The sequence below is a fragment of the Mobula hypostoma genome, chromosome 2 (genome assembly GCF_963921235.1).
Source record: "Mobula hypostoma chromosome 2, sMobHyp1.1, whole genome shotgun sequence".
Taxonomy (NCBI): Eukaryota; Metazoa; Chordata; class Chondrichthyes; order Myliobatiformes; family Myliobatidae; genus Mobula; species Mobula hypostoma.
Window position 1 is genome coordinate 142,923,760 of NC_086098.1, and position 144,179 is coordinate 143,067,938.

General features: G+C 43.5%; 1 protein-coding gene across 3 annotated transcripts; it reads right to left on the reverse strand.

The window, feature by feature from the left end:
• Nucleotides 1–12,943: 12,943 nt before the first annotated feature.
• Nucleotides 12,944–119,118, reverse strand: prdm1a (PR domain containing 1a, with ZNF domain). Of its 3 annotated transcripts, XM_063073112.1 has the most exons (9): nt 119,042–119,118; nt 116,667–116,755; nt 42,215–42,497; nt 34,616–34,735; nt 30,475–30,727; nt 26,865–26,936; nt 17,685–18,787; nt 16,537–16,665; nt 12,944–14,838 (listed from the first exon to the last, which is right to left on the reverse strand). In XM_063073112.1, exons 3-9 carry the CDS (start codon nt 42,401–42,403, stop codon nt 14,263–14,265), a joined length of 2,442 nt encoding a protein of 813 aa, XP_062929182.1. In that variant the 5' UTR covers nt 42,404–42,497; nt 116,667–116,755; nt 119,042–119,118; the 3' UTR covers nt 12,944–14,262. The 3 variants fall into 3 exon arrangements, with proteins under 3 accessions (XP_062929182.1, XP_062929173.1, XP_062929189.1); XM_063073103.1 differs by lacking the exons at nt 116,667–116,755; nt 119,042–119,118 and adding an exon at nt 43,753–44,070; XM_063073119.1 differs by lacking the exons at nt 16,537–16,665; nt 116,667–116,755; nt 119,042–119,118 and adding an exon at nt 43,753–44,070.
• Between the last annotated feature and the right edge of the window lie 25,061 nt (nt 119,119–144,179).

A 144,179-nucleotide genomic window follows, 5' to 3' on the forward strand; every position in this document is an offset into this window, starting at 1 on the left:
GTGCTGGAGAGGACAGGAACAGGGAGATAGGGGATCTGAATGTGTGGCTGAGGAGCTGGTGCAGGAGGCAGAGATTTAGATTCTTGGACCACTGGGATCTGTTCTGGGGTAAGGATGAATTGTACAAAAGGGACGGGTTGCATCTTAACAGACGGGGGACCAGCGTTCTGGCAGGCAGGTTTGTCACTGCTACATGGGTATGTTTAAACTAAGTAGTTGGGGGGGAGGAGAGGAAATATAAGGATGGAGTTAAAGGGAAAGAGAGGATAAGAAAATTTAAGAAAGGCAACAGAATTACCGGGGCAGAAAGCTCAGGAAGGGATCGGAGAGTATGGCCAAGTGCAATAGGAATCAATGTGAAAGGTGAGGGGAGTAAAAGTATTACTTTAAATGGATTAAAAGTATTATATATGAATGCACACAGTATAAGAAATAAAGTGGATGAGCTTGAGGCTCAATTGGAAATTGGCAAGTATGATGATCTGGGAATAACAAGAGACATGGCTGCAAGAGGACCAGGGCTGGGAAATGAATATTCAGGGTATACGTCCTATCGAAAGGACAGACAGGTTGGCAGAGGAGTGGGGTGGCTCTGTTGGTGAGGAATGAGGGGGACATAAAATCAGGAGATGTAGAGTCAGTATGGATAGAACTGAGAAACTGTAAGGGCAAAAAGACCCTGATCAGAGTTATCTACAGGCCCCCAAACAGTAGCTTAGATATAGGGTGCAAGTTAAATCAAGAGTTAAAATTTGCATGTCGCAGAGGTAATTCTACGGTTGTCATGGGGGATTTCAACATGCAGGTAGACTGGGAAAATCAGGTTGGTACTGGACCCCAAGAAAGGGAGTTTGTGCAGAGCCTCAGAGATGGATTCTTAGAGCAGCTTGTATTAGAGCCTACCAGGGAGAAGGCAATTCTGGATTTAGTGTTGTGTAATGAGCCAGATTTGATAAGGGAACTTAATGTAAAGGAGCCATTAGGAGGTAGTGACCATAATATGATAAGTTTTAATCTACAATTTGAGAGGGAGAAGGGAAACTCAGAAGTGTCAGTATTACAGTTGAACAAAGGGGACTATAGACCCATGAGGGAGGAGCTGGCCAAAGTTGACTGGAAAGATACCCTAGCAGGGATGACAGTGGAACAACAATGGCAGGTATTTCTGGGAATAATACAGGTGCAGAATCAGTTCATTCCAAAGAGGAAGAAAGATTCTAAGGGGAGTAAGGGGCAACTGTGGATGACAAGGGAAGTCAAGGACAGTATAAAAATAAAAGAGAGGAAGTATAACATAGCAAGGATGAACGGGAAGCCAGAGGATTGGGAGACTTTTAAGGAGTAACAGAAGATAAATAAAAAGGCAATACAGAGGGAAAAGATAAGGTACGAAGGTAAGCTAGCCAAGAATATAAAGGAGGATAGTAAAAGCTTCTTTAGGTATGTGAAGAGGAAAAAATTAGTTAAGACCAAAGTTGGGCCCTTGAAGACAGAAAGGGGTGAAATTATTATGGGGAACAAGAAAATGGCAGACGCGTTGAACAGGTACTTCAGATCTGTCTTCACTAGGGAAGACACAAACAATCTCCCAGATGTAATAGTGGCCAGAGGACCTAGGGTAACGGAGGAACTAAAGGAAATTCGCATTAGGCAGAAAATGGTGTTGGGTAAACTGATGGGACTGAAGGCTGATAAATCCCCAGGGCCTGATGGTCTGCATCCCAGGGTACTTAAGGAGGTGGCTCTAGAAATTGTGGACGCATTGGTAATCATTTTCCAATGTTCTATAGATTTAGGATCAGTTCCTGTGGATTGGAGGGTAGCTAACGTTATCCCACTTTTTAAGAAAGGAGGGAGAGAGAAAACGGGCAATTATAGACCAGTTAGTCTGACATCCGTGGTGGGGAAGATGCTGGAGTCAATTATAAAAGATGAAATAGCAGCATATTTGGATAGCAGTAGCAGGATAGGTCCGAGTCAGCATGGATTTACAAAGGGGAAATCATGCTTAACTAATCTTCTGGAATTTTTTGAGAATGTAACTATGAAAATGGACATGGGAAAGCCAGTGGATGTAGTGTACCTGGACTTGCAGAAAGCCTTTGATAGGCTAGTGGGCAAAATTAGAGCACATGGTATTGGGGGTAAGGTACTGACATGGATGGAAAATTGGTTGGCAGACAGGAAACAAAGAGTAGGGATTAACGGGTCCTTTTCAGAATGGCAGGCAGTGACTAGTGGGGTACTGCAAGGCTCGGTGCTGGGAATGCAGCTATTTACAATATACATTAGCAAATTTGCAGATGACACAAAGTTGGGTGACAGTGTGAAATGTGAGGAAGATGTTATGAGAATGCAGGGTGACTTGGACAGGTTGGGTGAGTGGGCAGATGCATGGCAGATCCAGTTTAATGTGGATAAATGTGAGGTTATCCACTTTGGTGGCAAGAACAGGAAGTCAGATTACTATCTGAATGGTGTCAAGTTTGGAAAAGGGGAAGTACAACGAGATCTAGGTGTTCTTGTACATCACTCACTGAAAGTAAGCATACAGGTACAGCAGGCAGTGAAGAAAGCTAATGGCATGTTGGCCTTCATAACAAGGGGAATTGAGTATAGGAGCAAAGAAGTCCTTCTGCAGTTGTACAAGGCCCTGGTGAGACCCCACCTGGAGTATTGTGTGCAGTTTTGGTCTCCAAATTTGAGGAAGGACATTCTTACTATGGAGGGAGTGCAGCGTAGGTTCACTGGGTTAATTCCAGGGATGGCAGGAATGTCATATGTTGAAAGATTGGAGTAACTGGACTTGTATATACTGGAACTTAGAAGGATGAGAGGGGATCTGATTGAAACATTTAAGATTATCGAGGAATTGGACACGCTACAGGCAGGAAGCATGTTCCCGATGTTGTGGGAGTCCAGAACCAGAGGCCATAGTTTAAGAATAAGGGGTAGAACATTTATAATGGAGTTGAAGAAAAACTTTTTCATACAGAGGGTTGTGGATCTGTGGAATGCTCTGCCTCAGAAGGCAGTGGAGGCCAATTCTCAGGATTCTTTCAGGAAAGAGTTAGATAGAGCTCTTAAAGATAGCAGAGTCAAGGGATATGGGGAGAAGACAGGAACAGGGTACTGATTGTGGATGATCAGCCATGATCACAGTGAATGGCAGTGCTGGCTCGAAGGGCTGAATGGCCTACTCCTGCACCTATTGTCTATTGAAAGATCTCCAGCTCTTCAGCTATCTGTTTTCTACCCTCCTCCAATTCCACTCTGTTGGTTATTCCATAAATGAGTTGGTTCACATTCAGTGACACTGCCTTCAGCTGCCCAAGCCTAAACTCTGGAATTCCCTCCAGGAACTCTCAGTTATTTCTGGCCTTTAAACCTATTCTTTGGCCTATTTCTGCTCATTTACCTCTGTGTGGCTCAGAGCCAAGTTTTGTAGATAACACTCATTAAAGTTCTTTGTGATGACATGTTTTATTAAAGACCCTTATAAATAAAGTCAGGAAATTCTAAGATACACAGCATGTCAGGCAGCACCTGATAGATTCAAAAAACCAGGATGTCAATCATTAACTCTTCATCTCCCCACAGATTCTCCCTGGCCTCATGGATATCCCTGGTATTTTCAGCTTTGGTTTGTATCTAGCTAAGAACATAAGGAATAGGAATAAGACACTTCTTTTCATCAATAAGATCATGACTGATCTGCCTCCAATCCCTATTCCTATACTATTCTCTAATCTCTTGATACCCTTAATGTTTATAAATCAGTAGGCAGTCCTTCACAGCTCTCTGGGCTAGAGAATTGCAAAGAACCTGCATGAATACATTTTTATACAAAGACCTAACCAGCCTACCCCTTATTCTAAGGCCATGATCCCTGCCCTAGTTCTAGTCACCTCAACCTCAGGAAACATTCTTCCTGCATCCATCCTGTAGATCCCTACAATACATCTGAAGGCTTACACTATTTCTCATTCTCCAAGACTCTAGAGGCAGATATTATTACAATTTTTGAAAAGGCATTTTGATGGATACTTGGGTAGGAAAGGAGAAGAGGGATATGAATCCGATGCTGACAAATACAGTTGGCATACCCGGACCAGTTTCTGCGCTGTTTCTATGAACGCAGGTGTCATGTCCCCTCAGATGACAGTATCACCGTCACTGGAAACAGTCATGGATCTTCCGAGCCCTCTCGACCTTTATTAAAGCCCTGCCTGTGCTTATTGCTGCTGACTTTGTCCCATTACATAATGTACTGATGCTCAATATTTAAAGGGTAGTGACATTCTGTGCCAGAAATATTTAATAAACCGAGGAACGGTGTTGCTAGCTGATATTAAGTGGTCAGTGCAGATCCTTGTGATTTCTGTTGTAAAGTGACATAAGTGTCCTTCCAGCCATGGGAGCTCATTTGGCCCTTCTATTTTACCTCCAATGAGGTACTTTGTTGAGGTGTATTTGCTGTTGCTGAACAATAACCTCCATACCTCTCAATATCATAAACAGCATTGGATAATGTCCAGAAATACTGATTGCTTTAGGAAAGCTGGTCTTGGGACAAAGGTTGGCCCAGAGAGTTGAATGAGCTATACCACACTCCTCAGAGAGTAGCAGGTCAACTCATACTCCACCAGTGAAGACAAACTGGATCTTGGAAGGTGTACTGCAAGACTGTGTGAAAACTCTGAATCTCAAATGGGGAATAGGATGCCTTGTGAGCTGGTGGGGATGTATCAGGGGGCAGATACATCTCTACTAAAGCAGGTGTAAGGTGCTCCTTCCCACTGCCAGTCTGCAGGTCACCCTTGTGCGAAGTGTAGCACTTGCTTAGCCCCCAATCACTTGATCAGGATAAGGTGAAGCAATGGGGGCAAGTGGTGACTAGTCGTATGAGCAACTGGTCTTGTGACCACTGACACCAAGCAGACAGTCTCTGAAGAGTATTGATAATGGCTGGGGTCACCCATCTTTCCCAGAAGAAGGCAATCCCAAAGCACTTCTGTAGAAAACTTTGCCAAGAGAAATCATGGGAATAGAAAGACTATGATCGTCCATGTCATACAACATGGCACAAAATGATGTTGATGGTGTGAGCTAGTGATCTGATCCCCTCTCAGGGGAACCTGGAAGGTAACTGGAAGTATTGCATTAAAATAAACAGGTTGAACCTCCACAAAGCCCATGATTAAAGGTGGAAGTGGAATTTACTCATGCTGGAATGCGTTTCATGCAATAGGCAGCTGGGGGCAATAAGCAACCACCCATTCATTAAGATTTAATGAACCTGTTATTGCTAAATAAAAAGCTACAGGCTCTCAGAATGGTTTTGTGGGTGAAGGATTGCCCAATGTGTTAATGAAACACTAGGAACAGGATTCTTGATTTAATTGAATGGTTCTTTCAAAGAGCCGTGATTGGCAAATGAACTTTTATACAGCCTCTGACTCAATGTCAGCAGATTACTGCCTTCAGGAGAAGGAAACCAGAGGTCCATGAGCCAGTCCTCATTGGAGGATCGGCAATCCTAGGTGTTACTGTTTCAGAGGATCTGTCCTGTGCCCAACACGCAAGTGCAGTTACAAAGAAACGCTTCTACTTCCTTAGGGTTTTGTGAAGATTCAGCATGATATCTAAAACTTTGACAAACTTCTATAGATGTGTAGTGGAGAGTATGTTGACTGGCTGCATCTCAACCTGATATGGAAACACCAATGCCCTTGAATGGAAAATCCTACAAGAAGTAGTGGATACAGCCCAGTCCATCTCGCATAAAGTCTTCCCCACCCATTGAGCATACATGGAGCATTGTGGCAGGAAAGCAGCATCCATCATCACGGACTTCCACCACCCATGCTGCGCTCTCTTCTCACTGCTGCCATCAGGAAGAAGGCACAGGAGTCTCAGGTTCAAGAACAATTATCCTTGCACCAAAGGGATAACTTCGATTGCCCCATCTTTGAAATGTTCCCGCAACCTATGGGCTCACTTCCAAGGACTTTTTATCTCATGTTTTCAACGGTTATTGCTTGTTTGTTTGTTTGTTTATGTATTTATTTATTATTTCTTCCTTTTTGTATTTGCACAGTTTGTATTCTTTTGCACATTGATTGAGTGCCCAAGTTGGTGCAGTCTTTCTTTGATTCTATTATGGATTTACTGAGTATGTCTGCAAGAAAATGAATCTCAGGGTTGTATGTGGTGACATATGCGTACTTTGATCTTTGATTCATTATTTGAATCCTGTGCTGAGCTAAGTCAGGTAATCTTCGAATGTGCCCAGATAGGGAGAACAGGAGAACCAGGCAAGGCGCTGGAGCCTTATCCCTGGCTGGTAGTGCTAATATCTCAGTAAATTTTACAAGAACAGTAGAATGTACACCCTCAGCCAAGTTGCCTGCTTTTCCCAGGGATGAGGTACTATCCATGGATCTCACACAAATGTGGACTTGCCTATGATATGCAAATGCACCTGGTTGAACATATGTGCATAAGCCAATTCTGTGTATAAAGCTTTAAAATGGCCAAGTTACCATAGGTCACTGATTGCTTTGATACCACTTAAAAGAGTGACAAACACAAGTAAAAGCATCTGCAGATTTCCTCGTGTTTGCGTAAAAGATTCTGGGGTTATTTCACAGAGCAAAAGCTTATCTGGAACTTTAAGTTTCTGGCAGGGGGAAACAAAGTTCCTGGATGTGAGGAGATAGAGGTCTGATTAGGGCTTAGGGGCAGGATGAGAGGATGAGAGGATGAGAGCTGTATAAGATGATGAGAGGCATTGATCCTGCAGATAGTCAGACGCTTTTTCCCAGGGCTGAAATGGCTAGCACGAGAGGGCATAGTTTTAAGGCGCTTGGAAGTAGGTACAGAGGAGGCATCAGAGGTAAGTTTTTTTAATAACACAGAGGGTGGTGATTGTGTGGAATGGGCTGCCGGCAACGGTGGTGGAGGCGGATACAATAGGGTCTTTTAAGAGACTCCTGGATAGGTATATGCAACTCAAATAAATAGAGAGCTATGGTTTACCCTAGCTAATTTCTCAGGACATGTTTGGCACAGCTTTGCGGACTGAAGGGCATGTATTGTGCTGTAAGTTTTCTATGTTCTATGTGGAGGAGTTAAAGGTCATGCTTCTGCTCTGCATTTGAAGGCCAATGATGTGGACATGGGACAACAGATATCTGGCATCCATACTTCAACTCCACGCTCGAAAGGCCAGCACCTGTACGGTACAGACGTTATTGAACATGGGGATGAAGGGCGTCCATGGTTGTTGGATTCTCCTGGGTCTGTGCGATTCCACGCAAGCGGGCGGTGCGAGGGCTGGTCAGTTGGCGCACTCAGTGTGATCGATGTCATCAGGTAGTCTAGGGGTCAATACCTGAAGGTCAGTTGGAAGTCTGGATGGCCCAAGCTTGGAAGCCTAACATCCCAGAATCCCAGAGGTCTGTCCTGGATTGGGAAGACTGTGTGTGTGTGTGTGTGTGTGTGTGTGTGTGTGTGTGTGTGTGTGTGTGTGTGTGTGTGTGTGAGGGAGCTTGCTTTATAGTTGTTTTCCATGCTTGTTGTATTCTGTGTGATCTGCCAATTGTTACTGGCATGCTACGCTGGTGCCAAAATGTGTGGCGACACTTGTGGGTGTGCCCTGGAACATCTTTAGGTAGGTTGGTTGTTAACACAAAGAACACATTTCACTGTGTGTTTGGATGTACACGTGATAAGTAAATCTGAATGTTAATCTGATGTAGAAAGGACTGCAGCATAGAATGGCACTGGGAATGACAAGCCACAGGTAACTTCTGTCCATCCATTATAATTTAATGGTGTTGATCGCCAGTGAAGAAAAGAGAAAATGGTGCATATGAATGTCACCATCTACAGGCTCCCCAAGATGTACACAATTCTGATTTGGATATATACTGCTATTCCTTCATTTTCAATGTGACTAAATCACAGAAGGACCCTCCTCCACAAACTTGGTCAACAGATAGAAGAAAGTACTATTGCCAAGCAAATGGAGGCTTATGATGAATGCTGGGTTATCAGGAGGAGGGACAAGACGTGTGGAGAAGACTATTAAGTGATGTAATGGGGCAAAGAGAGTGCACAAGAAGGGGGTAATGGTGGGGGGGGGGGAAGAAATGTACAATTCTTCTGCAAGTACACAGCCAGTGTATTTTTGGATAGTTGTGGCTAATTTGGGACCAAATGGATGGAAAATAGTCTGGAATACAGAGTGCGATGCAGTTTCTCAGCTAATGATTAAATTGAAATCCAATTAAGTACGATGGACTGAACAAAGCCTGAAGATTGGATCTCACTGAAATTTTTAAGAACCACGCAGTCAAAAATTAAGTTTTTGAGGAAGTTATCAGGAAAGTTGATGAAGCTACGGCAGTGGATGTTGTCTATCTGGATTTGACAAGATCCTACATGGGAGGTTGGTCAAGAAGATTCAGTTGCTCAGCATTCAAAATAAGATCGCAAATTGGATTAGACATTGGGAGAAGACTGAGTAGAAGTAGATGGTTGTCTCTCTGACTAGAGATCTGTGACTAGTGGAGTGCTGGTGGGGTCAGTGCTGGGTCCGTTGTTGTTTGTCATCTATATCAATAATCTGGATGATCGGATCATATGGTTAAATAGATCAGCAAATTTGTAGATGACCTCAATATTGGGAGTGTAGTGCACAGTAAGGAAGACTATTAAGAGCTTGCAGCAGAATCTGGACCAGCTGGAAACATGGGGCGAAAAATGGCAGGTGGAAATTAACACAGACAAGTGTGAGGTGTTGCACTTTGGTAGGACCAGCCAGGGTAGGTTTTATACAGTGAATGGTAGGGCACCAAGGAGTGTGGTAGAACAAAGGGATCGGGGAATACAGGTCCATAATTCATTCAAAGTGGTGTCACGTGTAGATAGGATCGTAAAGAAAGCTTTTGGCACATTGCCGTCATAAATCAAAGTATTGAATGCAGGAAATGAGATGTTATGTTGAACTTGTATAAGACATTGGTGAGGTCTGCTTTGGAGTATTGTGTACTGTTGGTCACCTACCTACAGGAAAGATGTAAATAAGATTGAAAAAGTACGGAGAAAATTTACAAGGATGTTGCTGGGACTGAGGATCTGAGTTACAAGGAAAGATTGAATAGGATAGGACTTCATTCCTTGGAACAGAGAAGATTGAGGGGAAATTTTATAGAGGGACTGTATACAAAATTATGAGGGGTATAGATAGGGTAAATGCAAGCAAGCTTTTTCCACTGAGGTTGAGTGGGACCACAACTATGGGTCATGGGTTAAGGGTGAAAGGTGAAGTGTTTAAGGGGAATACAATGGGGGACGTCTTCACCCAGAGGGTCTCGAGAGTGTGGAATGAACTACCAGCGCAAGTCATGCATACGAGCTCGATTTCAAGGTTTAAGAGAAGTTTGGACAGGTCCATGGATGGAGGACTATAGTGCAGGTGCAGGTTGATGGGACCAGGCAGTTTAAATGGTTCGGCACAGATTAGATGGGCTGAAGGGCTCATTTCTGTGCTGTTCTTTTGGATGACTCTAAATGAGTCACATTGGCAATCATTTGTGGGTGAAATCAGAACTTTAGCATAATTGGATCGGTCATTTGGTCACAATTAGTCAACATGTCTGACCAGACAATAATGTCATATTTGGCTCCGCCCATTGAAACCCCTTCTGAATGAAACTAAGCCTGCCACAATGACATTCACAAAAGCACAAGGAGGACAATCTGCAACATGACAGAAATTAAAGGGTTGCTCTTCTTAATTTTACATTGTCATCACAAAATCTGATGGACTTTATAGTCAGGATATCTGCACAGTAAATTTTCTTGCTCCAGCGTACTTCAGCCTTGCTATTTTACTTACCTCAATATTGTGTGCTGTGATCTTTGCCTCACAAACCATCACTAACTCATACCCTGCAGTAGCTGGAGGCTGCTTCCATAAAATCATTGGAGATCATGCCAAGATGGGAAACAGTAAGCTCCACAGATCCAGGAGATCACCAGGACCCTCCCCTCCACAATAGTTCTTCAATTGCTAGATGCCATGCCGGGAGATGCTTTTAAGGTACGTCCGCTATCCATGCACAGCTCAGCAAGGTACAGTAAAAATTACCGGGAAGCTAAGAGCATTGGGAAGCTTTTAAAAACCAACACAAGGCAACTGAAAAAGCTCTAAGAGAAAAGGTGATTTATGAAGGAAAGCTAACCAATAATAAATAAAAAGAGGATACCCAAAGCTTTTCCAGATATTTAAAGAGTAAAAGAGAGGCGAGAATGGATATGGGACCACTGGAAAATGATGCTGGAGAGGTAGTAATGGGATAAAGGGAATGGCGAATGAATTGAATACGTAATTTGCATCAGTCTTCACTGTGGAAGTCACCAGTGGCATGTCGAGAATATCAGGGGGCAGAAGTGGGTGTAGTTGCTATTACTAGAGAGAAGGAATTTGGGAAGCTGAAAGGTCTGAATCACCTGGACCAGATGGACTACAATCCAGGCGTCTGAAAGAGGTAGCTGAAAAGATTGTTGAGGCGTTAGTAATGAACTTCCATGAATCACCAGAGTCTGGAATGGTTCCAGAGGATGGGAAAATTGCAAATGTCACTTCACTCTTTAAGAAGGGAGGGAGGCAAAAAGACAGGAAGTTATAAGCCAGATAGCCTGATTTTGAGGTTTTAGGGTACTAGAAGGCACGTGACAAAATAGGTCGAAGTCCACATGATTTCTTTGAAGAGAAATCTTGCCTGACAAATCTGTTGGAATTCTTTGAGGAAGTAAAAGGCAGGATAGACAAAAGAGAGTCAATGGTTGTTTATTTGGATTTTTAAAAGGTCTTTTATAAGATGCTACACATGAGGCTGTTTACAAGGTGAGAACCCATGGTATTACAAGAAAGCTACTAGGATGGATAGAAGATTGGCTGACTGGCAGGAGGCTAGGAGTAGGAATAAAGGGTGCCTTTTTGGGTTATCTGCTGGTGACTAGTGGTGTTCCTCAAAGGTCAGTGTTGGGACCACTTCTTTTCATGTGTATGTCAATGATCTGGATGATGGAATTTAATGGCTTTGTGGCCGAGTTTACAGGCAAAACAAGGATAGGTGGAGGGGTAGGTAGTGTTGAAGAAGCAGAGAGTCTGCAGAAGGAATGAGCAAAGAAGTGGCAGGTGGATTATAGTGTAGGGAAGTGTATGGTCACACACTTTGGTAGAAGGAATAAAGGCTGTAAGACCATAAGACATATGAGCAGAAACAGGCCATTCAGCCCATCAATTCTGCTCCGGCATTTCGTCATGGCAGATGCTTTTCCTTCTCAACCTCATTCTCTTTCCTTCATCCCGTAACCTTTCATGCCCTGACTAAACAAGAATCTATCAGCCTCAGCCTTAAATACTCCCAGTGACCTCACTTCCTCAGCCACTTGTGGCAATGAATTCCACAAATTCACCACCCTCTGGCCAAAGAAATTCCTCCTGTTCTAAATGGACATCTCTCTATCCTGAGGCTGTCCCCTCAGGTCATTGACTCCCCCACAATAGAAAACATCCTCTCCACATCCACTCTATCTAGGGCTCTCAACATTCTATAGGTATCAATGAGATCCCCCCTCGTTCTTTTAAATTCCAGTGAGTACAGGTCCAGAGCCAAACGTTCCTCACAGGATAAGCCTTTCATTCCCAGAATAATTTTCATGATCCACCTTTGAACCCTCTCCAATGTCACCACATGCTTCCTCAGATAAGGTTGCAACTGCTCACAATGCTTCCAGTGAGGTCTCACCAGTGCCTTAGAAAGCCAAAAGGATGCACTAGGCATACACTCGTTTCGAAATGGGGAGCAAATTCACAAGTCAGAGGAAAAAAAAGGTACTTGGGAATTCTGGTCCAGATTCCCTAAAGTTTAACTTGCAGATTGAGACGGTGGTAAGGAAGGCAAATTAAATATCGGCATTCATTTTGAGAAGATGAGAATATAAAAGGAAGAATGTGATGCTGATGCTTTATATGGCATTGGTCAGACCGCACTTGGAATATTATGCGCAGTTTTGGGCCCCTTATCTAAGAAAGCATGTGCTGTCCAGGAGGTTCAGGAGAATCATCCCAGGAAAAAAGAGAGTTAATGTATGAGGAGCATTTGATGGCTCTGGGTCTGTACTCACTGAGGTTTAGAAGAACGAGGGGGGATCTCATTGAAACATCATATTTTGAAAGGCCTAGCTAGAAAGGACATGAAGAGAATGTTTCCTCAAGTGGGAGAATCTAGGACCAGAAGGCACAGCCTCAGAATGGAAGGACATTCCTTTAGAACAGAGTTGAGGAGGAATTTCTTTAGCTGGAAGGTGATGAGTCTGTGGAATTCACTGACGTAGACGGCTGTGAAGGCCACGTCAATGGGTATGTTTAAGGCAGAGGTTGATAGGTTCTTGATCAGTAAGGACGTCAAAGGTTAGAGGGAGAGGCAGGAGAATGGGATTCAGAGGGATGATAAATCAGCCATGATAGAATGGCAGAGCAAACTCAATTGGTCAAATGGCCTAATTCTGCTCCTGCCCCTGGTCTGGCACTTGCCAGAAAATGTGCTTTATTTGAGGCAGGAACAATGAACAAGACAGCTTCAGTGGCCCACATAAGCAGCTCCAATAATCTTTAGGGAGGTGGGTTTGAGCTGAACTGGTCTGGTGTTCAATGCATTTTAGCACCATTAAATGGGTCCAATTCAATGTCTTGGCAGCAATATGGAAGGGTGCCTGTAGTCAGGGAGCAAAATTCATAATGAGGCTGCCGGGGCAACCAGATATTCCCCAAGCAAAATTACCCCCAAATCCTTATCCCTCCGCAAATATTCCTTTTGAAAAGCAAAGCAGAATTTCCACAAGTTAAGTGAGCATTTATATTTTAATTTACACTTTGACATATTGTGCATAAATAACATTGTAAACCAGAATGTAAACTAGAAATAAGCAAAAGCCCAAAGGCTCCAAAATACCTGGTTGCTTAGGTCAAGGGGGAAATTTAAATTAATATTTTAAAAAAAAACAAAACAAAATCAAATCAATCCCACTGTTAACAAACTTTCCAGACAGGTTTCTGCTACATTCACTTGAACGGAGCCCGCAGTCGACTTCAGTTGACTGGAGTGCCATGCAGCCGGTGCACAAAGAACCAAAACCAAAAAAAAACAACACAGAAGCATTACAGTTAAACAGGAATAAAGTGTATCCAGTGGTAGAGTAGTGATGCTTCGGTTTGTATTAAACCAGTCAACAAAAAAAAAACAATTCAAGTCCAGCTCCTTAAACTGCACCCAAACTAAATGGTCACAGCTGCAGGGACTCTGGGCTCAAAACCTCCTGCTGATAAAAACTTTTGATTTTTACTCATAATTCATAACTTAGAGGATTTTTGACTCTTTATATTAAAAATACACAAATATTACTGCTACATTACCAGTAAACAAGAAATAATAAATCTATCCAGTTTTGTTTCTTTATGCTCCCTGCATCACTGGACAAACAATGAGGTAGCTGTTGTTCAGCTTTGCAATCTCATCCACGATTTAGGGGGAGGGAGGGAGGGAGAATCGTGTAGGGATAAATGACAAAGTGTAGAGGAGAGAAGGGAGAAAGAATTGAAGAAGGGAGTGAAAAGGCATGATGGGAAATGAGAAAAAAAGATTATGATGATTAAACAACTTTTTAAAAAAACTTCCTGCTTTGGCAATATACCATATTGCAACAGTATTTTACAAAACTATTTTCAGATATTCCAATTTAAATGTTTAAACTGCTTTCGTATTAAGATCCCATTAATTTTTTCCTTAAATTCAAAACACAGCTTAAAGTATCTACAAAGAATGGCATCAGAGAAAATAAAAATAAAGCATTTCCATATTTGATTACAATGATTAACTTGGGTCATTGTAAACATCATTTTCAGGTATTGCTTAACAAAGTCAATTGCATAATAAATTATTGACTATTTTTGCAAAAATAATTCTGCTTAAAATGATTGTCTTTAAGCTTTGCTGAAAGGCTTGCTATAGTCATAATATTTTACTAAAGATGCCCTGAGATGTATGTTGAGATGCCCTGCCACATGGGGGCAGCTATGATAAGAATCAGTCAGTCTGTCCTGCAGCGTCTCACAGATCTATGTACATTTGGGTGCTCTAGGCAGCTTTGCTCCCCAAATCATAAAAGTGTCACTTCTGTCTGATCTCAAGGATCAATGGGTTCAATGGTTTCTTGCTTGACTTTGATGGGCACAAGAGGTAATGGGCTACCGTGAGTCATTTTCGGGATTGGTAGGTCCAGGCTCTCGTACATGTTACACCCGGAGGAGAGGAGGTTGTTTCCCAGGTTCCTTTCGAACGTGGTCTTTAAACTGGCCTCTTCCACCTCCCTCCTTAGCCTGCTGAAGATCTGCTTCTCGACGATGGACTCCACCTCCTCGCTGTGTCCCATGTCGTCCAGTTTGTCTGCACTGTCACTAATGTCAAACTTGTTGATTTCCTCGTTGAAGTGATGCAGATCCTCCAAGGACCGGCCAGCGCCTGGGGCAACGGGGCAGTTTCCTTTGAGGTGAGCCTTCAGGCTGCAGTGGTGGATGTAGGTCTTGTGGCACTGGAGGCATTTGTGGGGGCGCTCCCTGGTGTGAAGGCGCTTGTGCAGCTTCAGGTGGACAAACTGGGTGAACTTGGCCGGGCACAGCTTGCACTGGTAAGGTTTCTCGCCCGAATGTAGGCGGAGGTGAGTCTTCAGGTTGCTTGTGCTGCTGAATCGTTTGTGGCAAACCTGCACAGGGAGAGAAAGGAAATGTGAAGGACGGCTCTCCTGAGGCAGATCGCGCTTGTTTTAACAATACTCCCATTTTTTAATTTCATATTTCCTCTCGGTGTAGAAGGAAGCCATTGAGTTTATGCCACCCCAAAGCTTATCCATCTAATCTGGGCAACAATTAGAAACTGGTGCTAGTTCAAGCATCCACAGCCCCTTTGAACATTCCTCCCAACGTTAACTTCAAAACAAACTGAGGATTAGAGGAGAGTACAGCAACAGTCAATACTGCACTCGAGTCTTAGAAGAATTTCTGTGTTTGTGGTTTTTTTTTGACTTTGCCTTATTAACCTTTCTCTTACAGAATGAACTCACAATGCTGAGTTTTAATCAGATAAGGTTATAGATGAAGGAAGCCATTTCACGATTTGCTCGGGCTGTTAAACTCTGCAAAGAGACGAGCCATTCTGGGTTCAAGTGCTGGCCCTGTGCCAAGGGTAATATCTCGGAGTCCGTGCCCTCCAGGGATTCAACATTACTGGGGCATCAGGAGAGCTCCCCTTGGTGTGCATTGTCAGCATAGGATCACAGGGAGATCTCTGTCAGTGACCCTCCCTGGACAGTCAGGAGTGTTCCTGCACCTTTAACCAAGCTGGCTGCTGACTCTCACCATCAATGCTCACATTTTACGAGCAACCACAGGCCAATTATTCCGGTAAAACAGTGCTCCACATGCAGTGTTTACTTTAAAACAAAATAAACTTCACATTCACATAAAAGGCTCATTTCTCCCCAAAGCTGATGAGTTCCGAATGATCGACAGCTTTCCAGTAATTCTGAATATTGTTGATTTGCGCTGTTCTTATTCGATCCAGCTGCTTTTCCACAGACACAATATGTGTTCAAGATTCAAGTGTATTCATTATCACAGAATATATAGATTAAACAACCTTGAGATTTGCTTGCTCACTGGTAGCCACAAGGCAAAAGAACCCAAAGGACCCAATTGAAGAAAAAAAAAGAATGAAAGTAAAAATAAAAGACCAACCCCCGATGTGCAGGAAAAAAAACACACAAATCATGCAAACAACAACATTCCGAACCAAAATTGAGTCCTCAGATTCGAGCCCTGGAGTAGGCCCAAAGCCTCACTTATTAGTGGGCATGAAGCACAGTAGTCATTGTGAGTCCATTATTGTTTAATGACAGCTTGATCAGGGTCCGGTGAGACACTGTGTGGGGCAAAAGCAGAAACCGTCATCCATCAAACCTGCATCTAAACAAAAGCTGCCAGTTCATTCTGCTGTTTGGCTGGGATTCACCTGCATTGTTGCTAGAGAGAGAGAGAGAGAGAGAGAGAGAGAGGACCACTCTGTGCCTTTCAACAAACACAGACCTTACAACCAAGAACATTACAAACCTCAATAACCTTAGTATGTTGTGAAACAAATGACATTTCTGGACCTCACAGGATGTCAAAAGCTGAGAAGTACAACTCAAGAGACCATTACTCATGACACATCATCAATGATCTACTGATGGTTCGATCTAAAAATAAACCAGAAATTCCCCAAGGCGAAGTTTGAAGTTCGTAGTTTCACAAATTTAGTACACAATAATCTAAAGCAACAGAGAAAGGAGCCGAGTGATTTTTAAAAAAAATGTTATGCATTTTTATGTTTTTTTTAAAATACACCAGCAAAAGCATTCTTCTACCTGACATTCATGTGGCTTTTCCCCAGTGTGAACCAGATAGTGCTTCTGAAGGTGTGCCAGCTGAGTGAAGCCTTTATTGCAGGTTTGACACTTAAAAGGCCGTTCCCCACTGTGTACTCTCAGGTGGACCTGGAAAAGACAGAAGGAGACCTGACATTATAATTCCTTCGTTCTTTGATATCACAAAATGCATTCAGCATCTTGGGTTTCTCAGAACCACAAAAAGCCTTCAGAAAACATGCCACCTGAGAGAAATTATTCAGATGAGCAGGGAGAAGACTTTATAGAATGAGAGAAGGAGAAGGAGGGGAGGGGGGTTGGAGGGGAGAGGGGAAGGGAGGGGGAGAGAGGAGAGAGAGGGGAGAGGGGAGAGGGGAGAGGGGAGAGGGGAGAGGGGGAGAGGAGAGAGGGGGAGAGGAGAGAGGGGGAGAGGGGTAGAGGGGGAGAGAGGGGAGAGAGGGGAGAGAGGGTAGAGGGGGGAGAGAGGGGAGAGAGGGGAGAGGGGGGAGAGAGGGGAGAGAGGGGAGAGAGGGGGGAGAGGGGGAGGGGAGGGGGAGAGGGGAGGGGGAGAGGGGAGAGGGGAGAGGGGGAGAGGGGGAGAGGGGGAGAGGGGGAGAGGGGGAGAGGGGGAGAGGGGGAGAGGGGGAGAGGGGGAGAGGGGAGAGGGGAGAGGGGAGAGGGGAGAGGGGAGAGGGGAGAGGGGAGAGGGGAGAGAGGGGGGAGAGGGGAGAGGGGAGAGGGGGGAGAGAGGGGAGAGAGGGGAGAGGAGAGGGGGGAGAGGAGAGGGGGAGAGAGAGGGGAGAGAGAGGGGAGAGAGAGAGGGGGGAGAGAGATGGGGGGAGAGAGATGGGGGGAGAGAGAGGTGGGGAGAAGAGAATGAGAATATAAAGAGAGAATGGAAATGAGCTAAATTTATTTATTGTCATTCAGAATGCCCAAAAGAACTTCCCGGCCAGCATTTGAAGTTGTCAAGTGGTACGCAGCAATCTCCCACAAACACCAATGTGCTAACAATCAGCTCACTGCTCTATTGATGTCCACAGGGACCTATTATTTCTTGGAGCAAGATGTCGACCCTTTTGACTCACCCCTCTCCACTCAGCCCTTTATTGACAGAATTATTTCTTCAAAGAATATTTTTCACTGACCTTAAGGTTTGATAGCTGTCCAAAGGTCTTGTAGCAGACATTGCACTCGTACTTTATCTTCCCATTCTGCTTCTTTAGAGGATATGGAAGTGTTTTGTAACCGGTGAGGTTTCGCTTTGGTTTGATGAGATTCATGGCTTCTTCACTGCTACTGCTGCTGACCAGGCCAGCTGAGGTAGGTTTGGGTTGCATTAGGTGTTCTGAGTGGGATGCAGCTGTCCCTGCTGTCGGGGAGCTGCTGCCCGGGCTGGTGGGCCTATCCTTAAGACTGGCAGCGGAGCCTGCGATGGAAAAGGCACTATTCCGCGCAGGGATGAGGAAGTCTTTTGGCCGTTCTGGGAGAAGCACCCTTCGGCCTGCTTCATGAGGCAGTGGATTGGGCAAAACCGACTGGTTGAAGAGGTGCTGGGAGAGGCCACCGTTTCCCAGGAGACTGCTGTATAACGGGTACACTCTGGGTAAGAGGCTGAAGTTGCTCATGCTGTTTATGCCCCCAAGGCCAGCGAAGGTATTCAGCCCGTTGCAACCCACTTGGTAATGAGGTAACATGAATCGGGAGTACTGGCTACTGACAGGGTTGTAGGGGTGGATGAAAGGCAGGTGTCCAGGCGGGGGGTAGGCCGGGAGGGAGCCCAACCCTTCCCGGTTGTACGGCCCAGTCAGATATGAAAAAGCTTGCTTGTGTTCCTCTGTTGAAGGTATTAAGGGGGAGATGTGGGATTCTGGGCTGCTGTGTGGTGTTAAGCTTTTCAAACTCTGGTCTGGGCTGCTTCGCGATGAAGGACTGGAGATGACGGAAGACTGCAGGGGAGAGTGCTTGATGTAACTGTCCGTCTCGATCCCGTAGGCTGAATTGGGCTTCACGTATTCTTCCGGAACGTGAGGCCTAACGGGGTATAGAACACGCGGGAAGAAGGTTCGTTCCGGACTGTGCTTTTTGCTGATGTCCTCCATTTCATTTCCTGGAGCGATCAATGGTTGGGCTGTCGTTAACCTGTGCTCCTCCTTCACGGTATTTTCCTCACTATCGAGGATTCTGTGTGTCCCGTTGCCTGGTTTTGTAATGCCGTTCTCTTCAGTTACGTATCCTTGTCCCCTTTGTTCTGCAGAAAGAGGAGAAAGGTTGCATTAGGAAACAAATCGTAGGAGAAAGATGAGCTCTTGATCTCTCACTCTAGCATATTCTGGCCCTTGTACCTTATTTGCCGACCTGCAGTGCACTTTCTCTGCAAGCGTAACACTAATTATGCATTCTCTTATTGTGATCCCCAGTACTGATATTTGAAATGATCTGTCTGGATGACAGGCCAAACTAATGCTTTTCATTGTTTCTTGTTTAACGATTGCCAAGTCACTGACATACGTTGCTCGGCATTTCCCCTGCCTTCATCCATGATGAAGCTTTAACGGGAGCAACATCTTGGTACAACCCATGCCAGACCACAAGATTTTGTGTCTGGAGAATGAAGACCAGCAACTATTCTAATGGCAGCACACAAAATACTGGAGGAACTCAGCAGGCCAGGCAGCACCTATGGAAACAAAAAAGAGTATGGTCAACATTTCGGGCCGAGACACATCAGCAGGACCAAGTGCTGCCGAAGGGTCTTGGCCTGAAATGTCGACTGTTTACTCTTGTCCATGACGCTGCCTGGCCTGCTGAGTTCCTCCAGCATTTTGTGTGTGTGTGTTACTTGGATTTCCAGCATCTGCATATTTTCTCTTTGTGATTCTAACGGTACCACCCTGCTGGTTGAACGTTGGGTCCACAGTAGTATTCTCGGAGGATGGGTTCAGACAGGACCAAGATAAGAACCACAAGCCTCTAACTCCCATAACAGCCGAAGCTAATTTTAACAAAAGCTCTACCCAGTTTACTTCTGTGTTGCTTGTTACTGGTTTAACAGCCACATTATTTACCACATTGTTAGACAATGACTTGCCAATATCCTGCTGACTGCAGCTCATTTCCTGCAGTAATTTTGTTCTAAACCATAACCATAATGAAAAGCAAATATCTTTTTTATGTTCGTTAATGGAGATATTCTTTGTGGAAATTAATGTTTTAATATCCCTGCTGATTTTCACCCAATCACTGACATATTGTTGTTATTAATATGGTCAACTACATACCAAGATGGGGAGCTATGTGTTTAGGCCATCAATGACATAATATAGGTTAAATACTGTACATGGGGGAGAAACAAGAGACTGACATTTATGTAATAGTAACTTAATATCCTAACTCATACTTAATATTCAAAAAGATAAGCTTGCTAACACAATCGATGGAGCTTGTTGTTCTCTCAGCTGAATGCAAGAGTTCCCATGAAAAGCAGGGAAACCATTAATATTTTGTTTAATCTCTTAATCACACCAGTAAAATAGCTAATTGAGTCATTTTCATATTGTTATTAATGGGAGCTTGCTGTGCACAAATTGGCTGTCACATCTTGTGTGGCAAGGAGAAGGAAAGTGCCTTGCTAGGTGCTTGGGCCTTTGAGATAACCTGAGGTCTTGCAAGCTACTGTAGAAATGATTTTTTTTTTACTATGAACAAGGAGGGTTGGTTGTGCAGACGTAAAGCTCACTTGGGCAGAAGTGTGAATGAGAGGAATTCTATGGCTTGTATATAATGTCATCAAATCTAAAGCAAGGAAGTAACATTGATGTGTCCTGACGAAGGGTCTTGGCCCAAAACGTTGACTGTACCTCTTCCTATAGATGCTGCCTGGCCTGCTGTGTTCACCAGCATTTTGTGTGTGTTGGTTGAAATAACATTGATATTGTCTATAATCCCCTTTGGACAATAACTGGAACGACTGCAAGCTTTTTTTTGAGGGAATCAGCTATGCAAAAGACTCGGCGGAAATTCAGTAAAATGATGCAAGCAGCAAGATATTATAAGAAAACCTTTACAAACTGACCTCTTTCTACGAAACAAGGAACTTCGGACAACAGGGGGGCCAGTGGTTCTGGGGATCAGGTTGACAATTACATAACCTGAATGGAGGTGTAGGCTTTGTTACCAGCGACCTCTTCATGAACTCTCTGGTCCTTTCTCCTCTGTTCTCAGTGTTAAAGAAGACCTAATATAGCTGTAACAGTCTGATAGGTTCTAACGCTCTCATCACTTAGTGAGACCTTTGGCTGCACTCTCATGTCTGGTCTGCTCTCTGCTTGGACTCCTGGCACACAGGATGTTTTCACTATGCGCAGGGGTGTGCCTACTGCCTTGCTCCCGTGCCCAATGGCAGCCAGAGTCCATTGTTTGTGTCTGGCACTCCTGGAGAAGAGTGCCTTTAAGAACAGGTGCCCCGCAGAGACTGTCACACTGCTTTCACTGAGTGCCATCCTACATCGGCACATGACTCTAGATTATGTCATCACTGTGCTCTTTCTGACATAACTTTGGCCAATTTCACTACTCGATGATCCAAATGGGTATAAATAGCACATCAAACAAAAGGGGTGAAATCAATCTCCAAAGCATGTTATTCTCAATGAATTCATTTACTCTGGAGTGACCAACGTAACGGCCACAACACGTACAGAATCCACGCATAAACCACTCGGGGAAATGATGACTTAGTTGTTGTTTGTTTTGCTTTGGAGAGAGCTCCATGCCTTAAATATCGCCACACACTTTTCAGTGCCTGAGGTGCTTCAGTCAAGAAGCTGGATGGGGCTTTAAAGAACACCAACTCTAAACATACAGCACTCTTTCAGCACACCAACAATAGGATGAACTCTGGGTATGCAGTTTAAAATCCTAAAATATGATTTGTGAACCCACAGCCTAATGACTTTATATGAAGGAGTGCAAAGCTGACAGGAAGAGGCCTCGTTCACCCAAGGCTTAGTCCTTTCTCACAGACTGAAGACTATCTAGGCTGCTGTAGTGTCCAATAAAGGCAATATTTCTGAGCAAATTAACCATATAACAATTACAGCACGGAAACAGGCCATCTCAGCCCTTCTAGTCCGTGTGGAACTCTTACCCTCACCTAGTCCCACCGACCTGCACTCAGCCCATAACCCTCCATTCCTTTCCTGTCCATATAGCTAAATTAATAACCAATTGCTCAGAGAATTAGTCTCAATTACAGCATTGAGACATTGTGGAGTGAGAGGAGGAGAGAGTGGATTGTCTACCACAGAAGACTGTGGAGACCATATTGCTAAATCTCAAATAGGTTTCCGGACACAAAGGGCATCAAGCTGAACCGATGAAGAGAGCAGGAATGTGGTAAAGAGACTGAGGAACCAGACACAATTGTACTTAGTAATGGAGCAAGGCCTGAAGAGCTGAATGACCTACACCTGTAGACATTTCCCTGTGCTTCTACATTCTAGTACCCTGGGCAGCTCAGATGCTTAGAGAAAGGAAGAAATTAGCTCCTACTTGGTTTATCTCCTACTTGACTCCATCTCCAAGATGTCTCAAAGTACTCTAAAATCAATTAATACTTTGTTGTGTAGTCAAGAGGCGCACTCCCACAGATCCTTATACTGTCCAGTTACTGTGTGCTCGCTAATCAGTTTATCCAAATTAGCTTTACGCAATAATTTTTTTTTGGCAAGAGGGGGAGGGGCAGGCAAGAATTCCTACATTGAGATCAAAAGAGCAGCTCATTTTCGGCAGTGTTTTCTTTTTGCACTCTGTTTACTGCCTTTCCACTCCACTTCCATCAATAGCAGGCCTGTCACAATCACCTGTTTAAGTAAGGATGCATGTCCCAGCTGCCATTTAACTTGACATCCCAGAGCTGTCAGACAAAGTGCTTTTGGAAGCCGGGGATGAGTGTGCTTAAGTTTCAGGCACAATGATGGACGACTGCTGTACACTAGCAATCAATGCCTCTCTGCTCTGGCAGGGCTAAACAAACAGGGTTGAGTGGACACTGTAGGCAAGGTGCTGATAGTAAGCACAGATAGCATGAACCGGCTTCCTTGGGCCACTAGACAAAAATAAACAGAAGGTTATCAGGGAGATACCTATCTCTCAAATAGGGCTTGGCAGGCAGGAAGTTCAAGTAGTCAGTGAACTTTTCTTAGTCAATGTACCGGAAGGTGATCTGTCAGTGAGCACCACAGCAGCCCAGCTGAAGGACGGGTGAGGAGAGCAGTGTTAAAAAATAGAGCTGCCCGCCACGCCAGGTTGAGCGGATCCATGTCATTTCGTTCTGCTGAAGTAGCATGTTGCGACATGGAAGTTGGTGCCAGTGTCCGTGCAAAGTACAGGACTTTGTTTCAACAGCCAGTTCAAGTAGATGAGGATTTGATACACACCGTGAAGAGTTAAAGTCTCTACTTGCTCCTTCAAAGAGAAGAAAGCAGAGCAGGCTGGAGAATCACAACAATACCACTGCCACACACACAGAAAGTGCTGGTGAACGCAGCAGGTCAGGCAGCATCTATAGGAAGAGGTACAGTCGACGTTTCAGCACAGACGAAGGGTCCCGGCCCGAAACGTCGACTGTACCTCTTCCTTTAGATGCTGCCTGGCCTGCTGTGTTCACCAGCATTTTTTGTGTGTGTTGCTTGAATTTTCAGTATCCGCAGATTTCCTCCTGTCTGCGTTTTTAAAGATACTACTACTAGATAAATGCTGCCTCGGAACACCACCTTGCAGCTCCTGAAAGCAACCCTTGAACTGGTAGTGGATATTCTCAGTGAGTCTTCCATTTCCCATTATCATTTCTAACCAAACAAAGCCCTTCGGGAGGATCATTCTGAACACATCACCTATGATCACTGTTGTTCAGCTGCTTCAAACTCTCTCCTCACACTCCTGTTCTCTGACTCTTGTCACATCCATTCAGGGACTCGCACTCCACCCTCCCCTCCCTATCCTGAAAAGGTCCCCTCTCCCACGTCTACTTGAGTTCACTCAATCTTCCCTCCCCCGTCCTGAAAAGGCCCATGCTCCCCACTCCGTTTACTTGTGTTCACTCACTCTCCCCTCACTATCCACTGAAAAGACCCACGCTCCCCCACCCACATCTGCTTGTGTCCACTGCCGAGCCTCACACTCACCCTCCCCTCCTCCTACCCACCCTGAAGTTCCACACTCCACGTCACCTCTTCCTCATCCACCTCCATTCCAAGCCCAATGCTCCCCACGGCTCTCCGCTTTTCATTTCTATTCCAAGTCTCACAAACCCCCTCCATGAGACATTCCAAAGTCCCATTCTCCATATTCCCCTCCCCATCCACCTCAAAGCCCCTATTTATCTCCATTCAGAGCCCCCACCCCCCCCCCACAAATCACTCCACACTCCTTTATTGTGTTTTCAGAGGAAGTGGCAGACAGACAGCAGTGCAAGACAAGTGAGTACATTAAAGATCACTGCATCTCTGGGAGGTATCATCTGGCTTGAACGATACATTGAGTGTAGGTGGGGAATGCCTCTCGTCATGGAAGCAGGACTGTGCCCACATTGTACCATATCTCTTAAGTCTGCTGAATCACTTTTGATATTAAATTAAGGAATGCTTGGGTGGGCCCCACATTTAGTTCTGAAGAGAGTTAAAAAGCAGATAGTCTGAACTTCAGCAACCACAGGAGACAAGATGTCAGACTAGTAGATTACTCCAGCTTCACTACCAACCGCTGAGTGGTGCAGTAATAAAAGGGCAAGTTCACGGGACATCTGCGGTCCTGTTTTCTCTAGTTAAAAACTGGGTCTCTCAACTGTTTTACACTCCTAATAGATGACCCTCCACCCACCCAGCTATAAAAGCTGCATTGAAAAGTGCTATTATCACACTTTTGACTCCCAAACTGGGTTAAGTCGTTGTTCACTGGGTGGCGTGGCTTGGAGAGCCAGAAGGGCCTGTTCCAAGCTGTATCTCAATTAATAAATACTTCCAAAGTCTCGCTTGTAGAAACTTGAACTATGGCGTGTTGCTCTTGGTCAGAACTAGCCTGCAAAATTTTGGCCAATCTCTCACATTTCCTGGCAAAGTGAACGCAAAATCAGAAGCCTTGTTTGGCAGGGGTGTGAGTACATGGGGGAGTGGGGGGGGGGGGAGAATCGAACATTACTAATGTCTCTCCAATGGACTACCTTCGAAATCCCTCTTTAGTGTTAACACAGCCATTGTACTTCTGTTCCGCACATCTGGTCCCACTGATTTCAATGGAACTGAATGTTGAGGTGTGAATAACACAGAAATATTTGGCAGCCAACGCTCTCCCTTCCTCTTAAAGCAATGAACAGACAGATTTCACTCCGTATTGTGTTTCCCCAAGTCGGACTCTCTTCCTCACAACCATAACTTCAGGCAATGTGTCTAGCAGTTGCTGGGCAAAGAAGAAAATAAAAATTGCTTCTGTTTTTGTTCGGCTTTTATTCTCTAGTTTATTAATGATTTCCACTTTACAGGTGGCCAGATTGGGACCGATCTGCACCTTGACAGACTCTTGTATTCTTTAAAACAAATCAGTTAGCGATACTGGAATTAGTTGCTGGCTTAAACAAATTTAGGAACTCCCAGCGCAGTAGATAATATTCCAAATAAAGGGAAATAATTCAAATTAATTAGAGTGCATTTGGACTTTTGTGCTAATCACGAGGTTGTGAATGTGACTTAAATGTTTTAAGCTTTTAAAATAGCTTCCTTAACTCAGTTTGTTTATTCATCCTCAAAAAAGCAAAGTTACAACTGTCACTAATCAATCTATAACAACCAGCTTTTACCGAAGGGGGCAATGAAGCAGAGAACTAAAATTGGACAATGTTCCGAAAATAAAAAGGCACCATACTCTCTTAAGGCTAAATACCTCCCAGACATGGTTACTTACAGACTGGGAGGTTGCTCTTAGATTAAAAACTTGATCAACGCTTTCAGATTAATAAACACTTGGAAAAACTTCCTGTTTCTTATATTGACAATGATAGTGCTTTAAAGTGCTTTGAGCATGAGGTGGTATTTATAAAGCAACTCACCGCTACACGTTGCAATCTTCTGAATGGGTTTAACAAACAGTTTAAAATAAATAAGCATTTAATGAAATGGTTCTGCATCCAACCATTACTCTCTGAAAATAGATCAATAGAATAGAAAATCGATCGGCCAACATGGTAGTGTAGTGGTTAGCACAACGCTTTACAGTACCAGTGGCCCAGGTTCAATTCCCGCCACTGCCTGTAAGGAGCTTGTACGTTCTCCCCATGACCACGTGGACTTTCTCTGGGTGCTCCAATTTCCTGCCACAGTCCAAAGATGTACTGGTTGTTATGTTAATTGGTCATTGTAAGTTTTACCTTGATTAGGTTTGGGCTGAATCAGGGGTTGCTGGGCAACGTGGCTCAAAGGGCTGGAATGATCTATTCCGTGCTGTATCTCAGCACATAAACAAAAAAAACAAAGCATTTTCCTCCTTCCATAATTTCTTCCCCAGCTACTTCGGCCAACAGATCTCACCCTCTCTTTGGTCCATTGTTAATTCTCTTCTTTTGCATTAATGGTGATAGATCAGTCAACTGTCACAGCCTCATCAGTAAAGTTCCATCTAAAACATTTCCACCTCCTCTTAATCTTAGACTCAAGACTGTCCACCATCTTGAGCCAAGCTCTCAGTCTCCAAATTCTCGTAGTTTAGCTCAGGATCAGTTTTATCTCACATATTTTCTCCTGCCTTCTGTTACATTATTTCAGTCATTTCCCATATCCCTAATGATAAATGCAAGCTGTTCTCTTATTGGTTGAAAGTGGAGTACCCTTTAAGAAACTCATCAGTGTTAGAATGAGGAGTGATCTTACTCAAATATACAAGATCTCAAACTAGCCTGAAAGGGTAGGTGTTAGATGTTTCCACTAATTGGAGAAATTCATACAAATAGTTTACAAACACAAGAGATTCTGCAGATGCTGGACATCCAGAGCAACGACTCTAAAAACGCTGGAGGTACTCAGTGGGTCAGGCAGCATCCATGGAGGAAAATGAACCATCAACGTTTTCAACAGACTGTTCATTTCCCTCCATGGGCGCTACCCAGCACACTGATTTCCTCGAGCATTTTGTGCCTGTTGATGCAGATTTCCAGTATCTGCAGAATCTCTTGTGTCTCAAAGAACAGAGTACTTGTTGAGTGGAACGCAGTAAGAGAATATTCCTCAAGGTACTTAAAGGAGCTGCAATTTCTGTCTCCATTAATGACTCTCCCTTACTGTTGTGTCGGTCTCCTGGGCCGTGCTGCCATTTCCCCTGCAGTTCCTCGATCTTAGGTAGGTTGATGCACTCTGGAGTTGAGGAATAAAAAGGATTTGGAGTGAGCTTTAGGAAAAGCAGTATCTACCGCCACATATAGTCCAGAGCTTATAAATGATAAAATTATAATATCCCATTTTGTGAATTTAATAATTGCTAAACATAGTGTTTGAAACTAAGCCCCCATCAACCAAAGGCTCCTATTGGTTGGAATGTTGCCATGGCAAACAGACTTCATATCTTAAGGTCACAGCAACCTAAAACAACCCTTGGAAGGTGAGGTTCAAAAGAACAAGTGAGACCTTGGGACTCTATGGTGTGGAGAGATCCCAGCCAGGCCAAATGTTTGCATGCATTAGGGTTGCCTCCATTGCTGTGTGGATAGACAGGAAGGGAAGCATGAAGGGAGTAGGAAGCAAAAGGAGGATGGAGGGAAGGAATGGTTGGATGGGGAGGGATAGGAGCATGGAGGAGGTGAGGTGGCACAACGTTTTACAGTACAGGCACCCAGGTTCATTTCCCACAACTGCCCATTCTCCCCGGATGGGTTTCCTCCAAGTGCCCCAGTTTCCTTCCATAGCCCCAGGACGTACCAGTTGGTAGGTTATTTGCTCATTGTAAATTTTCCCATGATATGGCTAGGATTAAATCAAGGGATTGCTCAGCGGTGTGGCTTGAAGGGCTGGAAATGCTTATTCCACGCTATAACTCAATTTAAAAAAAAATTAAAAGGTGGGAACAAATGGCCGGACAGGCAGAAATGAGTGACTGGGAGGAACGAGGGCAGAAGGGAAAGAGACTACCACTCCTGCTTGCCTCTGACAGGTCTATTGTTGGGCAACATCTATTCCCCTCAGTGAATAAACTCACCTCAGCACGGGGATCATGAAGTAACAGATTGTAAACTCTTGGTAATGTCATTCTGCAACCATTTCCAGATATTTTTCGAAGCTCCTCTTTCCTTGGATTACTTCTTACCTTAACCTCATCATCAGGGTGGGCTACAATTGCGCAAGTGTACAAAATAATCCCTAAGCCCTCCCATGTGATACCCAGGACTTCTTCAAGGAGCGGTATCTCAGAAAGGCAGTGGCCAATATTAAGGACCCCCAGCACCCAGGGCATGCCCTTTTCTCACTGTTACCATCAGGCAGGAGGTACAGAAGCCTGAAGGCACACACTCAGTGATTCAGGAACAGCTTCTTACCCTCTGCCATCTGCTTCCTAAATGGACATTGAACCCATGAACACTACCTCACTTTATAAGTATATATTTTTTCTGTTTTTGCATGATTTTTAATCTGTTCATTATACATATACTGTAATTTATTTTACATATTTACTTTTATTTTTCTTCTACATTTTGTGTTGCATTGAACGGTTGCTACTAAGTTAACAAATTTCATGACACATGCCAGTGATAATAAAGCTAATTCTGTTATATTTAGATGTTCAGTGAATCGTCATGCCTTAGCTCAAAAGAGGAAAAAAAAGACCAAATGCAAATAATTCAGCTTTTTACAGAAAGCTGCACATGCAATCATTATTTGAATGGATGAAACTCAGTTCTGATGATGTGTTTTTGGCATACACTAACTCACACCATTTCAGGCTCCAGGCTATTGGCTCTCAAAACTTTGAGGGGGTGGTGTTGAGTGGCTTGGAGGTGTATGGGGACTCTTTCATCAGACTGAATGCTGAACTTCCCTGCTAAAGGCACTACGCAACCCTGGAACCCCTGCTGCCAGCAGATCCCAGCTGGTGGGGGTACTGGGTGGACACATATGGCGCTGGGGCTGCGGGCAGGGAGCACCACCCGGGTAAACTGGCAGTTTGCCCTCAGGTCCCTGGACCTGGAGCTGTGCCTGATGAGTTGCCAGATATTTCTGGTGAGATCTGGAGCTCCCAGCCATATGAGAAAATTCTCTGCTTGGGAATATGGGATAAAGACAGTGAAGTGAACCAGGCTGGGTTGGGCAGGAGAGGGAATGAGAAAATCCCTGTTCGTTTTTAGATATCTAGAATCGTTGGCTTGGGCAGAAGCAGACTTGGATAAGATGCCCACTCCTGTGGAATAACCTCCAGTCGTTATTTACACATACCTAGGGCATAACATTGAGAGGGGCTACCCTGAGGGGGAGTGGGGGCACTAAGATGTTACGGGCACTTGAGGGACCATAATTCCCGCAACGGACACTACTTTATGGAAGAAAGCAGCAGCCTGGGAACTTTTTAAACAAAGGAAAACCAACTGCAACATATTTCACGAGCCAAAGGCTCTCCAGCGTGTGCAGGTGAGGAGCATTTTACCACACAACGGTATAACCACTGCATTTTTCAGCAAATTTTTCCTTAGTAAGATAGTTACATCACAGGAGAGCATATATTACCTGGCCCTTTTTTATTATGCAGCCATTAAGGTTCAGTCCTGCTGTGTGGAGCTGGAATAATAATAGCTTCTCTTTCCTGAGGGATATATCAGTAAAAACCTGGCAGCCTTCCTGTTTGTTCTTTTATTGGTAATATTGCATAAAAAAACAGATTTTAGAAAATCACAGCAGGCCCCCGTGGGAACTGAACTCTTAGCTTCCAGGTTACTACGCTAGGTGCTGGTGCCTGTATAATTGCAGCAGTTTACCACTATTAGGTAGTGAGAGCTGCTGGTGATAGACAGACCTGCTTGCATTTGGCTTGGACTTGGAAAACAAACGTCAAAATACCCTTACTACACAAAGGGTCACCAATACAAAAGGATCTGCCCGTGCTTTGTATAAAGAGAATCGACTCTCCTAATATAAACACAATAGATTCAGCAGATGCTGGAAATCTTGAGCAACACACGCACACAAAATGCTGGAGGAACTCAGCAGGTCAGGCAATGTCGATGGAGGGGAACAGGCTGTCGACGTTTTGGGCTGAGAAGGGCCTCGGCCCAAAATGTCTCCTAACATAAACTTGGAAGACCATACATAGGAACAGAATTTTGGCCCGTCGAGTCTGCTCCACCATTTCATGTCTATTCCATTTTCCCTCTCAGCCCTAGTCACCTAATTTCTCCCGTATTCCTTCATGCCCTGACCAATCAAAAATCTACTGTATTAACTTCTGCCTTAAATATACATAAAGACTTGGGCTCCCCAGCCGCCCATGGCAACAAATTTCACAGATTCACCACTGTAGAGGTGATAAGATAATTAGATCCTACTCCAAAGCTGTCCAAGCCTTACCGACCTCCATGCTTGACTATTCCAATGCGCTCTGTTCTAACACACAACTGCCTGCAAATTTGTAATTCCAAGGTGCCTCAAATATCCAGCTTCCCCATGTTTGCTGAACCACTTTGCTTTCGTATTACCTCTCTTTTTAATGATTTCTCCTATCCTGCCCTACCTCTGTGAACTCCTACTGACATCACTGCTTCTGGCTCGAAAAGTTAGCGCGCCCATCTTATGCCATCAAGTGCTTAGTGTTTCGATAATGCTTGTGATGGGAATGTGCTGCTGACATTGCAGGCAAAGGGATTCTGCTCAAAAGTATCCGTTACTGTGGGGTCCAACTCAATGCACTTACTTAGCTTAATCATCATCAGATCATCGGACCCCGGGTAGTGTAGTCGTTCTGCAAACTCGCTGCTGTACCACACCAGTAGCTCTTCATTAGCCAGGATGGGCTTCACTGTGTAGAAGTAGATGTCCATCCCATTTTGACAGGCTGCTAGGCATTGCTCTTGCTTTGAACGGGTCGGATTCACGTAACGCATCCAGTTACTTTTGCTCTCATCAAAGCCATCGACAAAGTGATGCAAGTCACCATTTGAGTACACCTGCAATGGGACGCAGAGGAAGAGAGAGAAATTACAGTTAAATGCACAAAATTCAAACTCTCCTAACCCGTGACTCTTCCCAAACGTGGACCCATTAGGCATGTTCAGTTGAAACAAGTCAGCCCCTGGAGACCAAGTGGATCCCACCTTGTCTTCAGGACAGTTACCTTCTCCATTTGTTCACACCAGTTGTTGTTTATTCATAGAACTAAGATTTGAAGCTCTGCACTCTTCCATCTATCACTCAACCAACACTAAGCTGACAGGCATGGGGTGACAATGGGGTGGGGAACTAGCTCAGACAGCTGGATGCAATAATCACTGCTCTGTTTCGGACTCTGCCTTTAAATATTCACTCTGCGTTGAGTCACTTCGGGCCCTGACGTCAAAGGCTACTCAAACTGAATCTGTAGCCTCTGTTTTCCTGCCGCCCCCTCCCCTAGTCCTACTACTCTGCAAAAACGTTGGTGCAGAGCACTTGCCTTTCGAGCTGAGCTCCAGTGACTGACCCAGAGAGGGAGGGGACAGGCAACACAGGATCACCTACCACTTCAAGGTCAGCAGCTGTTTGGAAGCGGATCAAAGTCTTGACCTTAGCAGCACGCGTTTGCACACTGTGATTACACTGAGTTTCGCCACTGCAAATTGTATTCCCCTCACTTATTCAAGTTTATCTTTATTCTAAACACATGGTGCTTCCTGTCAGGATGGGAGGTGGTGGTGGTGGAGGGGATGAATTCAGCAGAACTGAGTGTGGGTTCCTCAATGTGGCCCGTTTTATGTCGTGGAGTGAGCTTGTTATGAGAAACTGGAACAGCAAGAGGAGTGCGGAGGGTTTTGTGAACAAACAGCTTTTCAAGGTTTTGTTTGGTGTGAACAGCTTTCTCAACTTTTAGGTGTGTTTGAGATTGGTTAATCTCTACACAATTTTCCACTGAACCGCTGGCTGTAGATTTTTCAGAAATATAACTGAGACATAGGCTCCGATGTCGTCGGTGTCTCTGTATCTCAAGCCTCATTTCCAAAGCGTGGTGACGCAGGAAGGAGATAGAGAGAAAAAAAATAAAATCCCACTGACATCTTTTGACTGAACTTTTTTCTGGTAATCTGTAATGTATTTTGCAATTCTGGCCAACACGGAGTAACACGTGTTGCTATTTTAGAATTAAGGCCAAACCTCAGGTTATAAATGACTAAATACAAAAAGTCATAACTGAACTGGAGCTAAAATGTAAGCAGCTTGAATGAACCTCAATTGTTGACTTTGTTTAAGTCGCACAATATGGTCTCGTACTACTTTTATAACATACTCTTTGAAAAGAGTAACAACTATTCTTTGCTGTAATCATTTTCATCAACAGTGAGACTCTGCTGAGCTCGATCAAAACCTGGCTTTTGTCATCCCCTCAAATTTGCCTCAATTAAAGGCAGTATCATGACATTGAAATCTGAATAATAAATCCTAGAAACTCTTATGCCAGAACCACACCCAGCCCAACCCTTTACTTAATGGGAAGTATGAAGAAATTAAAATGGAAACAAATTGTTTGACTCATTTACTAATTCTGGACGTATCCTACACACCTCATAGCTTTGTGTAAAATAAAGTGATTTCTATTGGCTTGTTCTAAACCTCTGACATTTTGCTTCAAATTATTATTTTTATTTATTGAGATATAGCACGGAATAGGTCCTTTTGACTCTTTGAGCTGTACCACCCAGCAACCCAAACTACCTTAATCACGGGACAGTTCACAATGACCAATTAGCCTACCAACTCACATGTCTTTGGACTGTGGGAGGAAACTGGAGCACCTGGAGGAAACCCACGCGGTCACGGGGAGAATGTACAAACTCCTTACAGGCAGAGGGTGGGAATTGAACCCTGGTCGCTGTACGGCAAAGTGTTGTTCTGTCGCTACTGCGCTGGGCCAATAACTAGAGAGCACTGGCTGAAGCTGTTTCATAGAAGGATCAGAGGGAAAGTTTCAACTGATAAACGGTGGTAGTCCTGAGCGCAGTGCTTGTGATGGAGGCAGAAACTGTCACCACATTCCCAATGTACCAGGATGAACTGTAGCCGATAGAAAGGCAGGATAATATGACGAATTTTTGCATACAACACGAGTCGAATGGTTTCCTTATGTTTGGTAACTATCTGTCACTATCATGGTACTCCATCTCAGTAGTTTTTAGACAGGGTTACAATTAAATCTTTCCTGTTACATGCTCTAATGCTTGCCATATAACTGCCTAAACTCCACTGTATCTTATGTCAGGGGTGTACTGAATGAAATGAACTAGTGCTCATAACAGGCTGTGGGGAGGGGAAGGAGCTGGAAATAAATAAAGCTTGGACGTTTTTACATGGAAGTCGTCTTTTTCTTTAGTCAGTTCTGGTTACTGCAACAGTGGGGTTCCCAGTTCCAACAAGGAAAACATGTAATCTGTCAACAATTTCCAAATGGAGAAAGAACTTCGTTCATTCACTGCTAAATTTAGCAGCTGCCATGATACGCCCAGTACTTGAGGCCAATGGGTTAAAAAGTGCTCATGGTTCATTAGACTGGGGTAACATCACCATATTAATCTCAGGTTAGTAAACTGAAGGATGAACCCACCTCCCTGGTTCAGAAGTCTGTTCAGAAAGAGTGAACATCCAATTATTGGGGGAACACACATCAAAGTTGCTGGTGAACGCAGCAGGCCAAGCAGCATCTATAGGAAGAGGCGCAGTCGACGTTTCAGGCCGAGACCCTTCGTCTGTCCTGACGAAGGGTCTCGGCCTGAAACGTCGACTGCGCCTCTTCCTATAGATGCTGCTTGGCCTGCTGAGTTCACCAGCAACTTTGATGTGTGTTGCTTGAATTTCCAGCATCTGCAGAATTCCTGTTGTTTGCAATTATTGGGGGCTCTGTTTTCGCTACTTGGTGAAAAAACAAATGTGTGCCCATGCCCATGCCCAATACCACTTGCAGGACTACAGGTCTGGACTGCGACAGTGCCGGGACCAGAAATAAATAAAGAGGGCAATAATAAACATCCAGGGGTTATTTGGAGAGTGGGGGAACACAGCCACTAAAACTCATATCGGGAATTTTATGTTGGAGCAAACTTAGAGGCTAAGAGCATGGGCACTGGAAAATCTATCCTTTGCAGCCAGTAGGCTGACTTCCATGAGAGTGGAGCATCATTTCTCCTCACAGCTGGGAAATGTATATCCGGTTGTCATACTTTTCTCACTGTTGGAGGGAGCAGAGGAGAATGAGAGCACAGAGTGCCTATACCACGGCCTCTGGTCACACGTCTGAAGTTAGCAGGATGGCTTTCTCTGGGATCTTGGTGAAAAAGATGCTATAATCATGCACACCAAAAAATGAGGAGAAATTGGAGAGACTTTACATCTTTATTGGCCTTTTCATGAGTCACCCCCCAACCTCTTGAAAGTTGGGAGGGAGGGACAGGCAAGGAGAATAAAAGTCAGGAGTTTTGCTTGAACTGGTTCCAATTAGTTCCTGGTGAAAATATACATTTGACATTCCTCCAAGCAAGAACTTAATTTCTTTTCTAGGTAATGTTGTCCTCCAGCACCGGGGCCAAGAATATTGAAATTAGCTCACTTTCAACTAAATTTCACCCTCAGCATTCCTAACTTCTGAGACCGAGACACTTACTCAGCTAATTTTCTTTGTACATATATGGGACTTCACAGGAACCTCATTGATAAAGAAACACACACACTCTCACACACAGACACACACACACACACACACACACACACACACACACACACACACACAGATCTAAAACAGGAAATGACAAACCTTTTCAATCTATTCATTTGGTGAACTTAAATTGCATCAACAGAATCTTTATTTTCCAACTCACCCTCCAAAAGTATTTTCTGTTTGCATTCTTTGGGACTGTTTCATTGGTATAGACTTCACCCACAAGTGGCCCAAATCGTGTCCCTTTTGGGATGTATTCCGCACTCAAAACTCCGATCACCTGTGGATACAATGCCGTAAAGCAATGAGCAAAAGTACACTGTCTTACTTAAAATGCACAAAGCATTACTTTGTTCTATGCTGTTTTCTTTCAGATTATATCTGACATAGTCCCCATATTTATCATTTTAGAATCAGATCCGGGCATAGACCTCTGCAACATGTGTGCCATAATAATGTAATATTCATTAAAAAAAATATTCCTGAAAGACTTAGTAACGGAACTCATGGCTATGGCCTGCCAATCGGCCGTCTGTTCCAGCTAGTTCTGGGGCACCTGGCAAGGTTTCCCCATTGCTGCCACGTACGGACTGTGAGTAATAACCAAAAGCATTTACTAACTGGAAAATATTTTGTGATGGCAGAAAGCACATCTTCCTTTTAACCTTTCAGCCTTTACAAGATAAGCCATGATACCCTGTCCACTCCTGCCTCTTGCAAGTGCTTTCAGTTCATCTGTGGGCCTGTCGACCCTGGACAATGAGAACAGAGGCGACAAGTCAGCCACAAAATTTCAAAGGAAAAAGATCTGCTCGGGAGCTTTCGCCTTTGTCTCTCACTCTCAGGCCTGCTTCAATAGTTTTACTGTAATATTGCGACTGAGGGGACACTTAATCACATAATTGAAAGTGGGGATATTGGGGAGATGAAGAGAAAGTCAAACCCAGCTGAGCAGAAACCATTGAAAAGACGTAAGAGTAAATGCTGTTTTCATTAATCATTCCATGAATCAGGAAGTCTTGATATGAAGTAGCAAGGACTGGTATTGTGACCCTCAAGCTGTGCTTGTTTACAGTGGCCCCAGTAAAAGACATACTAGGAAAATCTTGGAGTAGATTTTCCTGTTCCTGGCGTATTAGTTCATCTGTGGCTACTGCATGGGAGGAAACTTGGTTTCACAACAGCTTGCAATCAGGAGGAAGTTGATTTTTTTTATTATTCATTAAACTGACGCAGACTTGGACTGGTTTTCTTGCAGGCACAAAAGTCCTCAAGTTATCCAAAACACCTGCTACCTTCTGTGCAGACAAAGCCAACATCAAGAACCATGCCCTACAGACCCCCACCCCAAAACAGATACATTCATACACACACACACATACAAAGCTAAAATTCCTCATGCATGAATGAATAAGTGAAAACGTGCTAGACTCCATTTCATGTTATTGGGGAATATATTCGACCCCCCGCCCCCCCGCCACCTCACCAGAATTTCACCCTGTTGTATAACACACCTGTGGAACGCTCAGGGGCATGATGTGGTGTTGAACAAAATCCAAATGACAAGTACACGTGTTAATGTGCGTATTATATAAATCTGTGTTTAAAATAGCACTCTGAATACAGTGAAATGTAATCTTTTTGCACAGGCCCTGGAATTAGCTTGGGGCTGTTCTCTCATAAAGAGAGGCAAGATGGAGCACCGGGAGCAGGGGCCTCCTGCAGGCTCTCCTGCTGAATATCCTGAATTCTAAGAGGAGGTGTATTCATTGTCCTAAAACAGCAGCACCTCCTTGGCCTCTCGTGGAGCAACTAACCAGAAACCACACTTCTCTGCCTGGAGGGAACACACCACCTACTCAAATGTGTGGGACAACCGGGGAGGGCAATCATTTCTGCTCCAGGCATGAGCCCTTTTGCGTTCACACTTGCTGATAAGATTTAAGCAGAGGCTAGGCTGCTTTGAACCCCCAGTTGCCAGTGTAAACAATGGCACATGCTCAGGGTCATAATGGCACAGTCCGTGGGTGCGGAGGACACACACCTGCAGCCGTGATGTCCACCCCTCCTCATCTCCAGAGTTTTTATATTACGACAGGGTTTCCCAGCTCCAAACAGACACACTTTGTGACATCACGCCAGTGGCTTTCTCAGGCTTCAACGTTACTGAAATTAGCCAATCAGCTGGAGTTTTACTTCCACGTTGTGGGTTCTCGCCTGTGGCTCTGTGCTTGACCCTTATCACAGCCTGTCCTGATGCAAGACCCAGCCCTGCTCAAGATGCTGAGTCAACCTTCCTCCTTTGCAAAATCACGTGAACTAATCATGTCACGACACCAGGGACCTCTATACCTCTTCCCCCCCTCCCCCCCCAGAGAGATGACAGCAAAGTAATTGCGAGACTCCTGAACTGAACAGTTTTGGCTTCAACCTTGTCACATTTCTGTGCAGGGAATTTTTTTTTGCACGACACCTGTCCATGCAAGAGATAGTTGAGGGAAAGACAAATTCTAAAAATCACTTCAGAAACTGAATCTGAAACCCTGCCTGGAGTTGGCTGCAGAGAGATAAATTCGATTTACACTTGGTGCTGCTGTTTTCTGCACCCGCTGTTCAGGCCTTTTTTTTTTGGTTAAATGCAAAAGAACAAGCAAAGCTTCTGTCACAACCATGCCATGCCCATCACAACTGCTCGAGCACGGGTCTCTCCCCCACCTACTCGGTGCAGCCTGGGGTAACTCCTGCTTCTGGCCGCTCCCCCTCGCTCTTCCCCGCTCTCCAAGTGATCACCCCCAGCTGTCCACTGAAGTGGCCCTCGGACGGCTGTTTGTCATGAGGGAATCACAAGTCACAGAGCTCCACAGCGCAGAGGGTGGCCTTACGGCCCACTGAGTCTCTACCAACCATCAAGCTCTCTCTCATTCACACTATTCCTGTTTTATCCGCTCACATCACCATCGACTTCTCCAGGTTCCGCCACCTACCCGCTAATTTACCTCAGGCCACGAACCTACCATTCCACAAGTCCTTGAAATGTGGAGGGGAGACTGGCCAGATAGTGACAGTGCAATTTGCACACAGCCAACATCCAAAGTCAGAATTGAAACCAGCCCTCCTCGCCTCTGTGCCCCAACATCTTGCCCACACCCTATCTCCAAGAGTGTTTTAGAATCAAGACCTCGAGCTTGACACTCAGTCCCCGGTCTCCAGGGCAGCAGTGAAGAGAATCATGCTGCACCAACACTCGCTCTTCAGTCTACCTAGCCTGTGCTGACTCGCACTAATCCCACGCCATTTCTAACTCTCGCCCTACTCCCAACATGCTAAAGATAGGGTAGGTGCAAGCAGGCTTTGTCCACTGAGGGAGGGTGGGACTACAACTAGAGGTGGGGGGGGTTAAGGGTGAAAGGTGAAAAGTTTGAGGGGACCATGAGGGGGATCTTCTTCACTCAGAGGGCAGTGAGAGTGTGGAACGAGCTGCCAGCGCAAGTGGCACGTGCAAGCTCGACTTCAACAGTAAAGTGAAGCGTGGATGGGTACAAAGATAGGAGGGGTATGGAGGGCTACGCAGGCCGATGGGACTGGGCAGTGTAAGTGGTCCGGCATGGAGTAGACGAGCCGAAGGGACTGTTGACTATGTTTTCTATGATTCTGTAACCTCCCCAGTTTCCGCCATGCATCATATCCCAACACCATGGAGGCCACCATCCAGACAGCAGTATGTGGAGATGAAGAAGATGTGAAGGGAGTGATACCCCAGTTCAGTCTTGGCTTCGGGTGTGGCCTGTGTAACCTGTATTTCTCTCCGTGATCACACGGGTTTCCTCCTGGTGCTGGAACGTCAACCTGCGCTGAAGATTGTGAGGTTCATTGGCTGCTGCAAATTGCCCTTAGTGAGGGCTAATTACACGAGCGAAATGGTGGACATGTGTGAGAGAGTAAGCTGTGAGGCTAGAGGTAGGGATTGTTTTGACTAGAAGCCAGTATATACTCAATGGGACAAATGGCCTTCTTCTGTAACACTGTAAGACAGGATTACCCTCAGGCTGAAGTCAGTTTGTCACCGTATCCAGCATCTGCGTGATTGGGTAACTGTACTCAGGGTGCCAGAGGGTTTCAAATTCTTTTCCCAATGCAAAATAGGCCAGTTTCATCTGCAATTTCCACTAATTCCTTATGACTCAGCAGACAGACGCAAGAGCGTGCTGTCCCTCCCATCTCCTCCACCCCGCTGGTACTCCCTTCTTTCCTAGATACAGCAGAGCCATTGGTGCGGAGCAGGGGCAAAGGTGTCTGCTTAAGATCAATGGCTCCCCATTGGACTTGTGTTAAAAATCCGCACAGGAAAGTCTGAGGCCAATGACAACAGCTCTCAATAGGCCAGGCCTGGCGCCCGTGGTGTATAAACAAGCTGAGGATAACAGGTAGAAAGCTTCAACACTTCCAGGCTTCACATCACCCAAACGAACCCACCCCCTCCACCCCACCTCCACTGCAGAAGCCATTTCTCTTGGTAGTTTATAATAACCCTGACCCCCACTACTCTTGCATGGAACATCTATCTCTGTCAGTGAGGTAGGTCACACTGCACGTCTGCCTCACAGACGAAAAACAGAAGAACAGTTCTGCCACATCTTCATTAAATCAATTTACTTTAATTATTTACATAGGGAACAACTTCCAAGTTATTAATTAAAAGTCTGTGAAGTTAAATGGTGATTACAGTTTACATACTAGTGATGCCTTCTTAAAAATTGCCGACTGTTTAAAAGGTCACTTTAAATTTATATGTGTGTTACTCAAAGATCAGAAATCACAATATATTTTTACTATATATAAAATATATTTTTACATATGAGGGCATCTTCACCCATGCTGAGAAGGGTGTGAGGAAAGAGACTAGGTAGAACTTCTCTCTGTGACTTTCCAGAAAGCGCTAGTCGTTGTCCATTTCGGACGGTGCCGTGGTCGTGGAGGGACCCCTATGGGTGATAACCCATTGTGGGTTTAATTTTCCCCTTTACACCAGCCCCCTTTCTGACACTCTTCTTGCTCACGTCCCTTCGCCTCACACACGGCCTCCTCAACTCCAGTCATACTGTCAGCTATTCTGGGCCCTCATTCTCGTTCAGCAAATAGTTTGGAATTGGATCCATTGTATATTGTAGTCTAGAAATTGAATTGAACTTGTTTTGTTCTCAGACTTACTTTCAGGCACAGTTTGAGAGTCCTACATCAAATATCCAATCCACTGAGCCTAGACCAGGGGCTCCCTGCTTTTTTTTTAATGCTGTGGATTAATACTGTTATCAAGGGGTCTGTGGAGCCCAGGTTGGGAACTCCTCCCTGGCCTAGAGCAAGCTAAGCTAGGTAATAACACTTGAAGGTTTTTCACTCGGCGGCGACTGAACATGACAGAAACCCCCAGCAGCACCCATCACAGCATTTGTTGATCTTGGGTACGTTGATTTGAAGTAGGAAGTTTCCTACATGTTTGGCTCGACAGGGTTCATTTTGCCTTGCCTGGCTGGTATTTCTGGAAGGAAGGCTTGCAATCTCAAACTAAGAGGCCGTTTTTAAGAATTCTCTGTTTAACGTGGAGGCTCAGTCATTCAATAGGTTGAAGACAGAGGGGGTTGGATTATTGGACATTTAGGGAATCGAGGAATTGTGGTTACTTCAGGAAAGTGAGGTTGAGGTAAACAGTCACCTTTGGTCTTTTCGATGGTGGAGCGAGGCAAGATGGGCTAAAAGCCTACCCTTGCGATTATTTCATATAACCTTATGCTCTAGTTCACTATCCTATATATAGAATTACGTTATACTTTCCTGTGGGGATCAGAAAAAAATAGGAGAAAGGCATTTATGAAAGGTGTTGCTCAGATCCCCAGCTGGTAGAGATGTGACCTTGTGGTCACAGGATTTGATTCAAATTGTAATCAAATTTACAATAGGGAGATAAACCTAAATCAATAAAATCACATTTTAAATGAACCGCTTTGCATGTGGTTTCAAAAATAAATCATGAGCTAACTAGTAGGTTAGAATCGAACCTACGAATCACACCCACCCACTTCAGGAATGATCCCTACCTATTTTGAATGTAAACCGATCAAGGAGGTGGTCAGCGAGCACAATGCAGCTCCGACCCATTGCTTTCTCTGATAAATCACCACAGCTTACTGTCTCCTCTCCTTCTACACTTCCTGTGAGTGTTGATGGGGCTGAGAGACACTTCAAGTAAACTGTGGGAATCAAGGATGTTGTTCAGCTTTCTATGACCAACTGGAAACGTGCCATTAATTGTGAAGATTATTTAGAGTCGCAGAGAGATAAAGCACGGCTCACTGAGTCTCCGACCATCAACAGCAACTTCATTCCTTTTTTAAAATTCTCCCGATAATCTCATCAATTCTCCCCTGGAATGGGGCAATTTACAGTGGCCAACCCACACGTCTTTGGGATGTGGGTGGGAAGCCGTGTGGACATATGCAAAATGAACCTAGGTCTCCGGGTTCATCTGCCACACTGCAAGCATAAAAAGCATGCCGCACAAATAATTAAATCAAAAACCCTGTTCAAAGGGCGGAAAGAAACCAATTGGCCGTGCTAGAGCAACTATCATTCGACATCCTCTGCCTTCGTCACATTGTCTGATGTTTCATTAAAAGTTGATACAATCTGCATCAACTATTCATTCTGTTTCCAACCTTACTCCGAGACCCCCACTCACCCTGTTTTAAACTGGTGCTTGCTTGTGGTCTCCACTTTCCAATCAGAGAAAGTAGCTACTGCCTATTCTCCCTATCGATGCCTTTTGCAATTAAGAGAAAACTATTAAACTTCTTTAATGTGCCCTCATTCTCCACATAAATAGCGAGTTGCACCCCCCATTTTTATAATGGTATTTGGTTCTGTTATTGATACACAAGCATTTCTACATACAACATAATCTACTATTTCATACTCACTCCACCTACTGGTCCATTTGTAAATGTACACTTTTGTTTATTGTATCAAATATATGTAAATTAATGTAACTGTTAAACACAGACTGTTATCAAATATTATAATGGACTACTATTATCTATATTACACATATAGACTCACAGAGAACAGCTCTACTGTTGTTATACCCCATTATCCACAATTTACCTGCTTTGAATTGCTACAACCTATAAAAGCAAGTTTTAGAACAACATTCAAGGAGGTCATGAAAACTTTGAAACATATTTGTACCTAGTCAATGCTGTTTTTCTGTGTTAAGTGGTGGACTACAGAAACATTTCTAATCTGGCCCAATTAGTTTCATATAAAACACATTAGTTGCCTGTCATAGATTAATGAGATAAAGCACTTACTGGCCACCCAGAAACTACTCAAGCGTGCTATTTAAAAAATGTATTGTGTTAACATATCACTGAATTAACACAGTGACACTTTAAATTAATCAGGCATTCTAGCAGACGGGAGCTGCTCCTTAAAAAAAAGTTGAAAACCTCCCGAGTGGCTCGATTTCTCCAGCTTACAACATAATACATGTGAAATATGCACTAATGAATTTCTATAAATTTTTGAGAACATTGTTCTTTGAAGCATTTATTGCTTCTTTCTTCAATTTGAAGCCAGGATGATAACAGTGGTGAAAATCAACAAACTACCTGCACCGGAACAGGGATTGGGAAGACACCAACTTTTAACAATTGTAGCTGCTTTCAGAAGGTTTAAAAAAAATGAGGGCGAATATCGGCATCCTTACCTCGCTAGAGCCATGTGCATACTTGAACTTCAGATTCCGTGGTAGGGTAGCTTGAGCATGGCTCAGACAGTCATCAGTGGTGGGGTCCCAGGTCTGGTCATTTACAATGTACGTGCAGTTCTCTTCGAACTCGGCCTCCGTCCACTTGGTCATATCCACATCTTCCATGTCCATTTTCATCACTTTCATCACTTTCACACACACACACACACACGCACACACACACTGTGTCTTCAGTCCTTAGTCTTCAGATGTGACAGTGCAAGCTACTTGCTGTGGAAACCTAGATGGGAGTGGAGGGTGAGGTGGATTGATGGGGTTGATGGAAAGAGAGAGGAAAAAAAAACTTGTTTAAATTCAATTGTCCACATTCTGTGGTTTCCTCTGAGACAGTGTGTGACTAATACAGCAGACTGTGGTACTTTTGCCATCAGTTTTGTTGCTGAACATACTTGAGCAATCATCAAACCAGCTTTTAACTAAAATGTTTGGTCGCCTCATGTCCAGGACGCCAGTCTGGAACAAAGCCACTAAAACCAGTGCTGATAGTCAATCTGAGTAAGTTGAAAGGCTTCAAATGCAATTGACGTGAACAGCTCCCTGTCTCTGGCACCTCGGCTCCCCTCTCCCCCTGTTTACTCGCAACTCCCTTAACCCTCAACCTTTGTGTGATCAGCAGCAGTATGGGGCATCTTTTTTCCTCTCTCTGCAATTACAAGTGCATGTTGGATTCTGACCAGTCACCTAGCCGGAGATGGTGTTGGGGTGGATGTAGGAGAAAGGGGAGTTGGGGATGTGGGCTATGGAAAAGCTACTTCAGAAAGTGTCACAAACAAGCAAAGGAAAGAGGAAGGAGCTGCTGTCTGCGTCGGCAGGTTAATTATGGAACACTGCAAGGCAGGAACGGAACTGACTGCTCCTTCCAAATGGGGAAGTTTGAACTTTCCCAGCACAATTCAGGAGCAAACAATATCCCAAAAAATAAGCTGCCGTGACGTTTCCTCATCCTCTGAAGTAGATAGGAGTGCTGGCAACTCCATCACGCCAGCCAAGCCGGCCCCAGTCGTCACGGACACCGAGCCAAGCACAGCAACGCTGTGCAGAAGCAGCACAAAAATCAGGACCCACCACTCAACCCTGCTTTGGAAGTGTGGCAGGCTTCCTTCAGCAAACAGATTATACTCTCAAATGATCAGACAAGCATTTCTTTTTCAGCCAAGTGCTATGTAAAATACTTTAAGCATCATTTACTTCAAAATCCCAAAGAGAAATTCCACAAAGTCGCCACTGTGGCGCAGTGTTAAAATCACCCACAGAACATCTAGAGAAACAATCAAATAATTATTTCAAATGTAGGAAAGAGAAAAGGAGAGGGAGAAAAAAAATAGCCTGAGAAGGATACAGGCATTTTACGCAGAACAAAACTGCTGAAATGGGGAGGTATTGTTAAGAGCTATGGGAGGAAAAGAGAATGCAAGAACAGAAAGTGAACTGTGGAATTAGACAACTGCGCATAAATATACAGGAGTAGTACTCACAGGTACTGTCAGCTTTGTGCTGGAATGCAAACCCACTTGCAGATATCACACTGCACTGGTCTTCTAACAGGTGCTGAGCTCATGCCTCTTGTGAATACTGAAGGGCTGATGGTTGCAGTGAAACTTTCGGTGAGTATAAGCCAAAAGAGACTCTTCCTTTCTCCTCCCTCTTTCAAGTTTCCTATTAATAATCTGATGATTCACATGCCAAAACCTCCCTGTCAAAACCTGCCAGCTGTAGGGCGGGATCTGTACCTGGACAGACATCAACAGTGCAGAGCCAATAGCAAGCTAATGCGAACGGCAGCTTCTGGTGGCTCTTTATACTGTGGGTGCTTGAGAAGACAAGCCAGACAGTTCAAGCTGAACAGGCTCCTTTTCCAGATCCCATGCCCCTTCAACATAAATAAATTGACACACCCGCTAGGCACATGATTAAGTTCCTTTAAATGGACAATTTCTTTCCTGACCGAGAAACGTTCAAAACAGCCAAAGTAAACTCTTGCGACTCCTTTTCCTTCTAATCAATTTCCTGGTCTTAACTCACAAAATGCCAGTACAAAGTGAACACACCTCTCTCACAATAATTACCAGAAATGATTTGGAAATAGGAAGACAGCTACGTAACAGCTGAAGAGCTAATGAAATTGCAGCAACACAAATTATAAACAGACACTAAAGCACACAGCTCAGCTGCCTTAAAACTGTATAAATCTAAGAAGCTATTACAAGACAAAAGCAGAATGTCAAATATTCAAGAAAATGCATTATAAGCTGCTTGTTTAATAAGACAGGAAAGTAAAAAGGGAGTAACATGTTAAGAAGAAATGGTAAGGGTGCTAACCTGATCAGATAAACATTTCACTGCAGAGATGCCCCTGTGGGGCAGTGAAGAGTTAGAAGTGATTTTATCCACTGCACTGGAATCCCGCGTCAATCCCTTCCTCCTGTCATTGGGCTGGAGGAAGGACATCCTGTGATGACGGGACACAGTGCCCCATTTGTTTACTATTGGGAATGTCGACCTGCATTCCTCCTCCTCCTTACAAAACAAACCAGATACTTCATTTCCTTCAACGTCCCCAGCCTCCCAATAACAGAACTGATAACGCACACCCCCAGAGCGGCACAAAGATCCAGTCTTCCTCACTCTCTCCCCACATTTCAAATGCACCCCTCAATCATTCAAAATTGATTGTCAATTCATCAAGAATATTATTCTTCTATTTTTTTTTTCAGCTTTACCCTCTCTCTGCAGCACGTTAAAATTCGGAGCATGGCCATAGCTATCTGGAGAAATCCTCCAGCAAGCGGTTCCTTTGATAGCTATCAACACCATTCACCAACTGACAGATGTCACACAGACTTCAGCTGTCGAGGCAAGAGGACGCTGCCTCTCAGCTCTGAGGGAGATTATGTGCATGCAGGAATGAGCATTTAAAAAGGCTTTGGTGGTGGTGACATGGGGCGGGGGGGGCGGGAAGAGTGGAAATAAGGGACTCCTTTTCTATAATTACATTTCTCACATGTGTACACAACCTTGCAACATCATTCACAATATCTCTTCTAGTCACTTCCTGGAAAGCAGACTGCTCTACAGTAAATGATGACTTAACATTGCCAACATTTGCTGATATGTTTTTTTGTTGTTGCTGGTCGTAATAGAACAAGATTCTGCTTAAAAACCACACGGTAGTTTCTACGCAGTTCAGATGTACTTTTTCTTAATCCGTCAAGAGTAAGAGAAATTCTCTCACAGATATAGCCTCTCTGAAACCGAAGTTTACAGAAAAAAAAAGATAATCCGATTTTTTTTTTGGTCAAGATTCAAGAAAGGAAAACAAAACTCTCCACAATAGGTCAGTCGGGTACTTTTTAAACATATGTGTGGTAAGAAAGAGAGCGTATTTTAAATCATTCTGCACTTGAATTCGCTAAAATGTTTCAGAAAACCACCCCTTCAGATTATATGAAGGGAATTCACCAGAACCCTTTCATATGCGTCAAGGATTTAAATTTCAGTTCAGAGAAAGAACCAAATAGCGCGTTCTATGCTTCCTTGAGATTAAAACACCAGAGATTTTCCAATGCTTCTCGGGGGCATTCAACACATCTGCTATTACACTACTGTGCCTAGAAATGGCAATATAATGCTACATTTTATATAGGGTTTTGGGGGGGGGGGGCCTACTATTTTGGATATCTCATTTAAATGGTGTTCCTTTTTCCTCGTACATAAATGCATCTGATCAGGGATCAGATGGGGAATGTGGGATGTGCCCAGACGATCCCACACCCTCAGCTGATATCTGTGGTAATGGGCTTTCCGCTCAGATCATACGACTGCAATGAGAAGGTGCTGCCTGATTTCCATGTCCGCTGGAGACATCTCAGTACTCTTGCTGATGCAGAACCAGGCTATGAGGCAGCACATTTCTGAAAACAGAGAAGGTCAGTGTAAACTCTTCCCTTGCATTCGAGGCAAGTGTAGTGGGCTGTTGAGAAGATGGATGCCCAACCCACTGGGACAGAGGTAGAAGGATAAGAAGGCTACAGAAGAGCTTAGGTTAAATTGGGGCGGGGGGGGTGGCAAGGAGAGCGCAAGGGGAGGGGGGAGGCGAGGAGAGGGGCAGGGGAGAGTACGAGGGAAGAGACTGCTAGGTGGGGTAAAGAGAGTGCTGGGGGGGGTGGAAGGAAGAAAGTGCTGGGGGGGGAGGAAGAGAGTGCCTGGGGAGGGGGGAGGAAGAGAGTGCCGGCGGGGGGGGGGGGGAAGGAAGAGAGTGCCGGCGGGGGGGGGAGGAAGAGAGTGAAGAGAGTGCGGGGGGGGGGGAAGAGTGCCGGGGGGGGAGGGAGGAAGAGTGCGGGGCTGGGGGAAGAGTACCGGGGGGGGGGGGTCTGCGGGAGAGAATACACAAATAAAGATAAAAATACATAAATAAAGATAAAGCTGGAATCAGAGCTCTGCATTACCTGACACACACATTTACTTTAGACATTACATCGGATTTTCAGTTCCATTTCTGAATTAATCCGCTGATTAATGTGTTGCCAGATTTGGATTGGAGCTCTGCTGAGCTCTGACCAAGTGAAGCTAGCTGGTTTCAGTCATGTGGGCACAATAAGTGGATGATGCAATTTAGCTGATAAGTGACATCATAGTGCCTGGTCCCAGCTGAATTATGCAGGAACTGAAGAAAATAGGACAGATTGTGATCCAGCAATAGGCCAAAGGCCTCTTGGCTCTGTTACTCAGCAACACCATAGATAATTTGATACTGTCCCCCCTCATAACCCTGAACAGTCCAAACTTCTTTCTGGGAGTGGTTCTAAGCAGGAAAACAGAGTTTTGAGGGAGATGGGTAAAGTAGATGGCAGAAAACCTTTTCCTGAGACAGATGCGAGGCACAGGTTTGAGGTAAGGAATTGAAAGTTTAGAGGGGAGCTGAGCAAAAAAATTCTCCTGTCCATTTGGTGGATGCAATCAGGAATACTCCTGATGAGTTTGGAGACAGGTTCTCTCGTAGCAGCTAACAAGCAGCTATACAAGCACTTGAATGGTCAGGGCAAAGTTGGCTTATGGATCGGACGCTGGTAATTGGATGAGTATAGTTAGTTTCTTGATGGCCAGCAAAAACAGGATGGGCCAAAGGGCATTTTTCTGTGCTGTTTGACTCTGCAACTTCAAGGTGAACTTTTATTCTTCTACATTGTAATTTGTGTAGGTCCCGAAGCTCAACTTTTCTTTGTAAGGAAACATCTTCATCCCAAGAACCAATGTACTGAAGCTACTCTAACCTTCCAATGCAAATAAATTCTTGCTTAAGTAAACAGATCAAAACTGTGTACACTTAGGAAATATAACATGCAGAATTTTCTAACTATTAACATACATAATCCTCCACGAGGACCACAATCTTGTCATGGCTTGGAGGCTTTCGTGCCTCAATGACCCGGAGAGCAATGCTGGCTGGAGTCAGGGCTTTATGTTTTAGCTTTGGTAGGGTCACCCATGTAAACAGGTCAAAGGGTAGAGGCCAGACTAAGAGCTGTCCACCCGTCCTCCAGGTTCAGGGGTTCAGCTCAGGGATAACAACCCTGACTGGTCAAACTAAATTGCTATGGGAGCAGCAGTGAAGAATTCTTCCACATCTGTGCGCATCTCCACCTAGGACTTGCATGACTAGAGCAAACCAAGAGGAAGCTACTGACACGGTGAAGGAAACCGTGAACGCAGTCAGAGATGGAGGACCTTCATTGCTGCCTGAAACGCCAGCAGCGTAATGGGCAAAAGAAGCAACATACATATTGAAGTTGTCTATTTAAGAATAAAAAGATAACACTGTGTAAAAGAGGTTTTGTCAATGAGTCAATTAATGCTATAAATAATTCCCCCTTCTCCAAAAGCTCTCATTAAACATATGACATTGTGCAAGTACAGTAAATGGTTCATTCATTGTCTTCATTACAGCTGAATTTTTTTAACTATTAAATGTTCCTATTCTCATATAATTTTCCATTAGCTGCTTTAAATAAAGTATTCAAGATTGGAATAAACAACCATCTCTAAGCACTTCCCACAACTTGGTCTATTTAATTTGTCACTTTAACATCCAGATGTCATTTCCAAGGTGGATGCAAAGATCTCAATTACTATTGAGTTCTATTCTCTCTTTTTCCAGCGCTAGTCTCTGTTGAACCAGAAAGCATTCCTTCATCTTACACAAGACCATCAGACACATTAGGTAATTCGGCCCATCTACTCTGCTCTGACATTTGACCATGGCCGATCCATTTCCTTCTCAACCCAATTCTCCTGCCTGAAACTTTTCATGTCGTGACTAATCAAGATCCCATCAACCTCCACCTTAAATACATCCAATGACTTGGCCTCCACAGCTGCCTGTGGCATTGAATTCCACAGATTCACCACCCTCTGGCTAAAGAAATTGCTCCTCATCTCTGTTCTAAATGAATGTTCTGAGTCTGTGTCCTCTGGTCCTAAACTTCCCCACCATAAGAAACATCCTCCCCACAGACACTCTACTGAGGCCGTTCAACATCCAGTACAACACCTTATATTCCGTTTGGGTAGCCTCCAACCTAATGGCATGAATATTGATTTCTCCAACTTCCAATAACGCCCCCACCAACCCCCTCCTTCACCATTTCCCATCCCCTTTTCCCTCTCTTACTTCATCTCCTTGCTCCCATCACCTCCCGCTGGTGCTCCTCTCCCTTTTCCTTTCTTCCATGGCCTTTGAGCTCTTTCAACTTCCCAGCTCTTTACTTCATCCCTCCACTTTCAGGTTTTACCTGCCACCTGATGGTTCTTTATCCCTTCCCCCTACCTTTTAAATGTACTCAACATTTTCTCTCCAGCCCTGCTGAAGGGTTTCAGCCCGAAACATCGACTGTACTTCTTTTCCCCATAAATGCTGCCTAGCCTGCTGAGTTCCTCCAGCATTGTGTGTGTGTGTGAGTGTGAGTGTGAGTGTGAGTGTGTGTGTGTCTGTGTCTGTGTCTGTGTGTGTCTGTGTGTGTGTGTGTGTGTGTGTGTCTGTCTGTCTGTGTCTGTGTGTGTCTGTCTGTGTCTGTGTGTGTGTGTGTGTGTCTGTGTGTGTGTGTGTCTGTGTGAGTGCCTGTGTCTGTCTGTGTGTGTGTGTGTGTGTGTGTGTGTGTGTGTGTGTGTGTGTGTCTGTGTGTTGCTAAGAAAGCACAAGATTGCTTACCACTGCAGAGAGTGTGTGATCAGAGGCTTGCTGATGGCCTCTGGTGCACCAAAAGTTGAACAGACCAAGGCCCCTGGCTTGCTGTGCTCTCTGTGGTCTTGATGTTCATCAGTTGGAGAATGAGAACAGATCATGCAAAGCTGCTGTTCACAACTGCTAACCTATGAGAGTTAAGCCTGGTTGTCGAGGAACAGAAAGGTACAATGCATCTTTGCTGGCAAACAGAAAGGTGCTGTGATACACCATAATTAGATACTTTGATACCAGTCTTGACTTACTGTTGTGCTCCGTGGGCACAGAGTTACACCCCTGTATGATTCAGCAAGGAATGGCATAGAACATTCGTGGAAGTGAACGTCTTTAAAGTTAGCTAAAATTCCAGGCTATGTGACTACCTCCTCTCCCAACCAGAGGTGAAGTTTGTACAGACTGATTCCACAACATTGGTAAGAAAGTGGCCGATGCTGCAGTAATTGTGTTACAAAGGAACTAGGAAGGGCTTTTAAACGCAAACAACAGGAATTCTGCAGATGCTGGAAATTCAAGCAACATACATCAAAGTTGCTGGTGAACGCAGCAGGCCAAGCAGCAAATCCCTTACTCACTCTTCCTTCAGTTAGTCCTGACGAAGGGTCTCGGCCTGAAACGTCGACTGCGCCTCTTCCTATAGATGCTGCTTGGCCTGCTGCATTCACCAGCAACTTTGATGTATGTTACTAGGAAGGGCTGTTTTTTTTCTAGTCACTCAAAATCAGACCATCTCGGTAGATCGATGTTAATGAAAGGAAGGGGTTTGGATTCAGCTGAAAAAATACAATGATCTCCATTAGTCTGCTGGCTAATAAAGGCCCCTTCCCCACCCAAGTGAATCAAAAAGCCCACACTGATTATTAGTAATCTTATGAATCATTATCCCAACCCTCTCAAAACTGAAAGCAATGTCAACTGGTTGCAGGGAGAAGGCAACAACATTTAAGGGCACTCCAAAGACCTGAAGCAAGGTCAATTAGGTTTGGTTACAAAATGAGAAATCTTTATGTTGTTGTGAGTTCCCTTTTTTTTACAGTAAACAAATGCGTGCACAACGCACACACACGCGCAAACATACAACACACACACACCCACACAACATACGCGTTCACACAGAAACATTGATCCCCACTGTTACATTAAATAAGTGGGTAAAAACAATGGTAGTTGTTGCAATGCTGAACAGTAGTTTTTGTTTTCTGGTCTGTCCTCAAGTTATGCAGTTACAAGAATTTGCCTTAATACAGTAGCTTCCAACTTGATAAACAGATAATGAAGTGCTTTCTGTAGTTGGAATGCAGGAAATTGTTACAAAGGCCATGCGATAATGAACAGATAATTTGATGTCAGTCAAAGTATAAATGTTTGACATACAATGAGGTGTTAATTCTTTTGCTATACAAAAATAGTTCAATGGGATCTTTTAGGTCTACTTGAGAACATAGACTAGGTCTGAGTTGAGTTGCAAGATCTATGGCTGCTTCTGGATCCAGGGCCAATACATTCATTCACACAAAACATATACGATCTCAAGCTGGGTAAAAAATTTGACTTCCTTCTTTTACTGAAAAAGACTTTTCCTCAACATTCTTCCCACCCTTCTCAATGTTGGGAGTAGAGCTTAGCCTGCATAAAAGGGCTGATATTACAGTGATATCAGAGAGGGAAAAATATGGGAGTGCTTTAAAAGCAGGCTGTTGCTTTGTCACTGCTCTATTCCGACTATTGCATAAACATCCAGATCTACCTTCCCTCTTTCTTTCTCTCTCTCGACCAATGAAAACTAGTGCCTGACCACTAGATGGCGCCTGTGAGCAGCCAACACCAAACACAACACACCCACTCCATTAGGTCTCACAATGGCAAGGCAGGGGGTAACAAACTTCCTTTGTTGTTAATTGAGCATATTAGCCTGTTTCTCCCCATGTCAGACCCCTGTATTCAACATAAACAGAAAATGCTCTCAAGATACTCAGCAGGTCAGGTGACATCTGTGGGGTAACCTGCAAAAGATTCTGTTTTTATTTCTGATTTCCAACATCTGCAGTTTGATTTCTACTTTAGACAATGCTGCAGTGTTGTGTTGCCAGGGTTATACAGGCTGACTTTTATTTTAAAAATAGTTTCTTATTTTGAGCCGAGCACTCGTAACCTTGGACAAAAGTAGATCAGCAGGAGGAAAATACAGCCTGCTGATTCTGCCTGGGGTGTTCCAGCCACCAGCAGCTGGCAACGGGGAAACAGAAGGAGATGGGTTTCCAGTATCTGCAGATTGTCTCATGCTTGAGTTGGGTCATCTGTTCCCAGTTTCTTGAAACCTGTGTTGCAAGTCCAGATGTAGGTTCAAGCCCAACAGTCAAAGCTCAATGAATTGTACCACCTTGCCAAAGGTACTAGCTGATTGGCTGAGTTCTGCTGGCATTGATCTGGATTTTCAGCATCTACAGGATCCCTCGTGTTTATGGTCCTTTAACCCCTACTTCACAGGCCTGCACTCCAAGGAAGAAAATATGTAGCATCCTTTACTCCAACAAGATGTCTGTCCATAGCAGGGATTTATGGAGAGCAAGTTTAAAAGCTCAGTTTCAAAGAGCACATAGCAGGCTGTTTATAAACTTCCTCTCTGCCATAAAACTACACAGCATGGAGACCAGCCCTTCAGCCAAACTTATCCATGCCAACCAAGTTGCTTGCTTATTTATTGTAATACAGAGCAGTATAGGCCCTTCCAGCCCTGCAAACCACACCACCCAACAATCCCACAATTTAATCCCAGCCTAATCACGGGACTAATTAACATACACAGTCTTTGGACTGTGGGAGGAAACCCCACTCGGTGATGGGGAGAACGTACAAACTCTTTACAGACAGTGGTGGGAATTGAACCTGGGTCACTGGTACTGTACAGCAATGTGTCAACCACTACGCTACCGTGTCTACAATGTTCTTGAATTTGTTCCATCTCCCTGCATTTGGCCTCATCTCCTTCTAAGTCTTTCCAGTCCAGTGTTAGATGAAGGCAGATGAGGATCAGTTTGTTCTCCCAACACTGCACCTCAAACACCCAGCACACTTGCTTCACTGCAGCAGACAGATCATGGGAGGCGAGGTACAATGCTGCCACAAGAAATGTTGAGGAAAGCATTGGAGTGATCACACAGTCTTAGCTGAGCCCTATGTTGACCCACTGGCCAACCTGAAGCAGGCCAAATGTGACACGCTTTTGAGGGCAGCCAAATCTGAGACGGATTTTTGCTCCCCAGTCTCCATGATGACTATGTGGTACTTGGCAGTTTTCAGATTCAGGCAGAAACAAAATGAAAAAAAAAAGATCTGTGTCTGAGCAGCATTGAAAGGTAAAATCCACCAATACTGGTACATGGCCACAGGAATAGAAGCCAATAGGTACAGTCCCTCCTGGCTTGGTCTGCAATCAGTAAGATCATTTATTAGCAGACACAGACCATCCCTGGGTGATAAGCAGGTTCTGTTTTTGCAGATATCTTCCAGTTGATTTTGTCCCAAGTTGGGAAAATACAAAAATCACCATTAAGACCATACAGTACATAATACTTTGGAGCAGAATTAGGCCATCTGGCCCATCGAGTCTGCTCTGCCATTTCATCATGGCTGATCCATTTTCCTCTCAGCCACAATCTCTAGCCGTCTCCCTGCATCGCTTCAAGCCCTGACTAATCAAGAATCTATCAACCTCTGCCATAAATGTACCCAATGACTTGGCCTCCACAGCCGCCTGTGGCAACAGATTTCACAGATTCACCACCCTCTGGCTAAAGAAATTCCTCCTGACCTCTCTCTATTCTGAGGCTGTGCCCTCTGGTCTGAGACTTCCTCCGCCATAGCAGACATCCTCTTCACATCCACTCTACTGAGACTTTTCAACTTTTGATAGCTTTCAATAAGATCCCCCCCCTTCCAAATTCCAGCAAATACAGGTGCAGAGCTATTAAACGCTCACCTAGCATTGTAAGCACAGTATTGTAATGAATGTCAAAGATGCAAGACCAGCAGAAAGAACAATCAGAGTTTCATAATTTGTAGGTTGGACTTTCAAATTAATATTATGGGAGCTTGTCTGGCTGTAAGTGTGTCCACAATTCAAGTATTCGTAACTAGGCACAGTCTAAATGCCTCCCTTTGAATGCTAAACTCAATTGAAGCCAGCCTGAATGATGTCAGTGACTGTCCATCCTCTAGGGTAGCAAATTCCAAAGATCTCAACCATCTGACTGAAGAAATTTGAACTGACACATACTCCTAACACTTTCCAGCTCAGCATCCATCCTCTCTCTGAAACCCATTCTAAACTCACCCTGCTCGTGGTAACCCCTCTTCCACGGAATCAGTCTGGTTAATCTACACGGCACCACCTTCAAGGCAGCTCCATCCTTCCCTCTCAGAAAACAAAACTTCACAGCATCTGAGGCGGGGTCTCAGAGATTTTGTTCGCAACAAACACACACAACAGAACTTTGAGATTTGCTTTTGATTGTAACCTGCCAGAAAGACAGCCGACTTGCCAGCGCCTTCAACCAGCTCTGCCTCTGTGGTTGCAATGGCGTATTCCACATGAACAGTGCTTCCTGCAGTCACTTCTCATAAGTCATATAGCAGACATCCCCTCCTGCAAAAACTCATTTCAGGGAGGTAGCACCATCAATTTGTGGGAGACTCCTGGGAGAGGTGGGATGTCTGCAATAGAGTAGCTCCTTAGCAGCTGGCCAGCTAGTTTAAATAACGTTAGCTATGCTAATGAACGAATGACACCTGTTAATCTCACCTCAACATGTCCTTTACAGTCTTAAACCACCATGGGCAATAGAAAAGTCACTGTTGCAAACAGTGCAGCGAGCAACACTGTCATTATTTTGACCCCTATTTGGCAGGGGTACACTTTAGTGTAGTCTGGGGTGACGTACGTTTTATGTTTTTTTTGGAACACTGCAATGGCGCACTCTCGCTCTCTCTCGTGGTCGCTCGCGCGCTCTCAAGTGCTCTCGCTCGCTTTCAAAAAAATTGATTTCCGTGATATTGTATATAATTTGCGGGCATCAGGGAGCCACTGTTAATATGCGGGAGACTCACAGAACTTCCAGGAGCGGTGGGATATCTGAAATAGCACAGAAACAGGCCCGTTGTCTATCATGCCAAACTAATATTTGAATTAGTTTCCTGAAGAGAAATTAAAGAGGGAAGGGCATGGATCTTTCCAAGGCTTTTGACAATGTTCTGGATGGTAGGCTGCTCCAGAACATGGGAGCAGATCCAGGGTGAGCTAGCCAAGTGGATACAACACTAACTTGGTGAAAGGAGACAGAGGGTGTTAGTAGAGGGTTGCTTTTCAGATCAGAGGTTTCTGACCAGTGGTGCGCCACAGAAGTCAGTGCCGGGTCCCCCTGGTCTTTGCTATAGTTACTAAAGGTTTAGATGAGATGTAGGTGGCATAGTTAGTAAATGTGCCGTCATGAGAGGCTGAACAAACTTGGGTTGTTTTCACTGGAGCAGCGGAGGCTGCGGGGAGATCTGATAGAGGTTTATTAGATTATGAGAGGCATAGAGTAGACAGAGAGCATCTTTTTCCCAATGTAATACCAGAGGGCATTCAAAGTGAGAGGGGTAGGTTCAGAGGGGATGTGACAAGTTAAGCTTTTTATTCAGAGTCATGGGTGCCTGGAATGTGTTGCCTGGTATGGTGGTAGAGGCAAATACATTAGAAGCTTTTAAGAGATGTTTAGATTGGCACATGAATGCGAGGACGATGGAGGAATATAGACATTGTGTAGGTAGGAGGGATTAGATTTTGGGGGTTCTTGATTTACTTTTTAGCCTGTTCGGCACAACCTTGTGGGCAGAAGGACTTGTTCCTGTGCTGTACCGTTCTACGTTCCAACACCAGACTTGGTGGTGTGCTGCAGAAATGGATTACAACAGATTACAACAAATTGGGTACGTGGGCCAAGAAATGACTGAGATGTGTACAAAGAGGAGTATTTTCGGAAGTTAAACCAGGGACAGACTTGTAAAAGTAGACAACAGTACCCTGGGGAGTGACGTTGGAGTACAAGCACGTGACTCCCTTAAAGAGTGGCACAGGTAGACAAGGTGAAAAAGAACGTATATGACCCACTTGTCTTCACCATAACCGGGCACTGAGTGCAGAAGTTGTGATGTCTTGTTACAGCTGAATAGGACATTGGTGAAATCACACGGTAGCACAGTGGTCAGCACAACGCTTTACAGTACTAGCAACCCAGGTTCCATTCCCACCGCTATCTGTACATCCTCCCTGTGACAGTGTAGGCTTTCCTCCAGGTGCCCTGGCTTCCTCCCACAGTCCAAATGTCCAGTTGGTAGGTTAATTGGTCATTGTAAATTGTCCTGTGATTAGGCCAGGGTTAAATCGGGGGATTGGTGGGCGGTTTGGCTCTTCGGGACAGAAGGACCTAATCCACGTCGTATCTCAATAAATAATCATATTAGGACTACCGTGTGTCACCATTCTATCATAAGGATTTGACGAAGCTAGCAAGGGTACAGGAAAGACCAATAAGGATGTTGTCTTGACCGGATGGCTTAAGTTATGAGGAGAGATTGGATAGCTTGAGACTGTTATGTCTGTTTTCCTAGCTATGGTTTCTGGTCTGTAGCCTTGACGATTCTTGTCCAGATACCTTCTGAATGTTTACTTGCCTCCACCAGGTTACACAGGTTATTCATCCACCATCTGGATGGGGAAAAAAGCCCAGCTGCCTTCCTGTCTTCACCTTGAATCAGTAAAGGGAAACTAGGACTTTTGCAAGTCTGATTAGAGTAAGCTGGATGAAACTTCTACAGAGTTACATAGCAACCCAAGACCTCATCACAATTGGAATAAAGATATTTCAAGGTATTGCTACAAGACTGACAAGTTCATGGCAAGATTGAAATTGAGGAGTGAAACAAAGCAAGAGGGGTGAGAAAGAAATTTAGAATTGATTCTGGAGGCAGACGTACATAGGAGCCAATGAAGGAAGATGGATCATCGTCAAGACTATGTGCTGTGCCGAATGACGTGGGCGATCATAGTCTTTCATACATGACCATGATTGTTCTTGGCAAGTTTTTCCTACAGAAATGGTTTACCATTGTCTTCTTCTGGGCAGTGTCTTTAACAAGATGGGTGACCCCAGCCATTATCAATACTCTTCAGAGATTGTCTGTCTGGCGTCAGTGGTTGCGTGACCAGGACTTGTGATATGCACCAGTTGCTCATATGACCTTCAACCACCTGCTCCCATGGTGTCACATGTCTCCGATCGGCGGGCTAAGCAGGTGCTACACCTTGCCCAAGGGTGCTCTGCAGGCTAGCGGAGGGACAGAGTGCCTTACACTCTTTTGGTAGAGAGGTGGACGGGCAGAAATAAAAGCTGATGAGTACACATTTTATCTTTTTATGGATGACCCAAAGCATTTGATCAGCCTTTGAAGGTACAGTGGATTCCGGTTAATTGGACCATTGGTTAATTGGGGCAGCCAATTTTTGGGACAACTCAAAGAACAGAAACTAAATTGAGAAAATGGCTGGAATTCCCTTGTTTATTTGGGACAAAAAACAGTTTAATTGACCCAGCAGACTGTTGTTGAACACCTTCTAACTAGCGTCAGTCGCATTCACTTTGCAAGGCTGTTAAGACACAACACTGCTTAGAGCAATTAGTTTTTTTTTAAATAACATCAGCTGTGTGTGCTTGTGTCCATAAATTAGTGAATTTTTATCCTGGAAAGTTGGTGAAAAATAAGCAGCAGGTCAATTCAGAACCGTTTTGCTCACCATAGTTTCAAGCATTCAGGCTTAGAGATGCTAGAAACTGCCGGGAGTGAAAATGAATCAATTCACTACTTCAACAAGTTAGGAACAATGAAGTATTTGAAGGTTTCTTGAATGTTACAATGAAATGAAGGTGGTCAATAACACTGTATGAAGGCAGTCCATTATCTGTAATAGTCATTACAGCCATTACCCGCACTGATTTTGCTCATTTACAGTCAATCATAAGAATTCCTCCATCAATAACTGTTGGGAACTAAGCACAGTTTTATAGTACTGTAAAGGTAATGGTAGTATTCTAATTTGTTCTGTATTTCATTTGAATGCATAAATTGTTACTCAGTGAAAAGGTAGTTTGTCTTTTTTAAAATACCATTTAACTATTTCCGTGAAGCTTCAACTAATTGGGTCAGCTGTTTAATTGGGCCAAAATGTTCTGGTCCCAGTGTGTCCCAATTAACCTGAATCCACTGTATTTTGAAGTGGAATCAAGTAGGAAATGCAGCTGCCAATTAGCAAAGACCAAGCTCAAACACAACAACATAAAAATGTCTTAATAATCTAGTTTAGCTACATTGGTATGGGGCAAAACCTGATCATCACAGTTGGGATAACTCTCCTGCTTTGCTTGTCGGCATCTTTTACATCCAGCTGAAAGTGCATTTGATATATTAAAAAATACAGAAAATGCTGAGGATACTCTGCAGGCCAGCCATTGAAGAAGTAAAGCAGAGTTAATATTTTAGGTCAATGTTTATCCGTTGATCATCTGATGAAAAGTCAACTGACTGGAAATGATAATTCTGTTTCTCTCTCCACTGATGCTGCCTGCCTCGCTGAGTACTTACAGTATTTTCCATTTTATTTCATATTTCTAGTTTCTCAATTTTTATTTTTGCTTTCTCAAACAATATGGTTTCCAGCACCAGCCTCCCCAGCATCCAAGGCATCTTCAAGGAGCAATGCCTCAAAAAGGCGGCATCCATCATTAAGGACCCCCATCACCCAGGACATGCACTCTTCTCATTGCTACCATCAGGGAGGTGGTACAGGAGCCTGGAGACACATTGAGCGATTCAGGAATATCTTCTTCCCCTCTGCTGTCAGATTTTTGAATGGACACTGATCCCAAGAACACTATCTCACTATTTTTTTTGCTCTCTCTCTTTTCGCTCTACTTGTTTTAACCAATATACAGAACTCTGCAATGTGCAGTGCTGCATATCTGTACTTCATACAGTAATTTACGGCTTTTATTATGTACTGCCGTTGCATATCAACAAATGTCATGACACGCGTCAATGACACTAAACCCTGATTCTGATATCTCTGAGATTGCAGCACTTCAGAGATACTGATAGCATTAGCCTGGGTTCCAGTGCACACAAGTCCAGAGTTGGATTTAAATCCAGAACGTACTGATTCAGGGCACTAACAACTCAGCTGCAGCTGATATGAATCACATAGGTAACTGGGCTGCTCGCACAAATGGTACTGGATTGATAATTACTCTAGCATTCCTTATGCATTCTGATTTTAGCAGAGATTAATAGAGCATGAATTGATACACTCCACTGGCTTCAGTAGCAAAGCAGTTTCTATATACCGTTGTGGGTTTGGTTTTGTTCTGAGAGCACTTGTAGTTTCCAGCTGTTCAGTCTAGATGTGAAATTGAACTAGATATTAGATGATTCTGATCATGCTGCTGTGTCCGTATGTTCAGCATTGTGTACTGTCTGCTCCACTTACCCAAATATTAAATGTTTTATAATTGGATTATCCCGGAGGCAATCCGACCCACAGTCAAGATATCTTTTTTTTTTAAAAAGGGATTTCGAAGACTTCAGCTGTGTGCCAGGGGATTTCTCAGTGATAGTCAGCTGGAGTACTTATTCATTGGAAATGTTAGGGCTGGCTGCTTGCCAGGGAATGCTGCAGAAACAGAGGGAATGTGCTTTGTACATGTCATATGTTAACAGTCAGGCTCTAACAAAATCAATAAGAGCTACACACCTGACAACTGTTGTACTCCTCCACCTTGTCCAATCTCTTCATACTGTAACTACAGATGCTACCTGACTGCTGAGTATTTTCAGCATTTTCTGCTTTCATACCAGTAGTTTTGATTAGATATTGCTTTATTCTCTGTCCTAGACTATCTGACTTGCTGTGCTATTTCAGAGGACTGTTTTTGTACATGGAAATATGGTGGGCTGAGGGGAGACCATGTAAAGATCTCCTGCTCTGAAGGATATTTGTGAACCAGGAGGGTTTCTAATTATACCCCAGTAATTTCACACAGAGTTTCTCGTGCCACCTTTTCATTCCAGATTTATTTAATTACCAGTGTTCAAATTGCGATTGCTTGAACTCATCTCTCGAGGTGAATGGCCCAGACCTCTGGATATAGACGAGCAACTTAACCACTAGGCTGGTGTCCAAGTGGCAGAACACTGGGGTAGTTGATGGGAGAACGGGAAAACAGAGGGTAGATGAGGGAAATGGAATTGCTTTGCAAGCTTTTTGGTGCTAGTTGATGCTCATCTCAGAAACACCTCCCCCCAAAAAAAAGGAAATGGCAATAACCAACTTAAAATATCATTCTTTAGTTGGCAGGGTAATTCTCAATGCAGAACTGCAAGGAAGGTAAGGACACTTTATAATCAGGCCAGCTGTGCTCGGAGAGATTCAAATCAACTTCTATCTCCTACTTCTCTATCAGGACTCCAGAATTAGGAGCTCACCTGGGCCCAATGTTGGATCATTGGCCTTCATAAATCAGAGTACAGCAGTTGGTACATTATGTTGAAGTTGTATAAGATGTTGGGGAGGTCCAGTTTGGAGTATTGTGTACAGTTCTACAGAAAATATTTCAGCAAGTTTGAAAGAGTGTAGATAAAATTTACAAGGATGTTGCTGGGACTTGAGGACCTGAGTTAAAGAGAAAGTTTGAATAGATTGGGACTTTATTGCCTGGAGGATAGGAGAATGAGGGGAGATTTGTTCAAGGCATACAAAATTATGAGGGTATAGATAGGGTAAATGTGAGCAGCCTTTTCCCACTGAGGCTGGGTGAGCCTAAAACTAGAAGTCATAGGTTAAAGGTGAAATATTTAAATGGAACATGAGGGGATACTTCCTCATTCAGATGGTGGTGAGAGTGTGGGATAAGGCTGCCAGCCAAAGTGGTGGCAACATTTAAGAGAAAAATTGTAATGACATAGATGGAAGGGATATGGAGGGCTGTGGTCCTGATATGGGCCAATGCGACTAGGCAGAGTAATGGTTCAGCATGGACTAGATAGGCTGAAAGGCCTGCAGCTGTGCTGTAGTGCTCTATGACTCCACAAGGGCAACTGTTCTTCCTACGCAGAGTATCATCACTGGCTACCAAAATTCTGCAGATCCCCAATGGCCAACTATCTGGGTTAAATGCACCCACCACCCACAAGAAGAAAAATATGTGAAACTCTCTTCATCCATTCTACAACGCACAAGACACGATGGAAGCAAGAAAAGCACCTATGGGTCCCTTACTGGGTATAGAGGTTTGAGCCAGTCAGCAAATGGAAGCCAAAATAAAAAAATGAAATTGCTCATTTTCTATCTTCTTTCCTTTGCTTCATTTGACTCACGAGCGCCTTTGATCACTAATCTTATAAGAGGGATTCCCTGATATCATCAACCCAGCTTTCTGAGCAGTGGCCATGATGAATTAAAACTATGACAGATATGACAAGAGAGCGCTGCTTGAAGACAGCTAACGCCGAGGGGCTAAAACAAAGCTCCTATTTAAGATTAGAGAATGGACAAGCTCCTTAAACACTGGTTAGAAAACTGAGCCTTATTCAGGCTGCCTCAGGAAATGGAAGTCAATACCTCAGACCTGGCTTTGTTAGGTCTTGAGTTCTTATGCATTTATCAGTGTGCAACAGCAACAAATTAGCCCAAGCCTCTGCGGCTTGGATTGCATCCTAGCTTTAACGCCAAGGCATCTAACAACGTTATTCAGTAGTTTACTTTCAAATCTTCTGCACCATTGTTTATCATCGCTGGCTTCATCTGCAGAGTTTTCTGTGACCTCTTTCATAAAGACAGAGAGTACGGAAGCAGGCACTTCAGCCCATCTGATGCATACCAACTTGGATTTCCCTTTGAATGAGTGCCATTTGCCCTATTTTGACCCACACCCCTCTAAAGCCTGATTTATACTTCTGCGTCAACTCGACGTCGTAACCTACAAAAAGTGGCCTATGCGTGTTGTGAGCATTTACACTTGCGCATTGGTGTGTCTGCATTGCTCTCCAATTCGGGCACGTCGCGCATGCGCACACACCTGCCCGCACAAGGCTTCATGGTCATGGTAGTCTTTCTCCGGGTAAACAAGTTTGAAGCGAGCGTCTTTTTCCATAAAAGCGAAATGTGTCCTCCATAATTTCAGAGGTCTGTAAAGCTTTATGGAAAACATTGCAACCAGAGTTCCTTCCCTGCCCTTCAGTCGCCCAATGGGAAGCTATTGCAGTGTAGGAGGAAAGGTGATGCTACCAAGCAGACCAATCGCAGTTGTTGCGGTCTGCGTTGCTGCGACGCGCAATTACATTTTGGGAGAGGTGCGCGTCAGGCTCTGGCGTAGGGATCCGCGTCGGCTCTGCGTAGGGTTTGCGGCGACGCAGTACTTACGGCGTAGAGTTGACGCAGAAGTATAAATCAGGCTTCAGCCTTTTCTATCCATGTATCCACCCGAGAGCCTTTTTAATGTTGTTAACGTATCCACCACACCCTCTCCTCTGGCAGCTCAGTCCACATGTTAACCACTTCCTGACTGAAAACAATGCCCCTCAGATTCCTATTAAATTTCTCCCCTTCCACTTTATTCATATGTTGCCCAGTTCTTCATTCCCAAGATTCCCTTCCCTTCCAGATTTTCATTCACCCCTCACCTCTTTATCCTACTTTCTTCCTTCCCTTTATCCTCCGCTTTTCCCAGGTGTACATCAATCCTCTGTTCCGTATACAGATCCATCACAATCGCGAGCCTCATTCCACACCCCAATTCGCCCTCTCCTTCCAGAACCTGACAGGCACGACTCCTACTCCCATGCCATTTCCCTGTGAAACAGGAGTCTGTTTGGCCAATCGAGTCCATTCTGGACCACAGAGCGATCACATTCCCTAACAACTTCCTCACCTCTCCACATTCCTATCAATCCTTCCCAGATTGGGGTTGCCCAGTGGAGACAAGGTGAGCATGGGAGAGTGGTGCTGCTGCTGCATTGTACTGTGGACAGTCCATTGTCCCACAACTGATCAACAATCCTGGGACAGCACCAACAGAATTTCTCAGGTAACATTGCTGGGAAATCATGTCTTTTGACAAACTCCTCATTGTTACCATTAGGAAGGAGGTACAGAAGCCTAAAGGCAACTCTCAGTCATCCAGGAACAGCTTCTTCCCCTCTGCCATCCAATTTCTAAATGGACATCGAACCCATGAAACCTAACTCACTACTTTATTTTTAATTTCTGTTTTTGCATTTCTTATCTTAGTGTAGAATCAGAATCAGGTTTTTATCACCGGCATGTGTCATGAACTTTTTTAATTTAACAGCAGCAGTTCAAAGCAATACATAAACTAAAAGAGAGAAAAAAAATAAACATGTAAATAAACAAGTAAACAAGTAGTTTAACTATCTAATATACATACATACTTACTGTAATTCAGTTGTTTTTCTATATTTATCATGTACTGCTGCCACAAAGTTAACAAACATCATGACCCATGCTGGAAATATTAAACCCGATTCTGATACTTCACACATGCAAGCCAGGAAGTAACTGGTCAGCTTTCTGGAACTATCCAGAAACAAGCCCTTTGCAGTTTTCTCTCCAGATGAAGTGTATTATTAATCTCATGATCCTGAAATAATGCCCACTCAAGTAGCTCTGGAGCGACACTTAACACCCGCTCGTCTCCAGATAATGCCGACCCAACCAGAGCTCACTTATCCACAGGAACTGTGGTAGGAAAGGAGAACTGCTGACAACTATTCACAGATGAGCAGCCAGATGGAAAGATACCCTGAGTGCATACTGAGGGACATCAGTCACTCCGATTACATCCATTTCTATATATTGCTTCAAAAAAGAAAACCAGAATCTTGTGTCCCAGATGGCACGAGCAACATCCAGTGTAATGTCAAAAGCAGGCACACTACAAATCTCCTCAACTTTAGCTGGAACAATTCATATAGAAGAAGCAAAAGCCCGTGGAGAGAGGGGGAAATCTCCGAGTCCCAATGTAGTGCTTTCTGGCGAGAAGTGTGTGAGAACAAATCTTAGCTGCAGCTAATAGGATATAGCAGCATTCCTGTGAACTCACTGGATCAGAAGCCAAGATTCCAGATCATCGACACAGAGGCTCCAATTCAAACCAGTAATGGCAATAGATTTGAAGTGATTGAGAGAACGTAGAACAGTCAGGCACAAGAACAGGTTCTTCAACCCACAATGCCCATGCCAAACGTGATGTCAATGTCAAATTAAATTAATCCCTTCTGCCTGCACATGATCGGCAACCCACCATTTGTGTGCCTGTTTAACAGTCTCTTGAATGCTGCCGTTTCTGCTTTCACTGCCACCCCGGAAATGCTTTCCAGGTATCAACCATTCTCTCAGTCAAAAACTTGCCCTGCACCTCACCTTTAAACTTAACCCCTGCTGGCTTACAAAATCTGGAATTAAACCTAGCCTTATTAATGTTAACTGTGGGATTACCAGACTGCTTTAAAAATGACTCTGGTTCACCAATGTCCTTCAGTAATTGAAGTGTGGCATCCAGGCCCAAAACCAGGCCCAAAACCAGTCCTCGGGCCAATTTGAGATGTCTGCCGACAACTTACTGATGTCACATCCTTCAACAGATGTGATAAAATAAAACTACCTCTGTGCTTTGACACACACAGTTTAACCTCCAAACAGTATCTGCTGACTTCAAGCAATCGTGCTCAACATCACCCTGGAACAGAACCGGGCACTGGAAGAATGCCAATATCTATCAAACCCTGCCCCAGCAATTCCTCAGGTGCAACTGAAAAGCAATGTGAGGTGGGCTGACAAGGATGTGGGTTAACACTCCTCCAGTTGGGCATTGGCTAAATTAACCATAAACTGGTAAAGTTTCTGTGGCAGTGACATCAGTGGGAATTGTTACCCCTGCAGTGGGAAAGGCAGGTCCTCTCAATGATGGAGAAGTCTTCCATCCATTAAATAGTGCAAGGAAGAGTTAAACAATGCACTTTTTTTTAAATGGTGCTGTAACTGGACACAAGTCTGCCTCTAGGCTACAAATGCATTGTCAGGATATTTCAGAAAGCCAGTTCCTTCAGTGCATTCAATTCAAAGCAACTTTCTGCAGGAGCACACAGCTGGACATTTCATTGATTCCGAACACTGGAACAGCTTCCACCTCTCCGCTGTATCCACAGCTGACTGGCTGTGTTGCAGAACTCTGTCTATCAGTCTGTTGGTAAGTTTACTTTGAGTAACAAGAGACACTGAATGGGTTATCTCGCCCAGTGAGGAAGCTGTGAAGTCTGGATTGTGTCTCTCCACAGCTTTGCGACGGAGAGGAGTGCGGAAAGACAGGATGGAAGTCTTAGCAAAATTGTTTACAGGACATTATCTAAATGACACAACACTTAACTTTCACCACCTGGGCCTGGCGTGTGAGGAGAAACAGTTACGCATAATTACACAGCCTTACTATATATAACAAGGGCGAATTCTAGCTCTGAAAATTCCAAATAATTGTTGTATAAACTGCAAGCCCAAATGAAATGAAAAGAAAAGGGAAATTTAATAAATAGAATCCTATAACAGAGGAAGCCAAATCTAATTCTGGGCCTAGGACAATAATTATAAGGTTGAAAGAAATCTAAGGCTGTTGGCTGCTCTCCTGCTTGATCTCTCTGCCCCTATGCCTTGACTGAGCTCAGTTTCCGTTGTAAATAAGGCAGCATTCAATGCCACCTGGCTACTGGGTATATTTTGCATTATTTTCAAACAACATGGAAAGACACTCAGTCTCAACTCTATGCCATCTCAGAGTGTTCTTACTAGTTGCAACAACCCCACCCCACCTCCCCCACTTATAACCCCCATGAAACGGTGTCTCTTCTGTTCAACAAGCCATCCCCTCTGCTACCCTTATTCCTCAGCCTGTATATCCTCTTACATACGCCAGTTAGGATGAGGGAGGGAACCCACGTGTTCACAAGGAAAATGTGGGAACTGCACATCGTCGGCACTGGAGTCAGGATCATGTCAGGGTCATTCAGACTGTTACACACACTCCCTTCTTTAGTTCCCTAAGATTTTGCTGTAGAATGGACACAAGGTGCTTGGGGCTGGATTTTACAAATGGGTGTAAGGGTGGGTGGCGGGGGGTGGGGGGGGGATACAATTCCGACTGTTTAGCGCAGTCTGAGAAGAGGATTATAAAAATAAAAATAGACCAGTGAGCAGGTGGGGCAGAACCTGTGGAAAGCAGAAGGAGAGCTAGCATGTCAGGTCAAGTTCGGAAGGGCCGTGGGTTCTTTGGTCATAAAGTCATACTGCACGGAAACAGACTCAGCCAAGATGCCCACCTGGCTAGCCCCAGTGCCCCACCTATTTGTCCACGTTAAACCTATCCATCTAAAACAGAGGTTCCCAATCTTTTTTTTAAATGCTATGGGCACCTATCATTAACCAAGGGGTTCGTGGATCCAGGTTGGGAACCCCTAATCTAATCCTTTCATATCCATATACCCCTCCTTTTTTTTTTGGAATTGTAGTTCGTGTACCGGCATCAACCACTTCCTCTGGATGCTCGTTCCATAGACTCTACATCCCACCCTCAGGTTCATAAATCTTTCCCATCTCACCTTAAAAACTATGTCCTCTTGCCCTTGAATCTGTATCTCAGTCCCTTGAGTCTTGGCAACATCCTAATTTGTCTCTTCTGTGCCCACTTATAACTTTGCTTAAAGAAATCTTTTGCTATAAGAGGGTGACCAAAACGGTACAGAATATTTCACATCCAGCCTCACCAGCATTTCACACAACCCAATTTTTACACTCGGTGCCCAGACTAATAAAGACCGCTGTGGCAAAAGCTTTCTTCACAGCTCTGTCCGCCTATGACACCAGGTGCAGGGAACCATGCACTTGCACTCCAACCTCCCTCCATTCTACAATTACATTAATGGGTTGGTGGATGTTGAGCTGCTCGCTGGAAAAATAATCACCAGAAGAATGCTTTTCATTTCACTAGTTTCCAGCCTCAGTGATCTTTTTGTTCCCCTGCCCTGAATACAGTATTACCAATGGCCTCACACTGACCCGAAGCCAAAAGGATGTCCATAATCAAGAAGCTCTCTCATCTACTCAGTCTTTAAAACACTGCAGCCCTTTAAGAAAGCAACAGCTGAGGGCTAACTACCAGGAGCCTGCAACTCAACCCATCCTCTCTGCTCCTGCCAACATCCCTTCTTCCTTTAGGGGGCCATCAATCTTCATTTGCTCTCAGCAGCTGCTACTTCCTTCCCTGCGGTTTTACAGAGCTGACATGAAGTGATCTCTCCTTTTCCGCTGCCCTTCTATGGCACAAGAGCTCACCGGCCGGGTCTAGAGACGGGGCGATGCTAATAAATCTTCCCTCCCATCTTGTTGTCCACGTGGACTGCTGCTCTCCTCCTCTCCCCAACTAAATACTGCAATTGTATTCAATTTCTTGCTGAAATGAAAGTCACTGCTCAGCTGAAGAGTATTGCCATTTCGTCGAATGCTATAAATTTATTTTTGTCTTCAATTTCCTGTGCATCTTCACCCAACCAGCCTTTGCAGGCCCCAATCCTAGGCAATGGCACATTGTTCACAGTCTGGATAGTACATAGAGTAGTATACACGGCATTGGCCATTCAGCCCACAACACTGTGCCTATCTTAATACCAATGTCTTCCTCCTGTGCATTATCCGCACCCTCCATTCCCTTCATTCTCCTGGGTCTATCTAAAAGCCTCTTAAACTCCACCAAACTGCCTGCTTCCACTATTACCCCCTTGGATCCCAATCAAGGCACCTGCTAGTCTGTGTAGAAAAAAACTGCCCCTCACATATAAACTTTTAAACATTCCACCCCCCCCACCCGCCCCCAACCTTAAGAGCGTATCATCTGGTGGTCACTTCTGCCCTGGAGAATTTTCTTTGACTACCTGTCCAAGCCAAGTCTCTCATCATTTTTAAAACCTCAACTCTCCGAGGCCTGCAACACTCCAGAGAGAACAGTGCAAGCCTGTCTAACTTTTTCTCATAGCTCACACCCTCTCAGTTGGGCAGCATCCTGGTAAATTTGTTCTGCCTCGTCTCTACATCCTTCCTATAATGAAGTGACCAGCACCGCACAAAATACTCCAAGTGTTGTCTGACTAAAGTATTATGTAGCTGTAGCATGACTTCTTTACTCTTACTCTTAATGCTCCTACCAATGAAGGTAAACATGTCATATATCTGTCATATGTCATACAAGTGGTACAGCCACTTTCAGGCACCTATGGACCTGGACCTGAATATCTCTCTGTCCTTTTAAAGGGTCCATCATTACCTGTACACTTTCTCCTTTCATTTGACCGGTCAAAATGCAACACCTCACACTGGCTTGTATTAAACTCTAACTTGCCAACTTGCTTAGATTCTTATTCATTGACAGTCCTCCGTACTGTTCATAACTCTGCCAGACTTGGTATCATCAGCAACCTTGCTAACCCACCCATTTATAAATCGCATCCTATTTTTCGGTTTTTTATATATATATATAATCACTAACAGAGGTCCCAGTATGGAACCTTGTGGAACCTCACTGGTCACGGATCTCCAGCCTTCCACTGCTACTCTCAGCCTCAATGGACAAGCCACTTCTGAATCCAAACTTGTAATTCATCTTGAATCTTAATGCTCTTTATCTTCTGAATCAACCTACCACAAGGGTCTCTATCAAATGCCTCAGTAAAGTCAATGTAGATAATGTCCCTACCTTGTCCTCATTAAAATCCTTTCTCGCCTCCTCAAAATACTCATTCAATTATTTATGGTGTGCCGTGACCTGCCCTGCTCAAAGCCTTGCTGACTGTCCCTAAGCCGGCCATGCCTTTCCAAATGTGCATAAATTCTACCCCATTCTATCTTTTCCAGTAGCTCCCCTACCATGGATGCATGGCTCACTGGCCTATAATTACCCGGATTATTCCCATTTCCCTTCTTGGACAAAGCATGACATTTGTACTCAGTGACCTCAATTGTTGCTCGTGAGGACACAAAAATCTTTGTCAGACCCCTAGCTATCTCCTCGCTTGCTTCTTTCAATATTCTGGGATAAATGCCATTGGGCCCTGGAAGTCTATCCACTTTACTGCCTTTCAGAACACCCAGCACTCCCTCCTCCTTAACATCATAATGTCCTAGCACATCACCATGCCCTGCTCTGCCTCCACCAGCCTACAAATCTGTCTCCTCAGTAAACACTGGCATAAAGTACTGATTTACTAGCTCAGCCACTTGCTCTGACTCCAAGCACATTTGTCCCCTTTTATCCATGAATATACCTACCATCACCTTAGTTAACCTTGTTTTCTTAATACAAGTACAAAGCGCTTTGGGATTCTCTTTAGATCCTGCTCACCAATTATATTTGATGGCGCCTTTTGGCCTTCCTAATCACCTGCTTGAGCATTTTAATATTCTACAGGGTGTCAGTTTGATTTTAGCTTTCTAAACTTTGCGTATACTTTTTTTTCCTCTCTTCCTGACTAAACTTAGGGCCTCTTGGGTCATCCAAGGCTCCTTTACCTTACTATCATTGTCCTTACTGCTTAATGGAACATGATACTCCTCAGTGCTGATCAGCTGTCAGGTGTCGATCTGTCCAACAGCAACTGCTCTCAATCACTGGTTCTTAGCTCCCACCTTAACCTGTCATAATCTCCCCTTCCCCAAGTTAGCACCTTCCTGCAAAATCTGACTTCATCCTTGCTCATAACTATCTTAAAATATTATGAGTTGTGGTTCCTATTCCTAAAATAGTCATCCCCTATCAAAGTTCAAAGTAAATTTATTATCAAAGTTAGATAAGTTAGTAAAGTAAAGGCATCCGTTAGTCTTGCGAGACCATGGATCTGCACCTGGAAAGTCTTCACTTTTCAGGGCGCAGGCCTGGGCAAGGTTGTATGGAAGACCAGCAGTTGCCCATGCTGCAAGTCTCCCCCCTCCACGACACCAATGTTGTCCAAGGGAAGGGCAATAGGACCCATACAGCTTGGCACCAGTATCATCGCAGAGCAATGTGTGGTTAAGTGCCTTGCTCAAGGACACACACGCTGCCTCATCTGGGGCTCAAACTCACGACCTTCAGGTCGCTAGTCGAATGCCTTAACTACTTGGCCACGTGCCCACGTGCCTAATCAAAGTTAGATATATGTTACCACATACAGTCTTGAGATTAATTTTCTTGCGGGCATTCACAGTAAATACAAGAAACACATAGGCTTTGTCTACACTACGCCGGATAATTTTGAAAACGCCGGTTTCGAGTAAAAACGAAAGGCGTCCACACTAAGCATTTTTCAAAATATCTCTGTCCACATTAGACGGATATTTGGGCGAATCTCCTCCTACTGGACATGCGCAGGACACACAGAAAACAAGCGAAGAGGAAACGATATACTTGGTGCGCATTTGTCCAGTTACAGAGTAGAAAAACTTTAAAAGGAATTGCTCTTGGCTCTCGCGCAGGAGGACTTAAAACTAAAAAAAAACAAATACTGGAGCGTACGGAGGCAACCGACAGGGAGTTCACAGACAGTACGACCCAGCTGACGACGAACATTGAAATACTAACTCTGTTGTATTAATAAAGCACCTTGTTAGATGTATAAAACATTTTTAAAATAGTCAAAAAAGCTCACTTTACAATTTAACTCTCACGCCGTTCACACCGACTGTGTGTTATAACAGTCGCTGGCAGTGCTTGCGCAGTACCAAGCAGAAGCAGAGAAAGCATTTTTGTTGTGGTGGTGTTGTCATGACAGCGTTTTTAAATCTCTCCATTTACCCCATACACACTGCATGGATATTGGGCGTTTTCAGATTTATTCACTCTGGAGACCGTTTCTGAAAATCTCCGTTTTCGGGGGATGAAAACGCCGTTTTAGTGTGGACAGAGGGTCAAAACGAAGAGAAAAAGCTTCGTTTTCAAAATTAATCGGCGTAGTATGGACGTAGCCATAGAATCAATGAAAGACTGCACCCAACTGGACAAACAACCAATGTACGAACGACAACAGACTGTGCAAATGCAGAAAGGGAGAAAGAAGGGTGCCACAATACTGCAGTGGTAAACATGATGTTATCACAGCTCAGGGGCGTTCCACAGTTCAGATGCAGTTCCAGCACTGGTCTCCAAGGAGTCTCTGTATGTCTCCCCCATGGAATGCAAGGGTTTTCCTCACATATTCCAGTTTCCTCCCACAGTGCAACGATGCACTGGGGAGGTTAATTGATTATTGATTAGGTTGGAGTTAATCGGAGTTGTGAGGTTGCTGGGGCAGCGTGAACGAAGGGTCAGAAGGACCTACTGTATCACTCAAATAATCATTATAATAAATAAGCAATAAATATCGAGAACATGAGACAAAGAATCCTTAACAGTGAATCCATAGGTTGCGCGATGATGGGGCAAATGAACCTGAGTGGTCATCCCCTTTGGTTCGAGGGCCTGATGGTTCAGGGGGTAATAACTGTTCCTGCACCTGGTGGGTACCTCCTTCCTGATGGCAGCAGCTAGAAGAGATCATGGCCTGGATGGTTGGGGTCTGTGATGTTTTGCTGTGACAGTGCACCGTGTAGATGTTCTCAATGCTGGGGAGGGTAAAGCCTTTTTACACTTGCACGACTTTTACCCATGATGGATTTGGACCGTGTCCACTACATTTTGTAGAATTTTACGTTCAAGGGCATTGGAGTAACCAGTTAATACACATCACACATCTATAGAAGTTTGTCAAAGTTTTAAATGACATGCTAAATCTTCACAAACTTCCAAGAAAGTAGAGGTGCTGCTGTGCTTTCTTCGTCATGGCACTAACGTGCTGGACGCAGGGCAGATCCTCTGAAATGATAACACCAAGGAATTCAAAGTTGCTGACTCTCTCCATCTCTGATCCCCCAATGAGGACTGGCTCATGGACCTCTGTCTTCCTTCTCTTTAAGTCAATAATCAGCTCCTTGGTCTTGCTGGCATTGAGTTGTTGTGGCACCACACAGCCACATTTTCAATCTTTCTCCTTTATGCCAAATCGTTATCCCCTTTGACTTGGCCAACAACGGCAAACTGAAATATGGCATTGGAGCTGTGCTTAACCTCACAATTAAAAGCATAAAGTGGGTAGAGCAGGGGGCTCAGCACACTGCCTCGTGGTGTACCTGTGCTGATGGAGATTGTGGAGGAAATGTTGCTGCCAATTCGAACTGACTGGGAACCGCAAGTGGGGAATTAGAGGATCCAGTTGCACAAGGAGGCACTGAGGCCAGGGACATGAAGCTTATTGATTAGTTCTGAGGGGATGATAACGTTAAATGCCGAGCTGTAGTCAATGGGGAGCATCATGACGGATGTACCTTCACTAGCCATATGTTCCAGGGTTGAGTGAGGAGCCGATGATCTGGGATCTGCTGTGGACCTGTTGTGATGGCAGTAAATGGGAATGGATCTAAGTCACTTCTCAGGCAGCAATTGTTATGTTTCATCACCAGCCTCTCAAAGCACTTCGTCGCTGTGGATATCAGTGCTACTGGACGATCGTCATTGAGACAGGTTACCACATTCTTCTTAGTATAATTGAAGCCTCCTTGAAGAAGGTGGGTACCTCAGACTGCTTAAGTGAGAGGTCAATGATCTCAATAATCCTCCAGCCAGTCGAGGCCAAATATTTTCCATGAGTTCACCCTCCTGAAAGATGCTTTCACGTCACCCTCAGAGACTGAAATCACAGGGTCATCGGGGCAGTGGAAGTTCATGAAGGTGCTCCCATGTTTTGACTGTCAAAGCAAACATTAAAAAAAAGCATTGGGCACACCTGGGAATGAATCCTTGTTATCGCCTATGTCACTTGTAGGAGGTAGCGTTCAAGCCCTGCCGCAGATGTCAAGCAGCCATCAGTGGTTAAGTTGGGTCCAGAATTGCCACTTTGCACAGGAGATGGATTTCTGGAGATTGCATCTGGACCACTTGTATTTTATTTGGTCACCAGATCTGAGCGCCACTGAATCTGGCCCTCAGAGGACTGCGGATCTCATGGTTCATCCAGGGCTTCAGTTTGGGGACGACTGATTGATTTTGTGGGGAAACACATCTGCAGTGTTTTTTTAAAAAACATAAAGACTGGTCTGTCACCTGGCCTGGTTCATTTCCAAAAACTAGGTCCACTATGGTCTCTCCTCTAGTTGACTCTATGCATACTAGACTCTACATGTACTGTTTCAAGAATCCCTCTTGGATCCACTGAAGAATTCACACCCTAACTCAGCTTCTTGTATTAAGAACGTTCAAATCAACACTGGGGAATTTTGCCCCACTATGGCCCCACTTTTGTATCAGCAGCATCCCATAATCTGCTCCCCAACCTCTCAGTGGCTATTGGGAGGCCTAAAACCTAATCCAGTCAGTCTAATTGCACTTTTCTCATTTCAGAGCTCCACACAATTGCCTCTGTGGATGAGCCTCTAGTGTGTCATCCATATCCTCCCTGTTCAGAGATGCAACTTCACCTCTTTTATTCCCTCTCTATCACATCCAAAACAATGAAACCTCAGAACACTGAGCTGCCTATCCTGTCCTGTCCCTCACTCTCCCAATTCTCTGTAATGGCAACATTGCAAACTCATGTTCTGATCCAGATCCTAAGTTCATCCTGCTTACCCATAATACACTCAGCATCAACATAAACACAGTTTAGCCCATCCGTCCCACCAGGGTTTATTAGCCTGTCCCACGTTGTCCCTTCTTTCAGTTTTACTTATCATACCATCTTTTTTTTTTGCCCTCAACCCCACCACCTGTTGCTCTGCTGCGGTGGTTCCCATCCCCACCCCCTGCCACTCTAAATCCTCTCGAGTAGCACGAGTAACCTCCCAGTGAGGATATTCAGTTCAGATGCAAACTGCCTTGTTTGTACAGATCCCACCTGCCTGAAAGAGCCCAATAAAACCTCTGAATTCCCAGCTCCTACACCAACCCTTCAGCCACATACTGAACTGCACTTTGCATCAATCTCTTACCTCACTAGCATACGGCATTGGTGGCACAAGCCAGAAATTTCTGCTTTTTAAAACTTTCTACCTAGCTCCCTACAATTCCTTTGCAGGACCTCATCCTTGCTCCTGCCCACGTCACTTTTACCTACAAGTACCAGCTGCTCACCCTTCCTATCTCAAGATGTCCTGGACCCGCTGCGAGACCGCCTCGATGCAACACACCATCCCGGAGTCTAGACTGTGGTCACAGAAACACCTTTCTTATCGTTTGTTATTGAGTCCTCTATTCCTGTCACTCTGCTTGTTGTCACCCTTGCCTCAGAGCATGCGCGAGGCCACTGACCCAATTACTGGTGCTGGTCTCCGAAAGGGAGACCCCTCCCAACAGTATCAAAAAAAGGGTACATCTTTTGAAGAGGGGAATAGCCACAGGGGAACCTGCCTCTATCCCATCCATACTTCTGGTGGTGACCCATCCAGCTAGAGTGTGTGTTTGCTCAAAGGCTGTGGGTTGTGAAAAGATGAGGATAAAGTTGTCACTGCTGAGATTGATTTGCTGCAGGAATCAACCTGCCAGCATGAATTTTAATGGCTAGACTAGCAGAATGATTAGCCTAGTGCAAGGATTCCCAACCTGGGTCCACGAACCCCTCAGTTAATGGTAGGGGTCCATGGCATTAAAAAAGGTTAGGAGCCCCTGCCTTAGTGGGCTAGCAATTTGGAGGCATCGATTATGATACAGTGATGTGAAATTTTCTCCCATCAAGACAGATAAATAATTTAAACTACTAATCAAATTGAATTAACAAGTGGGAAAGTTGACTAAAGTTCCTATTAATTGGTTGAAACTAATTCCCATTCAGTAGGAAACCTGCTGAACTGAGGTGATACAGAGAAACAAGGGAGCGTAGATGTTGAAAATTAATTGATCTTTGGGAAGCTTCTCCATATACTTCCTCCTCCACCCCTGCCCCCATGTCAAAAATCAATCCTACAGAACTTGTCTTTGTTTCCTGTCAAAGAATCAATTCTCCATTCTGCTTCCTTTGCTTCCACTCCAGCAACATCATCTTCTCTGAAGATGATGTACCATAGCCATGCCCTCTGTGATTTCCTCCTTGATCTCCCTGGTGACTCCCTACATCTGGAAAGACATACGTGGAAAATCCGATGGATATTAAATGTGACAGTGATGATAAAATACAGATTTCCTGCCAGTGCCACTGGGATGCGGATAGTGACAGGGCCATTTGACCAATCCTATAATCTGATTCAAATCTTCACTCAAGTACACCTGAGGACCGCTGTTGGTGAGCCAGAGAGCATTTTGTTTGATGGGACCAGTTGCCGACAGAGATGGATTTCACTGACAACACGAATGAGATCATAATCCCAGCAGGTCGAGGCCCAATTTCAAGTCAGCCTCTAGTCCCATTAAGGTTCCCAAACTGACCATTATGGCACCAAAAACAAAGATAATATCCCTCCTGCTCTTGGGGCTCCATTGGCCAGAAATACAAATGTCAGCCACCTAGACGGAAGGTAAGTTTGGGGCTATCCTGCATGTTTAGGAATATGAATTACAGCAACCTTGAGACCCAGAAAAATGGAACAGGAAATAAAAATATTCAGCCTTACTCCTTACTAATCAAGAACTTATGAAATCTGGGTTTCATAACCCTCTCATTGTGCAAGGGAAACCAACAATTTCAAAGGCCTAGATTGCTATCACAGTTAGAGGAACATGACATAATTGCAGCATTTCGGGTCAGTAGGTAAACTTTGACAAAACTGAAAGTGATAACACATTTTAGAGTTGTTCCACATCTAAGTGTCTTATTAGAATTCACCTGAATCATCTTCTAAACAATGATTCATGAGGCTAGAAACTGCCAACAGTCTGACACATTTTTTGCTGCCTCAGTGGAGTAGACAACACAACTAGATCCCATCCACCCCAGACATGTTCTCATCTGTCCTTTCTCATCGGGCAGGAGATACAAAAGTGTTACCACTAGGCCATAAGACAGCTTCTGTCTTGCACATTCCTCTAGTGCGTACAATAAAATGGAATTCTGACCTCAAAATTTACATTGCTGTAGCCTCCACCTACTGTCCGCCTGCACTTTCTATGTAACTGTAGCACTTTATTCTGCTATAGCCATACTACCTCGACATACTGATCTGATGAAATCATCTGTGGATGGCATGAAAAACAAAGTTTTTCACTGTACCTTGATACACGTGAGAACAATAAACCAAGTCAGAAATGGATTCTGCCATTCAACATACACATACCTCGATTAGTGACCAGCATAACCCCAAAACACCTGCAGACATTAATACTTTCCCTCTGTTCTGGAACTCTATATTCACAAACAGAACAAAATGAAAGATCTTTTAAAAAAAAAACTCCATTCCAATACTGACCATTAAATAGCATTTTAGTTCAAAGCACGTCAGTAGGTTCTGCTCATGTGGACACTTCACCAATAAGAGGATCATTCAGTAACTCGAAGACTCTCAACTTTACAGCTGGGTTCATCTATTGAATGACCTTTGAACTGTAGATTTATTTTACTGCTCTTCTGCAGAAGGGGAGACAGACTGATTTGCTTTAAATAGCAGTACAACCAGCCTAGTCCTATCAGCTAATGATAAAAGTGTCATATAATGGCCTCTGTCAAGCAATGTTAAATCAATACTGGACCTTTTATCTGTGCCATTAAGTAGATTGTTTGGTTGTAACCTCTTTCAAAATGTGGCAACAAACTCAAATATTTCGCCACAGCCCCAGTTCTTTTCCTCTGACCTGCCTTATTTTGAATTCATTCTTCGTGCTTTTCTTTCCATCCTTGTAAACTGCAAGCTACAGCAATTGTGCAAAGCCGTCTGCGCTATCATTAAACACAGGAGGTCAAAGATCCTAAAGGTCTACAACCATTCCCTTTCCCGAGTGTTACCACCCACAAGATATCATCATCAGTATTCTGCATTTAATATTCAAGTAATATTGGAGCAATCTTGTATACAATATCTTGGTTGATTACACATTGTTTACTTAAATAATTCATTCTGAATTTTATGTATAAATACATGATTTGCATATGTCATCACACTACCATGTGATTCATGTACAGCTCGCTTGAGGTAAACACGAAGTTAGACCCACATTTTGGACTCCAATGTCTTCCTTTGAATTAGTTTAATGTTTTGAAGTTACAAAATATAATCGTCAGGTTGAGGAGATTGAAGGAGAGGACCTGTAGCAAAATAGATTGAAAAATCACAAATCAGTAAGGTTGGTGATATAAGCTTCAGACAACATCTCCTCAGGAACTGCAGAAATTTTTTATTTGAATGGCATAAAATTCTCCAAGGCTTGCCTTGAAGCAAAGGGAACAAGCTTTCATTCATACCCTCAGAAACCTCTTTCCCCATCCCTTCCCAAAATCTATTTTTGCCGCTTTTCTTTTCCAAAGGCAAGAAAGGAACGTTATGCCAAATATTTAAGCAGCCCTTGGAATTTCGAGCACCTGTTGGGAAACGGGCAGGAAGATAAAGAAAACAACAGCTGACTGGGTCAGGTCACCTCCCTAAAAGCTGGAGAGACACCACCTACAACTACTTAGGTAATACAAGTCCTTACTTTCTTTCTCTGATAGCCAGTGAAAGCCTTTTTTGTCTCGGCATCTCCACTGTTTATTGCCGCTCTCCAGTCAAAAGTAGCCCTGGCTTCACACCTGTCTCAAGGGGTAGTCAGGGCCCATTCTCTGCTAATGCCTACTATGCTGAGGTACAGGTACGCCATGAACTAACCCCAGTCTCAGCAGATGACATTTATCTTTTACACTTGCTGATACTTTCCCAACTGTTCATCACTTTGCTAATGCAAATGTTTCTTCCCAAGGTGGGTGAATATGAGGGGCACCTACATATGTGATATCAGCGAGGGTAGGGGCTGTGGTTGAGGTGTGGAGTGAAAATTGGAAAATTAAAGATCCGAGCTGAGCAACGTAAACAAGCTGATCTTTCGAAATACACAGTACTTTGAAGCAAAGTCAGATTTCCCCAGGATAAGTGAATTCCTCCACAGCCTGTACAGGCAGCCTTGAATCAGGCACAAAAATCTGTCACCAAGCAGATCACCTTACATTGGCCCCTCTTCCCAACCCTTGCAACTCCAAGAAACTGCTCTGGCTTTTCACAAGGTTTTTGTCAGAGGTAAGGCTTTGAAGGTCTTGCTGTCGAGGACAGCAAACTGGTGTAATGTCTTTTTTCCAGTATAACTATCAGCTGAACCAATATTGACTATTTAAAATTTGATAAGAACGTTGAAAGCTAAAAACAAACTAACTTATACAATTACTAAAGTTTATTCAGCATTTTGCAACTTACAAAAACAGCGAGACTGAGGTTTTAGAACATATAAATACTCAATGGTTTCGACCTAAAGTTGACCCAAACAACAAGGATTTTATTTTTAAAATAATCTTTTATAAAACTGCCACTCTTTCTGAAAATGAAGCAAATTCCATATTTCATAAACAAATTCAGAAGAAATATTAACATTGGGGAGTATACTATCCATTGATTCTGCCCCAATTGTCCCTTTATCAGATGCTGATCTATTTTATATTCAGGAACTTTATGAATGGTTCCTGAATGTAAAACTGTGCCGATGATGGAAAAAAATACATATTTTATAAATACATGAGCAATGAAACAGTGGTAAGTGGTGGGGGGGTGATTGTGGGAGACGAGACAATTTTAACCTACCCCTCCCCGTGGGAGGCTACTGAGATTGTACTCTGACACTCTGCCTGAATTTACTTCCAATTGGAGAATAACATGGGGGGTGGGGTGCTGTAACACAAGACATGGGAGCAGAATTAGGCCATTCTGCCCATCAAGTCTGCTCCGCCATTCCATTGGCTGATTTAATATCCCTCTCAATCCCATTCTCCCGCCTTCCCCCCCATAATCTTACTAATTAAGAGCTTTTCAGGCTCTCTTTAAATATCTCCAATGGCTTGGCCTCCACGGTCGTCTGTGGCGATGAATTCCACACATTCACCACCCTCTGGCTAAAGATATTCCTCTTTATCTCTGTTGTAAATGGATGCCCCGCTATTCTGAGGCTGTGCCCTCTGGTTCTAGACTCCCCACTATAGGAAAGATCCTCTCCAAATCCACTTTATCTAGGCCTTTCAATAGGATACAGTGATATCCCACCTCATTCTTTCAAATTCCAGTGAGTACAGGCCCAGAGCCAAAGGCCCCTCATACGTTAATCCTTCCATTCTCGAGATCATGTCATGAACATCTGCTGCATATTTTTAATTAAATAAGGGGCGCAAAATCACTCACAATACTCTAGCACAAACACGAGGAAATCTGCAGATGCTAGAAATTCAAGCAACACACACAAATTGCTGGTGGAACGCAGCAGGCCAGACAGCATCCATAGGAAGAAGCACAGTCAATGTTTTGGGCCGAGACCCTTCGTCAGGACTAACTGAAAGAAGAGATAGTAAGAGATTTGAAAGTGGGAGAGGGAAGGGGAGATCCGAAATGATAGGAGAAGACAGGAGGGAGAGGGATAAAGCTAAGAGCTGGAAAGTTGATTGGCAAAAGGGAGACACGTTCCAAGGAAGGATATATGGCTGTAGTAGCGGGTCTGGGTCAAAGTGTGGTCGAAAAGATGCAGGGCCGAAGAAACTATAGATGGGAAGCACTTACTATCTCTTCTTTCAGTTAGTCCTGACGAAGGGTCTCGGCCTGAAATGTCGACTGCTTCTTCCTATGGATGCTGTCTGGCCTGCTGTGTTCCACCAGCATTTTGTGTGTGTTGCCACAACACTCTAAGTGTGGTCTGATCAATACCCTATAAATCCTCAGCATTACATCCTTGCTTTTATATTCTCGTCCTCTTGAAATGAATGCTAACATTGCATTTGTCTTCCTTAACACCAAATTCAACCAGTAAGTTAACCTTTGGGGAATGCTGCACGAGGACTCCCAAGTCCCTTTGCATCTCTGAACTTTGAAATTTCTCCCCATTTAGAAAATAGTGCAAAACTTTATTCCTTCCATACATATGTAACCATAGACTATATTCTACCTGGCACTTCTCGCCCATTCTTCCAATCTGTTCTTCAGTCACCCTGCTTCCTCAACACTACCTGCCCCTCCACCTATTTTCGTATCGTCTGCAAACATGGCAACAAAGCCATTAATTGCATTATCCAATTCATCGACACATAACGTAAAAAAGCAGAACCAACACTGACCGCAGTGGAACACCACTAATCATTAGCAGTCAATCAGAAAGGTTCCCCTTTATTCCCACTGCCAGTCAGCCAATCTTCTATCCATGCCAGTATCTTTCCTGTAATACCATGGGCTTGTAGCTTGTTAACCAGCCTCATGTATGGCACTTTGTTAAAGGCCTTCTGAAAATCCAAGTACACAACATCCACTGACTCTCCTTTGTCTATTCTGCTTGCTATTTCCTCAAAGAATTCCAACAGTTCTGTCAGGCAAGATTTCCGCATGCTGACTTTGGCATATTTTTATCATGTGCCTCCAAGCACCCCGAAACGTCATCCACAATAATGGACTCCAACATCTTCCCAACCAGTGAAGTCAGGCTAACTGGCCCATTGTTTTCTTTCTTCTGCCTCCATCCCTTCTTAAAGAGTGGAGTGATAGTAGCAATTTTACAGTCCTCTGTAACCATTCCAGAATCTAATGACTTTAGTAAGATCAGTACTAATACCTCCACAATCTCTTCAGCTACCCCTTTTAGAATCCTGGGGTGTAGTCCATCTGCTCCAGGTGACTTATCTACCTTCAGACCTTTCAGCTTCCCAAGCACCTTCTCCCTAGCTACAGCAACTAAACTCACTTCTGCTCCCCCCCCCCACCCCCGATAATCTCAAATTTTTGGCATACTGGCAGAGTCTTCCACAGTGAAGACTGACACAAAATACTTATTCAGTTCTTCCACCCTTTCTTTGTCCTCATTGCTACCCCTCCAGTGTCATCTTCTAGCAGTCCAATATACATTCCTGCTTCACTTTTACTCGTTATATATCTGATCCATAAATCTGAACTCCTGCCCTCTGCACCAATTCCCCAACCACACATTTGTCTGAAGAATCATCCTATTCTTACTCTGAGTGGCACGTGGCACAGGAGCAATCCAGAGATTACTACCCTGGAGATCCTGCTTCACTTTCTACCCAACTCCCTATATTCTCTCGTCCAAATCTCTCCCCCCCTTCCTATCTGTCTTTGGTAGCAATATGTACCTCGATTTCCAGCTTCTCACTCTCCCCCCTTTAGAATGTTGTGGACCCATCCTGAGTCAACCGACCCTGGCAACGGAGAGGAAACATACCAGCCAGGTGTCTCACATCCACAGAATCTCATTGTGTTCCTCTAACTAAGGAATCCCCTGTCACAATTGCAACTTTCTTCTCCCCCACCCTTTTCTTTTTGAGCCACAGAAGCGGACTCGGTGTCGTTGCGGCTAGCCCCTTGCAGTAACCACACCACCCCCAACAATATCCAAAGTGACATACTTATTGAGGTGAACAGCCACATGACTACTCCGCATTGGTGCCTATTCTGTGTCCCTCCTGACAGCCACCCAGTTAAGTGGCTCCTCCTCCTCCTCCTTGTTCTGCCAGTTCCTTTACATGGTCTCTAAGGAGACGCAGCTCAATTCACTTCATGTAGATCTTGTTATCAGGGAGACCGGTGACCCATTCTCTCTGCAAGAGATTTTTAAAAACCTTCCTAGAAAAACTTACTCCGCCTGTTCTCACCAAAGCCTGACCACTCTAACACTGTCCACGCCAACAATGGCTGCTCCACTTACACCTCACTTCTTTTTAAGATTGTTTTGACTGCAGCCCGGTGCAAAGTACCAAAGGGCACCGAGCCCCTTTCAAACCTTGTGAAGCCTCGGCCGAACAATTGATGATTGCAGTTGATCGCTGAGTTCGGTCAAATTACAGCCACCGGTATTACTATGCGTTCAGGTACACACTTCAAGCTCACGTGTGGAGTTCTCAGAGGCTTCTTCATGGCGATCCAACCGTTAGTTCAGTGTCGTCGACTGTCCTGATGCTATGTAAATGCTGAATGCAAGATTCTTTTTGCAATGTACCTTCCTTTGCAGTTTTTTTAAATTATGATTAATGTTCAGCTTTTGCTTGAAAGGCCCAGACATTACAATGGCCTTTGCACTTTTACTGAACTACATCATCCACTCTTCCTCTGATGTGCTTGACCACTTCACACTTTACTCTGGCTTCTGGCTGCACTTAAAAGCCTTTTCCTTCCTCAGAAAGAAAACGCAGCTCAGTGGCCACTTGCAGCTTTCCCTCCGAGGTGTTGACACAAAAATTCCTTGCAGTCAACAGCACCCAATCAGATACAGCTCCCCTTTGTCTCATCCTCTCGCCCCTTTTCTCTTTCTCCGTGACCCCCAGCTTTCCTCACCTCCTCCCGAAATTAAAGAAAAATTGTCATTGTGGTTATCACTATGGCTCATCGTGGATGATGGCTCATGGTTGGGATGAGAAATATTCAATCTATATCCCACCTGTCAAGAGGCCAAGGGGTCAGTATGCACTCTCCTCCCTGACTAATCACTGCCTAAGTTGCCAGTCAGAGTGCACCATGGGTACTTCCATCGCAGAAGGAAAACAATACTACATCAAGAAATAGATCTGCCTGTATCCAAAACAAAAGGGAAACTATGAAAGGGAACCCATCTGTAACGAAAGACAGATAAGGAAATGCTTTGATCTCCTTGGTGACCGTCTTATTTTCAGCTAGAAAGCAAATGCACCCTCCTTAGCAGCTCTCATCCCAAGCCTGCCTGTCAGAGTGATCCGTTTGATCTGACAGATTCTAATTAAATTAATAAGTCTGTCCCTGAATGGGTTTGATTAGTGGCCAAGGGGTCTGGCTGATAAACAGAAGTGACCACAGTAAAGCAAGAGCAAGTGAAGGTTTGATGGCCGCTGACCTTCAGACTCACTGTAGGCTCTTCATTATCCTCCTCCCGAGGAGCTCCCCGCACACGGGTGGGGAGCACAGGGTCGGCTAAAGAATCACAAGATGAATTACCCATCTCTGCCACCCATGTGTTGCGTGCGAGGACTTACTTGATTAAATGCCCTGGAAATGGAAATTAATTTGACAGCAGTTTTGAGCTTTTAAATTACACGGGGTGGGTGAGGGGAGGAAAGGGAAGTGGCAAGTGCATCTCTTCTGACTGTAAGTGGTAAACATCACCCCTCTCTGCCTCCTTGACAGAAGCTGCCAAAGACATGAGAGTGGACGAACACACTTAAACTGCACAGTCCACCTTAAAGAGCAAACCAGCAGGCCCTGAATTCATCACAAAATGTTTTCCATTAATAGATACTTCTAAAAAGAAACAGATGCTAGGTTACTTTCTAGTTAACTGTGCTACATTTGGTCCTACAGTCTGCGTGCTTATGCCACAAGAACCAACTTCTGCTTCCTGGAGATTGGGCTCATAACAACTACTATTTGCATTTTCATTGGACCCTTGACATTCCAAGATGCATTACCAAACAAAGTCTGATTGAGCCACATCACATGGCAGTTCATATGGCCAAATGGTTGATCAAATATGTGGGTTTCAAGCAATTCTTATGAGAGACAAAGTAGAGGAAAGAAATTTCAGACTTTTAACACTGGGTGCTGTAAAGGAAACTGAGAACATGGATGGGGCTCAAATTTCTGGGTGGATTTCAGGTGCGTGGAGGAGGTTGCCATAATGTGGTTCAGAAACAATTGCTATGGAATGTGAGGGAAGTTGGCAGACCTGGAAATTGGTGAGGACAAAGCTAAATGGGGCTCGGTGTAAATTGGGAGACAGGTACTTGGATTCTGGATGAGCTTGCTTTTGGATGAAGAGGCTGAATTTAGTGTAAATTTGGGAATTTTACATGAAGACATTACTTCTCCAGATTTCCCAACTGATCAACCATCAGTATGGAAAGACCCGTCAGGCAGCTGCAGAATGCCCAGTCCTTGGTTCCAATGTTAGAATTGAGAAGAATTTTGGAATTTATTTCAACCTTACATCCATCCCACAATGTGAGGGAGTAAAAATCTTTGTGTTATGACTCTGTTGCAATGTACAGACATGTGAATTTAAAAGTCTAATGGCTTGTAGAAAGAAGCTATCCTGTACCCTGTTGGTCCTGTTCAGTATTTCTTAGAAAAGAAAAACTAAAATGATTTTTTTTGACTTATCCCAAAAACTTAGCAACAATGGCAAGTCATCATCAGCTTACTCAAAGTATCAGATAGCTTCTTGACTTCAAACATCAAGGTTAGCAATGCAAACTATGATTACCATAGTACCATTTGGTCATATGAACTATGAATCGCTTATGATTACTGAAAAATCAAAACTGCAGGTACTGGAAATTTAAAATAAAAACAGAAAATTCTGCCTGCTTCTTTGTGAATTCCCTTAATCAGATTTGAGTATCCACGGGTAATATGGAGATAACAAAAAAAAATCCATCCAAGGTTTGAAGTTTAAAAACAGCCAAGAGAAATTTCACTACTGCACAACTCTGTCTAGCTCCTATCAGCAGAATGTGTATTAATTAATTTAGTTACACCAAGAATTAATTGAATACACTCAATTAAAAGCCAACTGCAAACCACTTCCACTGGCAGTTCTGATAAGGGTCTAGTAACCGAAATGTTAACTTTTTCCTTCCACGAGTGCTGGGGGCCTTGTTGAGAGTTACCAGTATCACCTGCTTTATAACTTCTGGCAGTTCTATCCACGTTCTCTTAATGGTTTCATCCTCTCGTCAAACCAGAATGTGGTGAGAGATTATTTGACTTATCATACTTAAATTAGCTACCTTGTTTTTGTCCATAACTCTGTAAATTGTATAGGGTCATAGATTGTCACATCAAAAAAGTCCCTTCGGCTCACGGAGTTCCGTCAAACATCGACTTAAACTAATGCAATGCTAATCCATCTTTTTCTTCCGATATTTGCATCAACTTCTCTCCCAGACCCCAGACCCCCACCCCAGATTCTACCCTTTGCTTACACAATAAGTGCAATTTGCAATGACCTATGAACACACCAATCTGCACATTCTTTGGGATGTGGGAGGAAAGCAGAGCACCAAGAGTAAATCTGCATGGTCACAGGTAGAAACATGAAAACTTCACACAGATCCATACCAGAAATCAGGGTTTCACCCTGAAGCAGGAGCTCTGCTACAGATGCCACAACTGAATAACTTAATCCTTGTTGAAGGTTACTATTGAATCTCCTTTGCCATTGTTTTGGTCAGCAACTTGTAGATCAACAACCTACTGTATTGTAAGAGCTTCTTCTCATCTACTCTGATTCTTTCACCTTAAATCTACACCCTCTGATTATTGACAATTCTATCAGAGAAAACAAAACCACTCTATCATTTCTATAGTCCGCTGGGATTAGTCAATTAGGACATCCTTATATAACGTGGACTAGCCAAGTGTGGATTTTGAAGATCACTGCAGTTTCTTTACAAAAGAGAGGCTATAGATACACAACCTTTGTACCTTGCTGTTAATGAGGTGGAACTGTTGAGTAGTTCCCTGGAAGAAGATGGTTTCACTGTTACCCAAGTACAAAATAATTAAAGCACCAGGTTACTGAACACCAGGTCATTGACAGAGAACTAAAAACATTTTTTTCAAGAGCTCATTTGACTTTTATGATCAGCAATACAAAAGCTACGCTTTGTTTTGAGAACAATTGTTAATTAAGGTGCTAACAGATATCGGGCAATCCTTCACTGACCTGCCTGTCAGCACCTTTTGCCCCATTATCAGGCAAAATTAGAAAGCAAACTCCCAGGTCATCCTGTGGTTTCAAACCCCCAAGTGCTTTTCATTTGACATTTAAGTGGTAGGCTCACTTTCGTACCTTCCGTGTTAATATTCTAAACCTGCATTTTATATGGCATCAACAGGTAGGGGTGTGGCAGTGGTGGGGGTCTATAGAATAGTGAGGAATCACTTTCTACCCATCTGAGCCAATCGTTTAAATCAGTTCAAATTAATACCTCCGGGCTGAAGACAATGGACTGCCTTTAAGCCTTCTGGCCAGAGATAAGGAAGCTTTGCCAGATACTAATCTGCGTATTTAGGTGGATTTTTAACATTCAGCTTCTTTTCGATTCTTCCTTAACTCAATCAATTATTCATCTCTGAAAGACCCAAGTAATGCCTTAGGCATACAAGCCGTTCAGGGAGAGGATTTCATCCCTTTGCAAATGAAAATGTTTGCTCATTGACTATTAAAGAGAACTAGGTTAAACACAGACTAAGTTAAGTAACTGTGCAGTAACAGACAGATTAGGCCATGAGTCACAGTTACAGCAAGAAAGTGATCCACAGGTCCAGTTCAAGCACTGTCTGCCTCAAGCACTTTTCCTTCCAGAGAAACGTTACGGGGACAGCCATGGCTGGGGCCAATCTGACCGAACCCTGTAGCCCCACTCCTGTGCTCTGTAATGACAGGATGCAACTGGAGAGGGCGCAAATGTGAATTCCACCGTCAAAGTAGCAGTATCACATTGGGTGCAGAGGATTTACAGTGTTCCATCAGGCAGATGCTCCACACCTCTTGTGCCAGTCCGTCCATCAGCATTATCAGCTGGGGCAGCATTTACAGGAGAGGGAAGTAGCCAGATATATCCCCCACTCCCCTACACTGGAGTTGATCTAACACGCTCTCTCTTTTCCCTTTAAGTTCATTCTTAAATCACAACACTTTGTTGACCTCCTCTTAATTACTAGCTCAACCTCCATTCCTGCCCGGTGATGTACTAAATGAATTGAACATGCTCTTTGTGGTTCGAAATCTGCTTTCACTGTTCCACTTCCAGAACCTGAACTAACTTACAGTGCACTGCACTCATATTTAGAACTTGTCCTGTCCCGATTTACCCTGACAATCAATATTGATCCGGACGGTGTTCTGCTTTCATTGCCTTTTCAAGATTCAAAGCACATTTATTATCAAAGAATGTATAAGTTACACACCTTGAAACTTGTCTGCTTGCATTTCTTACTTTAATGGCGAAAAGATGTATTTTACAACATTGGAAAGAGCTTAATGCTCCAACTACCTTTTTTTGGTTTTCTCAGACGATTTTATGTTTGAATCTGGAGAAAATTAGAAGTAACCTTTATGATTCTTCATTTAAATTTGAACAGATTTGGGGACCTTTTATTCGATATTTTCATTTAATGTAATATTTACCCTTCTTGTTTTTTTTCACTGTTTTAATGGAGGTCGGGATTGAGGACGTGATTTTAAGTTTAACTCTGTTTGGTTTCAAGTTAGCCCATTGCTTTGCTTTGCTTTTAGTTAGTTGCACGGTGGGTTTTTTTTGGGGGTTTTTTTTTTCTTTTTTTCCATTGATATATATAAAATCTAGTATACTATTATGTTATCTTGGTTTCTTATGCTTAAATTACATTGTTTGTAGTATTTTCTTTTTGGTATTGTTACCTTTTGGAATTTTATTATACTTTAACATTGTATTAATGTTTATATGGCTTACCTTTTTTGTATACTTACTCAATAAAAAGATTTAAAAAGAAAAGAAACTTGTCTGCTTACAGGCAGCCACAAAACAAGAGACCTGAATTACCCAATAAAAAAAAGACCAAAAACCACTGCGCAGAGAAAGAGAGAGGGAAAAAAGCACACGTCATACAAACAAGGGAAGCACCCCGAAACAAACTGAGTCCCAGGTCCTCTCCCGGAACAGTCAGAGTAGGCCCAAAGCCTCGGTCTCCCAGTTCAGCACACCAGCAGGGCAGAAACACACAGCAGTTGGATCAGTTCACAGCCTGGGCGCCGTGGAGAAAGGAATACTGTAGACATTCGCGAGAGAGCGAGCGAAATCAGTCTGACCCTTGCTTCGGTACCCGACATTCGGGCTTGGCAATTCCAGCACCTCATTCCAGTGCATGATAGCCCAATTAAATAGCAATGAAAAAAACTGGTACCATGGAGAAAAATACTGCTGTGGTTTTAATGAAACTGCATGTCGAGATGTGAACATTGATCCTTCAATAAATGTTTAACACTTGCAATCAGAAATATGTTTCTCTCTCAACACCTTCCCACACCATCAACACTCACAACACGCTGGAGGAACTCAGCAGGGCAGGCAGCGTCCGTGGAAATGATCAGTTGACATTTTGGGCCGGAACCCTTCGTCAGGCCTGAAGAGGGAAGGGGCAGAGGCCCTATAAAGAAGGTGGGGGGAGGGTGGGAAGGAGAAGGCTGGTAGGTTCCAGGTGAAAAACCAGTAAGGGGAAAGATAAAGGGGTGGGGGAGGGGAAGCAGCGAGGTGATAGGCAGGAAAGGTGAAGGAGGAATAGGGGAAAGCACAATGGGTAGTAGAAGGAGGCAGAACCAAAAGGAGGGTAGTAGGCAGCTGGGGGAGGGGGCAGAGTGAAACTGGGATGGGGAAGGGAGGGGGAGGGAATTACCAAAAGTTGGAGAATTCGATGTTCCTACCAAGGGGCTGGAGACTACCCAGATAGTATATGAGGTGTTCCTCCTCCAACCTGAGTTTAGCCTCATCGTGGCAGTAGAGGAGGCCATGAATGGACATATCCGAATGGGAATTTGAAGCAGTGTTGAAGCGGGTGGCAATCGGGAGATCCTGTTTGTTGTGGCAGACGGAACGGAGGTGCTCGACAAAGTGGTCCCCCAATCTGCGTCGGGTTTCACCGATGTAGAGGAAGCCACACCGGGAGCACCGGATGCAATAGATGACCTCAACAGACTCACAAGTGAAGTGTGGCCTCACCTGGAAGGACTGTTTGGGGCCCTGAATGGTGGTGAGAGAGGAGGTGTAGGGACAGGTGTAGCACTTACGCTTGCAGGGATAAGTGCCGGGTATCTTTGAACTGTTTATATTTGTTATGTGTTTGGCTTGTAAGGAGGCCTATCATGAATATTGATCACAAAACCCCAGTTCCCTTGAAAGGCCATTTACTATAAGCTGATTTGTCCTTATTGACAATAAAGTGCCACCTGCATTTGTATAACATATCCCGAGTTCCCTTCAGAATTACCCGAAGTACTACAAATGAAACGCAGCCTGCGGAAGCCTAACAGAAAATGTCAATACAGCTACTTAACTTACAGCTCACATTAATAAATTATTAGTAAAATAACCAAACACTTTACCTGGTTGCATTTAATGAGTTGTTACTAGCAACATTGGGAAAGTAAACCTCACAGAGTTTTAGTAGAGTAATCTGCAACCTCTTCTGAAATCATCAGGAAAATAAAAGAATAGCCGATAGATTGGTATCAATATTTATCAATCTGGCAGGAAAGGTAATACTTCTGGAAGGAATTAGCTGTCTGACAAGTAACTTGTATTTCTTCTCCCATAAATACCAACCCCTGAGCCTTGCAACCACCCTGAAGTGCAGCGAAAGTGTGGATCTGAGCACGTCAGCTACATTCAGACTTTTCCAGTGTCTCACTAGAAAGGGATCCACCTGAAGTAAACCGGCTAACCACACTCAAAATGAATCAATTCTCAATTTCCTCTAGTCACCGCCCGCTCTGTTTGTTCAAATGCAATCGCTTCTTTATTTTGTGTGTGTGTGTGTGTGTGTGTGTAAGCAAAGTCCAGATAAAGCCTGGCCATGTTGGAAGGAATCCCACAGCAGTTGTTGCATGACATGTGCAGAGCTATTCAGTAACAAACACAAGCCTTCCCGATGAGGGATCAGTTCCCATATAGAGCGGCGGTGGGAGGGAGTTCTGCTGAAGTTGGTCTGACGCACGTTTAGTCATGCTGATGGCATACTGATAGGCTTCACATTCACTGGAAGTCAGTCACTGCATTGTGGTCACTGTTTAGACTGGGCAGTGTATTTCCTGCTCAAACTTCTTCTGAATGTTTTCCCACACTCCTGTACAGTTTTCTGTTTACTGTGTTTTTATCAGCTCATCTCTTCATTGTTTTCCTTTTGACTCCTTGAACCTTGATACCTCTCCTCACACCCCCCTCCTCTGCCTCCATCCCTAAATCCCCCCCCCCCCTCCAGTCAGAGCAAGCCACTGCCTCCCTGACTCAAGCTAACGTCAGGCTCCTTCAGAGTTGTACTGCGGGCATTACTTTGAAGAGATGGAACGCAAGAGAAGTGAGAAAACCCTCCGTGGATGAGAACCAATGAAAGTCCGTTCTTTAACTATAACCTAGCTCTGTTCCTAACTTCTCATAGGACGACTACTAAGCAGATATGCATTCTGTTTAGGTGAGCTACACTTGCAAACTGGACAACTGAGATTCCTATTAGTAAGAGACCAGCAATCCATCTGACGCAGGGGCATGGGATTAGTAGGTAGTGGGTGGAAGAGTCTGATTCGAAACTCTATGGCTAAGGAGATGATGGACCATCAAGCACACCTATGTGAAAGGTTGCCGTAGAAAAGCAGCATCCATCATCAGGGACACCCACCATCCAGACCATGCTCTCTTCTCACTGCTGCCATGAGGTAGAAGGTACAAGAACCTCAGGACTTGCACCACCAGGTTCAAGAATAGTTACTACCCCTCAATCATCAGGCTCCCGAACAAAAGAGAATAACTATACTCATCTGTTGAGATGTTCCCACAACCAATGGTCTCACTTTAAGGACTCTTTATCTTGATATGTCATGGTCTCATTATTTATTGCTATTTATTTATATTTTGTTGTTCGTTGATCCTGTTTACAGTTACTGTTCTATAGATTTGCAGAGTATGCCCACAAAAAAAAGGATCTCAGGGTTGTATGTGGTGCCATGTATGAACTCGGATAATAACTTTTACTTTGAACTTTATTTAAAAGCAGAGACCCGAGCAGCACTTTTATACCACAAGACTGCACCCATTCACAGATGCTGGCCCGCCCTCTCTGTAAGGAGTTCTTACACATTCTTCCCCCTTGACCGTGAGGGTTTCCGCTGGGTGCTCTGGTTTCCTCCGGGTGCTCTAGTTTCCTCACACAGTCCAAAGATGCACCAGTTAGTAGGTTAATTGGTCTTTGTAAACTGTCTCATGATTAGGCTAGAGTTAAATCGTGGGCTGCTGGGCAGTGTGGCCGGAAAGGGCCTATTCTGCATTGTACAGTACCTCAATCAACAAAATAGTGGCTTTGAGAAGGAACAGGCATCTGACAGAACTTCTGCCTCAGAAGCAAGAAAATCATCAACTGAGACACCTCTCCAACTAGGCTAAGGAAACAAATTTTCTTCTCAAAAGAACGTTCATGAGGCAGAATACCTCGAGAACTACCTTCAGCTTTTCATTCCTTTGTTAACCTTTTGTTCCATTGGTATTTAAATGAACAGCTAAATTTAAATCCCTCTGCTGTTATGGTGAGCTTTGACTTTACTCCTGCATCATTAGTATCCATCTTCGCATCGCGACTCTGGTCCGCCAACTACAGTACTGCATCTACGCGGCTCTCAAGCAGCCAGGAAAAGTGACAGATCTGCTGCTGTGTTCCTTTTAGAACAACCTTCATGGGTATACGCTTTAATGAATTCAGTATGCTCATCGTAATGCCGCTGCGCGGCCCATGTTGGAAGCAGTCAACACAAACTCAGCACTCAGTGCAATATAAAAATCACTTTCTTGACATGTCAGCTTCCCTGTGTTACGCAGCTTTACATCAGGAGTGCTGTCAACGGTGCCTGCACCGAGCCAGACTGCACCCCACCCCCCAAACGCAGGTCCCTTAACACTCGTAACTACTAAACCTCCAGAAAGTGTAACGAAATGTGGTTCTGTTTTCCCTGTGTAATTAAAACCATCACTCGATTAAACACTCAGGTGTCGGAAATCAAACACGTGGCTTTAACACAGCAAAAAAAAATCACACCATTATGGTTAAGGTCAGACAGAGAAAAAATAATCCAGAAGAGAGAAAGCCACTCTCACTCTTTTTTTCGGATGAGATCCAAGTTTGGAACAAACTACAAACACTGAGCTAATCGTATTACTGAAGGCAGTGTGCCAAACTAAACAAGCTGGGTTAACGGATCAAAGAGGAAACATTACATTGATGTCAAACAGGAAATGAAAAATATGGTATCTTCTGGCTTGCTGTCTGGACGAGGCAAAAGGAGGGCAGTTAAAGACGTTACCAGTACTCTACTTAGAGGGGTTAACTTGCCGATCTCATGCCCACAGATGCCATGAGGCTTTGGTAATGCTGGTGTCTGTCAGCACCAGACCCACCATCTCTTTGAGTATAACACTCCCTCTGAGAGAGCAGAAAAGTGTGAATTTCCCTAACAAAAACCTGCAGAAAAATGAAAGTAAAGGAAGGACAGACAGTATGGTTGCCTGTCAGTGTGTGTGAACAGCAAAGGACTGGAATATTTAGAATATTTCAAGGTAGTGTTGGTAGAAGGGAAACCACAAAATAATCTTCTCAGTATGAAAACCTTTCACGACATAAGCAGTGTCACGAGCATGCATTCTTCTATCCTGGGGTCTTATAGGCATCACCATTCCCTTTGCCCCACCATTGGCCATCGCGCATTATACCTCATAGGCCTACTGCCAACGAAGTATCCCTATAAATCTCTCCATATAATTAGCTTTTGGTACACTTTTTAAGATCCAAGCCTTGAACTAAGATTTATTGATTGAGCTAAGCTGGAGGTGGTTATTTTTTTCTCTCCCTCAGAGCAGGTCTGGTCACAAAGGGCAAAATGGCCTTTTTTCTACAGCGCTAATGACCGTGATATTGCGACAATTTGCCTTTCACCATAATGGCATTTTGTGAGCTTTCTGCCCCTTGATGTGTCCCATCATATTGGCAAAGTGTGCGAAAGAGCAGGGTGCAGGCAGCACCAGATGCAAATCCGATGCCATCTGCCCAAAACAGACACAAGCGAGCAGAAAATTGTTCCGAAACGTGGACATTTAACGTCTGCAAGTGTCCTTGCTCCAAGATCCATCCAAGCAGCTGTTTGTTCTTCATGAGGAAGCTACAAAGCATGGGGAAAGCTGGTATATATCCTTGCCCACACTTTACAGCAGAACAATTGATGTTGCCTTCTGGGATTCCAATGACATCATCATTACTCCAGCCACAAAGCATGTAGCTGAATAGAACTTCCCGACCACTTGCTAAACTTTTTATTCCAGTAATAAATCCACATTTTTAGTTAGCATTGACAGATGGAACCATGTTACACAATGCCATTCTCGAACAAAACTGCAGATTGCACATTCCATAAATAGATTGTGCCAACCTTTTGGGGAACAGTCTGGACCTGGGGACAATTTACCTCCTTTGGAGGGTCAGACTCCCTGAGCCAATAGGCTGGTCCTGGACTTATTTCCTGGCATAATTTACATATTACTATTTAACTATTTATGGTTTTATCACTATTTATTATTTATGGTGCAACTGTAACGAAAATCAATTTCCCCCGGTATCAATAAAGTATGACTATGACTATTGGACAGAGCTTTGGACTTCCTGCCACTGTCGGTAAGGAGATTGTACGTTCTTCTCGTGACCGCGTTCCTTTGGGTTCTCCGGTTTCCTCACATAGCCCAAAGACGTACCGGTTAGTAGGAGTCCCGTGATTAGCCTAGGGTTAAATAGGGGGTTGCTAAAAGGGCCCATCTCAAATCAAACAATAAATAAACAAACAAACTGGTTTGGACCTTTGCAGTTAAGATTTCCTCTTCACAAACCAAAGCATATTTAAGACAGTAGAAAGATTTCAAAAATTCCACATGCTGCAGTCTGCTCAACAACTCCAGCTGTTGCTACATCAGAATTTAAGGTGGAACGACCAGATTGACGATTTTCAACCACTCTGATTCTAACTGCTTGATGCTCTACCTGTGAAGATGTAAAAACTGGGCTCAGCTGCCAAACTCTGCCCTGTAAAATGTCGTCTGCCATCACCCTGACAGTCACAGGTCTGAGTTAGCAGTGGGCTGTAACAGCACCAAACAGAGCATGGTGACCAGAGTTTAGAGTAAGAGGGGCATGTCACGTTTTCAGTAAAGATTGTTGCCAAGACAATTATTTAGCTATTTGTGAGGTAGGAAATAAGAAGGAAGCAAAAAAAATTAGCACACAATATTGTTCATAAAATTATTTAAAAGGCTTTCCATAATTTGGGAGCCTTCGTATAGCAGTTTGGACCTGCAGTTGTCAATGCTCTCTAGCTATTGAAATATTGAATACCCAACTTGAACACTGGGACATACCATCGTATAGCAGCCCTCGTTCCAGACTGCGGCCTATTTTAAGAGGATCTCTTTGGTCAGGTCTCTGCATTTGACCTCAAAAACAACTCTCCCCAGCACACCCCCCCAAGGGTTTGCCAAAAAAAAAGTAAAGCTTCCATAGCTGACCTTCGCTCTACAGAATCGGACAGAGCACTGCCATATAATCCATCATTATAAAGAGGGGACAGTTGTGCGGGTCACGATAGCAAGAGCGCCACGGTCTCCTGAAGGAAAGCTAAAAATAAAAGCCCTCTACAAACAGTTCCACACACAAAAAAAAGAGCCGGGGACATGCATAGTGCTGGGTTCAAATAGGATACCAACAGGTCAAACAGACACACAGCTTTATATACATCATTAATCCACCATTGCAATTAAGCTGGAACAACAACATACTCAGTTGCATTCAATTAATTCCTGTTATTAGAACCACAACAGAACTAAATTCACAAAATAGTTACAGGTGAAGAAATCCATTCAGCCCATCCTAGTTCATCCATCACGATGCCCTAGCATACCATTCAGACATTTCATGTTTTTGTTCACCATCAGAATCACATTTATTATCACCGGCATGTGACGTGAAATTTAACAGCAGCAGTTCAATGCAATACGTAATCTAGCAGAGAAAAAAAACAAATAAAATTTAAAATAATAATAATTAAGTAAATCAATTATGTATATTGAATAGATTTTTAAAACGTGCAAAACCAGAAACACTGTATAATTAAAAAAAAGTGAGGTAGTGTCCAAAGGTTCAATGTCCATTTAGGAATCGGATGGCAGAGGGGCATTCATTTGAATTGTCTCTCACTCCGTTACAGTTTCACCAATTTAAGTTTTACTGAACTGTTTACTATGATATGTTTCTTTAAAAACCAAATCTTTCGAGTTAGCTCCTTTTATGCTGGGAGGTCTGAAATTCTCACAGACATAAGAGGAGTCTGGAATCTGGAGTAACAAACAAAATGGCGGAGGAATTGCTGGAAATCAGGCCACATTAGAGGAGGGAAATGGACAGTCAACATCTTGTGTTGAGAACCTTCGTCTGGACTACCAGTATTTTGTTTGTCACATCTGGATTTCTTGTATTTCTTCCTAACTTGAAACCTTGGATTTAGATCAGCCCCGAGTCTTCCCTTCACCACCTGTACTTGATATAGGGCTACAAGAAGTTCAGAATGATACTCTGGATTGTAACATGATTAATACTGGCCAAGATGCATCCCTATATTCACTTACTTTAGTGCTCTTCAACCATAGTCAATTCAATCAACAGTCCTGCCTAACATTAACATGAACAACTCGACCTTTCAACTGCAACTCCTTATCTCTCAGTCACAAGCCAGTTGTCAAAGGAGCACAATTCCAGTTTAATGAGTGTTCAGGATGGCTAAAGTGAAACCATTCTCATTTTAACAAGATCTACTGCAAACATTGAGAGTGCAAGAGCCTTTCTCATTTGCTAAATGTGCTATCACTCACTCCCCTCCAGAATTAACCATTGTCTTTATGTCTCCTCCTAAATGGGGATAAAAAGACTGAATTTACCTGATGAAACAAGGAACTAAAATTGTGATCAAACATGACCTCACTGTGACAGATCACTGTCCTCCCCATCCTATGACTTTGTAACATTTGATTAGAGTAAAACTGAAATAGTTTTTAAAGAATGGAAAGGCTTCAATTGCAATACACTCCTTACACCCTTGGAAGTCCCAAAGCTCTACTATAGTTCATGTAGGCTGAGCGGCAGCACAATTAAGTCTAGAAAACTTCCACAAGCATATAGACCAGTTAATCTAGTTTGGTGATGTTGGATGGGCAAGTTTTGTTCACAAAGCATATCCCTCAAAATTTACACAATGAGGTAATTAAACAGTAGCCGACCATTAAAGTTATGCAAATATGCATTTATTTCACAGCTTTAAAAAGTTTAGAAAAAAGTGTTATATTTCTCTGAAGTTCTAGAGAGATGGACCTGCTTTTGAATAGCGGGGTGCCATTGGAAAAGTGACCTTTTATTGAGAACTGAAGGTGGTAAAACTATGGTGGCAGTGCCAAGCAACGCAGCACAATATCACTGGATATATTAGAACAGGAAGGCCAATATGATCACAGGTGAACTTGGAGCTGTAACTCAACTGAAGGGAGACTCAGTCATCTTGTTTTGAATAGTTTTTCAAGAGCTGTCACAACACTCATAAATCTTACTCCCAGCAAGCTTCCTTCATTCACCGTTCAAACAGAAAACTGTACCAAAACTAGATGTACTGGCACCTTTTTTTAAAAAAAGTACCGTGTGGGAGTTGGAAGTTGCTAAAGCACACATTCCTGGCATCACTTTATTTAATGAAGTACAGCGCAGAATATCCAGCAATTTCCCCCGATATAATCTGAGCCTAATCGTGGGACAATTTAAAATGACCAACTGGTACGCCTTTGGACTGCCGGGAGAAACCCACGTGGTCACAGGGAGAACGTACAAACTCCTTACAGGCAGCGGTGGGAATTGAACCCGGATCGCTGGTACTGCAAAGCATTCTGCTAACAACTACGCCACTGTGCCACCCCAGTTGGAGAGCTGTCGGGAGGCAATGAACGTACAGCCCATTACAACTATCCTTGCTTCCACACTTAATAGCACTGGCCCTGCTTTCTTTACAGAGCCCTGTGGTTTTTGCTTCTGGTAGAAGATAGTCCATTGTTTTTAAGACGATCCACATCTTCTAGCATCAAGGTGTTTCAAAGCTTGAGTAAATTCTCCAGACAGATTTGAATTTACAAGGCTCAGCCCCTGCCCCCCCCCGCCCCCCCAGTACTGCTATTGTGTTGAGCTGGATTCAGCAGGAGACTGAGATCGTGTTCGGGACTTTGACCTGGTGGTGCTTGCTGAGCAGGCTGTAGGTCGGTCACAAGTCCACAATAGATAAATTCAGAGTTATAAATGCATGCTGAATTCACAGGTTTTTAATACAAAAATGTCACGCATTTGCAATGATAGGCCAGATAACCATGGAGGCAACAACTCAACTTTCGTGCAATCGAAGGGTGGGGAGGGAGGGGGAGGGATAGGGAGAGTGACACATTTATAACCGAGTTTCAACATCACATAGAACTTTACAGCTAATGAACTTGTGTACTGTAGAGAATATATCAGTTTGCACATAGCCAACTCTTACAGACGACCTGAACACGATTAAATAGTGAGAATTTGTATGTCGATGATAAAGAGATAAATGTAGGATGCTGGAGATTCTGCAAGATACTGCCAGGGGATCTTATTGTGACCACTTGGGAGAGTATTTGGAGTCTTGGCTTAATATCATCTAAACATAGAAACATAGAAAATAGGTGCAGGAGTAGGCCATTCGGCCCTTTGAGCCTGCACCACCATTCAGTATGATCATGGCCGATCCTCCAACTCAGAACCCCGCCCCAGCCTTCCCTCCATACCCTCTGATCCCTCGTAGCCACAAGGGCCATATCTAACTCCCTCTTAAATATAGCCAATGAACTGGCCTCAACTGTTTCCTGTGGCAGAGAATTCCACAGATTCACCACTCTCTGTGTGAAGAAGTTTTTCCTCATCTCGGTCCTAAAAGGCTTCCCCTTTATCCTTAAACTGTGACCCCTCATTCTGGAAAAAAAATCAGCTGGTAAAAGGTAGCAACTCCCAACAGAATTGCACTCCTCCAGTTCGTTGCTGAGGGAGTTTCAAACCAGAAGCTTGGTGCTCGTCTCTAAAGAGGGGCTTGAACCTGGAGCATTTGGATTCAAGGCGTACGTGCAACGACAGGAGATTGCATAAATCAGCAGGTTGGACTCTTGTTAATTCCAAAACAGAGGTGCTCCTGCTGGGCGGTTGAAGCGGAAGGCCTGCTGGCTGAGACAGATTAGCTTCTGCAGCCATTCAGACCACCAGTTGAGTGTAGACAGATCCATGCGGGGGCAGACAAGGCACAAAAAGTCACCGCATAATCAAGCAGTCACCAAGAGTGGAAAGAAAAGTCTCCGAAATTCAAATTCATTAACAAATGAAGGAGGAATAATTGAGGTCTATTCTCCACCCTAGCCTTAAGTGAAAACTACTTCATGAGATGACTGCCACATATATCCCCATTATACTGTACCATTGGAATTAATGTAGTGTAATCGCTACAAGAATGCCAGCCCCCAACTTTCTTCATTATTCATTTGATCACTTAAAGCATAGACACCAATTCTCCTCAAGCTAAATGAAGAATGGGGAGGGAATCTCATTGAAATCAACAAAATATCGAAAGGCCTAGATAGAGTGGATGTGGGGAGGATTTTGTTTATAGCGGGAGAGCCAAGGACCAAAGGACACAGCTTCGGAATAAAAGGACTTCATTTTAGAACAGAGATGAGGAGGAATTTCTTCAACCAGAGAGTGCAGGGGGTGCTGACTCTCTGGAAAGAATTCCACAGATTCACCACCCTCTGGCTGAGGTTGTTGCACACAGCCTCTCAGACTGTGGACCAGGGAAGAGGAGGAAGTGGAGACGTTATTGGATATTATCACATCCAAAAATGATCCAATAGTCTGCCATTATTTACCTAGGTTGCTCCCACAGCACCGCCCAGAAATGCAAACTGTGCTACGGAGACTAAGGACAAGTGCTCAGGAGACATCCCTATTTGCAGAGTGCCCCTTCAGGTTACAGACCAGCTGGCATGATTTTTTTTTGCTGGGCAAGGGCGAGGGAGAACATTCCAGAAGGGTAGACACAGCAACCCACCTAGAGTTCCATGCCTTTCTCCCCCCTGACGAAGCGAAACTGGATTCCCTCCCAGTCTGAGGATCCCCCCCCCCCACCCCCCACAGCCTTCTGCACACAAGCAGCCACCATCCCAAACACACCTTCAGGGACACCATCACATCACAACCAACACAGTTTCACCAGGGAAGAGGAGGAGGACTTCCAGCAGGACATTACTATCCTCTTTACTGTACTCGGACACAAACTCTGCTGCACACCTGCTGCGTCTAAATCCTGTTAGTTCCCACCCACCCAGCACCTCTACCAAAAGGACTTCAAATGGTTCATGGAGGCACCTTTCCAAGGACAATCCGAGAAGGGGGTTGCATCCGGTGTCCAGATACAAAAAAAAGATATAAAAATCTGCACAATAAAAGGCTGTTAAAGTAGCTATCTCATACAAAATCATGCATTAAGTAAAAGATATTTAATTCCAGTGCTAAAACTCAACCTGAAAAGTGTAAGCAAATGCCCTCTTTTCTCTCTTCTACTGTTACTAAATCAAACCTAAATGAACGGCTTAAGGAAAAGCAGACGGGTCTTGATTAATGAAGTAACTGATCTAGCTTTGTGCTGCCTTCCCCTGTTTCTTAAAAACATTAGGACTAACCGCTGAAAAAGAAACTGATACTGTTTAGTGGTCACGCATGTTGTTTAAAAGCAATTAAAAGTTGTGAGCTTTTACACATCCTTATTCTCTCTCCCTCATCCCCCACTCCTCAACAACAACACAAAAACAAAAAACAGAACAAATATTTGTCAACCATTAAAAGAAGCCTACTCAAGGCACCGTCCCTGTTGGTCATCTTTGCATTAGTGAACCTTGTCTTTTAACAGCTCCTGTCTCCTAGTAACAACCCCCTCACAGAAACAATGGGCCCATAAGCTCTGAACAGCAAATCAGAACTGGGATCATGAAAGATTAGCAACGAGTATCAATATTTACCAGTTATTGTGTTTGTTACTTGTTTAGAGTTAATCTATCAGTACATTGAACTACAAGTTTTGAACCACGTGCAGTCGTGCACCCCACCGGCAAACTAGTTGGACTGTGTCACAAGTGAAAACTTACTGACATTAGTGGAATAGAAAGGTCCGTGTGGGTAAACTATTTGAGCCCCTTTCCCTTTCCTATTGCTTGGCAACTTACTTTAGAAATACCTTGTAAACTTTTGATCTGAAACTCTGGCAGAGATTTAGTGAGAAAGGTAACAATTGTTTTATGTTAACAACTAGATTCATACAGTAATTCAGAATGGAAATGGCACTTCAGCCCAACTTAGCCATGCCAACCACAGTGCCCACCTATTCCCATTTGCCCACACCCCTCTACATCAGGGGTTCCCAACCTAGGCTCTACGGACCCTTTGTTTAATGGTATTGATCCATGGCATTAAAAAAAGTTGGGAACCCCCTACTCTAAACCTTTCCTATCCAAGATCTTATCACAATGTCTTTTAATGTCCTGACGAAGGGTCTCGGCCTGAAACGTCGACTGCACCTCTTCCTAGAGATGCTGCCTGGCCTGCTGTGTTCACCAGCAACTTTTATGTGTGTTGCCTGTCTTTTAATATAATGTGTTATTGTACCAACCTCAACCACTTCTCATGGAAAGGGTTTGATAAACGGAATGCCTCTCCTGTATCATAATATGTTAAACATGTCTACACTTATGAAATGTTTACAACCCAATCCTTTATGTGCTGAGGATGCTAACTTCTTAAAAAAAAAGGACAGGAAGAATACTAACCAAGTCAACCTGCTCTTTTTCTAAGAATTGAGGGCCTCCCACTATGCTGGTCATGTTCTCTTCTCATTGCTGCCATCAGGAATGAGGTACGGGAGCCTCAGGACTCACACCACCAGGCTCCTGAACCGTAAGGGGATAACATCACTCAACTTCACTTGCCCCATCATTGAAATATTCCTGTAACCCAGGGTCTCACTTCCATGCTCTTGATAAGCATTGTTTATTTATTATTTCTTTCTCTTTGTATTTGCACGGTTCACTTTCTTTTGCACACACTGGTTGAACACCTACATCGATGCCGTATTCCATGGCTCCTGTTATGGATTATTGATTATGCTCGCAAGAAAATGAATCTCAGGGTTGAATCTGGTGACATATATGTGCTTTGATAATAAATTTATATTGAACCTTTAGGAGGCTGCTTACAGAGACCTAAAGCAAAGTTGTGACATGGCCAGACAGCACTCTCTCCCAGGAGTTTACAGGTAGTGGAGTCCAGTCACAGATACAATAAACCAAGCCTAATTCCTTGAAGAGGGACTGCTGCTTAATGTTAGTCCTTTGAGTGAGATACTAAATAAAGGGTCTACCTATGAGATGGTCATATTTAATGAAAATCAGTGAATCCTCCTCAAGTCCTGGTTAACATTCCTCCCTCAGTCAAAAAAAAATACCAGATATCTGATTTCTTCTCTATATGCCTGCCCCACCCATTTTGCCAACAGTAGCAAAGCCTTCAGCCACCTCTACCCCAATTGCTTGGAATTTCTTCCACTACTTCACCTTTCCTTCCTATTTCCTCCGTGGTATGTCACAACAGGAAAACAGACTCCTTCCCTTTCCCTTTCTGACATCTGTTATCTCAGAATAAAGACCTCCCCACCAACTCCCTCTGCAACATGTGCAATACCGGGAAATATATATTCTTTTCCATGCGCGTAATTATTTGGTTTATGCCAGTAAATAGAATGTATTTTGTTTTTATTTATTGAGATATGGTGCAGGACAGGCCCCTCCTCCTCTTCGAGCCGCACTGCCCAGCAAACCCGCGATTGAATCCTAGCCCAATCACAGGACGATTTACAATGACTGGGCTGGATGGTGGGTTAATGCACTGTGGGAGGAAACTGGAGCTCGCAGAGGAAACCCACACAGTCACGGGGAGAACGTACAAGCTCCTTACGTACAGCGGTGGGAATTGAACCCAGGTCACTGGTACCGTAAAGCGTGCTGCTAACCGCTACACTACCATGCCCATAGAGAATGTGGGTACCCTTCCCATTATAATTTTACCCCAAGACAGGCTCCTTTCCATCCCGGTAATGACATGGACAGGATGTCAGTCCTTCACTGTACGAGGGGTGATTGATAAGTCCATGGCCTATGGTAGAAGGAGATGAGTTATACCGCTCTCATTACATGCACATGCAGCTCAACACTTTGAGTGAAAATGCAGAAAGTCTGAAGTTTCTCCTTATCTCCTTCTACTTTAGGTCACAAACTTATCAATCACCCCTGCTGTAGACCACTTTCTGGAGGTCCAAGACGCCGACTTCTACAAAGAAGGGATCTGTATGCTCCACGACCGCTGGACTAAGTGTGTAAATGTAGGAAAAATAAATGTGCTAGGTTTTCTAAAATTGACTCCTTCTACCTTAAGCCACAAACTTATCAATCACCCCTCATATATGAGTATATGTGACAACAACATGTGGCACTATCTGTGCGGAGTAAGCATGTTCTCTAGAGATTGCAAGGATTTCCCCCCAGCTGTGCTGGCTTCCTCCTGCACGTGAAAGATGTGCTGGTTGGCTAGTTCAGTAGCTATTGTATATGTGGGTGGCAGGGTGGAGATGCATCTCTACCAAAGGAGGTGTAAGGTGCTTCCTCCCTCCTCTAGCCTGCAGGCCACCCTTGGGAAAGGTGTAGCACCTGCTTTGCCCCTTCATCAGGGCCATGTGAGCAGGTGGTAGATGGTCATATGAGCAGTTGGTGTGGTATCACAATTCCTGGTTTTGCAACCACTGATGAACTGAAGAGTATTGATAATGGCTGGGCCTACCCATTTTTGTAAAGATGCTGTCCAGCAGAAGGCAACGGCAAAGCTTTCCTGTAGAAAATTGGCGAAAAACAATCACGGCCATGGAAAGACCATGATCGCCCACGACATGTGACTAGTACATAATGAATGAACAAGCAATGGTAATGGAACTGCAGAGCTCGCAGCTAATGAGAGAGAGAATGGATTACAGAGAAATAGGTGGGGGATGGGATGGATGGAAATGCTCAGAGGATTGGTGTTAACTTGTTGGGTAGAATGACTTCGAAAGAGAAAAGAGAACGCATGGCATGCCTGCCTGCCCCCTTAGTGATGAGATTTATTTGTGGAAACAGAGCTCCTCCCATTCCAATTATGATCATATTATCCCTTGACACATACTCTGTGGTGACATCACGTGTAAGAACGTAATTGGGCAGAGTTCTGAGCATGCGCAGAAATGAGAGAATGATCAAGAAACTTGTATAGTGGAAATGTGGCTGCTGGTTGCTGCTGTAAATAAAAGTTCTAGTTCTTATTCTTTCAGAATATGGTTTGTTCTTAGTAACCCACGGTACGTATAAAGAACACAACATGGTGCCAGAAGTGGGATACTCCACCATGATGTGTGTGACCCCCAAGAGATTCCTTCCAATTCCATTCTTTTTGTCTTGGGTCCTTCTCCCAGTAGGGTGTAGACCATTGATGAGCTCTTGCCCTCAACTTCTTTCTGAGCTAGTTTCTCAAGGGTGGAACAGGAGTGAACCCATCGTCTAATTTCAGCATGGACATCTCTCCTTCACGTGTCCTTTGGACATCCCTTTTCCCCTTTCTCCTTGGGGATTTCATTTTAATGTCTGTCCAGTGATGTTGTTGGTTGGCTTCCTCAAGGTGTGGCCAAATCACTCCATGTCCTTTTATGTGTTTGTATCTCTGAATTCCTGGTTGGTGCTTTCCCCACAGTGCCTGGTTGGTTACTTTGTCAGTCCATCAAATGTTTAGGATTCTCAGTCACTGGTTGATGAAAACCTGCTAGTTTTGTAGTGTCTTCTTTGTTGTTCTCCAGATTTCAGAGCCATACAGGAGCACTGTTTTAACATTGAGTTGAAGATTCCGATTTTGGTTTTCCAATTCCATTCATGAAGGTGTTATTCCAAAGTGCAGACCTCTCTCAATGCTCCCCCCGCACCCCATCTTCCAAGAGACAGAATGCCACTTTGACCAGTTATTGTCCTGTAGGCATGCTGCAATTAGCAGAGGTTAGAAGGTCAGCTACAAACATTAAACAGCACCTATTGTTCCCTTCAGGTAGAAGGAGCTACAGGTACTTACTCCAGGACGCTCTGAATTTAAATGCTATTTGCAGCAGCCTACGTCTTCGGTACAACTGTTTTCGACGCAAGGTGAGACTCCTCAAAAATAAGTGAATACAGAAATCTGTGTGTCCCCATGTACCGCCACCTCCAGCACAGTTTAACATTCAGTAGATGGTTCAAGTGATTCAGGGTCATCAGCAATTTCCACAACCTAGTCTTATTCTCCTTTGCTCCCCAAACATCCTGCACATTCAACAGTGCCACTGAATAACAGCCAAAGAGTCAGACAGCAGAGTTTTAACTCTATGTTGCTAGCTCAGTTCTACTTCATTTTATTCCACATATAAATACAGATCAGGGTCTCATGCCAATGCTTCTCAGCCAAAGCCAAAATACAGTAAAATTGTACCATTGCGACTCATCCCAGCAGGGGTTGAATGCAGTGTTTCTACAAATTCCCTTTTACTCCCCCTAACAATTTGTTGACGGAATAAGATGTTGTTGGGGACACTGGCACTTATCCTCAACCTGAATTCTCCCTGCATTGAGGAGGTAGTTGACAGTGAACCACTTTGCCCCCATCAGCTGATATCAGGAACCATCCACATATCCAAGTCAGTTCCCAATGAAGGAGACAGACTTCATTTGAAGTTCGTAGTTCAGCAGTGAGCAGCAGTGACTTATGTTTCCTCTCAACCCCACCACCCTTGCATCTGATCTGCATTCATTGTTGTACGTAAGATAACTGGAGTGCTGACACAGGAGAGTACTTTTCAATCTTAAGTGAATGCATCACCATTTCTGTCTCCCTGGCCGGATGAATGAACAATCTTTTTCTTCAATTAACATTTTTTTTCCTGAACCATTTAAGTGACCAGCAACTTCAACTTGTAAATGAAAGGGTCCCAAGTCCATCTCAAGGGAATAGATAATGGTGAAAGTTCTGAGTTAAAGTGGATATATTAGAACATAGGATAGTACAGCACAGGAAGAGGCCTGGTTGTCCAGAACATCTGTGCCAAGCATGAAACCAAATTAAACTGCCTGCAGTTGGACCATATCCTTCCATTCCCTAAATATTCATTGTCTATCTAAAAACCCCTTCAATGTCACTGTCATACTTTGCCAGAATAGTCCCTTTAAACATTTCCCTCTTGTCTTAAACCTATGCCATCTAGGAGAAAGATTCTGGGTGCCTGCTCCTATCTCTGCTTCAGATAATTTTATAAACCTCTATTATGTCTGCTCTCAGTCTTTGACAGTTCAGAGAGTCCAAGTTTGTCCAACTTCTCCTTATAACAAGTACCCTTTACTCCAGGCAGAATTCTGCTAAACCTCTTCTAAACCCTTCATTCTCTTCCTGTGTGGGTGACTAGAACTGCCTGCAATACTCCAAGCGTGGATTAATCAAACTCTTATAAAACCACATCATAATTTTGTAACTTTTATTCTGTTGCCTTGTAATTGCCACTTTTTGAATGGACCTGGATGCCAATATCTATCTATACCAGATTCCCAAGCTTGTTTTATGCCATGGACCCCTGCCATTAACCAAGGATCCACAGACCCCAGGTTGAGAATGCACATTAATGTGATTAAGGTCCCTTCTAATAACTGTACACTTTTTCCTCACAGTTCCTCTCCCGAAGTGTAACACCTTACATTTGACTGGATTAAACTCCATCTGTCATTTATTGGCCCATAAGTGTAACCGGTTGATCTTTTCCTATATCCTTTAACATACTTCACTTCCCAAAACTCTAGCATCTGCAGACCTACTAACCACTCCAACTACATTTTAATCCAAGTTGCTTACAAACATCGGAAACGACAGAGGTCCAATCATGACAACCACCGAAAGTCACAAAGCTCCAACCAGAATGCCTTTCCATGGTAGCCAGGATTTGTGCACTTGCTCATGATCCAGTAACCACAGCAAAGGCTGGGACGCAGCACAAATGCTTCTCATTAGTAAATAATGTCTTGATTGAAATATCCCACAAGCAAATAATTAGTTTCAGCAAATTCCGGGAGGTTAACTGACAAATAGACAAGTTGTAATGGGAAGAGAGGAACTGTGTGTGGATGAAATCACTAAGTCATATTCAACTTATACCTAGTCTACCAAGTGATATGGAGCACAAACACAGCATTTCAAGCTGTGATACAAATATCATTGAATGATTAAATGGATTTAAGGGCCTAAATGGTTTGAAATTGCTGATATTACAATCTTATCACACAATGTATAACAAAAGAACATAAGAAGATAGGAACAGCAGTAAGCCACTCAGCCCCTTGAGTTTGCCCTTGTCAATCAACATTGCCAACATTCCCCAGATCTCATTCATCTTCTGGGATGGCTTCTCATGCCCTGAATCCCAGATGTTTCTCTTTAAATGTCCCGAGTGATCTAGTCTCCAGAATCCTCAGGGGTAAAGAATTCCAGTGATTCAAAACCCTTTGCAAGAAGAAATTCCTGTGCACCTCAGTCTTGAACGAACTCCCCTTAATCCGACACAGTATCTATGAAAATTAGCCAATAACCATTCCCTTTGACGTAGAGCATTGCAATTTTTAAAAAAAATGGCATGGTCTAAACTTAGGATCAATTCCTGGAACTGGAGAGATGAACAAATTTGTGACAATTTACTGAAATCTGGAGAGTCATCCGATTTCAGTGATCACGACAGTTCCAGTTAGAAAGTCAAGTGACTGTGCAAACAATCACTTTGATTAATTTAATAGAAAACACACATATGCAAAGAAAAATACTGGCAAGCCCGTGCACTGTGTCAGTTTGCTCAGGGGAAGAATATTGATTGCAGCACTCTATGATATTGTTTTGTAGCGACCGAAAAAGACTTTTTCCACCTTCCTACCACTCTCCCAGCCAACAAAAGACTACAAGGTACGCCACCCCCCCACCCATAAGAGTAAGGCGGGTCACATGGTATATGGTTGTCTGTAAACAAAAAGTAGAAACTTTGGTCTGCGGCTTCAAAACTCAAGAGAAAAATGCGACTGTCTGAAGGGTGCCAGGTTGTTCAGTATTGTATCACACAGAGAGATATTGTTCTGGATTCAAACACAGGACAGTCTCCAGGTACATATAGTCTCTGCAACGATCCTTAAACAAACCAAAACATGGACTGTTCATTAGCGCTGACGCTGGAGTCCGGTTTTATGTTTAGTTAACCACACTTGAAAAGTAAGAGGGCATACTATGTAGTCAAACAAGCTGGAAAATATAAATGGCTCTCATGTCTTGCGGGGGCTTGTTTGTTGAACTTTTAAAATGACACCAACAATTACTACAACTTGAATTTGAATGTCAAACATGAAAAACATAGAAACACCCAACTCTGAAGGCGAATGTTTTCAGATTCTGCCAAAAGGAATCATTCAACATACCAGGTAGTATTTCAGCCCATCTTCCCTGTGCTAGCCCTTTGAAAAAGAACATTACAATTTACCCCACACCCTCAACATTTGCCCAGAGCCCAGGAATTTTTTTCTTTAAAGGCGTAACTGTTTAGGAGGTCTCTTGCGCCACTCACCCTGATGACTTGATTGCAGAAAGGTCGCCTGATAAGTAACTGAACCATATGACTGAGGAATGCACTGGGTACAATCTCTGAGCTGTGCTGACTTCGCTGGTCTCAGGCAAGGCTCCTCGTGGCCTCTTGTAGTTAGAATGCGGAAAGAACAAAAGTCAACCTGGGCCCTTCCTCCAAACTGCTACCCGGTACTGCCAGCTGGAATAGGCAGAAAAAGGGGCAAGGATATTATATTTTCCTTTGTTTTACCATCAGGAAGATGGTTTGTTGAACGCTTTAAAGCTCCACTGTTTTGCCATTCAAACTGCTCCTTGCATAGGCTAAACCAAGTTTTTTTTGAAAAAACACACTCTAAGGTTTCTGTTCTTAAAGGTGAACTTCAAGTCTGGTCCCTTCTGCAACACACTCCAACCCCCAGCTTCTGAACCTGTTAACAACGCTGCCAGCATGCTAGCAACCAGCCTCAGCTTCCATCTAAATTCCATTGCTGTGAGTATTCATCCACAAGCTAACATCAACAGCAAGGCTTGTAACTGTCTGGCTATGTTATCTGGTGTAGCTCCCACCTGTCTCCTATAATGGGAGCAACTAAACAATTCATTACCTCAACTAACACCACACCGCCGATTTCCAGAATGGCCACTTCCCTTTAGTCATTCACCCCTTGATCCAACCTGCATACCCTTAATTACTACATCCGTACAACAACACTATGATCATTTTGCACTGCAATCAACTTGGTTTATGTTGTTCTAATTGTGTTCATTCTTGTATTTTTAAATACTTTATGTTTAATTTGATGTTTTTCTTGTAAACGTTCTGCCTCTCATGCTGCTGCATCTGTGATTGCATGTACTTGTGCATATGACAACAAACCCCACGTTAACTTCAACCATCTCTCACTCACCCACTTCCTCACACAGAGATTCTTTTACATGAACATCCTGGCACATCTTGGCCAACACTTACACGCTCAGGTAACACGATCTGAATTTTTTCCATCAGAGTAATATTTTTGAGACACAGAGGTCTTGGGAGGAACAAGTGACTTTGGCTCTCTGATGACAGAGATTCCCTCCTCTCATTTCTGGCTCTGTTGTAGGCTGATAGAGAGAGATTGATTGTTGTGACTAGTCAACAATTATATTAATTCTATAGCACATAGCAACCCAGCTGGTGGGAGGTAAATTGAATGGACTTGGTCTCATTTCACCCAATAATTTCCACGTTCCAGCACTGATGAGAACCTTTAATTCTCGAAGCTGACATCACGTACCAACACACCTAAGATTATTAGACCATAAGGCATAGTAGCAGAATTAAGCCATTCAGTCCATTGAGTCTGCTCCACTATTTCATCATGGCCAATCATTTTCCCTCTCAACCCCATTCTTCTGCCTTCTCCCTGTAACCTTTCATGCCCTGTCTAATCAAGTACCTATCAACTTCTTCCTTAAATGCCTGGACTCCACAGTTGCCTTGGCAATGAATTCCACAGATTCACACCCTCTGGTTAAAGAAATTCTTCCTCTTCTCCATTCTAAATGGATGTCCCTCTAATCTGAGGTTGTGCCCTCTTGTCCTAGACTCCTCCATGACAGGAAATATCCTCTCCACATCCACTCAATCTAGGCCTTTCAATTTCTGACAGATTTCAAATGAGATCCCCCTCATTCTTCTAAATTCCAGCAAGCACATGCCCATAGCCATCAAACACTCTTCATATGATAAGACCTTCATACCCAAAATCATTCTCGTGAACCTCCTTCGAACCCTCTCCAATGTCAGCATATCCTTTCTTAAATAAGGGGCTCAAAGCCGTTCACAATATTCCAAGTGAGGCCTTGCCAGTGCCTTATAAAGGCTAAGCATTACACTCCTGCTGTTATATTCCAGTCCTCTTGAAATAAATGCCAACATTGTATTTGCCTTCCTCACCACTGACTCAGCCAGCAAATGAACCTTTAGGGAATCCTGCACGAGGACTCCCAAGTCCCTTTGCACCTCACATTTTTTAAAACTTTCTCCCTGTTTAGAAAATAGCCTACACTTTTATTCCTTCTATCAAAGTGCATGAGCACACACTTCCCAGCACTGCATTTCCATTTGCCACTTCTTTGCCCATTCTCCCAATATGTCAAAATTCTTCTTTAGGCTCCCTGCATCCTCAATCCTATCTGCCTCTCCAGTTAACTTTGTATCGTCTGCAAACTTGGCCACAAAGCCAACAATTCCATTACGCAAACCACTGACATATAATGCAAGAAGAAGCGGTCCCAACACAACACCTTGTGGAACACCAGCCAATCAGTAAAGGCTCTGTTTATTCCAACTCTCTGCTTCCTGGCAATCCTGTCTATGCTACTATCTTTCCAGTAACATGATGGACTCTTATCTTGTTAAACAGCCTCATGTGTGACAGCTTTCTGAAAATCCAAGTACACAACATCCACCGATTCTCCTTTTTCTATCCTGCTTGTTATTTTCTCAAAGAATTGCAATAGATTTATTTTCTATAGAATGGATGTTCAATTCCAATGATGTGGCAACGCTTGTGCCAATTTCTCAACAAGAAACATTAACAATGGGCTTTAAGGATTATCACAAGAAACTCGATCTTGAGCAACAAGGATTTGCTAGCCATATAGCCGTTACAATATGACTCATTCCCCATTACTCTGAATTAGCTAAAACTAACATTTGGATAATAATTTATTGGATGCCCTGGGGCCATGCTGCTAGCTGTTATAATATGTACTGAATAATTTACTTCATAATTCTATACTGTGATGTGTCATGGGATCATGGAAATTTACGGCACAGGATGTTCCCAATTGGTTGTACCAGCCAAAATAAAAGCTGCTCATGACTAATCTATGGTTTAGAAGTCACAGTACCTCAAGTTCTCATCCAGATATTTGTTATTCCTGCCTCCACCACTCTTCCTGGCAATGAGCTCCAAACCTCCACTGTCCTCCAAGCAAGGACCATTTTCTCCAAATTCCCTCCAAATTTTTCTACCAATTAACTTAAATCAATTCTGGACAGCTTTTTTTTAAAAAAAGGAAGGCAAGTCATTCCCACGTGTTGACTGAGAAATTATTGACTCAAACTAAAATGCAGAGCCATTACAAAAATACCAAACTTTCTCAAGAGGAAAGGAACTGTTAGGAAATGAATGTCCTGAAACAACTCACGTATGCAGCTAGTCAGAGCTTCCTAGAGATCTGTACCACTAGAATTCCAGGCATTCCTGAAGAGCTGCCAGGGGAGCTCTATAAAAACGTTTCGTCTTTCTGACCCCCTTACAACCACCTGGATGACTAGGGAGAGAGGCAACTTTTTTTCCACTCCTGTTTGCCTTATACAGACATGTCAATTGATTCACCCAAAATAAACCCGGCCGCCCCTCCCACTGATCTAAGCAGTCCCCTTGACCTATGCTCAGCTGAAGATGCTGTAAGCTTTCCGCCACCCCACACACGTGTCAAATCACCCGGCACAGCAGGCGAGGTAATGCATTGATGACTCCACAGAGCCTGGCAAGGAGAGGTATCCTCGACCATAAATAATTACTGGGAAGCAAATGTTTATCTAACTTAACGTGACAGAAAGGGTGACAGCAGGAGAAAGAGCCGGGGCGGGGGGGGGGGTGGGGTGGGCAGATGTGCCAACTTAAGAACAGTTGCCAGCAACTAGATCCATTTCTTCACAATGGGGAAAGGTATCAGTAACACAGAAGGCCATAAATATTTAACATTGTGTTTGTCTTGGCTAGACTAAAGGACTGAAAATAATGACCTGTATAATTCCATCCACCTACCTCCCATCACCACACCAAAAGGGGAAACTACACCAGTGAATGAAGAAAATTAACTTTCCCTAAGTAAAAAAAAAGTTGTCAGGAGCCTGTCAAAACAAGTTGTGCACAGCTTCCAACAAAACTCCACAGGATTTTGACTTCATTATCTGGAAGCAATTAGTAGTACGAGCAGCACACTAATTAATTTATTGTGTACAACTGGAATGTGATAAGGGTGGACGGAAACCAGTAACAGGTTTTGCTGTGCGCTCCAGGTCCTGAGCCAAACTACACAGCTCAGTACATCCTTATGGTGTTGGGGATGGCTGAGAAACTACCACTGCTGCTAAGCAAGTGTTTTCTGGATTACCAGGCAACGGATAGATTCCATTTTGATTCAATTCGCTTTCTACTCCCTGTCATCTTGAATAAATTAGATCATCTGCTGTCAATCTCGAGCCAGGTAATGGCAAAATTAAACTTAATGCAAAAATATATACATGACCCTGCAATGTTATCGGCTGGTGCATCAATGGGAATCTGCAAATTTCCCAATAACTTCCTTGTATCACACAAAATTTGAACAAAGCTGTGAATTCTCAAGTAAAATAGATCAATAACAAAGTGAGTGGCAGATTAAGTGAGGGTGGTTTTCCGTTGCCACATAAGCGGGATTCAGTCCATTCTGTAAGGATCATATTCAGTTTTACAGAAGCTCAGAATTTCTAAGTAGCTTTGCTGCTCACCGATCACTCTCACTGCAAACACCAATGACATTGGAGCAGGTGTGTTAAACTAATGCAGCTCCTGATCATCCTTGGCAAGACGGCACCGAGGGGGTCCCAGCTGAAGTCACGCAGCTCTCCTGATAAATTTGCTTCTTTGCACAAAATTGGAGAGCATGGTCAGCTCGGGTCTTTATCCTGGATTGGTAATCCAGCAAACCTGCTTCACATGAAGCCAAGATGTTGTGTTTGAACTGAAAGGGCTGACAGAGAATGGAGAGACTGGGGCACAGGTACTACTGCCTACACTCTACCTGTAGGGCTCACGTGATTGTGCTGAGGAATTAAGCAAGGATTGGTTCAGCAGAGGGTGGGCAATTTTTTTTGTGTGTGGGCAAACAATGACTACTGGGTTACATGAGATGATGTGTTAGGCAATACAGTACAAGGATAAGGTCTTCAGCTCTTCAGCTAACCATACAAACTAATCCCACCTGCTTGTAAGGATGCTGACATTATTAAACTTGTTCAGAATGCAAGCTGGGCAACTGATCTGTAAAGGGACACAGGCAAGATTCTTGATTAACCAAGAATGTGGTAAAGTGTAAGTGGAGGAGAAACTGAAAATAGGAGGAACTGGGAAATGCTGACACTCAGAGACCAAGCAGAGGTATTTTGTATTTAGTAATCGTCAAGTCGTGCCCAGGGAACAGCATGAATCATGAGTATGTACAAGTAATTTGAAAATCAAGTGTTATGCTTTATTAGAAAGGGGTTAAGTTTTTGAGAAAAAAGCATTTAATGCATTTGGAAAAACCGCTAGAGAATACTATGTCTCAACTCACAGAAATATATCTGAATTTGTTAAATTGCAAAGATTTATTAAAGTGATTCAAGGAAAAGGGGGGTGATTTTTCAATGAGACAAATTGAGTAAAATATGGTATATATTCTTTAAAATTTAGAAGAATGAGCAAGGACCTGCTAGAATGGGCACTGACAGGACGGTTCATTGTCTGGGTCATTAACAACCAGAGATCGCAGTCTCAGAATGAGCGTTAACTACTCAGAAACAAATTCCAAGAGACGCTTATTCAGTTAAAGGGTGGGATTCTCTACCTGCAAAGGCTGTGAATACTCCAGTTATGTTCCAGACTTAGACTGATAGTACTGAGGCAATTGGGTGACACGAGCTCATGGGACCAGAAAATCAGAATCAGAATGAATATCACCAGCATATGCCATGAAATTTGTTAACTTTACAGCAGCAATACAATGAAATACATGATAAACATAGACACTGAGTTACATGAAGTGGATATATTTTAACTTAATGATTTAAAAAAATAAGTAGTGCAAAAACACAGAAATTTTTAAAAAGTAGTGATGTTCATGGGTTCAATGTCCATTTAGAAGTTGGATGGCAGAGGGGAAGAAGCTGTTCCTGAATTGCTGAGTGTGTGCCTTCAGGCTTCTGTACATCCTTCCTGATGGTAAGTATGAAGAGGGCAAGTTCTGGGAGGTAGGGATCTTTAAAGATGGACGCTGCCTTCTTAAGGCACCACTCCTTGAAGATATCTTGGATACTATTGAAACTAGTATCCATGATGGACCAGACTAATTTTACAAGTTTCTGAAGCTGATTTGGAGGAGTATGGTTATGCCATTGATTTTTAGAGCAAACCAACATGGCAAAATTGCATCTCTTGCTCCTATTTCTTCCATTTTCTGAGAACGTCAGGTTTCCCTACAGTTATTAAAGCTTATGGAGATCTTGCATGTAAGCCAGCACTAAATCCATCACAGCAAAGCTTGAAGCTTGCAGCAGATCCTTCTGACTCCTGTTGCTTGAAAACACTGGAAGTCAGCTTCATTCTTCCTTGCTGGAGACAATGTTTGAGCCCATAACACTAATCATGCTTAAGGAACAAAATTTGCATTAATGGGCTTGCTGTTCCAAAAAACTCTGAACTAATCATGTGGTGTACTGGCACGTAAACTAGTTACTATATTTAATCCAGAGCGCCGGTGTGCACAGAACCTGAGGGAAGACAAGGCAAGGACTATTGACTAGTAGGTTCTGAACCCTCATGACACTTGTGGTAGTTTCTCTTTAACTTTGCTCTCATTTGTGTACAAATTCTCTGAGCCACACCTTAACTAATGTTAAATGAAATCTTATCCACCTTATCCAGCCTCCTTCCCTCTACTCATAAAGACAATTAAATCCCTCCTCAGCAGCCTCCTCTATTCTGAAGAAAGCAATCTCACTATATCCAGTTTCAGCTAAAATTACCTTGAGCTAAGTTTCTCTAATACCAACCAAATTCTTTGTAATTTTTCTCTTTGAAACAACCATTTTCTTCCTGCAATGTGGTGATGAGAAATATTAGCTGTGGCCTAATTAATAGTGTATATAATTCTAACATCTTTTCCCAGCTCTTACAATCAAAGACAAGAAAGGAACTTGTACTCTTCAAGAATCCAGAAGATCACTGTTATTTCTACTCTGAACATGTCCCTCTACCCCAATCACACTTCTCCAGGCAATCCATTTGGATGCTTTCCTATTCACCCGGCCTGTCCACTGGTATTTTTCTGCAACTCATTATTTGAACCACTTGGCCATTTCTTGCTACATTTGCAGCACTTCCAGATGTTGAAACTCCTGACAACCACATCCTTTGCTCATGGTCACTCAGCCAATATTGTATTTGAAGCCACGTTTGGTTTCCATTAACTTTTACTTTTCTGGCCAGTTTTCCTTGAGAACTCCTTTCCACAATTGTGGTAGGTGCCACATTCAACCCTGGTCTTACTTCCTGAGTTAAAGAATCTAGTTACAAGGTATCACAATTGGACTCAATAGTTGTTGTAAAAGAGGACCCAGTTTCTAGAATCCTGACCAGTTCAATTACCTTGGGTAGGAGCGCCTGCATAAGAGCTGGGCTAGATCAGGGTATGGTGTCCTTTCCAGAGGATTGGCTTGCCAGCATAGCCAGGGGTCGAGACAGAATCAGTCACTAAGGTCAAGTACTAGCTAATGTCTTGTTCAGCCTTGGAGAATAAGGCCATGAATGGTTGAAGGTTGAGTACAGGGTGCTGTTGAGATGGTTGTGGCAAATGAAGGCTTTCAGCTTCTGCTCTCATCCACTTTGTTGGAAATGTTTTGGGACAGCAGGAGTGATATTGGACCTCACTCACCCATGGTCCTCTGTTGAGTAACACTGTAGCCCTCACTTTTCCCCATTGCTTTGTGCCTATCCCATTCCTCTTTTCAACTACAAGTCAAATTTCTAACATATAACCCCTTTCTTGGTTGAAAGAACAATTTAAAAATTGCTGATACGGGTGCACTGGTTAGAAAAAGCTTCTTCCACGATCACTCATTACTTTAAAATTGTGCTCAAGTCCTTGTCACAACCTGGGAATGGCATCGCATTAACCCTATCCACACCGCCCGCCCCCCATCCCCAGCAACAAATCTCCTCCCAGTCCTCTCTGCTCCAAGGATAACAAACCCCAGCTTCTCCTTTCTCGCCGAAATTCTTCATTCTTCCAAACAGGCCATTTAATGTGACCAACACCAAACATTTCAGCGAACTCACCAGTGTGCTGTCTGGCACCTCGCCTTGGACTGGCCAGGGATCGGTGTATGACTCTAAAAATACCAAATGAAGACAGACCTCTGAGGGGAACCCTCCTCAGAGCAACTAAAGCCCGTCTCAGGCGGATTTTCTCATTTCCCCCCCAATGCTAATTGTTCATCCAAGCTACAAGCCTCGATTAAAAGGGGACTCGGTTATTTGCCCTCTCTGTGGCTTCCAGCAGATTAACACATCTCGAAAATATGAGGTTCAGTTTCCTGCCCCGCCCCCTACACATTCGTTCAAATCCTTACTCCGAAAGACAAATCTCTTCCGATCCGTGACAGCCTTACACGAAGCCCACGCCGAAAGCGTCGGAGATTTGATCTAAAATTCCATTGGCGAGACAGAAACAGAAAATCCTGGGGATAAATTGAGTCCACGTAGCAGTGGTTAGCGGGAAGACGTTCACTGCAAGCTTCGCCGTTAACCGAGCTGCTTCTGGCTTCAGCAATTTTCCCCACCTCACCCCCTCCAGTCGGGGCAAGAGTTATTCTAGAACAATTCTGTGTATCTACACCCACTCTGTATGCAGAGAGAGATTTCTAAAATGCGAAACTTCAAGCGGCGCAAGTACCCTTTCTTTTAACCCCCCCCCCCCCACCCCTTCTCACCCGGAGGACAAAATTGATATCTGGTTCCAAGATTGTTCCCGGTTTCCAGCTGAGTCTTTGTAAAGCGCCCAGACCCTTGCACGCCCTTTGCTTGCAAGCCCAATAGAGTCGGTGCGGCCATCAGACCCATCGTTCCCCAGCTCCCAATCAGTCGCACCTTTATTACTGAGAATAATTTCTCGAAGCTGGACCGCCAGGAAGGGCAGAGGAGAAACACTAATGTTCATACTACCGTAAGAATTCAAATAAAATGCACCGCCTGGATCTATTTGCTTTGGTACTCTGTCAATTGCAATGGAAACTCGGTCTGTAGTTCTTTTTACACGGGCTATCCACACCAAACAACGCGGATGACGCGGCTCGCCGTGTGCGTTCCTACCTGATCTTAAGCGGCCAAGAGTTAGAGCGGTCGGGAAGCCCGTCGGGTGAGACTGGTGTCACGAGGACGCGGTCCCATGTAGTTCAAACCTGAGACGTACAAGATTTGTATAAAATACAAATTTCATTATCTACCAAATGAACAACAACCACAGCAATGGTTTTTAAAATCGGGTTTCGTTTCGGAACTCCGAGCGTGTCGGTTTGCAGACACGGACTTTCTCATTGAACTGAATGCCTTTACCTGTTGGTCGGATCGAACCATGCCTCACCTCCTCTGGTCCGCCCACTCCCACACAGGGAAGATGGGACGAAATAATTGGATCTGTTCAGGACGATCAAAGTGTCTCCGAGAGCTGATCAGCCACTGGGGTTGTTATTCCATGCGCCGTTTAAGTTATACTTTGTTTTATTATGGACAGAATCCCTCCTTGGTAATTGTTTAACCTCTCACACGTGACCCCAGGGCCAACTTCCGCCAACATTTGAGATACCCTAAGAGACCTGACATTCTTCCCCCTCTATTCTGTCCCCCCCCCACTCCTCGACCCCACCCAGTGCTCGGACTGCAAACATCCCAGAGCACCCCCCTCCCCTCCCCTCCCCCCACAGTTCACTGCGGTTAATGAACAAACAGTCCTTTTCCGAAATAGGAACTTCAATCCCCTGTCGACGCGAGGGTGGCCATTGCGTTACTGCGCCTGGGAAAGATTTCAGAACCGAAACGATGGCCCTAATGGTCTCCTTCAGTCTAATGGAAAGTAAATCGAGTTGCTAGCTCTGAAATCTGGTTGGGATGGTGGTTTTGTATTACTCGGTTTATACCCCATTCATGCTACAGTCGGCGGATATTCTACCTGCCTTGTCCATGACCAAATTGTATCACAACGAATGATTTTCCCCTCAATTCTACTCTAGCTGTAGACAACACAGAAACAAGTCCCTTCCTCCACTGTGCCTATGCCGTCCGTATCTTCTAGTCCCATTTAGCAGCACTTCAATCGTAGCCACCTATACCTTAGCGAGTTCTCATAAAGGTAGTTTATAATCCCGAGAGCATTATCTCAACTAGGCAGCTTGTTCCACCCTGGGTAAGAAAAACCCTTCTTCATCAGATCTCTTCTCCGCCTTTTTACATCAATTAAGTTAAATCTATCCCGGGAAAAAGAAACTTTTTTCAGGATGAGTTACATTCACTAATAAAGGATGATCGTTAAAGCAGCACTGTGGGATTGGGCAACAGCAGACGCGAATACCAAACTTTTGCTGAAAAGAGGTGAATAGTTTCCTTTGCCATTCCACTGAGAGGAACATGGAGATAGAGGAAAATGGATTCTATCAACGTTCAATAGATTGTAAATACTTTTAAAATGCCGGAAAGATGTGTAACTGCGAAAAATGTGACACTGGATTTTTAAAAAAGTAGTTGAACGCACTATGGAATGTATGGAAAGTTCTATATGTAGAATATTTATAACCCTCGGAAGCTATCCGCTTGGTTTGAAATATATTCAGATTTCGAAAATATCACTTTAACTCATACATCAGAAGTGACAGTAAGCTGAACGTCACCAACTAATGAATCACCAGGTTATCGCCTCTCGGGCTTCTATGCGAGATAAAACATTTTTGTTTAACTGTCCCCATCAGCCTCGACTTAAAACTGAGGAAGTCTCCCTGTCAAGTGCCAAACTCCTAAAACGAATCTTTTTTTCCCCTACGTTAAACGCATCTATTTCAGAAAAGGTGGAAGCTTCATCTTACTTTAATGGGAAGTGGCTGCTCTCAGAATAAACAGCACAGCGACTCCAAATTGCCGTCTTTCCATCAAAGTCGAATTATTTGTAAACTTTCCTCTTCCTTGCACAGAACGATCCCAGTCCAGTCGCCTCTCAGTTCCCAAGCAATCCCATATTGTAAAATAAACTCGGGCTTCGCCGCAGTGTACGAGTGGTAGAATTTTATGTCCCCACTGCTCATCTGCAGGACTGAGCTACGGTTTCGAAATGTTCTTAGAAAGATGAGGCTATGCTGCTTTTCCCCTTAATGTTGTGCAAGTTAATTTCCTGCACCTACGCGCTTTGCGCAGTGAGCAGAAAATTAGGCATATACAAATATTAAAAATAACCATTCCTGTTACATTATTCACCCACTCAAAATATTTACAGAGGTTATTTGGTAAAGACCCCCAGCGGTGTTCGGAACAAAGAGACGACTATCTCAGTCTATAGTGACTGATAATCGTATGTAGATACGACTATGCATGTAAAACAATTCAAATGACAAATTCTCCCTCTGACCGATATTTGGAGTTAATCGCTCCCCCTGCTTGCGATACGGCATATGAATGATATTGCTTAATAAGAATAGACCCACCTCGCAATGTTGAGTACTGCCGGCAGTAAGTCAAATGACGAGCTCTTTCTTAAAAGTCCTTGTTACTATGTGTGATTGATTAGTCTAGGGGGCAGTTTTCTCTTGTTTTGCCAGAGGTGAGTAACAGGTTGTTAACGATGCTCTCGATTGCACTTTATTCATTCAGGGAGGCTGAAAGAGAGAGAGAGAGAGTCTTGAATATTTTATGAGCTGGCACCACGTCTCCTTTCGGCAAGTGTTTCAGGAGATTGGTTGTTCTTGGGATTCGTCTTTGCTCGGGCTCTGCATCAGGTGTTAAAGAGACAGCTCGAGGGAGAGTAACAGCACGTGTCAGAAAACGCCGGCGTTACTAGCGAAATCCCAACCGATTCTCTATCACTTCCCTCTCTGATATTGTCACCCATTGCAGCCCTCACGGCCCCCAAGCGCTCAGCTTCTCAATGATACCAATTGCAGCAAAAAAAAACTGTTCAGAGAGAGAAAGCTGCCTTGACAGATTACTCCCGTGAATAAACAAGAGCAATTAAAAGTGTGAAGACTCACTTATTTCAAAATGCAACTCGATGCTCGGATTATCATTACGCCAGTCTTGATCTTTCTCTAAACACAAACTGTATCCTTGCGGTAAAGATTGACGGTGAACCTGTGAGATCACTCACTTTCAGTGCGGTGGAACTACACTGTAAACCAAGGGGTTGTATCTGAGACTGTCTACCTGTGCGCCCTGAGTCAGGACGCTACTGCTAGGGGCGGCGCGCTTTCATTTATACCTTGCCTATTCAATGAGCCAGAGAAGAAAACAAGTTTCACGTATAAATTCGTTTGCACATGTTTACATGCAACGACTGAAGGATGGATGTGAGAGTTTGTGTGGATGCATAGTGACCCTTGGGCGTTAAATAACCAAAAATGTGTTTTCGATGCTCAAGCATGGAGACGCCAACGAATTCCTGCTTTCCGATCAGGACGGGGTTGTTTGTCCAGCAGTTTAGCAGCTTGTTATATTTTTAAGGTTCCAGAGAATATCGCTCGATTGCAGCCATTTTCACTTGATAACAATAAAAAGAAGCCGCGAAATGACACCTCTCCCCCCTCAGGTCCGGTAATCGCGGGGTTACGATTGGGAGCTATTCTCATGCAAGAATGTTTTTCTTGGCCCCCTTTCATCTGATTAGCGAGAGAAAACAGAATGGAAGGATGATTTCGGTGGCAGGACGACAAAGCTTGGGTGTGGTTCAGATTGGATCTGATCTCCGAGATAGAGTGAAAAGTGTCCATAAACGCTGATGAATAGTTTTTAGCAGATAGCTCGGAATACCTGGTTTAGTGCAAGGACGCTCATTGTTAACTTTCTGGGGACAATGCGTTCACACAAGCACTTTGCTGATCCCACTGCCTAAGCAAAGGGATAGATGAAGCTCAGGTCTTCCAAATGAGCCGGCTGCCGCCAGTTATTTATTGCTCGATTTTTAGTGCTCTTCGGATGGAGGCAGCTTCAGGCCCTGTGGTGTACCTGTGTCTGGCCGCAGAGGTGGATCTTCCACCGCGCACAAGCCCGGTACGTTTTAAAGATATCGGAGGCAAAATCTGTCCTGCGAGACATGTAAACGGCCGAGTAATTTGAAATTGGAGTGCCTTTCAATTCACTGTTTTAATGAAACGATGCCATGAGGAACAACGTCTTTCATTGAATTGCGTGACAACAATAAGCCAATACACACTTGAAAATAAAATCTAACCCTGGCTTCTGGAGTGAAAATTTTTAATCTGCCTATCTGTGGAATATGCATGCACCAGGCAGAAAGTGGAATATTCCCCCCCTTTCACAGAAATACTCTCGCTGGCTGAGGGTCAGACAAGGCAAGGAGTTTGTTTGTCGACATTTTAGCAACTGTTTTGCCGAACTATTTAAGTCTTTTGTGTTCTTTCCCTTTAACAATAGCGATCGCTCACCTCATTCACTCAGCACGCAAAGGCTAATTCTGTAAATCTATTTATTTTCAAATAAAAACGACACCACAGTGCGAATAAACGCTATTTCACGTTTTATGGTTTCGAAATATTGATAGTTTAAAGTAAAATACATGTCAAAGCCCGCTGTAAAGTATCTCGTCTGTTCCTCTTCGACCGTGAATGGCATCGGCCTCGGGGTTAAATGGCATCAGCTTTTCTGCTATTTACTTCGTTGTAGTTAAGAGCACCTAATTTAGCCTCTCTTTTTTCCCTTCTTGGATAGTGTCGGGGGATTGGGGAAGTGGCCAATTGTGGAGACTGCACAGGTGGGGCAGGAGGTGCTTGACAGAGCAAGTGGCTATTTACTCCGGATTTCTGCGTGTTGCCCTCAAAGGGATTCGAGTTATAGACTCATTAATTCATGCGGCATGGTAACTGGCCTTTCAGCACATCTTGTCCACTCTGACTGAGATCCCCATCCAAGCTAGTCACATTTCCCATTTTTGGCCCCTATTCCTCTAAATCCTTGTACCTGTCCAAATATCTTTTAAACTCTAATTATACCCTCCTCTACCACTTCTTCTGAAAGTTGTTCCATACACCCACACTTTCTGTGTGGAAAAATTGCCTCTCAGGTCCCTTTCAAATCTTTCCCCTTTCACCTTAAGTCCAAGTCCTCTAGTTGTAGACTCCTCTGCTCTAGAAAATGGGTTCTTGTTAACAAACACAAAACACTCTGCAGGTCTGTCAGCAGCTATGGAATGCAATGAACAGTCGTCAATTTGGGCCAAGGCTTTTGTTTAGGAAAGCCTAGCCCTTTTAGGCTAGAGAAGTTGGCTGGATGTTGTTCTACCAGTGAATTTGGAGGTTTATACTGGGATAATGTTAGGTTCCAGTGGGGTATTTGTTATCCACTGTAGTACGCACACCTCAGAAAGATGTAGGGGGCAAGAATCACTTCTGTTCCATAAACCATGGACTTTGCAATGGATCTTAATCGTCCAATATTCTTTCCCTCAAATAGTCAATAGTTGCACAGTCCAAAGACGTACCAGTTGGCAGGTTAATTGGTCATTGTAAATTGCCCTGTGATTAGGATTAAATCAGTTGAAAGTGTCGGAACAGCCTATTCTGCACTTAATCGCTATAAATAACTATATTCCGATAAATAAAAACTTTAAACTTTCACTCTCTCGCTTTAAATGCATACCCAGGGAAATAGATTCCGACTGGTCACTCGGACTACGCCTCTCATAAACTGCTACCGAGTCTCCCCTCAGTCTTCAATGCTCCACGGAAGTTTCTGTCCCCCTTCCTCTATAACGTGTGGCGCATGGCCAAGTGGTTAGGGCATAGGGCTCATGATCTGAAGGTTGTGGGTTCAAGTCTCAGCCAAGGCAACATGTTGTGTCTTTGAGCAAGGCACTTAACCACACACTGCTCCATCCACCCAGCTGAAAATGGGTACTGACTAATGCTGGGGGTTAATCTCGCAATAGACTGGCATCCTATCCGGGGCGGGGGGGGGGGGGAGTCTCGTACTCTCAGTCACTTCACGCCACAGAAACTGGCATAAGCACCGGCCTGATGGGACACAAAGGCTCGGGACAGACTTTAACTTTTTTTTCCTCTATAACTCATGCCCCCCGATTTGGACAGCATGCTGACAAACGTGTTTTTATTTATTTTTTGCGATACAGCACGGAGTAGCCCCTTCTGGCCTTTCATGCCAGGCCACCCGGCAACCCAGTTGTTTAACCCTAGCCTAATCATGGGATGACTTACAATGACTAATTAGCCTACCAACCAGTACGTCTTTGGACTGTGGGAGGAAATGCACACTGCCACAAGGAGAATGCACTAATTTCTTACAGACAGGTCACTGGTACTGTGAAATGTTGTGCAAACCATGCTGCCAGCTATTCTTTCCAAAGCCTCCACATCCTTCCTATTTGTATAACTAAAGTTTTATGTGGCTGCAGAATCACTTCCTCAACCTTGCACTTAGTGCCCTGTCTGATCCAGACATAGATGCCGTACACCTTTATCATCCAGTCTACTTCAGGGAGTTACAAACTTAGACCCCAAGATCCCTCTGTACATCAGTGCTGTTCAGGGTCTATTTGAACCCTGTCCCCACAAAGTACAACACCTCACATTTACACATGTTACATCAAGATTGGTTGTGACTTCATATATAAGGCTTATTCACTGAATACAATGAGGTTGGGATGACCTTTATCCTGACATGGAGGCCACAAAAGTTGAGAAGTTTCCCACCTGTCTTGTCAATTGACACCACTCCAATGAGGATATTTTCAAAAGGGAACTGGATCATTCGAATCCCAGAATATTCTCACAGAAGTAGGCCACAAGTAGGAGGTATTCAACATTGAAATGAGCAATTTAGCCTGCCAACTATCAAGCACCTATTTGCACTAACCTTACTCCAGTTCCACGTTTTGATTCATGTACCTTCCCGTCAAACCCCATCAGGTTTTGAGCACCTGATCAGAGTCAGTTTACAGTGATCAACTACCCTATCAACCACTGTATTTTTGCAATGTGGGGGCAAGTGAGAGCAACATGGTGACATCGGGATAGAACATTGGCCACAGAAGCTGTCAGATAGCTGCTTTGCTGGTGGTACCACCATGCGACCATTTAATCCACTGTATCTATTCCAACACCTTAAAGAACAGTTTATTCAGTACCCAGGACCTTTCAATAATTTTCTTTTTAGGTGCCTATCCAACTCTTTCAAAAATCTTGTTTGTCTCAATTTTTATAATCCTTGCAGGCAGTGACTTCCAGATTATAATCGGTCTGTGTAAATAGCTTTATTCCACATCTCCCATATGTATTTTGTTCATCATTTTAAATCCATGTCTTGTGGTACTCAAGGCATCCACTAATGGGATCATTTTCTCTCAATTGACCCATCTGAACCAATCACAGTCTAGTATACTTCTATTAAATAGCTTCTCAATCTCAAACACAAGAGATTCTGAAGACCCTGGAAATCCAGAGTAACACAGAAAATGCTGTAAGAACTCAGCAGGTCAAGCAGCATCTATAAAGGTCAAAATGGCAGCTCTTATTCCTCTCCATCAATGCTGTCTGACCTGTTGAGTTCCACCAGTGCCATTCAGACTCCTTTGGTCCAGTGAGAATAACCACATCTTGTCACAATGGGGTGCTGGGAACAGACCTAAATACGAGACACAGGCACTGAGGTACAAGGAACAGGACTTGACTGGAGTAGGGACGTGACAGGATACAGGCAAGGAGCAGGGACAAGAACACAGACTTGGGCTAGGGAAAGCGGGACCAGGACTAGAAACCATGGAGTAGGAGACAGGGCTTCGATTCCAAGCCCGAGACTGGACAAGGACCCAGAACCTGGGTCTTGCCTCGGGCACAGATCCCAGACCCAGACAAGGACATGACATGGCTTCAGGACAGGACATGGTTGGGGCCTTGGGTCTTGAGGCTTGGCTACAGGCTGGGGCCTTGGGTCTTGAGGTTTGGGCTCTTGGCGGAACTCCTGGGCAGGACGCAGAACTTCACCCCACAGAGGCAAGGACAGGGAGGGACAGACCCAACCGCAACGTAACATTAAACAGCCTGCTTACCCAACAAAGGTATGGACAGGAAAGGAGCTCAGTCTAGGGTGGCTCTGAGTCTAGGGGCAGCCAGCAATCTTGGCTGGCTACAGAAACAGCCAAGTGCATACCATGATGACTGCTCCAACGAGCTGCAACAAGGCTCCATGAAGCAGTGGTCCTCCAACCAGGCCTAAAGATCACAAATGGTGTCACTAGCCTTCCATCAGCAGGTTGCTCCAAGGGGGACTGACAAGACAAACCAACAGCCACACTCAACCCCAAGGCCACTTACAAACGATATATTCCAAGCCCCAAGATGGGAATCAGGTGCCTATGATTAACTCAACCAAACGAGGGACAGCTGGAAGACCCGGAGTCCTGAATCCACGGACTGGACCATGAATCGGAATGCAGAATTCACGGACTGAACCATGACCCATCTCCAGTGTAACGCCTCCAGTGATGATCAAATCTCTCTTCCCTGGAACCATTCTCTGTATCATTTCTATATTCTGTCTAGAACTTTGCATGTCTGAAAAGCATAAAAAGGAAAAAGTAGGAAATAGGGGTCAATTCCTCATTTTTCAAACCATCATCCACATACAGCCTTAATCAATGCTGTGTGGATCTGTAGTTCTGAGCACGAATGGATTAAAAACTTCTAATATTTGGTAAGGGGTCTTGAAACTCCAAAGTTTGAATGAAGGTCTAGTACATCCATTCCATTCCACCACCATCAATGCTGCCTTCACCCATATCAGGAGGCTCTATGTTGTAGTGGTTAGCACAATGCTTTACAATGCTAATGACTGTAAAGCTGCTTGTAAGGAGTTTGTATGTTCTCCCTGTGACCGTGTGGGTCTCCTCCAGGTGCTCTGGTTTCCTCCTGCAGTCCAAAGGTTGGCAGGCCAATTGGTCATTGTAAATTGTCCTGTAGTTAGGCTAGGGTTAAATTGGAGGGGTGCTGGGCAGTACAGCTTGAGGGACCAGAAGGGCTTACTCTAGGGTGCTACGACTTTTGCACAGCACTCTAGTAATTTTAGGTGTTGCACTATACTGCTGGTGCAAAAAAAAAGACATAAGTGAGTGATGATAAACCTGATTCTGATATGGGATTGAAAGTGGGAAGGGGACAGGGCGAGGAGAATCATGGTTTGGAAAAGGGAAAGGGAGAGGCGAGGGAGAGAGAGGCACCAGACAGACATTCTGTACTAATCAATAAACCAGTTGTTTGGAATCAAATGACCTTGCCTGGTGTTGTCTGTGCCCACACCACCCCTCACCTCTGGCACTCTTTCTCTGCCACCTGTCTCATACCCCTCCAGTGGCACTCCACCCTCGCCAACACCAACATCCTTTGCTGCCGCTAGATTTACAAGCTTGCTTTCTGCTCCACATTGACAAATACAGGACTGCGCAAAAGTCTTCGGCATCCTGGCTATGTATATGTGCCTAAGACGTTCTCACTGCACTGTAAATAAGTAAATAAATCCCCTCCGTTTCCCACATGTCTGCCTTCATAACAGGGATTACCTTCCCCGTGTTCTTTCCTACATCGCACAAGCCTCTGTACTCAGCACATCACTTTCTGCAACTTTTGCAAACTCCTCTGGGATGCTACCAACAGGCACATCCTTTCCTCCCCCTTCTTCTGCTTTTCCCTTGTCCAGTCACCCCTCCCCATGATCTCCCTCCTGGCACTTACCCCTGCGAGCATGACAAGGGCTACACCTGTCCCTAAACCTCATTCCTCACCACCATTCAGGGCCCCGGACAGTCCTTCCAGGTGAGGTGATGCTTCATCTCTAAGTCTGTCAGGGTCACCTAATGTGTACAGTGATGCCAATGACCCTCCTCTTCACTGGCAAGACCTGACACAGATTGGGGAGTTACTTTGACAAGCACCTCTTCTCTGTCCACCGCAGAGGGCAGGATCTCCCTATGGCTACCCATTCCAATTCTACTTCCCACTTCCATATTGACATGTCTGTCTATAGCCTCTTGCAGGCATTCACAGTCGAGCAAAGAAATAGAATGTTATCAATGCACAACTACACAGAAGCACTGACAAGCAACCAATGTGCAAAAGGCAAACTGCAAAAACAAAGCAAATTGCATTAAATAAATAAATAATACTGAGAATATGAATTATAGCAAAGCAGCCTTCGTGTGTTAAAGCAGCAAACATCACCAAGGACCCCCACCATCCAGGCCATGCTCTCTTCTCACCACTACCATCGGACAGGAGGTACCGGGGCCTTGGGTCCCACACCCCCAGGTTCAGGAACAGTTATTACCCTTCAACCATGAAGCTGCAGAACCAGCAGAGACAATTTCACTTGACACAATGCTGAACTGATCATTGAACACAAACTAAGGATTCACTTTTGATGACTCTACAACTCATGTTGTCAGTATTATTTACTTAATATTATTTGGATGTTTTTTTTATCTGCTCAATTTATCTTCTTTTGCACATTAGTTGCTCATCATCCTTTGTGTGTAGTTTTTCACTGATTCTATTATACTTCTTTGTTCTGCTGTGAATGCCGGCAAGAAAATGAATCTCAGTGTAGTATTTGGTGACACATTTGTACTTTGAAGATAAAATTGCTTTGAACTTTGAACTCCTCTACTGGCACAATGAGGTCAAACTCAGGCGGAAGGAGCAACATCTCATATTCTGTCTGTTGGTATGGACATTGATCTCCCTAAGTTCCAGTAATCATTCCCCTCTGTTTACCCCCACCCTCCTTTTTTTATTCCCCATTCTGGTTACCCTTTCTCACTTTCTCTTCCTCTACTCTGCCCTCATGACCTGCCCATCACCTCCCTCTGTTCCCCTCCTCCTCCCCTTTATTCCATGATCCACTGTCCTCTCCTATTAGATGCCTTATTTAACCTTTTGCCTCTTCCTCCCATCCCTTCACAGCTTCTCCTGCCATCTTCCCTCTCCCACCCAACCTCCTACCTCCCCCCCTCACCAATCACCTGCCGTCTTCTACTTCTTCTCTCCCTACCTTGTTATTCTGTCTTCTGCTCGCTTCCTTTCCAGTTCTGATGAAGGTTCTCAGCCCAAAATGTCGACTGTTTATTTCCCTCCATGGATGCTGCCTGACCTGCTGTGTTCCTGCGCCATTTTGTGTGTGCTCTTCAAGATTTCCAGCATCTGCAAATCTCTAGTACCTACCATTCTATCTCCATTTTAACTGATCTTCTCCTCTCATTGGGAGTTTAAGGAGTATGATTCCCCCAGCTAAGCATAAGTGAATGCAAATTCACTTGTCTTTTTTATCAACATTTCATTTGCTAGTGTTCTAATAAAAACGTTGTACATGGATGTGGAATTATACATACTGTATAACAAATTTAACTGATCATCAGGTACATTATCAAGATGTTTTTTTAATTAATGCTTGAAATTAGAAGAGTTAATATCATGAGTTTGTAAATTCCCCACTGTAATTTCCCCTGAGCCCCAAATACCATTTCTGCTGATATGTGGGCTGTATTTTTCTAAGCTTCCTTCCTTCCTTATTCTTTTACTCTGAAGGTAATGGGGCCTAACTTTTTCTGTGCATATTTGACAATATCTTTGAGGATGTTGCAAAAGAATGGGAATTTTGAATCTAAGTGATGTATACCCTTCGTCACACCCTTGCATGTTTTGTGCGAACTTTTCCATTGGCTTAAAGTTCAATTTACCTGCAAGTGCTCCACCGACAAAACCGTCACATTTCTGAGGCAATGGAGCATTCCACTGATCATCAAATAAAAAAAACAGAATATGCTAGAAATACTCAGCAGATATCTGTGGGAAAAGTAACAGAGTTAAGATTCAAGATGGTTTGACGTCATTTCCTGTACACAAGTGTAAAGGAGAACAAAATATCCAAAGTATCTGGATCCGAGGCTGCCCAAAAAAATGAGCACAAAAGATAAAGAATATACTAAAAACACAAAATAAATATAAATATATAAGATAGCTTATACCATAGGCTGATTGTATGCTGGCAAAGTGATGCTAGGCTCTACATAAGGTGAGAGGAAATAATAAAGTAATGGTGGAGTTAGTGGGTGGAGGTGTTGATCAGTCTGACTCCTTGGGGAAAGTAACTTGCTTTTCAATCTGGTGGTCCTCGCGTGGATCCTGTGTAGCCTTCTCCCTGATTTAAGTGGCAAACAATCCGTTGATAGGGTGTATTGGATCCTTCATGATGTTGCTAAACTTTCTCTGGCACTTTTCTGATGTCAGGTAGGCTGTTGCCAGTGATGCATTGGGTGGTTTTAATGGCCCACTGTAGAGCCTTTCTGTCTGCCACACTGAAGTTTCCAAAGCAGTGATGCAGTTTACTACTTTCTACTGCACATCTTGATAAGTCAGGGCGTGAAAGGACACAGTGAGAGGTCAGGAGAATGGGGTTGAGAGAGAAATGGATCAGCATGATCAAATGGTGGAACAGACTCGATGGGCCAGATGGCCTAATTCTGCTCCCATGTCTTATGACCTTATGATTTGTAGTATGACATGAGTTAACATGTGTTAAATCCAACTCCCTTCAGCCTCCTCAGAAAGTAGAGACATTGGTGAGCTTTCTTGGCATGCACAAGAGAAAATCTGCAGATGTTAGAAATCGAAGCAACACACGCACAAAATGCTGGAGGATTGCAGTAGGCCAGGCTGCATCCAGGAAAAGAGTCCACCCTTCGCAGGACTGAGCTTTCTCGATTGTACAGGATGGGTTCTGAGACCATGAGGAGTTATGTGTGATGCGCACCCCCGGGAGTTTGAAGCTGCTCCGTTTCCACTGCTGTGCTGCTGACGTAAAGGAGGGTAATGCATTCTCCTTCGTCTTGTTGACATTAAGGAAGAGAATGTTTGCCTGGCACCAATCCTCGAGCTCTTCCACCTCCTCTCTCTCTCTCTCTCTCTGTGAGCCGTCCCACTGTTGCTGGCTATGAGCTCCACCGCTGAAATATCATCAGCAAACTTGACGATGCGATCGTTCGGGTGTTGGGCCATGCAGCCAAATGTGAACAGAGTTTACAACAATGGGCTCAGTGCACAGCCCGGACCCATGTTGAAGATGATGGGGAAGGAAAAGCAGTTGTGCATCCTGACTCTCTGAGATCTACTGGTTGGGAAGTCCAACACCCCGTTGCACAGTGGTGTAGTTAGACCGAGGAGCAGGAATTTGTTCACCAAGGTTGGTGGGGCAATAGTGTTGAATGTCAAACTGAAATCCAGAAACAACATTCTGATTTAAGTGCCCTTCTAGATATGCCAGGGCCAGGTGAGTGACAGCATAGAGTGGTTCTGTCGGTGAGTATATTGGCGAGTGCCCAGTGTGGCAGGAATGGAGTTTTTGATATGTGCTATTAGCAGACGTTCAAAGCACTTTATGACGATTGGCGCCAGTGCCATCAGGTGGTAGTCATTTAGTTCTGAAAGTGTAGAGTTCTTTGGTACAGGGATGATGGCGGCTGATTTGAAGCCTGGATGAGTGAAGTAACGTTTCAGGTCAAAGACCCTTCATCAGAAGTAGGAAAGAGCGAAAAGGTGTAAGGAGGGTTGGGGACATGGACGTCTGTGATTGGGAAAAAAACCGGGCTGAGTACATGGATAAACTGCAGACAGATTATCTGGTCTATGAGTAAATGGGAGCAATTAGACCGTGAGATCAAAACAGAAGAACATAGACAAAGAATGTGAAGTGCAGAGCCTATACGTATCACCAGTGTTTTAGCTGGGCAAATCTCCCAATTTCAGAAGGGGAAAAATAAAAATGAAAAAAGAAACAGAAATAAGCAGGCTGAGCCAAAATCAGAGCTGATTTCTACAGATTTTACTCATTAGAAACTTTCTTCAAATTTTCATTTTCATGATCACACAGGCTGTTATCCCCAAGACTGTTACCTGTTTAGTGTTAGTGACTGATGCTAGTTAGAAACTGTTAGACAGCCTCCTGTCCCAACTAAGTGGCTTTGTGTCCCAATTTTCTTGATTAGTTTTTCTTCTTCAAGATTTGTCCCAAATAAGCCGCTGCCCTGTCTAAGCAATGATCCAATTAACTGGAATCCAAAGTATTTTTAAAGGGATACTAATAAGATGTCACTTGGAAGGTGATGAATAAGATAATAAGATAATAGCTCGGCTGGTGGTGCAGTGAGATCAGCGCCAGGCTTGAGAAGGGAGGTTCCTGAGTTCGATCCAGTGACAGACTGCTCCCGAGCGCGCTCTCCATCCATGCCGGGTTGATGTCGAGCTCGCAACTCAACCTCGTAAAAAAAACACTGCCACCTCCAGTTTAAATTCCCGTGCGGAATATTGTGGAGGATCAAATACTCAAACCCCAAACTGATAGTTGGTTAACAGACAGAAAACAGGTCATAGAGAAGCAGAATCTCTGCCCTTGCCAACCAAGTTGCCTACCTGAGCTGGTTCCATTTTCCTGCATGTAGCCCATATCCCTCTAACCCTTTCCCATCTATGAACCTGCCAGGAACCTGCATCAGGACAGAGAGTAGAGAGGGATGATAGCTAATATGTAGAAACTGAGAGGGAGGGGTGAGACAGAGGTTGCTAGGTGATCAGTGGGACCAGGTAAAGAGGGGACGATGGGCAATTAGAACCAGATGGAGGAGGAGATAGAAAAAGTGACCCAAGGAAAAAGAAAGGTAAAATCTCAGGTGAATAGGTATCTAGGTGACGGGAAGATGGAACCAGGTAGGGGATGGTGAAGAGTCATGCTAACAAATAGGGAGGAGATAAAAAAAAGTGACTAGAGGGAAAGGGAATCTAATTGGATTGATGGGAGTGTGAATAGAACACACTAATTTGATTTACCTGAAACTGGAAGATTCAACATTCATACCATTGGTTATGGGCCTCCGAAGTGGAGTATCAGAAATTGTTCTTGCAGTCTCACCACTATAGTGGGTAAGGCTGAGGACAGACAGGTCAGTGTAGGAACTGGAAGAGGACTGGCAAGCAAACTCTCAAGCTGGTCATTGTATGGTGATTGACAATCTAGCCTAATCTCAGCTCACAGTTACTAGAGTTGGTTTTTCAAATGATTGTTTTTTTACTTTGATTACATGTGAATAATTTTTAAATTTCAAAAAATATTTAGTTTGCCAGGAAGTGAACTAGAGTTCACATACGTTTGTTCGTTCGTTATGTGCCGTGTCATACATGGTCTCATGACCATGATTGCTCTTGGCAAATTTTTCTACAGAAGTGGTTTGCCATTGCCTTCTTCCGGGCAGTGTTTTAACAAGACGGGTGACTCCAGCCATAATCAACGCTCTTCAGAGTTTGTCTGCCTGACGTCAGTGGTAGTATAACCAGGGCTTATGATATACACCAGCTGCTCTTACGACTATCTACCACCTGCTCCCATGGCTTCATGTGACCATGACTGGGGGACTGAGCAGGTGCTACACCTTGCCCGAGGGTGACCTGCAGGCTAGCAGAGGGAAGGAGTGCCTTACACCTCCTTTGGTGGAGACCTATTTCCACCCCACCACCTGGAGTATTCATTTACACAGCTGTTGAATGGTATAACATAGATTTTAAACAATTTTCATCGTCTCAAAGTGCACCTACTCAGAGCCAGAGCATTACTAATTCCTGTTGTATTAATAAAAATTTGCCAAGGTTGATGTGAGTTACAATGGGCGGAGTTGTAAGGATATTAAAATGAATTAGGCATTTATTTATTGTGATAAGAATATTGGAAAGGTTCAAAGATTTGTTTGATTTAATGTGGAGTTCCTGGGATATGGTTGGCGGCGATAGGTTCTGTACTAAAACCTTCATATGTCCAGCCACAGTTGGCAATGCTAATGCACAGTCAAGTACCTGGCATTAATAGTCATCTGTAGATTTCTATTTCTTGCTTCTCATATTTTCTTGCAATGACGAAGGAATATATTTGACTCATCGTTTAGGCTGGCTCTTGGAGAACCATTGTTGGCGGAATTTCAGATGGCGATGAGGAGGCGTACAGGAGTGAGGTAGATCAGCTGGTTGAGTGGTATTGTAGCACCAGCCTTGCACTCGAAGTCAGTAAGACCAGGGAATTGAATACGGACTTCAGGAAGGGGAAGCCGAGGAAACACACACCAGTTCTAATTGAAAGTTCAGAGGTAGAAAGGGTGAGTGGTTTTAAGTTCCTGGGTGTTAACATCTCTGAAGATCTGTCCTGAGCCAAAAATGTTGATACAATTCCAAAGAAGGCACGACAGTAGCTATATTTCATTAGGAGTTTGAAGAGACTTAGTATCTCATCAAAGATACTTGCAAATTTCTACAGGTGTACCATGGAGAGCATTCTAACTGGTTGCATCATCGTCTGGTATGGAGGGGCTCTGGATCAAAAAAAGCTGCAGAACTTGTAAACCGAGCCAGATCCATCATGGGCACTAGTCTCCCCAGCATCCAGGACATCGTCAAAAGGCGACGTCTCAAAATCCATCATTAAGGACTCTTCTTTGCAATTGCATCAAGATTTTTGTACATGCCCTCGTCTCATTGGTACCATCAAGGAGGAGGTACAGAAGCCTAAAGATACACACTCAGTGTCTCAGAAACAGCTTCTTCCCCTCCACCATCAGATTTCTGAATGGACAATGAACCCATGAACACTACTTCATTATTATTTTCCTTCTACTTATTTTTTTAAATATTTATTTCTTTTTAAAATTCATATATTTATTTTTACTCTGTATTGCATTGTACTACTACTGCAAAACAACAAATTTCATAACATATGCTGATGATATTAAACCTAATTCTGATTCTGAGTAACACTATCAACCCTATTGATCCATTTATTTTCCTGCAACCTGCTTCAGTTACACACTGTACATTCACCAAGTTTGTGACCTAGCTTTGGTTCTTGAACACAGACATTTAAACAGCCTGCACGTGATCTACTGCATGTCCTTCAATTCCATGCCTGTTCATGTGCCTGACTAAATACATCTTAAATGATGGTATCATATCTGCTTCCACCATCTCCCCAGGAAGAGCATTCTGGGTACTTAACCACACTCTGTGTGAAAAACTTGCCACATAAATCTCCTTTAAACTTTCCCTCTCTCACCTTAAGAGCTATGCCTTCTATTATTTGATATTGACCTCCTAGAAAAAAGACTAAGACTATCTTCCTTATCTATGCCTCTCATCTTTCCAACTACTTCAATTGTGTTTCTCCTCAGTTTCCAAAGGTCCAGAGAAAAATTACAAGCTGTTTGTCCAACCTCTCCTTATAGCTACTTCTCTCCAAGCCAAGAAGCATGCTGGTGAACCTCTTCAGTACCCTCTCCAGGCTCTCTGCTTCCTTCCAGTAAAGGGGCAACAATACTCCAAATGTCGCCTGACTGATGCAGCTGCAACCTGACTTCCTGACTATTAAACTCAATACCCAGAGTGATGCCTTACATATTCTTTACACCTTTTCTACTTGCCGTTGACTCTTTCAGAGAGCTACGGACTGTACCCTAAAATCCTTTTAAACAACAAAAGGTTCCTCAAGGTCCTGATATTTACTGTACAATTTCCTCTTAAATTTGACCTCCCAAATAACTCTCACTTACCGGATTAAATTCCTTTGTTTTCAGATATAGCATTGAAGTGTGTTGCTCTGGATTTCCATCATCTGCAGAATTACATGAATGTACATCATGGTTCAGAATTGTTTCTCACAATCTCCCTCTCAGGATGTTTGAGCATGTAATCTAGACAGGCATGTTCTGTAATATGCAGGAAAAACTGCAGATTAGAGATGCCGTCTTTCAGAGGTGGTGTCAAACCAAGGCTGCTTCAGTCCAATTAGGTGAATGTAAATTATTGCACAACATAACTTTAAGTTAGATTTTCATAGTTTCCCATTAATATGCTCAGAGCCCCTGTCAAACAGTGCAAACATCAGGAGAATAAGGAAGAAGAATGTACTGTGGTTGTGGAAGAATGCAGTTTGGTGCCATGAAAGAGGTAGAAACAGACAAAAAAGACTGAAATCTGGAGCAACAAACAGACCGCTGGAGAGATTCCACAGCATTTGTGGAGGGAATTGAGCATTGAAGAAACTCCGTAGCACTTGTGGAGGAAAATGAACAGCCGATATCTCAGATTGAGATTCTTCAGCTGGACTGAAAGAATAGAGAAGAGATAATGGTATCTGGGGAGAAACCAGAATGGATTGCTTCAAAGAAGGGATATTGAGTAAAGATGAGCATGGATTTTGAAGACTAGGGTTTGCAAGTTGCTCTTAGGAACAGTGAAAAATAGAAAGTAGCAATTCAACTGCCTTTTAATTCCAATCAGACAGAGTAAATTGAAGTAGAGATTCACAGTCGCCTGAGAGAATTAGACTTTGGAGAGGAATGTGATGGATAAATTCAGTAAATTAAAATGAACAATGAAAGAACAAGAATTAGGGAATGCAACGTTGTATCTATAGTCCCTGTGGATCTGCTATTGGAAGCACTTTAAAAGAAAGGTTTAAATCATCTCTTTATTATCTGAAGTCATTCAGAGTATTTTTTAAACCTAGAATTGCTTGTTCGTGAAAAAATGACTACTCTTTCTCAATGACTGCTGATTTCAGTGTTCTTTGTTCCAAGGTCTTCATGTTTATTGTATTCACTCCACTTAATTTGAATTAGACTGCTTGGCCATTTTGCGAGCAGGTGTCAGACCAGAAGAGAAAGGTGCATTACCTTTCATGAGTTGAGTTTTATTGTTATAATTTTATAGCCAACATTATTTGAAATTCCAGAATATATTATAATAAACTTAAATGCCCAGTTGACAATGATGAGACAGAATTGTCCCACAAAATTATTCTTCCAGGCCTGAGGAACTGCTATGCTAAAAAAAAAACCTGCAGATGCAGAAAATCAGAACCAAAGACAAAGAATGTTGGAAGGTTCATCTTCCTGAAGTGTTAACTCATTTCTCTTTGCACAGATGCTGCTTCCAACAATGACCTCTATGGCACTCCACTAGTCACAGTCCTCCAGGTGGAGAGTCAACCTACAACCATCACCCTCAGCTTCCTATCATTGAGCCAATTCTGAATCCACCTCACTAGCTTCCCCGAATCCCAGCCAACCTAACCTTCCAGATCAGCCTGCCATGTGGGAACTTGTCAAAGGCCCTACTAATGTCCACATAGACAACAACCACTGCTCAACCTTCATCTATTCCCTTAGTTACCTCTTTACCTCTGAAACACGCACCCACCCCCCCCCCCCGCAAATCCATCAGACACAATCTCCCAGACATGAAACCATGCTGATTATTCCTGATCAGGTCTTGACTATCCAATTCACGATAAATCCTGCCCTTCAGAATTCCCTTCAGTAACTTGCATAATGGAACAACATTAGCCACCTTCAGTCTTCTGGAACTTCACAAGTTGCTTTGAGAGTAATCTGTAGATCCCTCCTTCACTTTGCTCTATCTGCTTCTCCTTTTGCTTTGTCGTCCTCCAACTATTATCCACCTGCCTTCCTCGTTCCTCAATGCACCTTGACCTACCCATCATCTTTATCCCTCCTCAAGTTCCTTTCTCACTGCTTCTGCTCTCCTCTTTCTACTGGCCATTTTCCATCTCTACTCTTAACCTTGGTGCAGGGTTTGACTTGAAACATCAACAATCCCCCCACCCCCACAAGATGTTGCTTGACCTGTTGAGATCCTCAAGCAGATTATTAAGTGCAAGACAACCTCATTATTAGAGTACGGCTGTTCTTAGATAATTTCAGATACATTGTTTCTACTGCATATTCTGCATGCACTTCCATGTGTTTGTGTGAGATAGAAATATCCAACATTAGCAATACATTTATCTTTCTGCAAGAGGAATCTATAACCCCATTTCCCTTTGTTAAATCTTACTTATATTAGAGGAGTGACACCCTTTAAAACGCACTCCACAGTGCATCTGTAGAAATTTGTGGAGTCTTTGGTTACGTATCAAATCTCTTCAAACTGGTAATGAATTATAGTGCCTGGCATTCCTTTTCATTAATACGTTGAGATGTTGGGCCCAGGATAGATCTTCTGGGATGCTGACAGCCAGGAACATGAAGTTGTTCACCCTTTCCACTGCTGACCCCGGGATGAAGACTGGTGCGTGTGCTCTCTCGATTTCCCCTTCCTAAAATCTTCATCAGTTCCTTGGTCTTACTGATGTGTAGCCCAAGGTTGTGACCCACTCAACCAGTGACCTATCTCGCTCCTGTACATCTCCTTGTCACCATCTGATTCTGCCAACAACAGTTATGTCATTGGTGAATTTATGAAAGGCTCTTGAGCTGTGCCTAGCCACACATCCACAGCTGTAGAGACAGTAGAGCAGTGGGCTAAGTATGCATTCTTGTGGTGTGGCTGCGTTGATTTTCAGCAAAGAGGAGATGTCATTTCCAATCCACATTATCTGTGGTCTTCTTATGAAGAGATCCAGTTACAGAGGCCCAGGTTTTGAAACTTGTCGATTAGTACTTAATGGATGATGGTGCTTAACACGGAGCTGTAATCAATAAACAGCAGGCTGACATAGGCATTGCTGCTGTTCAGGACATCCAAGGTTGAGTGGCGAGCCAGCGAGATTGCATCTGCTGTAAATAGCAGGTAAATAACGGCAGGTCCAGGTCCTAGCTCATGCAGGAGTTAATTCTAGTTATACCTTCAACTCTTTCCTTCTCGTCACCATATTTTTGGCCATTGGAACCAATCTCTCAACTTCCATACCTAAATCCCTCATCACGTAAATCACTTCTTTGAACCTCATAGTACAAGGGTGATTGATAAGTTCATGGCCTAAGGTAGAAGGAGTCAATTTTAGAAAACCTAGCACATTGATTTTTCCTACATTTACACACTTAGTCCAGCGGTTGTGGAGCATACGGATCCCTTCTTTGTAGAAGTTAGCGTCTTGGACCCCCAGAAAGCGGTTCACAGCAGGGGTGATTGATAAGTTCGTGGCCTAAGGTAGAAGGAGATGAGTTATTAACTTTGAACTCTCTGCATTATCACTCAAAGAGTTGAACTGTACGTGCATGTAACAAGAGCTGTATAACTCATCTCCTTCTAGCTAAGGCCACGAACTTATCAATCACCCCTGCTGTGGACCACTTCTACAAAGAAGGGATCCGTATGCTCCACGACCGCTGGACTAAGTGTGTACATGTAGGAGGGAACTATGTTGAAAAACAAATGTGCTAGGTTTTCTAAAACTGACTCCTTCTACCTTAGGCCACGAACGTATCAATCACCCCTCGTACCATTTTTCTATCCTGAAACCAAACCATCTTTAACCCTTCTTATCTCAGACTTACTGATCTGCCCTATGTCCATGACTTGAATCCTACCTTTGTGGTTCAGTAGTTCCAGCTGTACACAATACTTAACGTTGTAGAAAGTCTAGGGCTCTGCAAAACCTACTGAGCTGCTTACATCAAGAAGCAACGAGAGATTGCAGGTGCTGGAGAAACTCAGTGTGTCAGGAAGCATCTGTGGAGGTCAAGACAGAGCTGATTCTTCAGGGACCTTTCATCGGAATTAGGATCCTGTTGCAGGGTCTCTTCCTTGAATGTTAGCTATCCCTTTGCATCCAAAATGCTGCTTGATCCGATGAGTTCCTGCAGCTGCAACATTATGGGGCATTTTGTTTCCTGAGTGGATTGTCCCAGTACTGTCAATGCACAGGTGGCAGAATCTGCATTCATTCTCCCAATCTCACAATGCAATCTCCAGAGTGGAACTGGGAGATACTTAGAGGAAAGATATAAGCCTTGTTTCTCCAAGTTTTGTGTCAATATGCCGGTGAAAGTATGGTGAACAAGTAGGTAAGCACTCATGCAACTCTCAGGAGATTGCACTTACTATTAATCTGCAGAAGTGTCATAGAGTCAAAGAAGCATAGAGCTCTACAACACAGAGACGGTTCCTTTGCCCCAACTCATCCACACCGAACAAGGTTCCTGCCTGAGTCCCATTTGTCTGTATATGGCTCATATCCCTCTAAACCTTTCCTATCCTTGTTCCTGTCTTAATGTCTTTTTGGAGTAGCATGTCATGTAGTGGGTGGCAGTGTGGAGACACATCTCTGGCAAAGGAGGCGGAAGGCGCTCCTTCCCTCCGCTAGCCTGCAGGTCACCCTTGGGCAAGGTGCTGCACTTGCTTAGCCCCCCCGCCCCCGATCAGGGTCACGGGAAGCCATGGGGGCAGGTGGTAGATGGTCATATGAGGAGCTGGTGCACGTCAAAAGACCTGGTTATGCGACCACTGCCGCCAGGCAGACAATCTCTGAAGAGTGTTGATTATGGCTGGGGTCACCCGTCTTGTTAAAACACTGCCAGATGAAGGCAATGGCAAACCTGTTCTGTGGAAAAATTTGCCGAGAACAATCATGGTCATGAGACCATGATTGCTCACGTTGTGGAGCACAGCACAGAATGGTGATGACATTATGTGTCATTTGTCAGCAGATTGATATCACAGTTTGCAAACTGAAATCTTTCACTCTTTATATTTTCAGATTAGAGGTAACCAGTCACAATGAAATACTTCAGACAATTACTCCACTAACTTTCTTAACCCAGCAGCTAATTTGTAAATAGGCTGAAGTGAAATTACCATAATTTAAATGAAAACAACACTGACACATAGGGGACTTTCAATTAGCTGAACCAGATTTTGTATGCTTCACATGCCTGTCATGTAAAGATTCTTCATTTAAACCAAATTATATAGTGTTATTTATTGCAATTATTAACAGATGACTGTCCCTGTACTACCATTCTGCATCCTTTTTCTGAATTTACCTCATTGTGCTTTTTTAAAGGTATCTCAGGTACTTGATTAAATTAGCAGGCCGTAACTCTCTGCAGAGCTAGCATTTTGGTTTCCTAGTTCCTGTTATCAACCTTTATTGTGGGAATGCAGATTATTTTGTAAACTAGCACTGTTGATGATATGTGCATGACGATATTGAACCTCTGATATCTTGTGCTTTTTTTAACCTGTTAATATTCTACATGTTAAACACAGTCATTCCATATACAGATATCAACGTGATCTCATCTAGTGATTGTATTCTCCGACAGTTAAAATACTTTTTGTTTCAGTGAGTTGTGTTGTTTTGTCTAAGTTGATCATTGATAGTAGGATTAAGCTTGCACTGGTTCAAAGGTTCCCAAATTATTTTAAGAAAATTCAAAACCATACACAATTCTAGTTTCAATGCAATTTTCTTTGTAAATAACAGACACAAAGATAAAGAAAACTAGAGCAGGAATAGAGCACTGTAACTATGAGCCTCTCCACCATGCAACAAGATTGTGGCCAATTCAATCTTGGAATTACCACCACATTCCTACTCTCTACCCGTACCCCTGATATCATTGAGTCTGAAATATCTGTAGACTCCTGCTTTGAATATAATCAATGATTGCACCTCTACAGCTCCCTGAGGTAGAAAAGTCATCACCTGCTAAAACAGGGGTTCCCAGACTTTTTCTTACGCCTTGGACCAGTACCATTAAGCAAGGTGTCCGTGGATCCCAAGTGGGGAACCCCTGCTCTAAGAGAAGAAATGGCGGTATTGAGATTTATCCAACTGTTGTACATTAAGCTTATCTCAGACAATGCATGACCTCTGTCAGCCGTCACTATTGTTTCTTTCTATACCTGCTCAAAATAAGAGTCATAATGCAGTTACATAGTTCTAAACGCAGTGAAATTATAATGGTGTAACTTTGTGTTTTGCACTCTCAATCTTGCAGATGAAGCTCCCCCAACTCCATATAATTAATTCTCAAATCAAATTATTGCCACAAATTTACAAACAGGTGGACTGTCTTAAGGGTTAAAATTCATGTCGACTACCTTTCATCCGATCAAAGATCAATGGCTCTGTTCCAGTCCCTACAGATGCTGGGTACTCTACAAAGTATCTCCAGTATTGTGTTTACTTCAGGTTTACAAGCTCTACAGTTTTTTCTGTGTTATTTTGTTCTTTTGTAATTTCACTACAAGGAGGAATTGAAATGCAATGCTATTTTTTCATGCATAAATTGGAAATACAGACCTGAGGTACGAGAATAGCCAAGCACACTCATTTCTCAATTTCTATGAACTTTTGGGCTATTCTAATGGCATTTAGTGTTGTGGTTTTCTGGAGATTTACATATTGCTGTGTAGACCCAATTGTTTAATGCTATTGTTTAGTGACTTTGGAATGATACCAGTTGTAGATATTACTTCTGGGACAATGTATACCCTAATCATGTTCCATAGTCTTTCAATTTCTACGTCTATTTCAGCATATTTCTGGTAGTTTTTCACTTATTGTTTTCTGTATGTTATGCATCTTTGGAATGGCTGTATCTATTAATTAAGTTGTCCTTGCTTCTTCATCCTGTAATATTATATCAGGATGGTTATTATGGATTGGTTGTAATATAATTTGTGGGACTCTAACTTTAAAACAGGACCAGGCTTCTATTTAGAGTAAGGCATGATGTTTTTTTACAGGAAACTTTAGATCTAGATTCGAAAGACCTGCCAAATCAGAAATCTGTGCTAGCAACAAACTGCCGCTGTAAGAATAGTTGGAGAAGTGAGTCAGTTTACGAAAATCAAGAGAGGCATTAGACAAGTGTATGTTTTCTCCCCTGATGTGTTTAGTGTGTACAGTGAAACAATATTACAAAAAATAAGAGACATCTTGGGAATCAAAGTTGGCAGTGAAAACGTCAATAATTTCAGATATGCGGATGACACTGTTTTAATTGCAAATACGGAGGAACTTACTTGAGCAACACACATCAAAGTTGCTGGTGAACGCAGCAGGCCAGGCAGCATCTCTAGGAAGAGGTACAGTCGACGTTTCAGGCCGAGACCCTTCGTCTGTCTTGATGAAGGGTCTCGGCCAGAAATGTCGACTGTACCTCTTCCTAGAGATGCTGCCTGGCCTGCTGCGTTCACCAGCAACTTTGATGTGTGTTGCTTGAATTTCCAGCATCTGCAGTATTCCTGTTGTTTGGAACTTACTTGATATAGTTGTTGATGAAAGTGCAAAAAATGGGTCTATTTATCAACTGCAAAAAGACAGAATGTATGGTGATAGCCAAAAAGAAGGAGAATCCTATCTGCAGGCTGAGAATAAACGGGGAAGACATAAAACAAGTACAGAACCTTTGCTACTTAGGAAGCTGGGTGACATCAGATGGCAGGTGCGACATGGGCATCAAAAGAAGAATAGGGATGGCAAAAGACACCTTTACGAGAGTGAAGAGTATATTGACCAATACTAAACTAGGCATGACAACCCGCCTCAGAGCACTGAAATGTTACTTTTATCCAGTTATGTTATATGGCTCAGAATGTTGGACAATATCTAGTAACATGAGGAAAGGAATTGTAGCAGCAGAGATGGTTTTTGAGGAGGATGCAAAGAATATCATGGACGAAACGAATATCTAACGAGGATGTCATGACCAGAGCAAGCACAAAAAGAGAAATAATGTATGAGATCGTGAAAAGGCAATGTAACTTCATTGGACATGTGATTAGGAAAGAGGATTTAGAATGCACGGTAATTATGGGAAAAATTGAAGGGAAGAAAACAAGAGGAAGACAAAGACAAATGATGATGGAGACAGCAGCCAGAGAACTGGAAATGAATACCAATGAGTTGATCCACTTGACCCAAAACAGGAGTGTGTGGGCCATGGCAGTCAAAGCTCAAACTGGGCATGGCACCTGATGATGATGATGATGATGATGATGTCTTTTATGAGTTTGTATTTTAAAGCAAGATTTTGGTAAATGATGTTTACACTTGATTGTGCTTGTGTAAGGAATCAGATTCAGTAAAACTGCTGCAGGATCCTGTGATGAGTTAGATTGTTTCTGGTTTCTCTTGGCATTTTCTGCGTTTATCATCTTGAGTTTGTTGGTAACTTATTAGGTATTTTTGATTTTTTTGTGTTAACCTCTTAGTCCTGTATGGCCACAAGGAACCCCTCTGTTTCTGGGAAGAGGTCTCCAACTCTGAGCCAAATGTTCGACACTTCCTTGTCGACATCTAGTCTGCTCAGATCATTGAGATGTCTTCCATGGTGGGTCATGCTCTTCCATTGTTTATCTTTTTCATCTGGAGTGATAATGTCTTCATTTTTCTGGGTTGTGCTCTCAAAAAAGTTTAGTGAGGTATATTTCTTATCAGAATTGCCTATGCTTACATGAAGTGCTGAATCTGTTTTCGTTGATGAAGTAAATCCTTGGAGATTTTACCTGACGTGTAAATTTTTAAATTTCTGTTATTCCTCTTCCTCCTTCTATGCTAAGTAGTGTTAATTTAAGTGTGTTCAAGTGTTTTCTAAAATTTGTCATTTAATTTCTTATTTTTCTTTGCAAATGCTCCAGATTTGTTTCAGACCAAGATATTATGCCAAAAGAATATGTTAATAAAGATAAAGTGAAAGAGTTTATTGCCTTTGTTATATTTTTACTGTTGAGCCCTGTTTGGCAGATTTTATAATCCTTAAAGTAAACTCTGTTGCAAGTTTTCCCTTTATTGCACTATGATCTATTTTCTTTGCTTGTATCCCAGATACTTACAGCATATGTTTCATATTCATCCATAGTTGTGTTGTATCCTGCTGCTCTGTTTTATATTCTATTATCTCCATTGCACCTGTCTTTATCCAGATATCTAGTCTAGAGTTCATGGTTCTATCTCTCAAAAATAGTTCTACTATTTGAATTAATTGCTTCAGCTTTACTGATGAAGGAGCGTGTAATTTCAAATCATTCACTTATAGAAGATGTGTCAAGGTATAATTCATTTTGTTATCTCTGTTTTGATATCTTATGTTTGTCTGATTCAGTAAATTAGAGAGTGGGTTTAATGCAGTGCAAAATCATAGTGGGTTTAATGAGTTGTCCCGCTATATGCCTCAGTTTGTTTTGATGACAATGGTTGTTCTTTTTTGACTGTTAATAGGTAGAGTACGCTGATGCTTCATTAGATGTTGTAGGAATTTCACAAGTCTTGGGTGTAGTTTCTATAAAGAGCTTATTATTGTTATTATTTGCTTTTTTTTGTATTTGCACAATCTGACTTCTTTTCCACATAGTTTTCCAGTGATTCTTATCTTGTGTACGGTTTTCATTGAACTTATTATATATCTTTGCTCTACTGTGAACGCCTGTGAGAAGATGAAAAATGGTGACATATACGCATTTTGATGATAAATTTACTTTGAAATTGGAATGTACAGATAGGGGAAAGGCTTTGAGGTGGACTCTTGCGGAATGACTAACCTTGCTGCCATACAACCTGCTGATCAGGCTCACACTTGTAGAATAATGAGGAAAAGCATTAGCAGGTGATGCACATCTATATGACCAGATCAAAACTGATCAATAACAGAGACACATCAGGACAAGCCCAATTAAGCAGCTGCCACAATGAGCCAATTTTCATGGAAATAGTCAAAAACATTTAAAAAAGACCTACTACCATTTAACTAAGTAAAAAATTATGTATTTA

Excerpts from the sequence above, each read along its gene's own strand:
- prdm1a (XM_063073112.1), bottom strand. The coding sequence starts at position 42,403 with ATGAAAGTGATGAAAATGGACATGGAAGATGTGGATATGACCAAGTGG. Across the intron at positions 34,736-42,214 it reads ATGCACATGGCTCTAGCGAG|GTGATCGGAGTTTTGAGTGC; the intron begins GTAAGGATGCCG and ends TTGTATCCACAG. Across the intron at positions 14,839-16,536 it reads AAAAGCCACATGAATGTCAG|GTTTGCCACAAACGATTCAG; the intron begins GTAGAAGAATGC and ends CTCCCTGTGCAG.